General features: G+C 36.3%; 16 protein-coding genes and 1 pseudogene across 36 annotated transcripts; 9 read left to right on the forward strand and 8 right to left on the reverse strand.

The window, feature by feature from the left end:
• Positions 1–8392: 8392 nt before the first annotated feature.
• Positions 8393–10271, forward strand: LOC140964601 (uncharacterized). The gene is made up of 5 exons (XM_073424467.1): positions 8393–8556; positions 8866–8937; positions 9024–9190; positions 9397–9508; positions 9893–10271. Exons 1-5 carry the CDS (start codon positions 8518–8520, stop codon positions 10115–10117), a joined length of 615 nt encoding a protein of 204 aa, XP_073280568.1. The 5' UTR covers positions 8393–8517; the 3' UTR covers positions 10118–10271.
• Positions 10272–12223: 1952 nt separating this feature from the next.
• On the forward strand, positions 12224–13599 carry LOC140964556 (photosystem II CP43 reaction center protein-like; annotated as a pseudogene).
• Positions 13600–14497: 898 nt separating this feature from the next.
• Positions 14498–18397, forward strand: LOC140964729 (uncharacterized). Of its 2 annotated transcripts, none has more exons than XM_073424632.1 (13): positions 14498–14894; positions 15043–15118; positions 15900–16105; positions 16212–16298; positions 16406–16498; positions 16624–16778; positions 16922–17006; positions 17080–17166; positions 17236–17355; positions 17587–17688; positions 17769–17935; positions 18029–18104; positions 18228–18397. In XM_073424632.1, coding segments are annotated over exons 1-12 (1488 nt in total). In that variant the 5' UTR covers positions 14498–14585; the 3' UTR covers positions 18030–18104; positions 18228–18397. The 2 variants fall into 2 exon arrangements, with proteins under 2 accessions (XP_073280733.1, XP_073280732.1); XM_073424631.1 differs by having other exon boundaries at positions 14499–14894; positions 18029–18146.
• A 124-nt stretch (positions 18398–18521) lies between these two features.
• Positions 18522–19483, reverse strand: LOC140964557 (kelch repeat-containing protein At3g27220-like). The gene is made up of 3 exons (XM_073424421.1): positions 19252–19483; positions 19208–19221; positions 18522–19116 (listed from the first exon to the last, which is right to left on the reverse strand). The coding sequence occupies exons 1-3, from the start codon at positions 19406–19408 to the stop codon at positions 18832–18834; spliced, it is 456 nt and encodes a 151-aa protein (XP_073280522.1). The 5' UTR covers positions 19409–19483; the 3' UTR covers positions 18522–18831.
• A 2556-nt stretch (positions 19484–22039) lies between these two features.
• Positions 22040–23193, reverse strand: LOC140964646 (TLC domain-containing protein At5g14285). The gene has a single exon (XM_073424507.1). It carries the CDS (start codon positions 23014–23016, stop codon positions 22291–22293), a length of 726 nt encoding a protein of 241 aa, XP_073280608.1. The 5' UTR covers positions 23017–23193; the 3' UTR covers positions 22040–22290.
• A 177-nt stretch (positions 23194–23370) lies between these two features.
• LOC140964647 (uncharacterized) lies at positions 23371–35162 on the reverse strand. 5 transcript variants are annotated; one of them, XM_073424510.1, is made up of 7 exons: positions 34370–35162; positions 32969–33530; positions 32709–32824; positions 24831–24905; positions 24646–24710; positions 24397–24462; positions 23371–24291 (listed from the first exon to the last, which is right to left on the reverse strand). In XM_073424510.1, exons 2-7 carry the CDS (start codon positions 33040–33042, stop codon positions 24274–24276), a joined length of 414 nt encoding a protein of 137 aa, XP_073280611.1. In that variant the 5' UTR covers positions 33043–33530; positions 34370–35162; the 3' UTR covers positions 23371–24273. The 5 variants fall into 5 exon arrangements, with proteins under 5 accessions (XP_073280611.1, XP_073280609.1, XP_073280614.1 ...); XM_073424508.1 differs by having other exon boundaries at positions 24646–24905; XM_073424513.1 differs by lacking the exons at positions 32709–32824; positions 32969–33530; positions 34370–35162 and adding exons at positions 26055–26170; positions 26315–26722.
• Positions 35163–38289: 3127 nt separating this feature from the next.
• LOC140964472 (protein FAR1-RELATED SEQUENCE 5-like) lies at positions 38290–41610 on the reverse strand. Of its 4 annotated transcripts, none has more exons than XM_073424297.1 (2): positions 41480–41610; positions 38290–41084 (listed from the first exon to the last, which is right to left on the reverse strand). In XM_073424297.1, exon 2 carries the CDS (start codon positions 41036–41038, stop codon positions 38534–38536), a length of 2505 nt encoding a protein of 834 aa, XP_073280398.1. In that variant the 5' UTR covers positions 41039–41084; positions 41480–41610; the 3' UTR covers positions 38290–38533. The 4 variants fall into 4 exon arrangements, with proteins under 4 accessions (XP_073280398.1, XP_073280399.1, XP_073280401.1 ...); XM_073424298.1 differs by having other exon boundaries at positions 41186–41604; XM_073424300.1 differs by having other exon boundaries at positions 38290–40723; positions 40984–41604.
• A 1371-nt stretch (positions 41611–42981) lies between these two features.
• On the reverse strand, positions 42982–45456 carry LOC140964719 (cystinosin homolog). Of its 3 annotated transcripts, XM_073424615.1 has the most exons (9): positions 45191–45456; positions 44984–45116; positions 44810–44899; positions 44517–44641; positions 43946–43988; positions 43682–43799; positions 43532–43581; positions 43353–43406; positions 42982–43014 (listed from the first exon to the last, which is right to left on the reverse strand). In XM_073424615.1, exons 1-9 carry the CDS (start codon positions 45307–45309, stop codon positions 42997–42999), a joined length of 750 nt encoding a protein of 249 aa, XP_073280716.1. In that variant the 5' UTR covers positions 45310–45456; the 3' UTR covers positions 42982–42996. The 3 variants fall into 3 exon arrangements, with proteins under 3 accessions (XP_073280716.1, XP_073280715.1, XP_073280714.1); XM_073424614.1 differs by lacking the exon at positions 42982–43014 and having other exon boundaries at positions 43140–43406; XM_073424613.1 differs by lacking the exon at positions 42982–43014 and having other exon boundaries at positions 43140–43442.
• A 4481-nt stretch (positions 45457–49937) lies between these two features.
• LOC140964218 (uncharacterized) lies at positions 49938–52052 on the forward strand. 4 transcript variants are annotated; one of them, XM_073423797.1, is made up of 3 exons: positions 49938–50252; positions 50521–50567; positions 50754–52052. In XM_073423797.1, exon 3 carries the CDS (start codon positions 50778–50780, stop codon positions 51864–51866), a length of 1089 nt encoding a protein of 362 aa, XP_073279898.1. In that variant the 5' UTR covers positions 49938–50252; positions 50521–50567; positions 50754–50777; the 3' UTR covers positions 51867–52052. The 4 variants fall into 4 exon arrangements, with proteins under 4 accessions (XP_073279898.1, XP_073279897.1, XP_073279896.1 ...); XM_073423796.1 differs by having other exon boundaries at positions 50757–52052; XM_073423795.1 differs by having other exon boundaries at positions 50521–52052.
• Positions 52053–52588: 536 nt separating this feature from the next.
• LOC140964561 (polyribonucleotide nucleotidyltransferase 2, mitochondrial-like) lies at positions 52589–65143 on the forward strand. The gene is made up of 12 exons (XM_073424426.1): positions 52589–52949; positions 53562–53717; positions 53803–53973; positions 60476–60601; positions 60669–60830; positions 60926–61045; positions 61458–61595; positions 61727–61889; positions 62979–63104; positions 63320–63450; positions 64679–64898; positions 65046–65143. Exons 1-12 carry the CDS (start codon positions 52629–52631, stop codon positions 65141–65143), a joined length of 1932 nt encoding a protein of 643 aa, XP_073280527.1. The 5' UTR covers positions 52589–52628.
• Positions 65144–82282: 17139 nt separating this feature from the next.
• LOC140965091 (glycosyltransferase BC10-like) lies at positions 82283–85961 on the forward strand. Of its 7 annotated transcripts, none has more exons than XM_073425143.1 (12): positions 82283–82623; positions 83082–83198; positions 83372–83472; positions 83672–83743; positions 83972–84056; positions 84209–84289; positions 84745–84783; positions 84981–85046; positions 85167–85316; positions 85406–85527; positions 85635–85779; positions 85825–85961. In XM_073425143.1, the coding sequence occupies exons 1-11, from the start codon at positions 82399–82401 to the stop codon at positions 85768–85770; spliced, it is 1194 nt and encodes a 397-aa protein (XP_073281244.1). In that variant the 5' UTR covers positions 82283–82398; the 3' UTR covers positions 85771–85779; positions 85825–85961. The 7 variants fall into 7 exon arrangements, 6 of the variants coding, with proteins under 6 accessions (XP_073281244.1, XP_073281243.1, XP_073281245.1 ...); XR_012172961.1 differs by having other exon boundaries at positions 82284–82623; positions 85399–85527; XM_073425142.1 differs by having other exon boundaries at positions 85635–85961.
• Positions 85962–87453: 1492 nt separating this feature from the next.
• LOC140964322 (galactinol--sucrose galactosyltransferase-like) lies at positions 87454–90232 on the forward strand. Its single transcript, XM_073423991.1, has 4 exons — positions 87454–88747; positions 88827–89004; positions 89105–89472; positions 89569–90232. Exons 1-4 carry the CDS (start codon positions 87521–87523, stop codon positions 90130–90132), a joined length of 2337 nt encoding a protein of 778 aa, XP_073280092.1. The 5' UTR covers positions 87454–87520; the 3' UTR covers positions 90133–90232.
• A 5084-nt stretch (positions 90233–95316) lies between these two features.
• Positions 95317–96048, forward strand: LOC140964563 (uncharacterized). The gene has a single exon (XM_073424432.1). The coding sequence runs from the start codon at positions 95317–95319 to the stop codon at positions 96046–96048; it is 732 nt and encodes a 243-aa protein (XP_073280533.1).
• A 625-nt stretch (positions 96049–96673) lies between these two features.
• Positions 96674–99566, forward strand: LOC140965064 (universal stress protein A-like protein). The gene is made up of 4 exons (XM_073425110.1): positions 96674–96927; positions 98527–98648; positions 98925–99043; positions 99251–99566. The coding sequence occupies exons 1-4, from the start codon at positions 96735–96737 to the stop codon at positions 99357–99359; spliced, it is 543 nt and encodes a 180-aa protein (XP_073281211.1). The 5' UTR covers positions 96674–96734; the 3' UTR covers positions 99360–99566.
• Positions 99567–99921: 355 nt separating this feature from the next.
• Positions 99922–103061, reverse strand: LOC140964394 (uncharacterized). Its single transcript, XM_073424122.1, has 2 exons — positions 102890–103061; positions 99922–102663 (listed from the first exon to the last, which is right to left on the reverse strand). Exon 2 carries the CDS (start codon positions 102639–102641, stop codon positions 100077–100079), a length of 2565 nt encoding a protein of 854 aa, XP_073280223.1. The 5' UTR covers positions 102642–102663; positions 102890–103061; the 3' UTR covers positions 99922–100076.
• Positions 103062–103572: 511 nt separating this feature from the next.
• On the reverse strand, positions 103573–108637 carry LOC140964480 (monodehydroascorbate reductase 4, peroxisomal). Of its 2 annotated transcripts, XM_073424311.1 has the most exons (8): positions 108499–108637; positions 107642–107764; positions 106719–106770; positions 106180–106260; positions 105678–105796; positions 104877–105096; positions 104614–104732; positions 103573–104476 (listed from the first exon to the last, which is right to left on the reverse strand). In XM_073424311.1, exons 2-8 carry the CDS (start codon positions 107759–107761, stop codon positions 103733–103735), a joined length of 1455 nt encoding a protein of 484 aa, XP_073280412.1. In that variant the 5' UTR covers positions 107762–107764; positions 108499–108637; the 3' UTR covers positions 103573–103732. The 2 variants fall into 2 exon arrangements, with proteins under 2 accessions (XP_073280412.1, XP_073280413.1); XM_073424312.1 differs by lacking the exons at positions 107642–107764; positions 108499–108637 and adding an exon at positions 106423–106503 and having other exon boundaries at positions 106719–106756.
• A 297-nt stretch (positions 108638–108934) lies between these two features.
• LOC140965179 (polygalacturonase At1g48100-like) lies at positions 108935–114268 on the reverse strand. The gene is made up of 7 exons (XM_073425276.1): positions 114035–114268; positions 113824–113955; positions 113574–113753; positions 113480–113530; positions 109798–110005; positions 109431–109621; positions 108935–109354 (listed from the first exon to the last, which is right to left on the reverse strand). Exons 1-7 carry the CDS (start codon positions 114266–114268, stop codon positions 108956–108958), a joined length of 1395 nt encoding a protein of 464 aa, XP_073281377.1. The 3' UTR covers positions 108935–108955.
• Between the last annotated feature and the right edge of the window lie 463 nt (positions 114269–114731).

Consider the following 114731-nt stretch of genomic DNA (forward strand, 5'->3'; position numbering starts at 1 on the left):
AAAGGCACGTCATATATCTTTTTTTCTCATCATTCACGTCATTTTATATGCTGATTTATATGTATTTGCTTGAAAAATTATTTGTTCTAGCATGATGTTACGTTTTTGCAAAGATTTTGACATGAACATGCATATATCTTTTATGCAACTCATGTTCTTCGTGTTCTTGTGCAAGGGGCTGCCGAAATGGGATGTTAGGGGACTGCTTAGGACGATAGTGAAGGGGTCACTAAGCTGGAGTCGAGTCTTGGTTGGGCTGGATGAAGGCCGAGTGGTTTTGGTGAGGCGGCTAAGGCTTCCTCGACACGTCCGAGCCTTGTGCGTGCGTGGGGTGTCGGCGTGCTTAGGGTTAGTCCAATGGGGGTCCTAAGTGGTTGGTCATGGTCGTAGGGTAACTAGCTAGGGTCCGGTCTTGGTGGTTTGGGGCTTGGGCCGAGGGGTTAGCACTAATAGCCGAGCAGGGTGTGGAGTGGAGCACATGCAAAAATTCCAGCAAGTTGCAGCCGTGCTTAAGGAGAACTAAACGGCTAGAATTAGGCTAGTTAAGGGTTGGTAGGGTGTGTAGGTTTAGTGGTTTAAGTTTGGGAAAATTTGGTTGCGTTTCGGGTTGATTCGGGTTAAAACCGAGACCCCGATCCAAGTTTTAAAACGAATCGTATAAGTTACGAAACATGTTCGAGTTTACGTCTAAGAGTGGATTATAAATATGTTTTAAGGTGTTTGGCTGGCTTGGGTAAAAATTTTGAGTTCCAGGGGCAAAATGGTCAATTAGGGTTTCCAGGGGCAAAACGATCATTTTGTACCCAGGTCGAGTTAGCAGTCCTAGCAGCGTCCTAAGCACTATTTGACATGTTTTAAATGTTTATGTTATCAAGAACATGAATTTTTATGCTAATATGAAAAATATGTTGCATATTTGATTTTAAGAAAAATTTATGTATATGCATGATTTTTATAAGTGATGAATATGATGACATGTTTTGAAGGAAAGGAGTTGGTTGTGACTAATACGAATACGAATACGATGATATGTAAGGCCAAGGGTCAGTGGATGAGTAATACTGTCGTTGATGTCCCTGCCACCGGGTACCACAGTTATACGTAGATGGATCTATCGAATAAAGCTAATACGAAAGTCACAACTAATGAACGAAATTCAATTAAAGAAAATGGACACGTATATGATGATATGTTGAGACATGTTTTGACACGTTATGCTTTATTACGTTTATGTTTACGCTTTTAAGATCATGTATTTGTATTACGTTACTTTTCATTGTTGCGTATTATGTATATGTACTTGCTATAACGTTACAGGTGTGTTGACTCACTAGGTGTGAATGATGCAGGTGAGCATATTGATCTGGAGATTGGAGGTGCCGAAAACTGAGTAGGCGGAGTTGGACGTGCGCACGCGAACCCGAGTACCGTATTTTCCGCACATTACGTTTGAGTTAGAGTGGATGAATATTTTCATATTCATTCATTTTATTATGTTTATGGTTGTCAGGATTTTTACACGTTTCATATTCGCATTTTTTTAAAACGCAAGGCTAAGTTCGATGATTTGTTTTTTTTAAAACTGCAGTATTTTCATATGTCAGTTGATTGCTATTATTTTAAAATGTGTAATTTCTATTGGTATCGCAGGCATGCATAAGATGGTAATTTTCGAAAATGAAACGTGTAAAAATCCTGACATATGAAAATACTGCAGTTTTAAAAAAATGCCTTTGTGGATATAATAGAGATTGTTATTAAATCTGTGAATTTTACATAGGCCAGTGTGGTTTGGTCATTATTTTTTTTAAACGTTCGTGGATATAATAGAGATTGTTATTGTAGGATTCATTTGGCTTTCCACTTTAGTACGAGGAAACCAATAATATTTTTAAAATAGTTTTTTTTTAATAAAAAAAATTTCGGTAATACAAGGTGAAATATATCAATAAATAAAATGTGTTGTAGCTTCATTTTCACGGTTCTCTTTTGTCCTGGTTTTAAGAAAATAAAGTGTAAAAATCAGTAAATTCATAGTTCAACTAGGGGAAGCAATTGAATATTATATTTTCGATATAAATTTTTTTAATTACATTAAAATAAAATCAAAAGTTGTAAATGGTGGTAGACCGGTGGTGACGGCAGAGCGGTCCATATGATTGCTTACTGTCTTGGCTAGTCTTCAATTTATTTTCTATTTAATTATGTAATATAATTACAAATAATCATTTTTTTCATGTAATATATATAATCAAATGATTTTTGTGCATTGATAAGTTTCATTCAATATAATTTGTACATTGTGCAAGTATTAATGCAATTGACGAGATAGTAACTAATAAAGGTTCATGTCATATTGTATTAACAAATAGTCGGTTAGCTCCTTTTTTCGGTTGCTGTAGTTGGTAGTGGCGATAAACACTCCTATTATATGAAGACTTAATGAAGTGAGCTTGGTACCGCGGAAAGCCTGTTCAAGGGGGTGGAGGAGAGAAGGGACTCTCCCAATAATATCATTACTTTTATAAATAAATTAAAAAAAACCTATTTTAAAGTTCAATGTTTCGATGGCAGCGATGGGTGGTTCTCGAGGCAGAGGTTGTGAGTAACAAGGCTGGTGGAACTATTATGTATCGAGAAGGAATTTTTTTTTAAAGTTTTTTAAATATATTTGTTATATTTGATGATTTTATATTTTTATTAACGTTTTTATTTTTTGTAATTATAAATAAATAATTAATTTAATTTATTTGAAATTTATAAAATATTAATAATAAAAATTTTAGTACTTTGAATTAGGGGTGGGCGTCGGGTCGGGTTTCACGCGCTTGAAAAATTATTTGTTAAAGCATGATGTTACGTTTTTGCAAAGATTTTGACATGAACATGCATATATCTTTTATGCAACTCATGTTCTTCGTGTTCTTGTGCAAGGGGCTGCCGAAATGGGATGTTAGGGGACTGCTTAGGACGATAGTGAAGGGGTCACTAAGCTGGAGTCGAGTCTTGGTTGGGCTGGATGAAGGCCGAGTGGTTTTGGTGAGGCGGATGAAACTTCCTCGGCACGTCCGAGCCTTGTGCGTGCGTGGGGTGTCGGCGTGCTTAGGGTTAGTCCAATGGGGGTCCTAAGTGGTCGGTCATGGTCGTAGGGTAACTAGCTAGGGTCCGGTCTTGGTGGTTTGGGGCTTGGGCCGAGGGGTTAGCACTAATAGCCGAGTAAGGTGTGAAGTGGAGCACATGCAAAAATTCCAGCAAGTTGCAGCCGTGCTTAAGGAGAACTAAACGGCTAGAATTAGGCTAGTTAAGGGTTGGTAGGGTGTGTAGGTTTAGTGGTTTAAGTTTGGGAAAATTTGGTTGCGTTTCGGGTTTATTCGGGTTAAAACCGAGACTCCGATCCATGTTTTAAAACGAATCGTATAAGTTACGAAACATGTTCAAGTTTACGTCTAAGAGTGGATTATAAATATGTTTTAAGGTGTTTGGCTGGCTTCGGGTAAAAATTTTGAGTTCCAAGGGTAAAATGATCAATTAAGGTTTCCAGAGGCAAAATGTTCATTTGTTACCCAGGTCGAGTTAGCAGTCCTAGCAGCGCCCTAAGCACTATTTGACATGTTTTAAATGTTTATGTTATCAAGAACATGAATTTTTATGCTAATATGAAAAATATGTTGCATATTTGATTTTAAGAAAAATTTATTTATATGCATGATTTTTATTAGTGATGAATATGATGACATGTTTTGAAGGAAAAAAGTTGGTTGTGACTAATACGAATACGAATACGAATACGATGATATGTAAGGCCAAGGGTCAGTGGATGAGTAATACTGTCGCTGATGTCCCTGCCACCGGGTACCACAGTTATACGTAGATGGATCTATCGAATAAAGCTGATACGAAAGTCACAACAAATGAACGAAATTCAATTAAAGAAAATGGAAAAGTATATGATGATATGTTGAGACATGTTTTGACACGTTATGCTTTATTACGTTTACGTTTACGCTCTTAAGATCATGAAATGTATTTGTATTATGTTACTTTTCACTGTTGCCTGTTATGTATATGTACTTGCTATAACGTTACAGGTGTATTGAGTCTTTAGACTCACTAGGTTTGAATGATGCAGGTGAGCATATTGATCTGGAGATTGGAGGTGCCGAAAACTGAGTAGGCGGAGTTGGACGTGCGCACGCGAACCCGAGTACCGTATTTTCCGCACATTACGTTTGAGTTAGAGTGGATGAATATTTTCATATTCATTCATTTTATTATGTTTATGGTTGTCAGGATTTTTACACGTTTCATATTCGCATTTTTTTAAAACGCAAGGCTAAGTTCGATGATTTGTTTTTTTAAAAAATGCAGTATTTTCATCTGTCAGTTGACTGCTGTTATTTTAAAATGTGTAATTTCCAGTGGCAGGCATGCATAAGATGGTAATTTTCGAAAATGAGTTTATAAAAAAAATTCTAGTAGTATCTTAAGTAGTAGACATTACAGACATACACATGTCAATAATGTATCAGTTACACATCAGCGTCATATCGAAAAAATGACTAAAATTTCTAATACACACACATCATATTAGAGAGTGTTTAGCTAAACTTGTTTAAAATAGCTCATAAACACCTATGTTCTTTATATAAACAGTTTTATAAGTTATATTATCTTATTTTAAAAATAAATTGTTGATATGTTTGGATGAATTTATTTTAAATAAATTAAAGATGTTGATGTTATTTTAATATTAAAAAAAAAGTGTCCATGTTATATAAAAAAAAATTCTTGAAAATTGATTTATTTGGATGGGCCCCATTACCAATCTCACACCCAAAAAGAAATATCAAAGTGTCTGTTGTACCCACAAACTTTTTCTACTGTATTCTCATCCCCACTCCTTAGTTTGGTTTCGTATATACATAAACAAGTAATAACACCACTAAATAAATGACTTCCAGTACTACTGCTCTCGGTAGGACTGAATGCTTGCCGCTTTATCAAAAGCTATAGCTGGAGGTAATTGTGCAACTTAAATCTTTTAAACCGCACAGCAACTCAAGCACCACGGTTCGATCGCTCTATCAAGCAGGGACAATTATTGCACCCAACAATCTCCCTCCCAATAATTGCACTCATTGCAATCAACGAGAATCGAACCTGTGACCTTGGCTCTGATACCAATTGTAGGATCGAGCGTTTGCTGCTTTACCAAAAGCTATAGCTGGTTGTAACGGTATTACCGCAAATAAGACCAACAAGTGGTAGCAGAGCTTTGGTTTAAAATTTCTTAAAATTTTGAGTATGCTCTGTTGTTGCGGCCTACACTGATCTTCCACATCAGAAAAGAATTTTTTTTGAGATTTTTTATTTAAGACGAGATTATTTTGTCCAGTCTACTAATTTTTTGTAGACATAATGGCGAGCAGGTACGAGATAGCAAAGTTCAATTGAAGTAATTTTATGCTGTGGAAAATAAAGATACAGGCAGTTTTAAGAAAGGAGAATTTTTTGGTGGCTATTGGAGATAGACCGGTGGAAATTACGGATGATGGAAAGTGGAATGAGATGAATGATAATGATGTTGCCAATTTACACTTGGCTATAGCAGATGAAGTATTATCAAGTATCTCTTAGATAAAAACAGCAAAATTTATCTGGGATACTCTGACAAAGATGTACGAGGTCAAGTCGTTACACAACATGATTTTCCTAAAGAGAAGGCTTTATACTCTTTGGATGGCGGAATCCTCATCGATGACCGACCATATCAACACACTAAATATTCTATTTGTCCAACTCACTTCCATGGGGCATAAAATAGGGGAAAATGAACGTGCGATCGTGACTTGTGAGTAACTAGGCTGGTGGAACTATTATGTATAAGAAGGAAATTTTTTTTAAAGTTTTTAAAATAATTTTGTTATATTTTATGATTTTATATTTTTATTAACGTTTTTTATTTTTTATAATTATAAATAAATAATTACATTATTTTATTTGAAATTTATAAAATATTAATTATAAAAATTTTAGTACTTTGAATTGAAATTAATTAAGTATAAAAAATATAAATTTAACAAACAACTAAATTAAATTATTAGTGCGTTAAAAAATTACAAAAGACAAACAAAAAATATTATAAAACAATAACTAACAACGACAACACCTAAGAAATAACAAAAATACAAATCATAAAAATAAAAATATGAAAAAATAGATTTTTATTAAAAAGGTAAATCGAACTTCGATTCTCCAATATCTCTAAAATGTGAGTTCTAGCGTACTCAAACAGATTTTGATCGGTAATTTTTCTCACTATGAACTATGAAATGCATTAATTGAGCATTTGTGGAAAAATATTGTAATTCGAAAATTTAATATTGTTTTTGTGTTGTATTATTTATTTAATATCAAATGCTCGTGTTTTCTACTTCCAATGATTTATTTATTTTATTAAAAGAATATTTTTATTAAAAATTTGTCAATAGAACAAATAATAATTAATTAAAATTTTTATATTTAAATTATAAGATTTAATCATTATTGTATCATCAAACTATAAATTGTTATTAGGAAATAGAAATATTAATGTTGAAATAAAAGAGAATGTTCTATTTAGGGGGACTACATTTTATTTTATTTTTTCATAATAAAGGATATACAGCCTTCTAAGGCAAGCTGCTATTTTACTTTCTGGGTCTTAAGCTTGGCATCACATTGGCTAACACAAGTTACAAAATGAATTATCTGTTTTTTTTTTTCCCGTTCCTTCCTTTTATTTGAATTGATTTCACTTTTGTTTGTATTCCCTTTTGCAGCCTCTCGGTATTTTACGTCGTTCCTTAGATACATATACCACAGGATTTCCTCAGGGCAATGGTCAGGGTCTTACAAACATTTTCCGAGCATTTAAACATTGTCTTCCGGGCCCAGTAAGTGCAACTAGCTATTATATAGTTTCCTCTGTATGTCTATATCTGAGCATGATCATTTGCATTATTTTGAGAGCTTGGATCTTCATCCAGTTTAAAGAAACTTTTATTTCTTATTAGTTTGATTTATCCAGGAAAAAAAATTAAATATATATATGTCTTTGTGGTTTTCTTGTTGGTGGTTCATTCATGGCTCTTACATAAGCAGTATTTACTTTTTCAATGGTCCATATTGTTCATTCAATGTAACTGCAACTAATGATCTCTCTCTTTCTTACATCAAATCTATAACAACCACCAAGTTTTCTTTGTGGCACAGTATACTTTCATTTTCACTGGAAGCAAAAAATTGCTTCCACGCTTCGTAAGCACGGACGCTGGTCCACGTAAGCGACGGAATATTTTAGCGACGAAATATATATAAAAATCGTCGCTACTTAGCGACGGTGTAATAAACCGTCGCTAAAATTGAATTAACCGTCGCTAAGTACCGTCGCTCAAATTGAATCAGCCGTTGCTAAAATTGAATCAGCGACGGTTTATAAACCGTCGCTAATTGCCGAAATACCTACAATCCATAATTGTATCTACAGCGTGCACATGTACGGCGCTGATAATCTTGAACTTTCAACGGCTTGCAACTTTGCAGCGTGCAATATACGCTGCGGAAAGAGAATTTGCGCGCTGCGAAAAGCCATTTTTGTTGTAGTGAAGATAGAGGAAATAAACAGACAATAAGTTCATCAAAAAATAAGTTTTTTCAGGAACCTCTACTATTCAACCTAGTTTTTTCAGTAATTCAGGGATGACTGACTTTGGTTTGTTTGGTCAGCAGGATTTTAAGACTCTGTCTTGGTCGAACATACACAGATTTACAAATTTGCTTAATGTTGGTCCGCAACATCTTGTACATGACATTCGACCACAGAATGATGTTGAGGAAAATGAACAACATTCAATTGAGATATCCCAGCTTGATGAATTTCTTTTTTGTTTTTTTCTCTGTCTTCACTACAACAAAAATGGCTTTTCACAGCGTATATTGCACGCTGCAAAGTTGCAAGCCGTCGAAAGTTCAAGATTATCCGCGGCGTACATGTGCACGCTGTTGATACAATTATGCGTAGCGTGTGAAGAGCTAGGTATTTCGAATTAGCGACGATTTATTCAATATAGCGACGGTTTATAAAACTGTCACTCATTAGCGACGGTGTTTATATATATTCCGTCGCTAAAATGTTCTGTCGCTTACGTGGACCAGCGTCCGTGCTTACAAAGCGCGGACGATGCTTCGCGGATTGCAGTAGTTTTGAAAATGTTTCTTTTTTTTACATTATTTTTGAAAATTTTTTTAAAATTAAATTATTTTTTAAAAAAAAAACCCACCGATACAGACTTGTTACAGCTTTAATTACAAAGAGTTATTAACCAGTCTCCCAATTGGGCTGGACGAGAAACGACCTTCTGGCCCATATAATCAAGAAAGTCTGGAGGCCCAAACGTCCGGAACCTCCCCCTTTGTTTGCCTTACTTCTTACTTTGAATTATCGGCGAAAGAAAATACTACGGATCCAGAAACGCCATGTCGACTGCATCTCAAGCTTTCAGTGGAAATCTTAAGGCACGCGTCTTTTGCTTCTTATGTTTTGTTTGTTATCTGTAACTTCCTCAGGTTTTTTTTTACTTATTCCTAACATAGCTGTCAATCTTCGAGTGGCTTGTGAGTACGTGCCAGGTGTTTGTGAAAATGTGCACGCGGATAAATTTTAATTTCTGTCTTTTTTCCCTCTCATGTGATACATACGCAGTATTTGTTTGTTGTTTGTCAATGTTAAGGGCAATGTCCCTGTTATATATAATTTGATTGTAATGTGATATTAATCTATGAGCCGGAGGAGGGCTAACCAAAAACTCATCAATACTCTTGTAGAAAGCCCTTGCAGGGCTGAGACGTATTAATTTGGATGGTTTGAGATGGAGAATTTTTGATGCAAAAGGACAGGTAGAGTACACCTCCGTGAGACCTAGCTGATATACTTTCTACTATACATTTAGCAGTAGATTACAGTGTATCACCTTTTGATGTAGGTCCTTGGGAGGTTAGCTTCACACATATCAACTGTTGTTCAGGGCAAGGATAAGCCCACATATGTTCCCAATCGGGATGAGGGGGATATGTGCATTGTTATAAATGCAAAAGATGTATGCGTCACTGGAAGGAAAATGACTGATAAGTTGTATCAATGGCATACAGGGCAAGTACAAGATGTTAATTTGTATATTGTTGCTTTATGGTTAGTTGCATCATGGAACTGGTATTTTGATCATTCCTTTGCTACTCCTGGTTCTTTTTGAAATTGGAAATTTGAAAGAACATACCTCCTAACTTTTTGTGATAATATTGTATTTTAGGCATGCGATCATCCCATATGCTTACATTCGTGGCTTTTTGACGACATAGGTATATAGGCCACCTCAAAGAAAGGAGTTTGAAAGACCAGATGGCCAAGGATCCTACAGAAGTAATTCGTAAAGCCGTACTTCGCATGCTTCCTAGAAACAAACTACGTGATGTGAGTCAGTGTTATCTTATCAACTGCGTTACCTTAATCTGGTCTATATGGGTATCATCAGTCTATTATATTTTTAAATTGAGGGGCGCTAAAATTTCTGAAATACTAACTTTGTGAAACACTCACTTTGGAGATGGACCCTTTAATTGAGCTGTTACTTTTTTTTTTCCGACCTGTTAAAGAATACTCCTGATTCACAGGAGTGAAGTCTCTGCTATATGATTGATTGCTATCGTGAGATATTTATGCCTATCTTGTATGATCCCCATGTAAATGTGCTGCTTCTGGCAACATCATGTCAGTCACATAATTTGAGATTTGAGTTTCCAGCGCTAGGTTTATGATTGTTCGATTGACACTAAAATTGCCATTTTCATTGTGCAGGATAGAGACAGAAAATTAAGGATATTTGCTGGCAGTGAACACCCTTTTGGTGATAGGTCTCTCGAGCATTATGCAATGCCCCCAAGACAAGTGCGTGAAATGCGGCCCCGTGCCAGAAGAGCTATGATTCGAGCTCAAAAGAAAGCAGAGCAACAAGAACAGGACGAAACAAATACTAAAAAAGGCAAAAGGGGGAACAAGGTGGGATCAATTCTGGAGATCTGAGGTGGATCTTCCTTTAGTATCTGTTCAACACATTGATTATGGGCTCTGAGTTCGTACTTAGATTTGTTTGATAAAGAAAACTGCTAATGACACCGAAAATGTTTTGCCTGGTTTGTTCAATCCTCTGTTAAATTTTAGATTAAAAGTTGTGCAACTGGCGGGACTGGTAAGTTAAGAGTGCATGGACGTGGCATGAAAGAAGTTGGCTTTGGCTAACTTCATATCTGAGGTCATCGGTAGGGACCTTGGAAAGCTCAACTGCTATTAAATTGAGTTTTTTATGGTTATCCTTGGGTTTGGAAACCACTTTTCTGTATAAAAAAAAAAAAAAAAAAAAAAAAAAAAAAGGGGCAGTGGCAATACCCTTTCCATGTATGCGTTGGTGGATAACAAATAAATCAGTTAGAAAATTATGCCCGACTTATTCAAAATAATAATAATAATTATGCCCGACGTAAAGATTGTAGCTATTGCAAATACTTTAGAGGGTAAATTTTGGAGTTTTAAGATAATAACGGCCAAATTTTTTTTTTTTTTGTAATTTATTGTGCAGCATATAGCATATATTCTGAGATCATCGAATGCAGAGACTTCGTATGCGTTTGTTGTCGCATAAAACAAATGAATTTCCCCAATTCCTTTGATGACTTTGATATTTTGATAAAGATGCGAAGGATAATGTAGGTGATGGGGGTGGTTTGCTCTTCCCTCAACCGCTTCAATGCCCTCTCAAAGCCGAGATGAAATATTGGAATATTTTCTTGTATAATTCGAAGAAATTTACCACATATATTGATCGTAGAAAGTTAAAAAAAATTACGACTCATGAATTAGGGAAATTGCTGAAAATTTTTTTCTCACCAAAGCCATCGGCCCCTAGATTTTAGATTTGATGTGGTGAACCATATGATCTAATGACTCTAAAATGCACAACTTCATGACATGCATCGAGGAGGATCCTTGCTCCATGTCTCTCTCCCATAACCCAACTTTTTATTAATTTTTTTTTAAAATAAAATCATAAAGTGAGAGCCTCTAGTTTTTATTTTTCCAAAATGCTATTCTATCTTCAAATCTCTTATATTTTGATTTTTTTTCCAATATAGAACCCCATTTATGTTATATCCTTGCTATTTGATAATAACTAAACACCTTGAAAAAAAATTCATGGTCCATTTAATATTTGACGTCTCAAACATTGTCACGTACGTGATCTAATATGCATAAAAAAATTCGGGATCATAATAATATAATATACGACAAAATAATGCAATCAACATACTATTTACATTAGTGTGTCAGAGACATTAAAATCATTACACAATACATAACTTGAATACGACAATAAAATATGTTGTCTCTATCCAGCATCAACTACATGGCTTCTTTAATTAGACACACCTAATATTTCATCTCTATCAAGTCTCAGCACAAGTCCTGTAACTTGTCCAATGGAAACAATCCTTGAAGGATAAATATATACAACAAACATTATCATAATAAATAAAAGTTGTATTGACAACATAATATAACTGAAATCATAAGAGAAATACTCTATGACTCATTCGTACTATCTGAACATTCATTCGTTGTTTCTAGACAACGACTGATATCACAACCAAGAATATCATCAGACGTCGATCCATTACTATTACGACAAACAACATCAACATACATCGTTCTCCTATTATTGCGACAAACAAACATCGCTCCACTACTATTACGACAAACAACATCAACATACGTCGTTCTCCTATTATTGCGATAAACAATCTCAACAATACAAAACGATAGGTGGTCTCATACACAACATTACTACTGCCAGATTGGCTTTCTTTTGCTCTTTCCTTGTGCCTATTTCGCTTTAGGGGTTGGTTTACAGGTACAACCTTTGTAACTTAATTGTATACCCATGGATTGGCCAGCTCTTATTTGGAAGGCTATAATTTCTTAACGGACGCAGTTTTTATTCCTGCTAATAGTTTAGCGCACTCTTTATTATTACTATGGGGTCCTGAAGCACAAGGAGATTTTACTCGTTGGAGTCAACTAGGCGGTCTGTGGACTTTTGTTGCTCTGCATGGCGCTTTCGGACTAATAGGTTTCATGTTACGTCAATTCAAGCTTCCTCGATCTATTCAATTACGACCTTATAATGCAATCACATTCTCTGGTGCAATTGTTGTTTTTGTTTCTGTATTCCTGATTTATCTATTAGGGCAGTCTGGTTGGTTCTATGCACCTAGTTTTGGTGTAGCAGTTATATTTCGATTTATCTTATTTTTTCAAGGATTTCATGATTGGAAACTGAGCCCATTTCATATGATGGGAGTTGCCGGTGTATTGGGCACTGCTTTGTTATGCGCTATTCATGGTGCTACCGTAGAAAATACTTTATTTGAAGATGGTGATGGTACAAATACATTCCGTGCTTTTTACCCAACTCAAGCTGAAGAAACTTATTCCATGGTCACCGCTAACCGCTTTTGGTCCCAAATCTTTGGGGTTGCTTTTTCCAATAAACGTTGGTCACATTTCTTTATTTTATTTGTACCAGTAACCGGTTTATGGATGAGTGCTCTTGGAATAGTCGGTTTGGCTTTGAACCTACTGTGACTTCGTTTCTCAGGAAATTCGCGCAGCGGAAGATCCTGAATTTGAGACTTTCTACACCAAAAATATTCTATTAAACGAAGGTATTCGTGCTTGGATGGCAGCTCAAGATCAGCCTCATGAAAACCTTATATTCCCTGAGGAGGTTCAATCACGTGGAAACGCTCTTTAATATAACTTTAACTGTAGCTGGTCGTGACCAAGAAACCACCGGTTTTGCTTGGTGGGCTGGAAATGCCCTACTTATTAATTTATCCGGTAAACTACTAGGAGCTCATGTAGCCCATGCCGGATTAATCGTCCTTTGGGCCGGGGCAATGAACCTATTTGAAGTGGCTCATTTCGTACCAGAGAAGCCTATGTATGAACGAGGGTTAATTTTACTTCCCCATCTAGCTACCCTAGGTTGGGGGGTAGGTCCTGGGGTGGGGGGGAGGGAAATTATAGATACTTTTCCATACTTTGTATCTGGAGTACTTCATTTAATTTACTCTGCAGTATTGGGATTTGGTGGTGTTTATCATTCACTTTTAGGACACGAGACACTGGAAGAATCTTTTCCATTCTTCGGTTATGTATGGAAAGATAGAAATAAAATGACCGCAATTTTAAGTATTCACTTAATCTTGTTAGGTCTAGGTGCTTTTCTTCTAGTCTTCAAGGCTCTTTATTTTGGGGGCGTATATGATACTTGGGCTCCGGGAGGAGGAGATGTAAGAAAAATTACCAACTTGACCCTTAGCCCAAGTATCATATTTGGTTATTTACTAAAATCGCCTTTTGGAGGAGAAGGGTGGATTGTTAGTGTGGACGATTTAGAAGATATAATCGGAGGACATGTATGGCTAGGTTCCATTTGTATATCATAAATGATTACCAAAAGACAAAAATATACATACCTATAATAATTAACACATATTACACAAAGACAATTTAGTAAATAAACAATGAAAACTCACACTTTTATGATAATAATAGATAATAGATAATAGATACCTCATTAAAGTACATGTGTAAAATAGTGAGGTGAGAACAAGCTATCCATAAGCTGAAATTAAGAGAAAAAATGAAAATTATATTTCATTCAAATAACTTTCAAAGCTAATACTTGAGCAGACAATTTATTATTCTATTATATTCTTATTCGATGAACCTGAATTAAATATTGTTTGATCGACTATTGAGTATCGTGCACCTTACTAATCACTAATCATTTACTTCATTCTATATAGTACATATAATGATATACATATAAATAATAATGCAACAACATTCATGTAATTTATATTTATATAGATTTATATTTATAATTATATATTATTGAATTAATAATTAAAATTCATTAATTAATGAAGAATAATTAAAATCCATTAATAAATTAATAAAAAAAATACAAACTAAATTAAACAAAGGATATTATTTAATTTAATGAGAAGAGTGACATGAATTTATATTTGTATGTATAATTATATAGATTTATATTTTTATTAATATTTATATTTATACATATATATTTTTAAATTAATTGAAGTCCATTAATTAATGAAAAGAAGATAAATTAAAAATATATTAAAGGATAATGATACATAAATACATATTAGATTTATTATATAAATTAATTAAAGTTCATTAATATATAAGTAATAAAAATAAATAGATTATATATTATGAAATTAATATTTTTACATGATTCTAGTACTTACGTTATTCCTTCCAAACAACATTATTTATGAAAAATGAAATTTTTATAAAAGGGTTTCCGCAAGTCACAATCCAAACGATAATTCATTATCTGCGAAAGGCTTCCAATATCCAATTCTCCGTTTAAAATTTTTGATCCACATCGCATTCGACAATGGACTGTCTGCGCAACACGCACTACATTTCATCTCCATTCCGACCTCCGCTTCTCCCACTCGTTCACCATTCTGGAATTTCGCTGAACGCACGCCGAAATTGCAGAAACATGTGCGCGGCTTCCAATTCGGAGACAATGGTAAAATCGAGCGAAATTACAAGCAAAAAAGAGGAAGAATACGCGGATTTAAAGTCTTGGATGCATATGAACGGACTTCCTCCTTGCAAAGTTGTTCTTAAAGATAGACCTTCTCATGATTCGATTCATGCGCCAATTCACTTCGTAGCTGCCAGTGAAGATCTCCAGGTTTACTTTTGGCGTTGCCTCTTTATGTTTCGCTAAAAAAAACGTGTTTTTTCCCTATTGTTTACTTCATTTATATAAGCAGATATATTTGCAACATAATGCCACAGGCAATATAATAGCTCGCTAATTTCCTTTGTTACTGTTATAGGAAGGTGATGTCGCATTTTCTGTACCTAATTCATTGGTAGTAACACTTGAGAGGGTTTTGGGGAATGAGACTATTGGTAAGTCGTTATTTCCGATTCTATTTCTTTCCCTTGATTTGTGCTACGTGAAGTGAGTTTTCTATTTTATTGCCAAACTTGAGATTCAAATTTGTTTCTGTCATTGAACCTGAACTTAGTTTCAAATTTTATCCCAAAGTTATGCATTCGGTGGTGGCTTTGGCAACTCAGAAATTTGTGGTTCCTCCTGCAGTTTAGTAAGAAAACGTTTGCTTGTCTTCAACAAATGAATTGACACTCGTTGTTTTACTTTTGTACTGGAAAGAATGTATATAACTTCTTGTGACACAAAATATACTTTTGAATATTTTTGCCTATTTTCTGATGCTGGGAAGAATATAATTTGATCTGGATCTCAGGAAGAGGAAATGGATCTTTTTATGGGGAATATTGTTTTGAAGTATGGTTTGCAGCTATATGCTGATGTTAGGTTTCCTTTATAATACCCGACATCCATAAACACATACTACATGTGAATTTCATTGTATTTTGTAATAGCTTTGGTAAGAATGAAACCTTTTATTGAAATCATGCATTAGGTTCTTGTCCCTTGTGAGTTGCGGCTTACTCATATTTTAGATATCTTCCATGTTCTTGCCGTTCCTGACCCTAGGCGTCGACATGCAGTTGGGACTTTGTTTTTTCATTGATTCTTCAGTTTTGTTTTCTTTCTTTTTTTGTGATGATAAAGTGCTGGATTTGGTTTGTTCCTAATCTCGTTTACTACATAAAATATCACATTTTCCCAAATTATAGAAATAAGACTGTTGCATTTATGCAGCCGAGCTTTTAACCACAAACAAGTTATCAGAACTAGCATGCTTGGCGCTTTATCTTATGTATGAGAAGAAGCAAGGAAAAAAGTCTTTCTGGTATCCATATATTAGAGAACTCGATCGTCAGAGAGGCAGGGGGCAGTTGTCAGTGGAATCCCCACTTTTATGGTCAGAGACTGAATTAGATTACTTAACAGGAAGCCCTACGAAGGTATTTAGTCTAAGTTGAATGAAATGCGACAATGTTCAACTTTTGTGTGGCGATCATAAGTTTTCTGGGCCGCAGACTTCTTATTTATCATGTTGGTGATGGTCAGGCTGAAGTCCTGGAGAGGGCTAAAGGAATCAAGAGAGAATACAATGAGCTCGACACCGTCTGGTTCATGGCTGGATCATTATTTCAGGTAAGTTGTTTTGTATTCTCTATAATTATTCTATGGGTTCTACCAGCTGTTTTCTTCAATTTACTTGGTATCCTCTTCAATCTTGAAAATTTGTTTACATTTGGCAGCAATATCCTTATGATATTCCCACAGAGGCTTTCACTTTTGAGATATTCAAACAAGCCTTTGTTGCAGTTCAATCATGTGTAGTGCATTTGCAGGTTAGCTTTGGACAGAAAATAATTGTATTTGCATAAAATCTGTGTGAACTGTAACACTGAGGCGCCATTGAGATAGTTCTGCTATGGAAGGTAAGCAGCTAATTTTAAACTCCCTTTCAATGCAGAAAGTCAGTTTGGCCAGGAGATTTGCGTTGGTTCCCCTTGGACCACCATTATTATCATATAGAAGCAACTGCAAGGCAATGTTAACTGCTGTTGATGGGGCTGTGCAACTTGTAGTTGATCGTTCCTATAAATCCGGGGAACCTATTGTTGTCTGGTTATAAATCTTTTTCGCTTTCTCCCCCTGTCCAGCAAAAAAAGCATGGTTGTGGGTGGAGGGTTGGGAAATTTGTTTTAAGTCTATTTTCGGCTTGTTCGTATGTCCGAGGATCCTCATTTTGGAGTTTCTTTTGTTTCTAGGTGTGGACCACAGCCTAATTCGAAATTACTCATAAACTATGGTTTTGTGGATGAAGATAATTCTTTTGACCGTATGGTGATTGAGGTGATTTTTTTGCACTCATCTTCGCTATATTGAATGTTTCTGTCTTGATAATCACCTTTTTTCTGTCATTCAGGCGTCTTTAAATACTGAGGATCCTCAATATCAGGACAAAAGATTGGCTGCTCAAAGAAATGGAAAGCTATCAGTACAAAATTTTCAGGTATGAAGTTAATTTGATTGTACTCAATTCCTTGAGGATTTCTTGAGCCAAATAGTACCCTCGGTACAGGTATCCGTAGGAAAGGAAAGAGAGGCTGTCATGGACATGCTTCCTTATTTGCGACTGGGATATGTTTCTGATCCTTCGGATATGCAATCTGTTCTGTCTTCTCGAGGGCCAATATGTTCAGTAAGTTCATTTTTGATTTTTATCTGTTTGTAGATTGTTTGGATTTAATTCAGAGTCAATTATTCGAGTTGTGGGGATTACCTGCAATCATGGTGGTAGTGGTACCATTATATGAAATGATACATGTTGCTATGTGCTTAAGCATTTTACCCTCCTTTGAATTTTTGAATTATGTGGCACATGCTGTACCCCAAATTATATTAATAAAAGAACTTATTCTGATAAACACAGGTGAGTCCCTGTATGGAATGTGCAGTTTTGGACCAACTAGCTGAGTATTTTATAAAAAGGCTTGCTGGTTATCCTACTACACTTGAGGAAGACGAGATAATGGTAACTTTGAATGAGATTTTAGATTATTCTAACTTTGCATTTCACTTTTATGCTCCAATTACGCCTTTTACTTACTGTAGCTTACAGATAGCAATTTAAATTCAAAACGACGAGTAGCAACACAACTTGTCAGGTTGGAGAAGAAAATATTAAAGGCATGCTTGCAGGCAACAGTAGACCTAATAAACCTGCTACCTAATCACTCTGTATCCCCATGCCCCGCTCCTTACGCCCCGAATCTGAAATGGTATTTTCTCCGTCTCTTTTTATGATTAAGCAATGTTTTATCTTTCTAAGCATTTATTTCATTATCAATGTTAATTAGTGATAATTCCGACAGATTCTTTAATGTGTCCATTGTGTACCTTCTACTGCTGGAGTCTGGAAGTGCTTCAGATGGGATGTGGCTGAACGAGGTTCATGACGTAACAATAGTTTGCGTTTTCCTTGTGGCTTTTGTAAGAATACATCTCATTCTTCGTTTCACACTAGATATGCTCTGGTACTGACCTTCGTTCAATTCATAATCCTTTTTTCAGGTCGATCTAATGGCTATAATGATCTCTCCAAGTAACTTCATTTTTTTTTCTGGAATACTTAGCTGTTGCATTCCATTTTCATGCATAACATCCCTCCTTCACTTTGTACAGTTGCTCATTAATTGTACAAATTGTGCTAGTAAGAAAAGTATCCACGGAGCATTGAAATACACGTACGAAGATATAGAAGCACACGAATCTCTGAACTTAGGTAGTTAGGTCTGGTCTGGGTAGTGTAGTTACATTCAAAACAGCAATAATTATCTACACAAATGGTAAAGTATTTTAATTGGGAACTGGCAACCTTGCCCCCGAAATATATACGAATTTGAAGAGAGGCGAGGGCATTAGTAGAAATCACTACGTACAAACCGGGACAGAAATTATTAAACTTGATGAAAAGTAACGTATAAATTGTCCCAGAAATTAATAAAATCAATTAACAAGATTTACTTGTCCTGAAACAAAAGGCAGTATGAATAAATCAAGGAATTCATTCAAGAAAAATTAACCATCTCGGGGGGCAAACCCACTTCAATTGCGTAGGCGGGGGTTTTTCGATGCTACTACCCGGTAGACTCTATTATCAAGCATACCTCTCGCTCTAGCAATAATAGTAATGAGTGAATAAAACAACAATAGTTTGGCATATTTCATCCGACCGACCGACCGACCCAACATAAAATCCAACTGCCTGTGATATATTGGAATATTGAGGGGGGAACAAGAAAGAGCATATGACGACGCAATTTTGTTCTCCTACTTTTCTTGGTTGCGGGTTATCGGGTCCTCTGTCTCTCTGTCCAGATGTAAAATAGAGCCACCCATTCCAGAAGCCCGCCAGTGTAGTTTTTATGCGATATGGAAGCTTTCCAATAATAGACCATTGCTGTAAAATTAACAGGAGGTTGAATCCTTGCTCCAGCAAGATGAGTATGCTCAATATACCATCCAAATCTAGCAATAAATAAGAACGTTACCAGTGTATCCAAATGAAAAAAAAAAAAACTCCCCAACCAAGATCATTCCTTTTGCCATTGCTTCTCAACAGCTTTACCATTCTTAACCAAAAGACTCCAATGGTCTACTCCAGGTGTATAGTGATTTTCTTTGCTTCCACCGATCACATGGAGCCTTCCCCTCCAAATTTGAGTAGCCGGAGCATACCTGAAATCGTTCATTAGCTAGGCTCTAAGCCAGCCGAAAATTTGGTCATATAAGTCTCGTGATCCTTAAATTACAAGTTATATTTTGTGCTGAGGGTTCCGTATCCGGCAAACACACATAAAAGATTCTTAATCTGTGTCGCGAAACCATCCAAACGAGGCACAGGTGTTGTTGGCATTTGCTCCCATTCTAATGATGAAGCTGGCAAATCGGCAAATGTAGCTGATATCTTATCTCCGATCTGTAATAATCGAAACATACGTTTTAGAATAATCTACTTCCAATATTACCAATAAAAAAATCCGACCTTCTGGATTTAAACATCGTATGTGACGTTGGCGTCTCGGAAATATAATTATACTGGCGAGCCCCGCTGGTAGCAATTGTTAGATATGCGAAAGAAGAAAAAGATGAGGCCAGAGATAATCCACCACAAGCGCCACCCCAACAAGAAATACAAGCGTTAAAATGACGGCGGCTTTGTGTTGGCCGGCAGATCTCGACTTATCATGAAATGCCATCGTTCAACAAGAATGTTAAGAAAGAACAACAGTTTGTTCCATTTGGATTTATATAAATCCAGGCCCAATAACGCAAATGATCAAAAACTTAAAACAAGAGATGGATTTCCTGGTTGATTTTGTCACCATAGCCACCATTCAATTATCATTACACAAATCAAACTCATTTGCGTTTATTCTCTGCTTGACTCCAAAATTTGCTTTATTGATGATATCATTGATTTATGATAACAAGTTTGGTCACATAATTAAGAGCTTAGAGAACACTTTATTGATTGACCTTTTGTTTTTAATAATTATTAAATATAAATTTTAAACTGCTGGTATAATTTTCAACATAAAATTTTGAAATATAACTAAATAATAAACTTTTATAAAAAATATTAATTTTTGTATTTGTGAATTAGTTAGTTCGATTTTAAAATAATTAAATAAAGTTATTAAAATATCATATGTAAAATTTTTAATAATTTGACAAATGTTAATCAATGATCATTATAATTCATATTTATTATAAGGATTATGTCATTTTTTCAGTATAAAATATCTTTAATAATTTGACAAATGTTTTTTACAATCATGTAATTTTCATATACATTAGTTAATGAATAATTTTTCAAAAAGTATATAATTTATATTTTTCATCAAGCCTTCAAATACGAATCATTTGTATGTGCTTAGTGCTTATATATGTTTGTATATTGTATATTTCAAAATATTTGTTTTCTATTATCCGTTTTTAATACCAAATAGGTCGTAATATTGAACATTTGAAATCATTTGTTTTTTAAGTTTTAGAATTGTATCATATTCAAATTATATGCAATATTTCTATCACATACTTAATCGTGGATTTTTTGTTTACTTAAAATTTCATATATAATTAAAAAAGCATATATAGAAATTAAAAATTATAAATCAAAAGATCACATACTAACAAATTTTATATATTGAATTTATAAATTTGTTTGATATATAAATTTTTTTAAAATTGTTACTATGATCCATTTTTAAATATCAAATAAAATAGTGTTGGGTGCAATAATTATATCTGTTTGGTAGAGCGATCGAACCGTGGTGCTTGAGCTGCTGTGCGGTTTAAAATATTTGAGTTGCATCATTACCAGCAGCTATAGTTTTAGGTAAAGCGGCAACTGCTCGGTCCTACAATTGGTACCAGAGCCAAAGTCACGTGTTCGATTCCCATTGATTGCAAGGAGTGCAATTATTGGGAGGGAGATTGGTGGATGCAATAATTGTCCCTGCTTGGTAGAGCGATCGAACCGTGGTGCTTGAGCTGTTGTACGGTTTAAAAGATTTGAGTTGCACCATTACCACCAGCTATAGCTTTGGTAAAGCGGAAAGCGTTCGGTCCTACAAATAGTTATACAATATGTAAGACGATGAAACTAATTGTTTAACAATTATGCCTTAAATTTATGTCTTATATAAATGATTTTGGAATTGAAATCAAGAACATGTCTTAGTTCTGATTTGGTTTTATTGTTCTTGAAAACCATGTTCGAGTTTACTTTTACATCTTAATGTCTAAATCTAAAACATTCTTAATATTTCATACATGTTTTATAATATTAATAATTTTTGTTTATTGAATTTATAAGTTTATCTTATATATAATTTTTTTTAAAAGTGCTAATAAACTCTTTAAATTTCTTATTATAGCTAATCTCTCCGAATTATTCTAAAAAAAATCATATTTTATGATATTATTAATATATTAACATTCATAATTGTTTATATAAATTCTTCAAAATAATTTATTAAATTTTTTGCTTTCAATTTTTAATTAAAAAATCATAAAATATATTCATATTAAACTTCGTATTATTATATTATTATATATTTATCATGTTATTATATTATTGCATATATAATTTTTTTCATCTTCTTATGATACTATAATTTATTAATTAATTAAAAAATATACTAAAAATATAATTACAAAATCGTATTGACAAATCGAGCTTAAGCTTGACAATAAAAATTCAAATCGATCTCGAACCTCAAACAACCTTACACAAACCAACACCAATAACAAGTTAATGACGGGGAAGTTTTGGGTTGCATACCTCCTTCCCCAACACCAATAACAAGTCAAAGTAGTAATGAAGAATTTAGGAAGCAGAGACTCAGTTTCAGGTAATAACAGTGCTTATTATTAGTTTACAAAAAAGCGTTGTTCTAAATTTCCAACCAATTTTAGAAGAAAACATACAAACATGGGCAGTAAAGTCGTTCCACCGCATGGAGATAACAAAGTTAACACCAAAAACTTAATCTCAATCCACATTGCAAGAACATTGTTGTTGTATAAATATCACACACACAATTGAAGTAAAAGAATCCAAAAAATTCTACATCACTTTCTTCACCGATTCTTTCCTCCTTTCCCTATATAAACTGACCCAAAGATTCGAAATCCACAGTATACTAACTGAAATAGCCACGATCACAACAAAAATCCACGATATCCACACCCATTGGGGTATGGCACCGTCACCAGCCCCGCTAACAAGCATTTGATTCACAAAATAAGGCGCCAAAAAACCCCGGACGACAGTGTACAAAGCGTAAAAGGGAAGGGACAAGAAATCATAGAGTGTTGCAGCAAATTTGAGATCCGACCGTCGAGCACCTGCTAAAGTCCAGAGGTTCTGGCAGAAGCTGGTAACCTCGGCCAGAATGAGAAGCACGAGAATCGAAAAGGCCCCATGATAAGCAACGTAGCGACATGTCAAGAAGACGAAGAGAGTGCACAAATGGTGGCCGATGTAGAGAATGTCGGTGGGGGAAAAGAGGAACAGATGGAGGAGATCCATCAAGAAATAGGCAACACTGTATTCCAGAACCAGATTCTGTAGCGGCGTGTTTGGGGAGTGAAAGTGGATGGTGGGATCGGAGAGAATGGCGTAAGAGGCTAAGAACACGGCCGGGGTGCCGTGAGCTAGGGATATGGAGCAGCTGGAAGCTTCGGGCCTCAGGTCTGGTGGCCAAGCCCGGAAAAAGATAAAGAAAGCAGTGAGGTATACAATGAGATACATGATCAGAAACAAGGGAAGGGGATTATTTATATCCTCCATCAGCGTCTCAACAACAACACGAGAAGAGAAACAAATGATGGGATGGGATGGGATGGGACGTGCGGCGTTTTCTATGTAGAAATAAGTTGTTGAATTTTATCGATAAAAATAATACATCCTTGACTTTTTACTTCAGCCGTTGGATTGGATTTCCTTCATCTCACTAAAGGTTGTTTCAAACTCTTTTTTGACTTTTTACTTCAGCCGTTGGATTGGATTTCCTTCATCTCAACCAAAATCTTTTTTTTTTTATTTTTAATTTTTTATTTTTTATAATAGCAACAACAAATATCCAATCCAAAATATTAAACATACGCGTCATTTCGCCCTCTAAAAACCTTCTTTAAACACCATACCTTCCTTTCCCCAAACTGTTTCCTACGTTAACATGCACACGCGAATGACTTAAACCCCCCACCACCTCTCCTTGTTTCCGTGGATAATTCTTTTTTCCCAAAGACAACTTCATTTGCATGCACCGCTTCTTTTTCTTTTTTTTTTTTCCTTTTTCTTAGTTCGAGCATCAGGTTCTCCATATACTCTTACTTCTACCCCAGCAGGGCGGCAGAAGAAGATGGGGGAAGAGACTGATCAATTTCTCCTTCCTCTACATCTTCCATCACATTTGGAATACTAGTCGGTTCGCCATTTTCCTCCTCATCTTTCATGTACAATCCAAGTTGTTCCAAAGGATTTCAGTCTCCAAAATTGAAATCACCAAACCCATCATATATGGGTCTGATCTTCAACAAATTAAATTGTTTCAACCGTCTTCTCCATCTAGATCGGAAAATAAATCCCATTAAACCTGCAAATATAAAAATCTTTTAGATAGCAAAAACTCAGGGCTGACCCTTGAGTATTGCTTCTCGGGCTGGCTCTCTCTGCCTTTTCAATTCAGCTGCAGCTTCTGCTCGCCTTTGAGCATCTTCCGCAGCTCTGGCTTCTGCTTGCGGCCTAGCCTTCTCTGGTCATTTGATAGTAAATTTGTAAGTTCATTTTCTTCAGATTTCATCTACCAAAATAGTTATCAAGAAACATGTTAGAGTAACCTCTTTTTTTGTGCATCTCAAGCTCTTCTCTCTCCCGTCAAAGTTTCTCGGGACATCCTTATCATCCTGCCAGGAGCGGACTCAAAAATTGTGGATATGAAGTAACCCTAAGGATTCAAAGATTGTTAAACATCAAAGGCACTAGAAGAAATCCACTTGGAATCATTTCCATGCGGCTTTAGCAGAGAAGTTTGTTCTTGCTGGTTCAACTCACTGACAGATGCTGCAGAAAACCAATTGCACATATATTAATATCCATGAATGGCTCATGCCACAGAAAAAAAAAATCAACTTATAATAGTTCTGATCCGGAGCAAACATAACGTACAATGAGCTCTGTCCTAAAAAAATAGCAAATATCAAGACGGATCATCCCAAAATCCCGAAGATGGTGCTGCACAAAAAATAAACTGATACCCCTAAACAAATTCAGAGCATTATTTGTTAGAAATAATTGTAGTTCTAGTAATTTACAGCTTCAAAATCTCCGGCATGAGTGTTAAGGCATGGAAATGGAAGATAAAAGATAAGACCTAACAAAGACATTAGACATAACTGTAACATAAGGACCACTTACAAAGTTCATCAACTGGCCTGTCAACACCAGACTTTTTTTCGACTCTACTGTCACAGCGACATCATCATGAAACGTATAAAGGTAAAAAAATTCCAATGCAAATTTGCAATATAGATAAAATTTTGATATTAGATGAAAACAAGAATCGACATACAAAAAGAACAATAGGATATCGCCAGCAAATACCTGTGTTTGTTTTAGACCGGAAGAATCTTTGGAGAATTCATATCCCTTACCAGATGTTGTCCTAGATTCAGGTCCTGCTCAATCGAGAAATCTCAGAAGCCTGGAAAAGATAAACTAACAAGTACAGAATAATAAAGAAACAGATAAATTCAAATAAATCCCAGAAATATGGGCATTTACGTATTGTAAGGAAAGAAAGTTTGATCACTTCAAACTTCTGATAATGATGGAATGGGCTAAATTTATTTTGGCCCAAGGAATGTGAGTAAATTGACAGTTAGAGAAAATGGAAGGCACATCTTGTACACAATTAGAGGATAGTGGGAAGTAAGGAGAGTAACCCCAAAGAATTCAGACAGAACAAAAGTAAGGGATAGATATGAAGAAAAATAGAGGTGGGAAAAAATATCGAAATTTCGGTATATCGAGATTATCGTAACGAAAAAATTCCGAATTTTCGGTATATCAAAGATTTCGGTACGGTACGGTAACAATACCGAATTTTTCGGTATGGTAACGATATTCAATTTGAAAATTCGGTATATACCAAAATACCGAAAAAATATACAAAAATTTTAAAATATATAATATTTAAAAAAAATAAATTTATAAAAATTATAAAATATAAGGTTTTTTCGGTATAAAACGTTATATATTGATATCGTACAATTTCGGTATAATCGGTATGCTAGTTATATGTACTGAAATTTTCGATACGGTATAAGATTTTCGATATGGTACGATACGATACGGTATATCACCCCTAAAGAAAACAACACTCAACACAAATCTGCAAAAACTCTCTACAAATTTCAATATTCATATTTATGTTTTTCTTAGACTTCCATTAAGATTTCCAGTTTTTCAGCATCTTCATTCTAGTTTCCTTCATCAACTTTATTGTTATTTATGGTAGTTTGTGTATTCTTACTCGTGAATACAAGATTATGTTGGGGATTTATTTAATCAATTTCCAGTTTAGTTTCTTTGTTTTTAATGCATATTAGTTTAGGAGATCATAACAAACAGTTAAATCTAGTATTTGTTTCGTCTGAATTCATAGAAGTTAGATTTTTATCATTTTCACAAAAAACGGTGTTTGTAGCATCTGACATGCCCGCAATATCAAAATTTGTGCAAACAAAAATTGATATGTCCGATGAGACAGGAAAATGTGCCGTAAAAAAGAATGGATCAATCATGGGAGTAGAAATTCCACCAACCTTTGAAGAGGAGTTGAATGAAGAAATGATTGCCAAAGAAGTTTATGTCCATGATATGATTGAACAATTTAAAGACTAACCACATGGCCATGTTCCATTCAAGGAAGCTCATGAACCTCAAAAAAATGCAGGAAAAAATAATGCAAGAAAAATTGAAGAAGCGTTAAAGCTTATGATTGATGGTATCTTAGCCTACGTGCAAGTAGTGGTAAAGCAGACGATAAACAGATCTATAAGTACAAGTCAGGGGAGTAATCAACCTAAGGGTCAAGACCAAAAGTTTGGGAGCAAGGCAGGTGATCTTCGCTGCCAAGAGACAATGCTCCCTAACCATGAAAAAACGTTGCCAGATAGGAGGGATGAAATTGTTGGTCAAAAGAATCAGTTAAATGCTCAAAGGAAAGACACTGAAAATGCCAAACAACCAGTGAATTATGAGCATATGGTGACTAATCCTCCCCAGCAGCCTGGAGAGTTTAAACATGGAGCCACACATATAAGTATAATACATTTAACCATAATACTAAAACTTGTTGGTCATTCCAAAATGTTTTGCAGGGAAAAAAATAAAAAAATATTGGATTCCTTGAGAGTGGCGTGTAAGGCTATATTTTTATTGTCAAATCGTCTTATAAAAACAAAGAGAGTCAACATTCTTCCAAGTGAGTGTCATACATACCAGATGTTGTCCTAATTTCATGTCCTACACAATCGACAAATCTCAGAAGCCTGGAAAAGATAAAATTGTTAAGTAATCAAGCCAATATTGAATTCAAAGCAAGCCATATTTGAATTCAAAACACACCATTTTGGAATTCAACAACACAATTAACACATGGTTTGAGATTAGTCAAAAATGGTTGGTTTGATTATGTAAGCAATGATGTTTTAATTTTTATTTTCTTTCGTAAACTTTATCTATAAATACCCATTCATTCTTCATTCCAAAATCACACCAAAAACACAAAATCCTCTCATCTACAATCATAAGTGTAGAAGTGAGACAAATGATTTAGTGTGAGATTTCTTAAGGAGTGTTTATCCTTGGAAGGAATAGGTTTAGTGGAGAGAAAGTAAGTGTTAAAATCAGAGTGTTCTGAGTGAAATAATTTGTATTCTCAATTCTCTTGTCTTCTTTGTTATTAATGAAGAAATGATCTCCTTGAGATGTTTAGAGTGGACGTAGCGTAATTTGGGGTGAACCACTATAAATATCGGTGTTCATCTTATTCATTGTTGTTATTACTTGTGATATTCCGCTGCGATGTTACCTCGTTTATTTCCCTAATATCCCAACAACTAGTATCAGAGCGAAGTTCTCAAATATTATAGGAAGTTCTCGTATGCTCTGTGATTGCAGCTTAGTCTGAACTTCCACATCAGAAAAAGCTTTCTAGACTGTATTAGAGAAGTGGGTTTTTTGTGTTCGGGCTTTGACGATTAATTCGTTGGTAGCAGTCACAAAAGATAGAAGTATGCACAAGCAAGATGATTAGCCTTAATGGCTCTAATTATCAATTTTGGAAAAGTAAGATGAAAGATCTTCTATTCGTTACCAAGATGCACCTACCAGTGTTCAGCGAGTCTAAACCAGATGATAAATCAGATGCTGAATGGAACTTCGAGCACGAGCAAGTCTGCGGGTACATCCGATAATTTGTCGATGACAACGTCTATAATCACATCTCTAACGAGACACATGCTCATACGCTTTTGACAAAGTTGGAGACACTGTATGCCTCCAAAAGTGGCAACAACAAATTGTTCTATTTGAGCAAGCTTGTCAATGTTCGATACAAAGAAAGAACTCTGGTCGCAGATCATCTGAACAAGATTCAAGGATTCGTGGAGCAGTTATCAAGTATGAGCATAAAACTTGATGACGAAGTGATAGCTCTGATTGTGCTAGCTTCATTGCCAGAGTCTTGAGAGACTCCGAAGGTATCACTCACAAACACAACACCAGGAGGAGTCGTGAGTATGGACTTCATCAAGGATGGCATCTTGAATGAAGAGATGAGGCGGAGATCTCAAGGATCCTCTACCTCACAGTCAGATGTTTCGACTGCTGAGTCAAGGGGGAGAAGCAAGATCAAGAAAAACACAAATCTGAAGCCAAGAAGAAGCAACTCCTCGGGGAAATATGCCAACATAAAGTGTTATCGCTGTGGAGAAAACGGACATATTAAAAAATACTGTCGAAAACCAAAAGACAAACATGAAATCGATGATGAGCAAACAAGCGCCATTGACGAATTCAATGATGTTCAAGAGCTAGAGCAGGAGTTCGTAAATTTGGCAACTCAAGTAACTAGTTGGGTGATCGATATTGGAGCAACAGTTCACGTTACATCTCGAAGAGAATGCTTTACATCCTACACACAAGGGGACTTTGGTGTGGTAAGGATGGGGAATAACGACTTATCCAGAGTAGTTGGAAAGGGAGATGTGAGCTTGACTACTGTGGATGGCTCTACACTGATCTTGAAAGACGTCAGGCATGTGCCAGATATACGCCTGAGTCTGATATCGGTCGAAAGATTCGATGAAGAAGGTTTCTGCACAACCTTCCGAAATGAGATATGTAAGATTTCAAAATGATCACTTGTGATGGCAAAAAGATTAAAGATGTCAAAGTTGTATGTAGTTCAGGAAAATCATTCTGAAGGTGTGAACTACGCAGGGGAAGAAAACTCAACAGAGTTGTGGCACCGACGTCTTGGTCACATAAGTGAAAATAATCTTACACGCCTTGTGAGCAAGCAAGTTCTACCCAGTATAAAGCTGGTTAATATTAAACAATGCACAAACTGCTTAGCCGAAAAACAAAACAGGATATCATTCAAAAGTTCACCTCCTAGCAGAGCCGATAAAATTCTAGATTTGGTGCACTCAGATCTATGTAGTCCAATGCCATTGTCGCTCAGAGGAGGGAGGTACTGGATAACTTTTATCGATGATCATTCTCGAAAAATTTGGGTGTGGACACTCAAAACCAAGGACCAAGTTGCGGAAACATTCAACAATTTTCTAAACTTAGTTGAACGACAAACATGCATTAAACTCAAATGTATTCGAACAGATAATGGAGGAGAATACATTGGAACCTTTGATGAGATATGCAAAAAAAACGGAATCAGACATCAAACAACACCACCAAAGACACAACAACTTAACGGATTAGCTGAGAGTATGAATATAACTTTGGCAGAAAGAGTTAGAAGCATGCTTTCACATGCAAAGCTGACTAAAGAATTTTGGGGTGAGGCCGTGGTTGCTGCTGCATATATATTGAATCGCTCCCCTTGTGTTCCTCTCAATTATGATGTCCCGGAGCAGGTGTGGCAAGGCAAAGAAGTTTTCTATAATCATTTTCGGGTATTTGGCTGTGTTGCTTATGTTCATATACCAAAGGATGAAAGACAGGAGTTGGATGCCAAAACAAGAAAGTGCATATTTATAGGCTATGGCGAGGATCAACTTGGTTAAAAGTTATACAATACAGATCTCAAAAAGCCTATAAGAAGTCGTGATGCCATATTTCAGGAGAATGAATTCTTAGAGACTGCGGAAAAGAAGAAGTCTGGATCTGAACAAGATCTACAATGGTGGCCTTCAACGGTAAATCCACAACTGGTTGAAGATGAAGAATTGCAGAACGATCATGAGGATGATGATGAGATTCGTGTTCACAGTAAACCACCAACAGAAAGTTCTCATGGTACAATAACCACACGTTCTGGAAGAGAAGTGCGACCCTCAACCAGATATTCCTCAAATGAATATATCATGCTAACTGACGAGGGAGAACCAGAGAGCTTCAAGGAAGCGATTACTAGTGAGCACAAGGACAAGTAGATGGAGGCTATGCAAGATGAAATGCAATCATTGCATGAGAATGAGACATTTGAGCTGCTGAAGTTGCCGAAAGGCAAGAAAGCTTTGAAGAATAAGTGGGTGTTCAGATTGAAGCACGAAGAACACAATAGTCAACCAAGATTCAAAGCTAGGATTATCGTCAAAGGTTTCGGACAGAAACATGGGGTCGACTTTGACGAAATATTTTCACCTGTGGTGAAGATGACATCCATCCGGATTGTGCTAGGGTTAGCAGTTGAGCTTGATCTGGAGGTGGAACAAATGGATGTCAAGACCGCATTCCTTCATGGGGATTTGGAGGAAGAAATCTACATGGAGCAACCAGAGGGGTTTGCAAAGAAGGGGAAAGAGGACCTCATGTGCAGATTAAAGAAGAGTTTGTACGGTCTCAAGCAAGCACCAAGACAATGGTACAAGAAGTTTGAATCGGTAATAACTCAACTAACCACTGCAGACCATTGTGTGTTTGTCAAAGATACCTCTGATGATGATTTGATGGTGCTTCTGCTTATGTAGATGACATGTTGATTGTTGGCAAAGATGCTTCTGAAATCCAAGGCCTAAAGAAGCAACTAAGCAAGATTTTTCTATGCAAGACTTGGGGCCAGCAAAAAGAATTATTGACATGGAAATCCATCGAGACAGGTATGCCAAGAAGACCTAGTTGTCGCAGGAGAAGTATATTGAGAAGGTACTTCAGAAGTTCAACATGGACCAGGCCAAAGCAGTTGGATGTCCTCTTGCCAACCACTTCAAGTTGAACTCAAAGCAGAGTCCTATTACAGAGGATGAGGAAGAAGAAATGAAAAGTGTTTCATATGCTTCAGCTGTTGGAAGTCTGATGTATGCCATGGTATGTACTCGACCGGATTTAGCTCATTCAGTAGGTGTAGTGTGTAGATTCTTTTCAAAACCGGGAAAAGAACATTGGGCTGCAGTAAAATAGATATTCAGATATCGACGGAGAACCTCTAAACATAGATTGAGTTTTGGAGGATCTAGACTTGAGCTTGTAGGCTACACAGATGCAGATATGACAGGAGATGTTGACTCCCGAAAATCTACATCAAGATACCTGATTACATTTGCAGGAGCTGTGTCATGGAAGTCAAAGTTACAAAAAAGTGTAGCATTGTCAACCACTGAAGCGGAGTTCATTGCAGTAACTGAGGCATGCAAGGAGCTGTTATGGATGAAATGGTTTTTGGAGGAATTAAGTTTTATTCAAGATCAATACAAGTTGTTCTGTGACAGTCAGAGTGCAATTCATCTTGAAAAGAATCCTTCAATGCATTCAAAATCAAAGCATATTGATGTTCGCTATCATTGGATACGGGATGTATTGGAGAAGAAATTGTTAAATCTTGAAAAGATTCACACAGATGAAAATGGATCTGATATGATGAACAAGACATTGCCGAAATGGAAGTTGGAATACTGTAGATCTGTTGCAGGTTTGATCGAATTCACAAAATGGGCTTGAGGGGGATAATTGTTAAGTAATCAAGCCAAGATTGAATTCAAAGCAAGCCATATTTGAATTCAAAATACATCATTTTGGAATTCAAAAACACAATTAACACATGGTTTGAGATAGTCAAAAATGGTTGGTTTGATTATGGAAGTAATGATGTTTTAATTTTTGTTTTCTTTCCTAAACTTCACCTATAATACCCATACATTCTTCATTCCGAATCACACCAAAAACACAAAATCCTCTCATCCACAATCATAAGTGTAGAAATGAGACAAATGATTTAGAGTGAGATTTCTTAAGGAGTGTTTATCTTTGGAAAGAATAGGATTAGTGGAGAGAAAGTGAGTGTTAAAATCAGAATGTTCTGAGTGAAATACTTTGTATTCTCAATTCTCTTGTCTTCTTTGTTATTAATAAAGAAGTGATCTCCTTGAGAGGTTTAGAGTGGACGTAGCCCAATCTTGGGATGAACCACTATAAATATTGATGTTCATCTTATTCATTGTTGATATTACTTGTGATGTTCCTCTGCGATGTTACCTCGTTTATTTCCCTGATATCCCAACAAAAATAACAAGTGCAGAATAATTGAGAAACAGATAAATTTAAATAAATCCCAGAAATATGGGCATTTACATATTGTAAAGAAAGAAAGTTTGATTACTTCAAACTTCTTATAATGATCGAATGGGCTAAATTTATTTTGGCCCAAGGAATGTGAGTAAATTGATAGTTGAGAGAAAATGGAAGGCACGTGTTGTGCACGATTATAGGATAGTGGTAAGTAAAGAGATTAACCTCAAAGAATTCAGACAGAACAAAAGAAAGGGATAGATATATGAAGAAAACAACACTCAACACAAATCTACAAAAACTATCTACAAATTTCAATCTTCATATTTATGTTTTTCTTATACTTTCATTAAAATTTCCAGTTTTTCAGTATCTTCATTCTAGTTTTCTTCATCAACTTTATTGTAATTTATGGTAGTTTGTGGATTCTTACTTGTGAATACAAGATTATGTTGGGGATTTATTTAATCAATTTCCAGTTTAGTTTCTTTGTTTTTAGTGCATATTAGTTTAAGAAATCATAACAAACAGTCAAATCTAGTATCTGTTTCGTCTGAATTCATAAAAGTTAGATTTTTACCATTTTCACAAAAAACGGTGTTTGTAGCATCTGACACGCCCACAGTTTCAAAATTTGTGCAAACAAAAATTGAAATGTCCGGAGAGACAGGAAAATGTGCTGTAAAAAAGAATGGATCAATCAGGGGAGCAGAAATTCCACCAACCTTTGAAGAGGAGTTGAATGAAGAAATGATTGCCGAAGAAGTTTATGTCCATGATATGATTGAACAATTTAAAGACCAACCACATGGCCATGTTCCAATCGAGGAAGCTCACGAACCTCAAAAAAATGCAGGAAAAAATAATGTAAGAGAAATAGAAGAAGCGTTAAATCTTATGATTGATGGTATCTTAGCCTACGTGCAAACAGTGGTGAGAGAGATGATGAGCAGATCTATAAGTGCAAGTCAGGGGAATAATCAACCTAAGGGTCAAGACCAAGGGTTTGGGAGTAAGGTAGGTGATCTTTGCTGCCAAGAGACAATGTTCCCTAACCATGAAGAAACGTAGCCAGATAGGAGGGATGAAATTGTTAGTCAAGAGAATCAGTTAAATGCTCAAAGGAAAGACACTGAAAATGCAAAACAACGAGTGAATTATGAGCATATGGTGACTAATCCTCCCCAGCGGCCTGGAGAGTTTAAACATGGAGCCATACATGTAAGTATAATGCATTTAACCATAATACTAAAACTTGTTGGTCTTTCCAAAATGTTTTGCGGGGGAAAAAAATATTGGATTCCTTGGGAGTTACGTAAAAGGCTAGATTTTTATTGTTAAATTGTCATATAAAAACAAATAAAATCAACATTCTTCCAAGTGAGTGACATATTTGGGCCAAGAAACTATGTTAGTGCTCATTCATGCAGAGCAAGGGGAGTCGGCTCTGCCCCGGGGAGTTAATTCACCAGAATCAGGAGAGTCATGTGCACATGGGGGAGTTATCTCGTTTTGGACCAAATTGTTTGGAATACTCGATAGTGCACCTAGAGAAAGTATGTCAAGGACCATGAGGAGTTGAATGAAGAAATGATTGCCGAAGAAGTTTATGTCCATTATATGATTGAACAATTTAAAGACCAACCACATGGCCATGTTCCATTCAGGAAGCTCACGAACCTCAAAAAAGTGCAGGAAAAAATAATGTAAGAGAAATAAAAGAAGCGTTAAAGCTTATGATTGATGGTATCTTAGCCTACGTGCAAACAGTGGTGAGGCAGATGATGAGCAGATCTATAAGTTCAAGTCAGGGGAGTAATCAACCTAAGGGTCAAGACCAAGGGTTTGGGAGTAAGGTAGGTGATCTTCGCTGCCAAGAGACAATGCTCCCTAACCATGAAGAAACGTCGTCAGATAGGAGGGATGAAATTGTTGGTCAAGAAAATCAGTTAAATGCTCAAAGGAAAGACACTGAAAATGCAAAACAACGAGTGAATTATGAGCATATGGTGACTAATCCTCCCCAGCGGCCTGGAGAGTTTAAACATGGAGCCATAAATGTAAGTATAATGCATTTACCAATAATACTAAAACTTGTTGGTCTTTCCAAAATGTTTTGCAGGGGAAAAAAATATTGGATTCCTTGGGAGTGGAGTGAAAGGCTAGATTTTTATTGTTAAATTGTCATATAAAAACAAAGAAAATCAACATTCTTCCAAGTGAGTGCCATATTTGGGCCAAGAAACTATGTTAGTGCTCATTCATGCAAAGCAAGGGGAGTCGGCACTGCCCCGAGGAGTTAATTCACCAGAATCAGGAGAATCATGTGCACATGGGGGAGTTATCTCGTTTTGGACCAAATTGTTTGGAATACTCGATAGCGCACCTAGAGAAAGTATGTCAAGGACACATGAGGCTTACAAAGCAAACTCACGAGGAACAAAGAGCGCTAAGAAAGACTAGAGTTGTTCTTCCCCGTAGAAGTTATTTGAGTAAACATTGACAAGTGGCTCAACATAAGAAATTTCTTAGGACACTTACCAAAACCCAAAAAAAATGATGTTGAGACAAAGAACAACAATGAGAAGACGAAGTTGGCGATAAAGAAAAAAATGAGACAAAGTTTGGAAGATTAACCAATGAGGATAAGGATATTGAAGAAAGTAATAATTTATTGGGTAATAAGAATAAATTTCATCTCGGGAAAATTTGTATTTCTGTGGATTATGCTACAGGTGAGTTGGTTTTTCCCAAAGAGTCCAAAATCATTCTACATGGATACCCAAGAACAAGCCAAGTTTTCGAAAAAAAAAACACTCAAGTCTACTATCATTGTGCCACAAAGACCGATGGTTCAACCCATCATTGAAGAAGTTGATGATTAACTTTGCACCAAGGGAGAAAGCCAGACAACAACAGCCACCGTGTGGAAGTTTATAGTTCAGAAAATTTTAGAAAAAGTAAAATATGGCAAGAAAGAAGTAAACATGGGGATCCAAGGAATTCAATTGTTAATAAAAGAGGTTAAAGGTACAATGGGGAGTTATCTCCCAAAGGATCAATGATTCATGTACAAGTAAAAAGATCAACGTTTTGGCATGCAAGACGTGAAGCCTATTGCAACTCCATTAGCAACTCATTTTAAACTCTCGAAAGCATCGTCATCCAACACCAAAGAAGAGGTGGAGCAATTGTCTCGTGTCCCTTATGCAAATGCAGTTGGGATCCTCATATATGTCATGGTATGTACTAGACCAGATATTTCTCAAATTGTCAATGTTTTCAGACATGATGGATAAAATATCTACAACAGATAATCCAGCAGAAATGATGACTAAACTACTTTCAGCCACCAAGTTCAAGTTAGTTTGGACTTGATTGAAGTAAGCATAAGATGAGAAACATGAATGAGAGCAGCAGATCAAACACTATGGATCTATGCCAAAGTAAAGATTTGTTGATTAGTTGGCATAATTAATAATGATGTTTGTTAGTTGACTTAATAATTGTGGTTGATTGTTGACTAATGTGATGCATGAGATTTTTGCGTGCTCAAAGTGTAACATATCTAGCCATGAATATATTAAGACAACTTGTTGACATTTCTCGCTGCAGTTGAATTTGCGGCATGTTATAAGCAATGAGATTTTGGTATATCTCGGATATGTCCCTGCACCTGGTGTCCAATATAGAGTTCTTCGTTATTTCTTGGATCTTAAGGTTGGTAATTGGAGGGTTGATAAAGCAAATTGGAGACATGCAGATGTGGTTGACAAGTGTTGGATTTGTCAACTCTTGATCGATCGGATGAAAAATTTGTTCCAACGTGACTTGCTAAGCATTGAGTGTGTAAAAACTTTGAATGATGCTCTAAAACATCACCATGAGAGAAGGAGATGCCCTGATTTAGACATGTCAAAACGGGCTGGCGGGGCGGGCCAGCCCGCCACCCGCCGCAACTCACCATTAGGCGGGGCGGGGCGGGCCCGGCCGCTATTTTCGCGGGCCTCTAAATGGCCAACCCAGCCCAACCCACCTTGGGCCGCGGGCTAGGCGGGCCGACCCGCTTATTTTTAACACGTTTATTTTTTTAAGAAAAAAATACTAAACAATATCGCAGTAAACATAGAAGAAAAATATATTTTAGTCAAATAGTTTCATAATCCATAAAAAGTAAAGTGCTTAAACCAAACATCAAGATTGAGACATGGAAGAGAACAGAAAGTCGAGGAAAGAGAAGGTTGTAAATTTTAGAAAATATTATGTGTTCAACAATACACATAATTATCAAACCTCCGCTGGATCCACAAAATTTCACTACAACTCGTCGGACTTCAAACAAAACCGCTCTTGGGTTCACAAACAACTGTTATGATTAAAAATTATTTTAAGATTCATGAATAAAACTTACAGAAATTTCTTCCCTTTAAGATTCATGAATAAAATTTACAGAAATTTCTTCCCTTTAAGATTCATGAATAAAATTTACAGAGATTCATATTTTACCAGAGTGAGTGATGGAGGCGAGGCCAAGGAGAAAAATAAAATAAGAGAGTGATGGAGGCGCATGAGACTTATTCCAATTTTTATATAAAACTTAAAACTTAAAAATATATTAAAAAAAATAAAATTATACCCTAATTTGGCGGGTCAACCCGCCACGTTTGGGCCTGACCCAACTGGGCCCGCAACCCAAACGGGCTCAGCCCATTTGGCCCGCCTCCAAACGGGCTGCTATTTTATCAACCCAACCCGCTCAATTTTTATAACGGGACGGGCCGACGCGACGGGTTTGACCCAATTTGACAAGTCTACCCTGATTCCATTTCCTTGTCCAACACCCATTCATAAGATTCCTCAAACACACTGACTCGTAAGATCCCCAGTTCTGATTCCGCCGACACGTGAGACCCCTGATTTCGATTTCTCAACCAACCTCTCGTCAAACCACTGATCCTGATTCGTCAACCGCAGAAACTCGGGACTCCTTTCATTGCCCTTCACAAGTCAGAAATCCACCGGTGAAATTACAGCTTCGAGGAAATTTAGGAAAATTGATGGAATGGATTCCCTTGGACATACTTCCGAGCTGAAAAATGAATCTCAGAGAGTATCACCACCAGCAAAGACCAGCCAAGCATTCACTTCCTTGAGATTTTGGATATTTGGTTTGTTGGCATCACTCAATCTTCGGTTGTCAATGGTGATTTTCGGTCACAGGGGGCATAAAAAAAAGAGGTAAAAATTTGAAGTCCGAGAGCAGAACCTCTCTTGCTCAAGATCATGGTATATGAATGAACATTATAAGTATCTCCGAGTTTCTTTTAAGTAAAAACCATAAAAGTTCCTACATTTGGAGCCTTACATATCCATTAATCCGTACTGAATATTTGAGATGGGGCCTGTCAAGATTCAAGCACGACTCTTTTTACGGCAATTTGAACTGTTTCTGATCATCTTCTCCTCCATTGCTTGACAGAATCTCACAGGTCTATACATTATATTCGCGGATTTCCAGTTGTAATGTATGAGTTTAGATCAAGTTTTCCTGTTTTGAGATGACTTGATAGTGAACGATAAAAATGTCAAAATTTTCTTCGTTATTTACTTGTATGAACTACCAATTCAAGCATGTGTGGTCAACTTGTTGGATTGGTAACTCAGAAATGAGAAATTAAAACCGCTACATTGTCATTTCAAGATCATCAATGTCAACTTAATTTGGTTTGTATATTTTGCTTTGTTTAAGTCGACTTAAGTAATAATTACTCTCTGTGATTAAAGAGGGACGGACTGGCTAGTCAAGAATTCCTATTGAGTTAAAAAGTCATCCGTCAACTTCAGCTTACACTCATCTTAAGTTCAAAAATAGCACTTAGGTAGTGTTTCATATGTTTAAAACAAATTTGCATAGCCCGTGTCATAATATAAACAAACAAGTCTTCTTGCCTTTTGTTTTAACTAATTTTTATCGAGAATAAAAATGTTGATGTTTGGATAAAGTTTTTCATTGTGAATTTTCCTTTAGTTGTGCTGTATTGAATATTTTATATGAGCATATCATGCTGATTTAAACTAGAGAATATTTTATTTTTAACATAAATGTTGGTCAAACATATTAATGTACCATTGTGTTTCAAAATATTCAATATGAATATCAAGCTTAAGGTAGATATAGCGATTGATAATGATCATGATCTATAAAAATGGATTTTCGATCGATAAAGATTAAAGATGGAATAAATCAGTTGATGTGGAAAACAGCAAGAGAAAGAAACATCACAAAACAAAATATAAATCATTATTTTTTAAGACATCTAAATGGCGATTCTCAAATTTACTGCAATATATATTCAAACGGAACACCATTTAAGACCAAATGAAAAAAAAAAGTTTAAATTTATATATTTCTTCCTAAATATCCAAATTTCGGGGCGTCCAAAAATCCTGGATCCATCCTTGACTAGTTAATACAAACACAATCAAGTACTTCGCCATTGAACAGCCAAATTGAGTAATCATGCTAAACTACAACAGCAAAGAGACTCGTTTAAGCCCTCGCATCTCTAGTCCATCGCTTCAAAACATATTGACTTGGAACTATCTTCACATTCCTGCAATCAAGAACTTTCAATGCATGGCTACACAAAATCCCGACAGACTGAAACTTCATGCAACTGCAGACAACTGAATCATATTCCGCGGTGTATAAAACCTCATATCCTCGAACATGACCATATGAACAGACTCTATACTCCACCGAGGACACAGAGTCAACACATTGGTTAATCACAAGATTAAGAAAATTCTCGTATTCTCGATGAAATATTTCAAAAATCATCGGTGTGTATAGGTCCCTCGCCTGCGTCAGCATTATGATGTCGCCCATCAGTTTAGGCAACTGCTGACCCATATCATAATTAGCTTCCAATTCTTTGTAACGCCAGTCATTCACCACTTTACCAAAATGCTTGACATATTGGAGAATATGTGATTCGGGTTTAAGGTATTTTCTGAAGCTGGTAATGGAATCCTCTGATAGTAATACAGTTTCTATGTCAGCTGAAAAGACATGCTTACCATAGGATAAAGCCCACTTCTCACGTAACTCGAATTTTCTGTGCAACCATTCGTTTTCCCAGAGGCCGTAGGTATCCAGTAAACCTTTCCAAGAACTAATAAAATCTTCTTTGTCAGGATTAAAGAAGCAGCCACACAAATCGCTTGCAAAAGAATCTGAGTTAGCTACTACTTCACTAAGTTGTTTGAGTGCGTTCTGGTATACTTGCCATGTGCACAAGCGGTGATGCGAATCAGGAAGCTCGGAGACTACTGCCTCAGAAATGACAGAACCTTGGTCAGTGAGTATGGTTTTAGGTTTTCTTCCAGACATTGATTTAATGAAAGTTCGGAATAGCCACTTAAAAGACTGCACTGTATCATCGTATAGAAATCCAGCACCAAAAACCAGCACCTGCCTGTTATTATTTGTTCCTAAAAACAGTACTAAAGGCCGCTGATCTCGGTTCAAACAGTAGGTTGTATCAAAGCAAACAACGTCGCCAAAATCACCGTAGTCCACCATCATTTTCTCATCAGCCCAAAAGAAATTAATCATTTGCTCTTCTACATCAAGCTGCATACTGAAAGAAAACGAAGGCTCTTTCAATTTCTTGGTCTGAAAGTACCGCTGAATACTTTCTGCTTCTTCTTGCTTTACATACCTTGCATGTTTTGATGTAAGAATCATCTCATGATCCAAGGGATCACAACTAGAAATGTCTGGAGGCCCTACTCCAGTTACTAACAATTCAGTAAGTGATTTTGGTTGCATGCCAGAACATTCAGATGCACTGTGTTCTAATGTTTGTGACGCCCTCTTCTGTGATCTTAGCATACGTACTTTACATGCAGACACAAGTTCGTGATTATGGTGTTCTTCAAAGTGGGTGGCACGGTACCTTCCGTCAGCTTGACGTGAAATGACTAATTGCGCCATGCACCCAACTCTGGTTTCCTTTCGAGGTCTCTTCACTTTGAAACCTCTCTTGTCTTTCTGTCGATAGCCTTCTCGGAAACATGTATATCTTCTAGATGCCACGGTACCGTCAATTTTACTCCTGTTAACATAATCCTTACGAACACTGAAACCCATTCGTCCAGCATATGAATTATAGAACTCATAAGCATGATCTTCTGAGTCGAAACCCATACCTAGTTTCGGAACCCCGTATGGCACTGGATTACCAGCTGATTCTGCCTCAACAGCTTCAACAAATGATATTCTTTTCTGTGAGGGTAATAAATGAGCTGTGAGTGGAGTCACAAATATATGATTGTGACTTGTCTCAAAATGAATGACCCGATATTTTCCGTTCGGTTGACGTGTAATTGTCATATGTGCCAGACAACCGGTTCGAGTTTCTTTCCGGGGTTTATTCATGTTCAAATCATGCTTGGTAGAGCCATAGCCTTGCCTGTGGCAGGTATACCTCCTCGATACCACTAAACCTGTAACTTTACTCCTATTTATAAAATCTTTCCGTATGCTGAATCCTTCCATGAGAGCATATTTATTATAACACTTGTATGCATGGTCTTCAGAATGGAATTCCACACCAAGATTTGGCACTATATATACACCACCTTCATCATTTATCCCTTGAATTGATCCGGATGAAGCACTACAAGGAGCTTCAGGTGTTTCAGGCATGTGCTTATCCTCAGCATCCGTTTCCACCTGGTTATCATTGGACACACCAGGGCTATGATCATTCTTGTCAATAGTGCATGTTTTTGGGCTTCGACCTTCATGTTCAGTACATTTGTTGAACTCAATATGATCAATGGATGAATCATTATGGCAAGTGAACTCAGTTTCGCCTTCACTATCAACACTATTTATGTCAGATGAAGCATTCAGAAAGCTATATGTGCTCTCGCTATCTATGTCCATTCCATCTTTGTTAGAAGAGGAAACTTGTTGACTCGGGGACGTACCTTCAAGGTCAAGGGCTACCCCAGCATCATAGGAAAATTTTGGAACCTCGGTCATTTGTTTATGATCAGTATCACCTTGAAAGATCCCAAAAAGGAAACCTCTGGAGGATGAAAATTCATGTCATTGAATAGCGAATCAATGGTGCTATAGTAAGTCTATTGATTCAGCAGCAAGTACACTGACAATACGTCTATAAAATACCATATTTTCTGGCCGAAGATGGCAATTTTCAAGCAGTGCGAAAACTAACTGAAAAATCCACCAAGAGGAGATTGAAATTGGGGAACGAGTACCCACATACATGCATGAACATGACATAACTTATGAATGTTGAAAGCGCAACCCAACAAAGAAATCGATAGATTTTAGTTACAGGTTACACATCAGACCAAAGTTGAATTTTATATCTACGAATTTATACTGCGACATTTCAGCATGTATTTACAAGGAAAAAAGAAAACTGAGACACAGATCACAAGCAAAAGCGAAAATAACCAAATCGAATTCGCCGGATCTGCGTCCCCGACCAGAGCTGGAGGAGAGAAGAGGAGCGGCGCCTCTGCGGTAGCATTAAATCCAATCCTATCCAGTGCTGACCGAATGCAAGCGACACTAACCCCAAAAAACGCGATTTTAGTTTGGAATATAAAATTGACCGTGCCAAAAACATTAACTTGATTTTTCTATACAAAAAAATTTGAATTTAAAAAAAAAATAAAGTTATAATATGATTATGATTAGTGTCGTTAATTACGTTACTCTAATTTTTTTTTTGAAAAAGACACTTTTAACCCTGAATACTTTTTTTACTGAAAACAATTTCGGTCCCGAAACATGTCAACATTTTTAACCCTTAAAATTTAACAAGTAGTCCTCACGACTAATTTATTATATTTATTAAATTATAAGGACCAAAAATGGATATAAAATTTAATAACAAAAAATATTATAGAAAGATGAAGATGATAAATAATAATACAAGTATACTTATATTTTATAATTTTTTATAAATAAATAAAATTTATTATAGTTTTTTTTTATATATACACGAGAACTATCTCATTACAAATTCTAATGCTTTTTATCTAAATTTCCTTTGTTTTAGTCATTTATACAAAATAATATCATAGAATCTTGTTTGCATAATAATATATATTTATATCATATATTATTTATCATCTTCATCTTTACAATAAATAATATTATAATATATATATTTTTTCTCTTGGATCCCTAAAATATAATAAATATCATAATTTAGTATTTATCATTATATTTAGCAATAAACTTAATGATGAGGACTGATTTTGTTAGCACCATTAAAGTGTTAAAATTGAAAATGTTCAAGTGTCAAAAGTATTTTAATAAATAAGAAAATTTGAGAACTACGAATGTAATTTCTCTTTTTCTATATTTAAATGTAAGTTAATTTTATGACAAAAACTTGTGTGAGACGATCTCACGGGTCGTATTTGTGAGACGGATCTCTTATTTGGGTTATCCATGAAAAAGTATTACTTTTTATGCTAAGAGTATTATTTTTTATTGTGAATATGGGTAGGGTTGGCCCGTCTCACAGATTAAGATCCGTGAGACGGTCTCACATGAGACCTACTCTAATTTTATATTAAGATTGAAGGATAAAAACCGATTGATTATTCCTACCTAAACACACCAGTTACTGCATACAATACATTATAGTTTGATATTTAACTTTCCCCAATAGATGGTTCATTAATTTAATTGCAGGAAGGACGGAAATGTAGGTAGTCGTCCAAGTGGAACACATTTAAACAAACTAACGTCATTAATGATGTTAAATTGGATGCTTAATTATCTTATATATTTTATTTTAATTATTTCCATTGAGCTTGTAAAACATTAAATAAAAAATAAAAAATAAAAATGAATAAGGCTTGTAAAAGTTGAAGTAATCAAATTCATTAGTGTTGATGAGATCTACTTGGAAATCAATTGTTAGATGCCAAACAACTTTCCCCTGTATTTCTGCATTACTCCCGAGTTACTACCTACAAAAAAACACATACATTCCCAGTCAAAATTTCAATGGAGGATTGCGAAATCGTATGTTCTTTCCCACCAACACATACGCATCGTCCATCTCACACTACTCATGTGCATTCCAAACTAAAACTAAAACCAAGCAAATATTCTGCTTTAATAAAATCTATAATCAAACTGCAACATGTTCGAGAACAAGAAACAACGCCGATCTGTGTTCACTTGTTTTCTTTCAGAGAACACAACATACACACAAAATACACAGTTCTAGTAAATATGACAACTGTACTCTACAGCATCAGAATGCCAACCGCTCAGAGGGTTCAAGCAGCGGCTCCTTTCTTACCGCAGTAGGGTCCGCAGAAATATCTGACTTTTTGGACCGGTACAGCACAAAATGCTGAAACATGAAAAGAATGTCAAAGAAAACCGATACCTGTTAAAGGAAAATCAGTTAACCACCGTGGCACTTGGGTTTTTTCGTATAAAAAGGAATTTGGGTCTGAAGAGAGGATATATACATACCAAAGATATCATCGTCTTCCCTATGTTACCATAAAAGATGACCCAGGAATCTGTGAAACAACAAGAACCAAAGATAGCAGAATGAATCTTTAAGGGTCTTTTCTGTCAGGTGATAACTCATTAAAATCGGTATTTTTGTGATCAACTCACTTTGATCTATAGATTGCACAGCCATTTGACAATAGTTAGTTAATCCTCCGAAGAAATCAAGAAGAATGTTGCCTATGCTAAACCCAACAGTACTTTTTCGTTGGAAGTTTAAGAATGCCTGCGTTCAGCACCAAAACCTCATATCAGATAGATTTAGAAGGAATATTCGCAAATTTCCCTGAAGTAGGAGGTTCGTCGAGATGAAGCCTGAACAAATCTGGAGTAAACGAACCCATGATATGGAAGATATGATATCAGGCCTACCTGAGGAATGTATTTGATGATCGTCATAACAACCTGAATCATGCTGCAATTGAGGACAGACTGAATGAGTTAAAGAACTACACAAAGGAGGAAGCAGCCCTCATTATTTTGCCATTCTTGACGTTATTTGATTTTCATTATTCAGGATTTTCTTGTTTTAGGGAAAAAAACATGTAGTACTAAGCGTAGGGCAATGTTTAAGTCTGAGTAGGTCATATAGAAACATAGTTCTGAGCATAGAACAATGCTCAATAAATGATGAGGTTTTATTTTGAAATTAAAATTTGTGTAGTTTTGTATAAAAAACTTCCCCCAAAAGTGGCCGATGGAGAGAGCCTCAGTAAGTTTCTTCATCACTTGTATGAGTACTACACAAACGTATTTATCTTCCCCTTCAATGAAACTTTCTAGCTTCAGACCTATTGCTCCTAGAGCTAGGGATAAATCTAACGAAGATTGTTTCTATAAAAGCAAACCGCATTCCTCGGTTAACCGTGCTTAACAAACACCTCAACAAGGTATACAGACCAGATGTGGAGCAAAGATAACGGAAATGGAGAAACCATCTTACTTGAAGCAAGACACCAGCCAAAACCAGGAGTTTCTGGGTATGGCTAGAAAAATGCAAACAGCTGCAGAAAACCAGGCGACAGAAACAATTCCGACGGAGGTTTTTGAAACTTTCTGATTGCCACGCTGTCAAGAAATCAATATGTACATCATAGAATTCAAGCATTCCTTTTCAATAAACCGTTGACAATCTTAAATTGGAAAATTTATATTCTCTATTTGCGAACAACTACCATTCATTTCATGAATGTTCATGCTAACAGTATACATAGACAGTGAAATGGAGAAACTTACATCATAAATTGCAATCTGAAACAAGGTAAACGCAGTCAAGAGAACGGCATGCGCGGAGAAAGCAACATCATTGGCGGCAACAGGTATCATCTGCAACTAAAAAATCAGATACAAATCTAAAGCCATATAGTATCATATTCCTAGTGCAAATTAAAATTTTGGAGTAAAAAATACCTCATTGAAACCAAATTTCTCCCGGTATTGCCTCTGCACAGTAGAGCTAAAGAAGAGAGACGCGTTGTAGATGAGATACGACGAGTGCTTCGTCAAATTCAACAATACAAAATCGAAATTCAATCCTACCACGCTGCGAAAATAGTTATCCGATCAACACTAAAAAAAAGCCACAAAATAAATGGGGAAATTGAAGGTGAAGAAAACCTTTTCCTATGGAAATTTAAGAAAACTTGAGGATAGAAACTGATGGACCAAGAAAAGAACGCAACCCATCCCAGAACGTAGTACAACACTTCCAAGTGATCTGAATTCCAAGATGCCATGTTTTTTCTCGCAATCCAATTCTGCGATTTCGAGAAATAACGAATCCCAAATATCTAAGGTGGGTGGTATTGGTGAACGTGTGTACTTTGTCGTCCCGATTCATGCAGCTGAATCAAGTTGCTGATACTCCATCTCAGATTTAACCCCCCCCCCCCCCCCCACCCCACCCCCTCAGTATTTTGTTTGGTGTATCTTCTTAATGAAATAATACAAGGGCAACTTATTTAAAAATATCAACTTTCTTTTCAATTTTTTTTTACTACTCTTTCTTTCTGAACTTAGTTTTAACTACTCCAATTTTTTAAAATTCCAATAATACCCTTTTCTTTTAAATATGGTACGTGGCAATGTCATATCTATCAAGCATGTTTTTAAAGACATATAGCCACAAGACATACAGCTACACAAGGTTTCCAGCCTATATATCATTCTTAAATGATCGATTTTTTTTATTGGCCAATCATGCTTCCGTAAAATAAATTTAACAGTTTACCTTTATGATCAGAGTACCGTCGAGTTATATCCACGGGGTTTTACAGACTGTTTCTTACAGCCTAACCACACAGTCGCAACAGATGGTTCCTAATGCAGATTCCTTCAACAGCACTTAGCATAACCCTGTTTCGTTTCCTACTTCATGTGTATGATAAAGAAGTTCAATTTGAAACTAATACATGAGAGATGCAAAAACATTGGTTCTTTTATTCAAACATACAGAATATTATTACATAGTAACCTCCTGTAGATGAGTAGCCGAACTCAAAACATACATAAACTTGAAAGAAAACATTACAACTTGTTTGAAAGAAAATGAAGAGGTTGATCAATCTCTTCATCTTCCTTCTGTCTTCTTATTTATAGAAGCTCCTTCGGATTTGTTTTTCGGACTTCAAACTCTTACTATAATTTTTCTTTAATGCCTTCCAGCTGTGATTGGCACTATCTCCTGAGTGGGTTGAGTGGGTGGTTGAATGGTCCCCTCCACCTTTTCTTGATTTATCTCTTTTCTAGATTATTAATGTAGATATTGCTCGTTCTTCTGATCTTATCTCCTGACATATCCAGTAGATATGTGTTTGTATTATATCAGCCGAGATCTCGTTTCCTGCTTCTTTTAACCGTTCGTGGAAATCTTTAAAATTCTTCAGCTGCTTTCTTAATGCTTTAATCTGTCTTTTAGAAACCTTAAGATATGTAGCATATATTTTCTTTGGTTCTAAATTTCGGTTTAAACCTTGTGTGATTTTCTTGTTCCCATTTATCCTTTATTTATAGGTGTAATTGGGTTCAAGTTCTCTTGTTTATTTAGTGGGTTAGTCATATGCCCACTATCTTTTGTCGGGGAATCTTTAGCTTTTGTTATCCCCAAGGAAAAGTGATGGAAGTCACACGTCTTGTTATTTTTGTCGATGAATCTTATAATTTTGATGTCTCCGAGGAGAACGTGATTGTGGTCTTTCACCACTTGGTCCTCTGACTAGCCTTTATTTGAGTGAAATTTATTTTAAAATGACATTTTTTTTCTTGCAAATCCAGTAAGTTTTCTTTGATCTTGATTTTGACATGGACCGATTTCTGCATCTGGTTCTATATTCTCTTCTTTCAACATGCCTTCCTCTTACATTTAAGCCTTCACCAGCATATTTATATTGTTTACCTGCTACCCTCATATCCAATTCCCTTAAATAAGCAGACTCTATAACTTCTTCAAGTGTCAGAGTGTCTCTCCCATACTTAAGATTATCCTTCAGTTGATCATATGGATTTGGCAAAGAATTCAGTAGGAATATAGCCTCGTCTTCTTCATCAATAGACACCTCTATGTTCTCTAAATCAGAGAGTTACTCAGTGAATTCATCAATATTTTCATCTATGGTCTTGTTCCCATCCATCTTAAATCCATAGAATCGTTGTTTCAAATAAATTCTATTGAGAAGAGCCTTGGACATATAAAATTGTTATGACTTATTCCACATGTCACGAGTTGATTTCTCCTTCACAACATTCCTAAGGATTTGATCGCTTAAACTTAGAACAATTTTATTTCTTGATTTAATTATGATCTCTCCTTTGTTTATAATGGTGTCTGGCATTTTCGATTCATCCTTTAGAGCCTCATCCAGTCCTAGATTTCTCAGACGAGCAATCATTTTTTCTATTTATAGACTGAAATTGTTTCTACCATCAAACTTCTCCATCTCGAATCTTGATGTCGTCATGGTTTGAAGAATGTCCATTGCCAGTAGAGTTTCTTCAAAGAATCAAGAACGAGAGTTCTTTGGGGTGGAGGATCAAAAACCTTTCAGGCAAGCCACTAAGAATCTTGTATTTTGGAAAAACATGACTCTGATACGAGTTTGTGAGGAAAGACACCAAAAACACACGTAATAAAGTAAATAAAAAACCAAGACAAGACCACAAATTTACTTGGTTCAGATTGAGAACAATGCTACATTCAAGGTTATGTGACACCACAATTGAATCCATTGTAAGGACGATCTACACCAAGTTTCATAGATACAATACAAAATCCAAGTACAAAGCTATAAGAACGCTTTTGAATGAACTCTCCTCTTGTTCACGGATGCAGAAAGAGTCGAGCTCTTGTAACTGAAAGTAAAATTGGCTCTCTTCTCTGTTTCAAATTAAAAAACCATTTTTTCTTCAATGACAATCCATCCCTTTAAATGGTGTTCAAGTTTATGTTGATGGTGCATGACAACTATTGGATCGTTCATTTAATAGCTTAGTTTAATCTCAGCCGTCCTGATCAATGTGTACAGAGAGGCAAGCTAAATCTTCACATAATAGAATAGCATAATACTAACGATGATGATTTGGTGGATGTGTATGCATGTATATATATTTGGGTTTTTTTAAAAATAATTTAATTTTAAAATTTTTTTTAAAAATAATGTAAAAAAAAACATTTTCAAAACTACTGCAATCCGCGCTTACGGAGAGCGCGGACGCTGCTCTGTAAGCACGGACGCTGGTCCACGTAAGCGACATAACATTTTAGCGACGGAATATATATAAACACCAAACCGTCGCTAACATAAACCGTCGCGGATAATCTTGAACTTTCAACGGCTTGCAACTTTTTAGCGACGGAATATATATAAACACCAAACCGTCGCTAACATAAAGCGACAGAACATTTTAGCGACGGAATATATATAAACAACAAACACCAAACCGTCGCTAACATAAACCGTCGCTGTAATGGAATCAGCGAGGGTCAAAAACCGTCGTTAATTTCGAAATACCTTGATCTTCACACGCTACGCATAATTGTATCAACAGCGTGCACATGTACGTCGTTGATAATCTTGAACTTTCAACGGCTTGCAACTTTGCAGCGTGCAATATACGCTGCGAAAAGCCATTTTTGTTGTAGTGAAGGCAAAGAAAAAAACAAACAAGAAATTCATCAAGCTGGGATATCTCAATTGAATGTTGTTCATTTTTCTCAACATCATTCTGTGGTCGAATGTCATGTACAAGATGCTGCGGACCAACATTAAGCAAATTTGTAAAATTGTGTATGTTCGACCAAGACGGAGTCTTAAAATCCTGCTGGCCAAACAAATCAAAGTCAGTAATTCCTGAATTACTGAAAAAACTAGGTTGAATAGTAGAGGTTCCTGAAAAAACTTATTTTTTGATGAACTTATTGTCTGTTTTTTTCTCTATCTTCACTACAACAAAAATGGCTTTTCGCAGCGTGCAAATTCTCTTTCCGCTGCGTATATTGCACTCTGCAAAGTTGCAAGCCGTTGAAAGTTCAAGATTATCCGCGGCGTACATGTGCACGTTGTTGATACAATTATGGGTGGTAGGTATTTTGGCAATTAACCGTCGCTAAGTAGCGACGATTTATAAACCGTCGCTAATTCAATTTTAGCGACGGTTTATTACACCGTCGCTAAGTAGCGACGGTTTTTATATATATTCCGTCACTAAAATATTCCGTAAGCACGGACGCTGCTTAGCGACGGTTTTTATATATATTCCGTCGCTAAAATATTACGTCGCTTACGTGGACCAGCGTCCGTGCTTACGAAGCGCGGACGCTGCTCACGCACTCCGTAAGCGCGGATTGCAGTAGTTTTGAAAATGTTTTTTTTTTACATTATTGTTGAACTTTTTTTTTAAAATTAAATTATTTTTTTAAAAAAACCATATATATTTTGATTTGAGGAAAAGCTGTAGACTGGGAAAAGTAATTTTGTTGAGCAAACTACCATAATAATTTACAATCTATAATGAAGAATTTTGCACGAAAGCAATCATTTAGTTCTAACTAAATACGACAAAAAGTATATTATAATCTAAATATAAATAATTTATTTAGAATTTTCAGGATCGATTAATATTTTTATTTGGTTGTCAAATAAAGAAACGGAAAAGGAGAAAGAATTTGTTAGGTCGATGGAACAACCAAAGCTGGTGTGACACTAATTGCCAGTCTTATAACGTTTACTTCCAGGATCATTTGTATGTGTTTCGTTTGTCAAGTTCTATGAATTAAATTATATTTATTTATATTATATTATATTATATTATATTATATTATTGTTATAATTATAATAACTTCAACCTTTCATTCTTACTCACAAATACGCTTTTATGCAACTTGGAGGGAAAATAGTTCTGGAAATTTACCTATTTTTAGGCAACAACATACACAATTATCCAACCCCTGTTTTCTCTCCTCCTCCTTTTTTTTCCCGAATAAATATAAACATTGAGGTTTTCTGTTTGAAATTCCTTTTATTTCTTTCCCTCTGTTATCATATATTATTTAATGCGCATGTATGTAATCACGGAGGGGAAGAAGGATTTTTACTTCTGAATTGAAGGGCTGGAAATAACACCTGGCTATGTCCGATGATATTTCAAAACACAAGATACGACTTGTGAAGATGTTTGTGGTTGGGTATGATCCATGAATTTTGCTTCTCTGGTTCTGTGGCTTTTTTTTTTTTTTTTCTCACTTACAGTTTTCGATTTCTTGATTTTATGGAAAGATTGAAACTTTTGGTCCTTTCTGAGTTTTCGGTACAAGGATACTGCATGTTTCAAGGAACCATGGTTCGAAAAAATATTAGAAAATAAGAAATCTTGTTTCGTTTTAAATTTTACATGGAATTAATCCATAGTGGTGGCGAAATTCATGTGTTTTCTTTTATTCTCTGTGGTTGAAGTGCTTAACTCTTGGCGAGTTTACCTTTATTTCCTTCTGAATTTGGAGGTAAACTTGAATTATAAGTGGCTTTTGAATGTCTCTGATTATATTTGGTTCCCGTTTTGGACAATTCCTTATGTCCTTTTCGATATGAAATTGCGAGACTTGAAAATTGCACGAATCCTTTTTGTGTTGTTTGTTTTCTGATGTGTACGAGATGGTTTTGTTGGAATTACATGTTTTCATATGCAGCAGGCTTTCCAGTCATTTTTAGGTATGTCAAAGTCCCGATTTTCGCTCTGGGGGCTCGATGTCAAGATAGTTATCTTCTTGTTTCTCTTCATCTCGATAGGCACAATTGGCATATATGTCCATGGACAGAAGATTACCTATTTTCTACGTCCTCTATGGCAATCTCCCCCAAAACCTTTTATCCCAATAACCCACTATTATCATGAAAATGTCTCCATGGCGGCTCTCTGTAAGCTCCATGGTTGGGGGATTCGTGAATTCCCCAGGCGTGTGTATGATGCAGTCTTGTTCAGTAATGAATTAGACATGCTCACGATAAGATGGAAAGAGTTGTACCCTTACATAACACAGTTTGTACTTCTTGAATCCAACTCAACCTTCACGGGTATACCAAAACCTCTCAACTTTGCCATAAACCGGGACCGGTACAAATTTGCCGAGCCTCGTCTGACGTATGGTTACATCGGTGGGAGATTCAAGAAAGGCGAGAACCCTTTTGTTGAAGAGGCTTACCAGAGACTGGCACTCGACCAACTTCTAAAAATCGCAGGTATAGAGGACGATGACTTGCTGATAATGTCTGATGCTGATGAAATCCCAAGTCACCATACAATAAATCTTCTTAGATGGTGCAATGAAATTCCTCCAATTATGCATCTTCAGCTGAGGAATTACTTATACTCCTACGAATTTCAGTACGATTTTCAGAGCTGGAGAGCTTCGGTTCACAGGTACCAACGTGGAAGGACTAGATATGCGCATTACCGACAAACGGATTACCTTTTATCTGATTCAGGCTGGCATTGTAGCTTCTGTTTCCGTTATATTTGTGATTTTATCTTCAAGATGAAAGCTTATAGCCACAACGATCGCGTAAAATTCTCACATTTTCTAAGTCCTAAAAGAATTCAAGATCTTATATGCAAAGGGGCTAACTTGTTCGACATGCTTCCTGAGGAGTACACGTTTCGAGAAATCATTCGGAAAATGGGGCCAATCCCTCATTCCTTTTCAGCAGTTGATCTTCCATCATATTTGCTGGAAAACGCTGATGATTACAAGTATCTTCTACCTGGGAATTGTGTGAGAGAACATGACGTTGAAGCAAAATAGCCACATTTTGTGCACTTTTTTGGCCATGCATGAAAAATAGATATTGGCAGCTGGTATGGGACGTATACTAGGTATAGCTTTCTTTTTTTGGTGTGTTTTGTTGGGATGATGTTGGTTGTGCATGAATGGCCCTGGAATTGGTTTTTTCTCTCTCTCTCTCTCTCTTACACTTTTCGTCAGATAATACCAAGGCAATTATAATTTACTCGTGTCGACTAATTTTTTTTTACCAAGTATTTAGATGCATATATATATACTAAGAACAAACCTCAAATAATATGAATGAACACCACTAATTCGATTATTGTGATCATGAATGTCCATATTTATCTTTAACAACCATTCAATTTGATTACTCTAATTTTAATTGAACTAGCATCAGAACATGTTTAGAAATTCAATCGCATAATGATTAAAATATACGTCATAATAACAAAAATGTGAGTTTCTTGTACAATGTTAAAAAAAACATAAGTCCGATGTTCGCACATATTAATTTTTTGAGATTATTTTATTTGAACCAATCATAAAAACATTAATTTTTTTACTATTTGCAATCTATTATTTTAACTTCTTTGTGTTTTATTTTGACTTCTTTAAGTTTTATCATTTTCTTTTTGGAAAACTACAAATAAGTGCCTAAAGTTTTTATGATAACATTTTAAGGTAAAAAAAAAAAAACAATCTAATTTAAAATCAATTAGTATCACCAGACACCAAAAAACGCTACAGTGAAGCTCCTTAAACCCTAAACCCCCGCCAATGGCGAGTAAAGCCATTCCTCTACTCTCGACAAAACCATGGCGGCGAATCAAACTCCGAACAATCTGCGGCGGCCATAGTAGTGCCAACGCATCATCCTCGTCAGCCGTCGCCAATTCTGAAACTGCAGTAGCAGGGAACAAGATCCTTGAAACACACACCGAAGAGTTTGATGTTGGATCACGAAAAATTACGCTGGAAACAGGTAAGTTAGCTCGCTTTGCGAATGGCGCCGTTATCTTGGCTATGGAAGAGACGAAAGTGTTGTCCACAGTTTCCTCAGATATGTGTGATGGGACTCGCGATTTCCTACCTCTCACTGTATGGTTTATATGCTTTTATTTTAGTGCTATGTTAAGTTCTATCGTCGTTTTTTTCCTTCTTTTTTCAACTGGGATCTGTTCCTCTTCTTTCTTTAATCCATTGAGGCAACCGATATTTGTTTGGAACATGCTTTTTTGAAGTTCAGTATGCCAAATTTCAACGTTTGCCTCTTTGAGTAAATTTATGTAGGAAATGATTCTGAGTATCACTTTCTGTGGGTTTTGTCACGTTTTTAGTATCCTGTGTGTGTGTGTGTTTTGTTTTTAAAACTAGGAAATACATGGGGAATGCCTAGTTTCCAAAATAAAACACAAATCAGAGTTATAAATGCAACTGCCCAGTTTATATGCTGCTGGGAGCCAATCTTTACCATCCATACTGATATTATGGAACTGACCGTTTCTTTGTTAACATTGAAACACTACATTCTTAATTATGATGAATTAATGTATCATATACATCTTTGTTTGGGGTAGTTTTAAATTATGATTGCGAGGCAACTTAATGCTGCCTATAATTGCTGGTAGTGGCAAGTTGGTGCATCTGGTAGTGGCAAGTAGGTGCATCATTGATGCATGTTATGATGGAAGGGTTTTTTTTATTGGCTAGGTCGACTATCAGGAGAAACAATTTGCCCAGGGCTTGATTCCCAACACATTAATGCGGAGAGAGGGTGCTCCAAAAGAGCGAGAACTTTTATGTGGTCGAATCATAGATAGACCTATCAGACCGCTTTTTCCTGCTGGATTTTACCATGATGTTCAGGTACTATAATGCATTTAAACATTAAAAAATGGTTTCCTGTTAATTCTGCTCTTCCATGGATTTGGAAAATGGCCTTCTTTGCTAGGTCATGGCTAGTGTCCTTTCATCTGATGGGAGACAAGATCCAGATGTCATGGCAGCAAACGCAACTTATGCTGCACTTATGTTGTCAGATATTCAATGGGGTGGCCCCATCGGGGTCATCCGTATAGGGAGAATTGGTGGTCAATTCATTGATAATCCCAGCATGGATGAGGTATTTTAAATTCTTTTTGCATTGTCAGATGCATTTCTTTATGCTCTTAACTAATTATCAATTTGGTTAATCTTAAGATGTCTTTTTCAACTACTAATTGTAGACATCATTTAGTAAAATTTCAGGCGCTCCAGTGTTTTCTGTTTGCACTATTGCTTGAGAAACCTGTAAATAGTTGTAAGATTATTTTTTTAAAATTCGTGGTACTGTGACTTAATTCTATAAGTTGGTATTCCGATTAATCTGGATGTGATAGTTAATTTATTTACAATTACATTAGATTAAGTAATGTGATACTGTAAGAGGAGAGGACAAGTAGGGTAGAAGTTGTTTAATTGGTAGTGCACTAAGGTATGTGATTGCATTACAGCATAGATGATAGGTGTATTGGATATAGTTGTATGAAGAAAATTTCACATGGAGTATAAGAATTGGAGTGCATCGATTGAACCCTTCAGAACACCATTGCTCATGACTTGTGCCTTTTAATAACTAATATGGGTGAAGTTTTCTCTTTTTTTCGAGTCTGTCTTCTAGCACAGAATCGCGATGCAAGCCAGGGCCAGTGGGTTTCCGCCTTTTGCGTTTAAGCCTTTGTCTAGAGAGGAAGTGGTTAAGATTGAGTTCAAGTCGTTCTCGGTCAAGTTGGTAAACGGAGGCGGCACGTTTCGATGGACTGAAAGAACTAGGAATGCGACATACTTCCTGGACTTGGATCGAAGCGAGGCTCATTGGTTCAGCTTCAAAATCAGAAACTTCATTCTTAACCCCCATTCATGCTCGAACTTCTACCGATTCAGGGGCAATAATGCAACGATCGTAGCACAGAGAGTTGTCAACAGAAGAGGTCGGTTCTTAGAGGTCTCCAGATTTAGCGATAATGGGAAGAAACAGAATATAATCATACCTAGTGGGTTAAAGCAACAAGGATGGGTTAGGATTTCAGCTATTCTCACTAACCTACTGTCAGGGAGACCTTTGATGTCGGGTCACAGTCATGTTCAGCATGGTAATGAACCTATTTCACCTACTCGGAATCAGCAGTCAGCAAAGGTTGAAGAACGGGACTTTCATCAAGATCCGACAAGGGGTAAGGATGCCAGATGCTGTAAATCATCAGAGACGAATTGGAATGAAGCCATTATCATCATTAGAGGCAGGGTGAATGTGTCTTGGGACCAGGTTGCTAGGGTTATAGGAAAAGACGTTAAGAGGAGGATCGAAATACATCCTTTCCAAGCTAACAAAGCGGTTTGGTGGCCTGCGTCCCCGAATGAATGGGATTACTTTACTAAACTAAAAAGAGGTTTCTTCGACGGGGGTGTGGCATTAGACTTCGAGAAGTGGAGGCCAGATATTAATTCATCGGAATCGGTTCTCAGTTGCTGTAACAGCTGGATCAAGATTGTAGGGCTACCTTGGCATTTATGGACCATCGACAACTTCAAGGTAATCGGGGAACAGTGTGGGGGTTTAGTGGAGGTCAGTAACGACACAAGACTTCTTAGAGACCTAGGGGCTGCGAAGATTAAGGTCAAAGGAAAATCAGATGGTTTTATATCCAACAAAGTGATGTTGCCAATCAACGGGGTCATCACAGATCTTATTATCAGTGTTGACACTTTAGACATTAAGGCTTATGAGTTTTACGGAAAACAGACCTACGCTCAAGCATTGATCAATGGCAAGAGGATAATGGCCGGCTGGGGGAACAAAAATATTGGCAGGGACATGAAGGAAAAAGGTGAGCCAACACTCAGACACATGGAACGAATCGAAGATTTGCAGGGTTCAAGGAAAACAAGCAGAGCAGTGGAAGATGTCAAAGATAAAAAAGTGCCGACAGTCAATCAAGAGGAAAGAAAGGTAGATAAAATTTTGCGACAAATCTCACCAAAAAATATCGAGGAGTTTAGAAGATCTTCTATTCATTCTTTATCCAATGGAGACGGTGAGGATAAAGAACTTACAAAGACGGCCGAGGGATCGCACTCACTTCTGAATCCCAATGGACAGATGGTCAGCACATGTTTCAACCATTCCATTACAAAGATTTTGATTTCTAAGGAAGAGAGGATCGAAACGACAGATTATCATCGAGTAATGGAATATTTGAGCAAGACAGGAGATTGCGAGCATGATGACACATATGATATTGAGCTAGAACAACCTGAAGATGACCAATTGGAAGACGGTTTTGACTCCACTGAATCGGGCAGCCTCTTTTCTACTCAATCTGAGTCGCAGGCAAATAATGACGAAGTCGAAGTGGATATTCAGGGGTTGTTTACACAAAACAATGAAAAACAGCCTCTCAAACAACTTTCGATTCTCGGTAACACTAAACCTCTAGTGGGTAAGTCTAGTGGGTTTCTAGGAAGGGGTCAATCAATCGTCTCTGACAATCTGGGGTCCGAGAGAATAACTCATTCAGGATTTGAAAGGGAAGTAGATCTTCATGATCCAAGGAAGCCTCAGATAGATATCATTCATCCAGCAGCCGAAAAGGTCGTGATCAGATCATCGGGTAAGCTTAGCAGAGAGCTTGTTAGGTTGCAGTGCAGAGTCAACTATGACAAAGGCTCGACCTCGAAGGGTTCAACTCGATCGTTATGAAGATTTGTTCTTGGAATATTAGAGGGGGAGGGATAGCCAGAAAAAGAGAATTAATGCGTACGGTTATACGCAAGGAAAACCCGGATATCACCGTGTTTTTAGAAACCAAGAAAATTACAGTTGATCGGCGCTTTGTAGCAAGTCTGTGGAAGTCTAGATATGTCGATTGGGTGTGTTTACCAGCGGAAGGAAGATCAGGTGGCATTCTAATCTTGTGGGATCCTCGAGTGATTGCGGTGCGTGACAATCTGATTGGGAATTTCTCGGTTTCGATTCAAATCCAGAGCCAAGATGATATCACTTGGTGGTTCTCGGCAATTTATGGCCCATGTAATCCAAGGCAACGTGAGTTATTTTGGGAGGAATTAGCAGGGTTGCACACCATATGCGGGGACAAATGGTGTGTAGGAGGTGATTTTAACGTGGTTCGAAATTTGAATGAAAAGTTGAATATGAACTCCTTCACAACAAGTATGCAATGCTTTGATGTTCTTATTGAGGAATTGTGTCTTCACGATCCCCCTTTACTGAATGCAAAGTTTACCTTGTCCAATTTCAGAGAAAGCCCATTTGTTGCAGATTAGACATGTTCCTCTTTACCGTGGGGTGGAAAGCCATTTTCCCCACGTTTATACAGACAGTGCTTCCGAGAATAACGTGTGATCATCACCCAATCGTATTGGACACTACGAGGCTGAAATGGAGACCATCACCGTTCAGATTTGAGAATGTATGGCTTTCACACAACAAATTTAAAGAGTCCCTTGCAGTGTGGGGGAACAGTGGGAACACACAAGGTTGGGCAGGTTTTAAGTTTATGATGAAACTCAAAGAAACAAAAAAAAAGGTCTCCATCTGGAATAAAGAGGTCTTCGGTGATCTTAATCTCAAAATTAAAGAGCTGCGAAATAAGATCTCTCACTTAGACGCGACAGAGGCAGACGGATCTTGGTCAATCGAATTACAGGAGCAGCGTAGGGATGCAAGAAGCGAGTTGGAAACTTTTACTATCCGGAAACTGCAGATGGAAGGTCAAAAGGCAAAAGTTAAATGGCTGAAAGATGTGGATCAAAACTCTAAGTTCTTCCACTCATTGCTGAAAAACAGAAGAAACAAAGCTATGATTGATAAGATTGAGTTGGATGATGGGTCATTACTTTCAAAGGAATCAGAGATTGAGAAGGCAATCATCGATTATTACAAAATATTGTACAAAAAATCTGTAGGAGATGGATCAAGTTTAGAGGGCCTGTAGTGGATGCCGTTAGTTTCCACGGAGGCTGCAAAGCTGGAAGAGCTATTCTGCGAGGAGGAGATCAGTCGTGCAGTTCATCATTGTGATGGTAACAAGGCTCCGGGACCGGATGGGTTTACACTAGCTTTCTTTCAAAAAAGCTGGGCTACTATTAAAGATGATCTCTTGAAAGTCTTTGCTGAGTTTTTTGAAGATGACATCGTTAATGGAATTACCAATGAAACCTACATGTGTCTCATTCCAAAAAAGCAACAGGCCACAAAGATCAAAGACTTTAGACCAATCAGTCTAATCACCAGTTTGTACAAAATATTGGCTAAAATTTTAACCAACAGATTGAAAGAGGTGATGAGCAAAACAGTGGCGGAGAACCAATGTGCTTTCATTCATGGAAGACAGATCACAGATTGTTGCCTCATAGCCAACGAAGTCATCGAGGAGTATAGAAGGAAAAAAAAGAACGGATGGATTTTGAAAGTAGATTTTGAAAAAGCTTATGACAATGTGGATGGGAGATTTCTAGATTTCGTGCTTGATAAGAAGGGTTTCGGAGTTAAGTGGAGGAAATGGATCAAGGGTTGTGTCTCTAATGTGTCGTATTCAATTTTCATTAATGGGAGACCAAGGGGGAAGTTTAAAGGGGAAGGGGGTCTCAGACAAGGGGACCCTTTATCACCTTTTCTCTTTAATCTTGTGATTGATGGGCTAGGAAGAATGGTTGATCGGGCAAAGTCTACAAACACAGTCAGAGGACTCGAGGTTGGGAGAAACAAAGTAGAAGTTTCACACATTCAATTTGCGGATGACACTCTCTTTCTCTTTCAATCTGAGCAACATTTGAAGGCCGTCGTAGAACTCCTTAAAATGTTTTGTTCGAAATCAGGGTTGAAAATTAACTTCGAGAAAAGTTCTTTGCTTGGTTTTAACCATTTGGGTGTTGAAGTTGATGGTGTGGCAGCAGCGATTGGTTGTAAGAAAGAAGATTGGCCTATTAAGTACCTCGGAGCACCATTGGGAGGAAACCCATCGAAATTGGAAGGGGACCGGTAATTTCTAAGATGTCCAATAAGTTGGCTAGTTGGAAAAGGCATTCCTATCTAAAGGTGGTCGATTAACACTGATCCAGTCAGTGTTAAGTGCACTACCTACTTACTTTATGTCACTATTCATGGTCCCAAACAGAGTGGCAAAGCAAATGAAAACTTTGATGAGGAATTTTTTGTGGGACGGCCCTGATGGGGAGACGCACTGCCACGTTATTAACTGGACTCAGGTGTGCAAACCGAAAGACAAAGGAGGTTTGGGATTGGGTAACATCCGCACAAGGAATAGGGCTCTTCTCGGGAAATGGTGGTGGAGAAGCGCGGTCGAGAAATATCCTTTGTGGAAAAGAGTTGTGGGTAGCATTTCTGGGTTTCAAGATAACGGCTGGGATTTAAGAGTGGCAAGAAACTCAAATTTCAAAAGCCCATGGAAGTTTATCTCTCGGACCCATCCACTTTGTCAGCACTTGATTGGCTCGGTACTTAAGGGTGGGATTATTATTCGGTTCTGGGAGGATAGATGGGTGGGTTTGTGTCCTTTTAAAGAGTGTTTTCCTCGTCTTTTTCTTATCTCTGAGTCTACTAATAAACCAGTTAATCATTTCTTCTCAGTCTCTAATAGTCAAGGTCTTTCAGTCGTTCAGTGGGATGTGCGCTTCAGAAGAGGGTTCAGCGATACTGAGTTGGGAGAATTCACATGTCTAACTGGGGTTTTAGATTCAGTATCTTTGAGTGTGGGGGTAGGGGACGTCAGGGTTTGGTTAGGACTCTTCGGGTGTTTTCTCTGTCAACTCTTTCTACTCTTCTTTTTTTCACAATGTTTTTAATCCATCTTTCCCTTTCTCCTCTCAAATCTGGAAAGTACCGATCCCACAAAAGGTGAAAGTGTTCTCTTGGATTGTTGCGTTGGGAAAATTGCAGACGAGTGACAAAGTGCAGAAAAAAAACCCGAATTATGCCTTATGCCCTCAGTGGTGCGTTTTGTGTAAGAACAATGCGGAAAACCAAGATCACCTCTTGATTCACTGCTCTTTTACAAGACGTTTATGGGTTAAGGTTATGCAACACTTGGGATTTGAATGGACCTTTCCTCTGAATTCACGAGACATGTTCGTTATGGAGCACAGTTACCTCAAGGGAAAGGGCCTCAGAAACTTTTGGTGCATTATTATTCACTGCTTATTTTGGTCGATATGGCTTGAGCGCAATAACAGAGTTTTCAACGACATAGAAGAGTATTCAGAGAATGTGTGGGAGATAATTAAAATCAGAGTGGCGAGATGGACACTAACAATACCCTCGTTCCAGCACTTATTGTTATCAGATCTTGCTAGGGATTGCTGTTTTATTTGTTCTTGACTTGATCCTAGATTTAATTCTAGTCGTGGATCGTGGATCACTCATCCACTTCGCATTGTAACCTTTCATATTTATTATTAATATATTAGTTTCTTATCAAAAAAAAATATGGGTGAAATTGTCCCATTTATGTTAACCTCAATGGATTCCAGTGCTAGTTTGAAGGTTTGTCTAAGCTGTATTAGATATTGTATCATCTGATGCACCATATCTCATGGATATTTTGCAGCTTAGTTTGTGTGATCTTAACTTGGTGTATGCATGCACAAAAGACAAGACTTTGATGATTGATGTGCAAGCACGCGAGATATCAGAAAAAGACTTAAAAGCAGCTCTAAGGTTGGCGCATCCTGAAGTGAGTGGTTGCACTTGTCATGTTTTAACACTTTGATATTTTATGGTGCTTATCTTTTATTTTTCAGGCAGGTAAATATCTCGACCCTCAAATACGGCTGGCAGCCAAAGCTGGCAAACAGAAAAGAGAATATAAGTTGTCTTTGGTGTCCAAGGAAACCTATGAGAAAATTAGGAGTTTGGCTAAAGCTCCCATTGAAACTGTGTTTACAGACCCTACATATGGCAAGGTGTTTCCTTTTGTAATCTTGTCGCTATTTACTCATTTTGCCATCTTATTCTTATCAGCCTCACTATCCTAATTTGTTGTGTGTCTCGTGTGTAGTTTGAACGTGGAGAAGCCTTGGATAATATTATGCAGGATGTGAAAAAAGCACTCGAGGAAGAATGCGACGAAGAAGGTCTAAATTTTTTATCAAAAACTATAGATACTGTACGGAAACAGGTATTTTCATCATGATCTTGGCTAATGATATAATATATATCTTCATAAATCACCGTTATTTTTTTATCCAATAGTCACCCCCTCTTTATGTGAGGATGGGATGGAGGAATAGTGAGAATACCCTTCAATATGTGTGTTTAACTTTTACGTATTAAGTCACTTCGAAATAAATATTTATATATTGATGCTCAATAGCATAATGCGAATTCTCATTGAATTCAGAAACAATTTCTGTTGAGCATGTTGAAAAACAGCTCCAGGTGAAGTTACACGAGGACAAATATTAAATACTTTGTTTTTTGGTTAGGGTTTCAAGTTTCAACTGTGCCTTTTCCTTTCCACTAGATTCACTCTTTGTATGGGTTTGACATCTTATTCAGGTATAGGCATCTTAAACTTCTGATCATGTCAGGTTGTTCGCAAAAGGATAATTGGTGAAGGTCTGAGAGTTGATGGAAGACGCCTCGATGAAGTCAGGCCTCTGTATTGCGAAGTTGGTAACTTAACTGTATTACACGGCTCAGCAATTTTTTCTCGTGGAGATACTCAGGTTAGTAACTTCATTGTTCTTGGTGTTCCCCAAAGAGTTTGCTCATGATAGAGGGGCATGACATCTTATGTATGGACACTTTTCTTCTGGGAGGCGTATGGTTGTCGGGGCATCTAATATGCTGGATACAGGTACTTTGTACTGTAACCCTTGGAGCACCTGGAGAAGCCCAACGTCTAGAATCTTTAGTTGGTCCTCCATCCAAGCGATTCATGCTTCATTATAGTTTCCCACCATTTTGCATTAATGAGGTGGGTAAACGGGTTGGCCTGAACAGACGAGAAGTTGGGCATGGTAAGCTACCTGAATACTATGAGAGGAATGGGCACACATCATGTTTGCAATTCAATATAGCTTAGTTGGCATGAAGTGATTTCTTTGATCTTGGTCAACCGCTGATTCCAATTTTCTTTTTTGTTATTCTCTTGTAACTTATGGTGGAAAACAAGAATGCAACTTGTTTAATGATATATCCTCTATTCATATAGGTTCCTTTATTTGGCACTGTTATAATGGAAGAATGTGGTCTGCGTGGTCTTCTAGTAGCTGAGTAATAATTGCCCACAATTTTAGTCCACACTTGGCCTAGTTTTGGATGAGTTTGACTTTGAAGCAGCATTTGGTGATATTGTCCCTGAATAGTGAAAGTGTGAAACTGAATTTTCGATGGGATGATCCCAATTCTCCATTTTCACTTGAAGTTGAATATGCTGCAGAATTGCATGTGAAACATGTTTGTTTTAAGCTACTTGCTTTCTGATATCGAAATATCTTGGCATTTACAGTTGCAAATTGAAGGAGGTGAATTTAAATCTTTAGGTTTCGACAATTTTTTTTACTATCTTGGCGAGTGGTTGGATCTTCTCTGTAATCCTTGTTTTGATTATCTGACGTTTGCAATCTAGAATTTTATCGTTTATTCTGTTCTTGTAACGGAGAATACTTTTGGAAACAAGGTTTCTAGTTCCACGAGGAATATATCCATAATTGTCCTAATTCATGGTTTATGGGCATCTACATGCTCATGTTTCTTTATGAAAACTATTTTAACCAGTCTGATTGCCTGAAGATCTGTAGGAATCAACAGAAAAAGCAATCCCTTATGATACACAGGATCTGGCACCCCCATTGTCTCTGCAAGTGATGAGAAAAGTGGCATCTCTCATGTGCAAATTGTTGGTGTTTCATTGGCTACATGATTTTGCCCATGCACTCCTCATTCTTCATTCTGTTTGACAGTGACAGTTCTCTCTAAATTAGTGTTAAAATGATATCAGTGTGCCATCTAGCTTTCTTATGTTCCTTAAAGCTAGTCTTCAACAATGTTAACCTACTGTTCAGGACACCATTTACAATTATTTATGCTGAATCTTCATTGTGCAGGTACTCTTGCTGAAAAAGCCCTACTTGCTGTATTACCTCCTGAAGATAATTGTCCATACACAGTTCGCATTAATGCTGAAGTTATGGCATCTGATGGATCGACATCAATGGCTTCTGTTTGTGCAGGTGGTCATCTCACAGCCGGGCTGTTACTGTAGGAGCTCCTCTATTTATGCATTTTACTGATCAGGAACTTTAGCTCCATAATGATCAATTTTCTCTCTATTTGTGTGGCGATATACTTCACCTACTGCATCCAGAACTCTATATCTAAATCTAGTGTGTGTTTACTTTCTTTGAAGATTTATTTTTCAGGATATTACGTGCATCTATCATTCTAGGCAGCATGGCTTTGATGGATGCTGGCATTCCGTTGAAAGAACATGTAGCTGGTTTGTCTATGGGCCTCATCAGTGACATTGATCCCTCAACTGGTGCAATCACTGATTACAGAATTTTAACCGATATCCTGGTAAGGAACACAGTTGTTCCGTATCAGCATATCTTCTTCTATAAAACCATAGAATATCGCCTTTGTTGTTTCTGCTTTTGATTGTAAAAACTTTTGAAATTTGGAATGGTTGATAGTGTGAAAATATATGCCATACAGCAGTTATGCTCTAGAATAGTTAGTGTGGAAGAAGTTGGTTTGAGTTTTTTTTGCCAATAAATTTTGGCATAACCAAAATAAGATTTGATAGTGTTTCATCTCTCCCTTGGCTTTAAAACATATTTTATTTCCAACCAATTGATAAGGTGATCAATGGAATGTGTTCTTGGTTGTGACTTGTGAGTTTCTTTTCGTTATTTACCATTCATTTAATTTTATTGCTTTTGGGGGTGAATTGCCATACTTTCCATTTATCTATGCATATTTGGGGTCTGTAATATGAAAAAGAATTATGGAGTGCGTGGATGGCATCTCACATCATAGTTGTTAAACGCAAACGCCTCTCGCCTACCACGCGATCCATATACCCAGGCTTTGAAGCCCACTTAGGCGCTTAAGTGTGCCTGAGTGGGCTTTTCTTTTTTTGTTTATATTCTCTTAAATTTTTTAAGAAAAAAAAAATAGAAAAGAAAAGCCTACCAAACCCTAGAAGAAAATAAGCATACCAAGAAAAGTCATATATTTTTCCTTTTCTAAAAAAAAATAATTAAGGCTTTATTTCCTAAAATATTCGAAAATTACATGTATAGATAGAGCTATATAAACTACGCTAGAATCTAATTTTTTGTCCTGGACAGACTAGTGGAGAAAATCCCTACATTTACTATGGTAATAAGGATATTAAAGCGAGGAAAAAAATCAGATTACTTAGCAACACAATATACTAAAGATAAAATATCAATAATCTAGATGAGAAAAATAAAAGACAGATTTATATTTTTTGCTTAGTTTAATTATTGCAATAATATTGTTTTGTAATAAAATAGTAGTAAATAAATGTATTATTTTAAAAAATTAATAGTGCGACTTGCTTCGATAAGGCGCACGCCTCGTCTTGCGTCTCAGGCTCCAGTACTCCTTTGCGCCTTTAACAACTATGTCTCACATATGTCATCCTTTAGCCGTTGGCCAGTCAACATGATTCTTTATGATTCTCTACAAGGTTCAAAGTAATGTTTTACATTCCTCTCAGTTTTTTTATTTATTTGATCATTCATGTGTTCACTTGTTTGTCACATACTATTTCCAGGGTTTGGAAGATCATCTTGAGGACATGGACTTCAAAATTGCTGGAACCCGAAATGGAATTACAGCGATTCAGTTGGATATCAAGCCTGCTGGAATCCCTTTAGACATAATATGTCAGTGTTTAGAGCCTGCATATAAGGGGCGGCTTCAAATCCTTAACCACATGGATGGAGAGATAAATGTACCACGTACTCAGGAGTGCAGATCCTCTCCACAGATATGTAAGATGTCCAATTGGAGCTTAAGCTTCCTCGGTTTCATCCTGATTTTTTGACACAGACCGTGTGCTCTCTTATGATATGGTGTCAAATTTTTTATGTACTTTGTGTTAGTAATTTACGTGTCTTTTTTGTTTTACATTGATGCAGTGACATTGGAGTATAGCAACGATGTGATTCGCCGCCTAATTGGTCCTCTTGGCACGTTGAAGAGAAAAATTGAAGAAGAAACAGGTGTGATTAAGTGATGTAGCTATATAGTACAAGATTTAGGCTATGTAGCACGTATACTCCAATTTTTTTCTGAAGTATCGGACATGGATACGACACGGATACCGATATGACACGCCGATACGCATGTCGGATGTGGCAAAATCCATGTCGTCGATTTTTTGTAAGTCTGACCAGTCGGATACGTCTTGGACATGGCTAGGATGCGCCATGGACACAGAGTGGATACGTTTTCTGGATACGTTTTGACGAAATTGCAAATAGTTAAAATTTTTAGAGGTTAAATTGCAAAAATAGAAATGAACTTGCCTGCTCTGACCTAGCCAGCCTCGCGACCCTAGTCTTGCAATGAAACCTAGCCATGCGACACTAGCCAGCCACGAACACTTGCAGCACGCACGACTCCACCAATGAGCCCTAGCATCGCGTGCAACTCTAACGACTAACCCTAGCCAGCGCGCGTGACCCTAGCCAGTCACGAACCCTAGCCAGCGAACCTAGACCTAGCCTCGCGACCTTAGCTAGCCATGAACCCGAGCCGTGTTCCCTAGCTGCGTCGAATCCTAGGCCTGCCTCTCAACCTCAAAGCTCCGTAACATTCTCTATAATTTTTTATTTTAATACTAAATTTATATAAATATATATATGATATTTACATATATTTTATTAATTATCGTATCTCATCCATATCGTGTCGGATATTTTCAAAATTTATCGTATCCTCGTATTAGTATCGTATTCTATACAAAACCCGTATCCATACAACATAGGATTTAGTAGTGCTGAAGTCTGCTTTAAATCTTCTTAATTTTGATTATCTTCTCAATATGCTTTGGCGATGTGTTATTTTTCTTTTTTCTTTTGGGGGTCAAAAAGCTTGCTTTGTTTTGGTATTGATACTGAACTGGAATTTCAATGATTTAGTTCAATAATAGCATCTGAATATGTTAATGCCAATTCTATTGTGTGCAAATATCTCTTGCTACATGGAACAAGTATATCGGATCACATGGCCCGAGTGGTTTTGTTTTATTTTATTTTTGGTTCTCATTGCAACAGTCTTAGCTTGACTATGTAGGCATGTGACTTAACGTTATGCAGTAGAGAATCTTTCAGTTTGTTACCAAATTCTTGAATTTACATGGACACTGTTCTTTAATATGGTTTGGCAAGTATGTGCCATGTACCGTAGAGTGAAATTACTATATTCCACAAAGTTTTTAGATCTTCAATTTATTTACCACATTTTATTACTTTTCCATGGTTATTATTATTATCTTTTCATTTTTTTATAAGAAACAATATTGTATTTGGATTATAAAAGCTAATAGTTACAAGGGGTAGACAAGATATCCGCATGTACGTAAAAGATAATTGAAACTCTGATTACATCAACAACATATAAAGCTCTAATCCCTAGCTAACTGATATGGAGAAATTGTTAAATTCTTAATGCTTAGTAATCCAAATTGAAGCCCTGAATCTGATATTTTCCCGACATTCTTCAGCTGACTCTGCTATATCGTCAAAGATCCTCGCTCCAGTCAGATTGACCAAAATATACAATGGACTGCCACACTCCAAAAGATATTGTCTTTCTTGTCAATATCACGACCAATATCTAAAACGAACAACTCATGCGCTGATCTAGGAGCAACTCACACCAAACCCAACTCCTCCAGAGCTTTCGACCAAATACAAGTCGTGAATGGACAATGCATAAGCATATGTTCTTGAGTCTCCTTTTCTTTGCTGCAGAATACACTCCAATTCTGACAGAGTAAACAAGTGGACCATCTTTTTTGCTACATGTCACAAGTTGGCAATTTATCCAAAGCCACAGTCCACGAGAATACTTGAACTATACGTGGGATTGGTACTTTCCAAATAGATTGAAAAGAAGGAAATACCAGAAAGGCACTTATCACAAAGAAAGACTCAAATAAAGATTTAACAGAAAAAGACCCTCAAGAATCCCTTTCCCAAACACTGATATATACACTGTCCACATCCAACCTAACATTATCTAAAGACTCTAACAAAGAACTCAACTCATTCACTTCCTCATCACTCAAATCCCTGCGGAAGTTCAAGACCCAGTATAAAGAAGAACGAGCTCACTCTTCTTGAATGAACTGGATAATAGGCTTGTTATGAAGCGAAGAAATCTGAAATAAAGATGGGTGAAGGTCTTTGAAAGATGAATCTCCCCACCACTTATCCTCCCCAAATATAATGATATTCCCCCTTTTTAGCCTCTGGCCCACTGCCCTCACTAATTGATGAAAAATGGGATAAATTCTAGAAATAAATTTCCATGGACTTCTGAATGTAACATTCCTTGCTAAACCCGCTTCCCATCCATTTTCTTGCATCCCATATTTGCTGACAATAACCTTCTTCCATAACGGCCCCCCTCGACAGAGCATCTCCACCACCATTTCCCCAAAAGTTTCTTATTCCTCAAAACATATGTTCCCAATACCCGAGCCCCCTCTATCTCTGTTTCGGATATGCACCTCAGTTAATAAACTGATCCGTAACTTTTTCGATGTTTTCGTTAGTGGATTCAATTATATCTTTCAATGGGACGTGCGTTTTAGAAGAGATTTAAATGAGGTCGAATTAGGTGAGTTCGCCGATCTTTTAGGGGTCTTAGACTTAGTTAGGTTAGAGTTGGGCACTAGGGATTTTTGAGTTTGGTTGGGAAACTCTTCAGGTCTGTTTTCTGTTCGATCTTTCTACGATCTTTTCTTTTCAATTCTTAACTTCCCATCATTCCCCTATTATGATAATATCTGGAAAGTACCTATCCCGCGCACCATTGTCAGACGCAAGAAGAGAATCAGGACCATATATTGGTGCATTGCTCTTTTTCGAGAGGTATTTGGACAAAAGTGTTGCAAGAGTTGGGATTTGAATAGACGTTTCCAAGAAGGGCACAAGACATGTTCATTATGGAGCCGGGCCGTCCAACCCGGAGAAGATTTAATAGATTATGGTACTTGGTAATACACTGCACTTTTTGGTCAATCTGGCTGGAGAGAAATAACAGAATATTCGAAGACTTGTCGGAGACCGTGGATGACGTCTGGGAGAAGATCAAATTCAGAGTTGCGAATTGGACGACTAAGCTGACAGAGTTTAATCATTTATCTATTTCAGACTTAGTTAGGGATTGGAAATTTTTATGGTCATGACGATAGTGTGGTAGTGTTGTCTCGATTGTAACACCACTCGTTTTGCGAATTACTCATCCGCTACTATTGTAATATTTTAATTTTAATAATAAAGTTTAGTTTCCTATCAAAAAAAAAATAGGTCTTCTCTCTCCCACACCCAATCTCTCTAGCTAACCATTTATGTTCTGTACAATTGATTCCCAACAATGCGCTCTTTTCCAAATTGATCTTGAATCCCGACATTTGGCAGAATGAGTTCATAATCTCCATCAAAAAACACATATGACTCTCACTCTTATAGAAAACAACGTATCGTCCGCATATTGAAAATGTGATGCCTCAACCTTCTCTCTACCAACTTCCATTCCCCGGATCTGGTTCATTGCCTTAGCCTTATCCACCAATCTACCCAAAACGTCTATTATGAGATTAACATGAAAGGAGAAAATGAATACCTTTGCTTTAGACCTCTATCCCCTTTGAATGGCCCCTCGGTCTACCATTTATAAGGACTGAAAAAGAAACAGCCGAGATGCATCCCTTTATTCACTTTCTTCATTCCTCTCCAAACCCTTTCTTTTGTAAATCAAAAATCTTCAGTCCACGTGATCATAAGCTTTCTCCAAATCTACCTTAAACATCCATCATTTCTTCTTTTTGCATCTCATCTCCTCCACCACTTCATTGGCTATAAGACTTACAATTAAGAATATGTCTCCCTTCGATGAAAACACATTGATTATCTGTTATGGTGGTACTTAATTTTCTTCGACCTTGTCGATAAGACTTTAGAAATAATCTTATACAAACTAGTTATCAAACCGATAGACCTAAAATCTTTAACCTTAATCGTGTTTTGTTTCTTAGGGATTAGGCATATGTACGTCTCATTGGCAATGCAATTTACAAACACCCCTTTCAAAAAATTCGTTGAACACCTTCAACAATTCCCCTTTGACAGTATCCCAACATTCTTGATAAAATGCCATTGACAACCATCTGGACCCAGAGCCTTCGATCCATCACTCTCAAACTAAGCTTTTTTGATCTTTTCCTTTGAGAAAGTTCTATCCAGTGTTCTAAATGACAGTCGAGGTGGCCGCCTAGGCCCTCGACCGCCCCCGCCTACACATGAGGCGACTGTTTTAGGCGGTCCAAGCTATATGGCGGTGGGCAGGCGGTCGAGGTTAGTGGAGGTGGCGAGCAGGCGGTCCATGTGAGGCAATCAACATTTTTAAGTTGTAGTCAACAAAATTTAAAAACCTAGTCAAATTCAAGTAATTTTAAAACTCAAAATCCTAGTTATTTAAATCACCCCACTTTTTTTTTTACTTTTGGTTTTCATTCCTTCTCACTATCAACACCTAAGCCCACCACACAAACCGTAAACCGCCACCGCCGCCAGCAGCAAGAAGCTTTAGGTTAGGCATTGTATATTTATTATATAACATATTTTTTTAAATTTTTTATAATATTTCAGATTTTGTGATTTCAAAATCAAATTTGTTTTTTCCCAATTATTATTCATTTATTGTTGAAGATTAATGGCTGAAAAAGATAAACAACCGGAGTTGGAATTAAATCAAAAATCTTATGATATTGTTTGGGAATATTGTGTGTTGTATAATAAGAGAAAATTGATTGAATCACATGCAAGTTGTGTAAGAGGCATATTAAAGAAGGAGTTTATAGGATGAAACATCATATTGCGGGTATTGTAGAACAAGTTGAAGCATGTCCTAAAGCATCCGATGAGGAGTTTATATATTTATTTGCACATTATCTAGATGATATTATATTGTATGAAACTTTTTTGTGTTTAAACATTATTTAATTACATATCTTTCATAAAAAATGATGACTATTTATAATTATATTGTATGATTATCTATAAAAAAAATTACTTAAAAAATGGTGCCTAGGCGGTTGAGGCGGTAGGTGACCTGCCCAGGCGGTAGCCAGGTGACCTGCCCAGGCGGTAGCCCCGCCACTGCCTCCCGCCATTTACAACATTGGTTTTATCCAATTCACATCCTGTCTCACCATCAATAAGACTCAAATCCACTACTTCGATGCCCCATCCTCTACCATCAGATTTACTATATAAATTACTGGAAAATCTTTTTAATGAAGCTTCAATCTGCACATCATCTGAAACCATCGACCTATATTCCAATTCCAACTTATTTATAAAGGACTTGCTCCTACGTTGATTTAGTAATGAATGAAAAAATTTTGTGTTTTGGTCCCCCTCCCTCAAGTATCTCTCTTTTACTTTTTGACTATCAATTTGATTCCTTCGAAACAATAGCTCTTCCAATTCACACTTCGCTTTCTTTATTTCCTTTGTTCATTCATCTGTCCAATTACCCCCATCTCTCGGTCATCCAGCTATCTTATTTTATTTTCTAACTCCGCATGTCTCACATCTACATCTCCAAAAAGCTCTTTATTCCATTTTGTGATGTCATTTTTTATGCATTTAGTTTCCTCGTGAATTTGTACCCCTCCCACCCCTGAAAATCTATATTGCTCCACCAAGATGCTAATGATGATCTAAAACTTTCATGACTCAACCACGCATTCTCAAATCTAAAAGGAGAAGGTCGCCACTTTACCTTTGAAGTATCTAACATAAGTGGAAAGTGATCTAAGGTTATTCTCGGTAAAACCGTTTTTCTGTTGGAAGGAAAAATATCCGTCCAACCCCCTAAGAACAAATATATGTCTAACCTACAGTAAATAGGTGTATCCCTGAAGTTATACAAAGTATATGTAGCATTCAATAAAGGTGATCATGCAACTCCAATTCCTTAATCAAATTATCAAAACATGTCCTACCCGTGGTTGTGGATATCCTATTCATCTTTTCACTCAAAGATATTACAACATTAAAGTCCCCTCCCAAACACCACTTATCACCGCAAATTACTCTCAGCCCCGCCAATCATTCCAAATCTCTCAGCTTACATGGTCCGTAAATTGCTGAAAACCACCAACTGATATCACTATTCATTTCAATTTCTATTGAAACCGAAAACTCTCCAATCAAATTATCCTTGACCGAAACCACTCTCGGATCCAACATCACCAAGATTCCTCCCGACCTTCCAATAACCTGTAAAAAAACCCATTCAAGAAATCTCGTTTTCCACAAACTTGCAACAAATCTACTATCCACCAACTCTCCTTTGACTTCTAGTAACACTACAATGTCTGGTCTCTCCTTCCGCAAAACTGTATAAATTAATCCCTTTCCTCTGGTCGGCCTGCCTCCCCTGATGTTCCAAGAGCAAATCTTCATTTAATAACTACAGAGCCTCTACGAGACAACCATTTTTCATATTATATCCCGAAATTCAAAATTTTTAATTCTTTGTGTTTATTAATTCTTTAACCTCTTTATTCACTAGAGTCAATTCCTCAACCACAAACTTTGATAGGCAATCAACATTACCACCCACTTTTACTGAGCACACTCCCGACTCTTTTTTCTCAACTTGAGATATTCTCCCCAGCTCATCCCCTCTGAAATTATCTCCCTCCTGAGTCCTTTGGGAATGATCCTCTTATTTCCAACAAGCCACCACATTGGTCCCCGATACTCTTAAATGTATATGTCGACCACAAGTTCCAAAGTAGACCAAAAATTCTGAGTCAACTATTACAGCATTCATACACCAGCTCCTTCCTATTAATTTCGTGCTTCCATTTCTCAAAAGACAGAGTGACCCTCTTTTCAAGAAAACATCTCCTCAATTTCAAGTAGAAACTAGAATCTTCTACATTGTTTGCCACCACACTGCCTTGTTAGCTTGAAATGGAAAATTTTCAATCCTACTCTTGATTGCTTTACCAAGAAGAACCCGAACCAGCTCCCACGGAATGTTAACCTGCTCCTTGGTAATAATAAGTGCTTCATTATTTTTTCATTTTTATTTAACCATGCGAGGTGTTTCGCATTCTCTGGAGTCTGGAAACATATATTCAGGTTTTAGGATTTCTGATCTTGTTTGTATCCCGTTGAAAATTCTCATATTTTCTTAGTTTTTATCCTTGCACTTGTGAAAATTGTCACCCTCGCATAAAGAACTTGTTCTCTAGTGAAAGTTTATTATGAGTTTGTCTACATTCTGGTGGCTCATAATTACTTTCCATGCGACAAGTGGAAGGATTTCTGTGAGTGATGGTTTTCTTACAGTAGTTGCTAAAAATCAATCAGTATTGGATAAAATGATGGAAAAGGTAATATACATTCTTTGGATGTTTTTGGTTTGCATGTTGTGCTCTCTTTTGGCTGGTGTTATAATGTGACAATCTGTTCTTATTTTGCACGCTGGTTTCATCATGTCCTCTACTCAATTCTGGTTATATTTAAAATTCTGATTATATAATCAAAAAATTGGTAATATGAGGTTGCATGAACCAAACCGTCCAACTGTGCAGAATTTGTCTAAAGAATCCTCACCCTCTTTATGATAGGAAAATATCGCATCACAATCAATTTTAAGTTACGGTTGAGTTCCTTTGGAACCTCCGTGATTTTACCTGCATATTGGCAACAATGATTGGCATTTGACCATAATAGAGATGGAAACTGTCATTAAAACAAGTGAACCTTTTGCTTTATATTATATTTTAGAGAAAGAACAGATCATATCATATACATGGTCAAACTTTGATCTCTATCGCAGGCCATATCTTATGCATATTTGAGCTATCATTTTAGTAGTTGTGCTTCCTCAGGCTATTACCAGTAAGTGATCATTGCTTCGAATACCTCATGCAATAGTTTGCCTTTTATATTTTTGTTTTCAGATCCATTTTATAGTGGGATGTGAGATTGAAAAGGGGGGAGTGTATAAAGGTGTTGTAACGTCAATCAAAGAGTATGGCGCCTTTGTGGAGTTCAATGGTGGCCAACTAGGTCTTCTACACATTTCTGAGCTATCACATGAACCTGTTAGTTCTTTTGCTACATTCCTGAGCATGTTTACTACGTTAGGAGCTTTCTATTTGTAGACATTCTTTTGATAATCGCAAAATATGTTGATTTATTGTCAGGTATGCCAAATATCTGACACAGTGTCAGTCGGTCAAACTCTTAATTTGATGTGCATTGGTGTGGACGTACGTGGTAATGTCAAATTATCTCTCAAAGCCACTTTACCTGGACCAGGATAAAAAACAAATGATGCAGTCGGAGTATCTGTTGCGTCTGTGCAACAAACACCAACAGTCAGGGAGCCAGTTAGCAATGTGCACGAGCCAGCAAATCGAGATGATCAGCCTTTGGGAGAAGGGGATAGCTTATTGTCAATTGTGATTCGAAGTGTTGCTGATTGTGACCAGGAAAATTCTACTGCTCTCAAAGAGAATAGCAAAGGTAGTTGCTGGTTTCATGGTACCCTAAAAAATTTAGTCCGAAGTCTCAAATTTACATTTACTATTTCCTTATAATGGTTTTGCCCATCTGTTAAACATTATTGGGGCGTTCTGACCCAAATTGTAATCTACAGTTGAGGCTCCTATAAATGCGAAGAAACTGAAGCTTGGTATGGAAGTGACAGCCAAGGTTCATCAAATTCAAGCACGCGACCTAGTCCTTGACTTAGGTGGTGGTGTCCATGGCATGTATAGGTTTGAGGTAAACAAAAACCTCTCTTTGAACCTGATTGGTCCTTTTTTTAAGAGATTATTATAAATATGACTATAATTACGCCGCAGATGTCTGCGAACATGCAATGCTTTTATTTGTTTGTGGACTTTATCTACCTTGTTCTTTTCCTTCATTTTCCCAGTTTAATGCTATATCTTTACCAATCTGTGACTTACCCAAGCGGCAAAACAATCTTAATTCAAGTCCTTGTCAAATTATACCTGGCTAAATAAAGTCAGAAATCAAGATAAGCCGATCAACTTCTATGAAAATGCTCAACACTGTTTTGCTATTCATTTTTGTACTGCAAAGTGGTTTCAGGAAAGACTTTGAGGTTGGTGAAGAAATAAGAGTAAAGTGCTCTAGTTTCTCCAGCAAAGGAATCCCTGTAATGTCTTTGGTGCAAAAGGGTAGAACTTATAATTTTAACGTCTATTGAACACACAATATTTAGAAATCAATTCAAAAACCGATGCCACACAACCTTGGTGGGAGCATTTTGGTGCGAAGAACCTTTTTTCTCTGACAGAAAGATAGATCACAGCCAAAGAAAATTGTTGGAGATCAAAGCATGCTGAACTTTTCTGGTGACAAATGTTTGTATTACAGATTCACTGTGTGGGTTGAGATTATTTGACGCTAATGTAAATTAGGCAACTCACTTCTCCAAAAAATTTGGTTTCTTGTAGGATAAAGAGTTTTGTATGATAATTGCTTGTTTCTGAGATCCTTACAACTGCAATCTACCTATATCACGTTAAAAAAGAAAGAAGAAATTGCCACATAAAAAATCTATAAATGTGAAAGCAAATTGATATGCAATGGTAGAGAAACTGGATATAATGGAATCAGGAGAATTTTATAGGCAAATGCTAAATATCGTTCCTCACCGATGGGCCTCCATTAGGGATCCGAAATCGGGAGCTTTGAATAATGGCCCATTTATGCAATATTATGGGCTGATTTAAAACTCAAAATGTATTCACGAAAAAATTGGATTTTATTTTTATCATTTGATCAAGCCAGTGTTCTAAGAAATGCTTTTCTTGATATTCTTTAATATATTGGCTATACAAGGTAGAAATCAAAAAAAAAAAAAAGGAAATCTTACATGATCGTTCCAAAAGAACTCTGATAGATTATCAGAATTAACTTTGAGTTTGAATCTTATTAAGAGAATTACTATAGATCAAAAAATATTGAAGAAAGAATAAAGACATGATTGATATAAATGAATGGAATAAGATATGAAAGAAATTAATCTTAGAATGAAATAAAGATGAAATGATAGTTATATTACATTCTAATTATTAATACCGAAAAAAAATGAAAAGCAATGTAATAAAATTATTTTTAAGAATCAAATATTTTTAATTAAAAATTCAAAATAATAGGTTACTCAAAAAATATTATTATTATTATTGTTATTATTCAAATAATAACAATAATAATTATTGACGCTCTATTAATTATTTTAAAATTAATGGTATCACATAACTATGTTATTATTATTATTATTTTATTTGCGGAAATAATTATCATTCAATAAAATATTATAATAATTATTATTGAAAAAAAATTATTTTAAGTTTTTTTTTATTATATTTTTATATATTAATATTATTATTATGATTATTGACTTATTATTTTATTAATTTTAATTATTAATATTAGTATCATTATTAAATTATCATCATTTTATCTTTTATTATTAATATAAATATTATTTTATTTTTTATAAATTTATTATTTATTATTATATAATGTTTTATTTATTATTATAATTATTATAAACTAAATAAGATAATTTTTTTGTAAAATATATCAGAATTGAGTGTGAGAATGATAATTTCAATTCAAAATAGATGGAATGAATGAGCATTATCATTACAATGTCTTACCAAACATGATTCTCATCTCATTTCTTCCTACTAAACATGCTCTAAAATCCGGAAAACAAAAGTGCTTGAAACATTTTGTGTCAATTGAATGCCTTAAAAAATTCAAATGCTCTACCAATTATATAAGAAAACAGAACAATTAAGGCAAGCAAGGGCATAGAAAATCATACTTTGCTCGATTAAAATTTAGTTCAACTACTCTAAATCCGAAACTTCTCCCAACACTCCAAATGCAGATCGCTGCTATCGTCTCCCTCTTGGTCATAACTTATTAATTCTAAAATCCACAAAAGACCTTAAAGAATATTCTCTGTTGCCAAAATGTAAGACCTGGATTTCCTCACTCGAATTAATTGCCGAATCGTTAACAAAATTATAGCAAGTAAAACCATCTTATTTTTGTTAATTTTTGAATACAAACTTTGTTTAAAAAATTAAATATTCAATATCACTAATTCAACTAAACCAACCTCAATGGTAATTACAAAAGCTTTCATAACAATAAATAATAAATACGCATACAGATAGGATCCCTGAATTCAAGAATAACATAATTCAGATCAGAATTTATATCATGCAACACGGGAATCAATAAGTGTTTCACATGAAAAACAAAACAAGATCTACAACAAGAAACCATCATCCAACGCGTAGGCCATAGAGAAACAAGATGTGACTCACATCTATCCTCACATGCAACAATTTGACTTACATTAACCAAGAGGTGGCTCACATGATAGACAAAACAGAATAACATCCATAAAAGAATCACGTCAAGTAATGTGTTGACCATATAGAAACAAGAGTTGACTCATATGCATCCCCACATGCATCACTTTAACCTACATAAACCAAGAGGTGATTCACATGACACACATTTAAACCAAAACAACAAAAAACACAATGAAATACTGAATAACTAACAAATACTTAATAATATAAGTATCACACACACACATACATATATATTAAAGACGCACACACGATGCGTGTGTAAAATAATGGTTATCACGTATATGAATTATGAACATGATCATTAATAGATTTGGTTGATTCATAAAATTTTGTTATAGTTTTAAATTATTATCTGGATATCGATAGAAATTATATTAAATACGTAATTTGTAGAGATAATATTGAATTTATGAATTTTTAAAGTGTATTAGATATTGTTGTTGTGAGCAAATTGTTAGATTAAAAGATAACATTTTAGAGAGGATGAATGAACTGTTATAAAATTATGAAAAATAATGCGAAACTTAGGCTGTGTTAACAGCTCAAGTCAGTATTTCAATCAAACTGAGTAAACGCTAATAGCTTGATTCCACTCGAGCTGTTGTTAAATACTTAGCAGAACAGTTAAGTTGGACATCTTGATTTGTCTATAAAAGTTTTGTCCTATCTTCTTATGTAAGCGAAGTTAATCAGCACAAGTGATGTTCTTTCAACAATAGTATTGTCAATTTAGTTCATTTCTTCCCGTAATTTAGCTTGAGTCAATATCAATTTAGTTTGTGATCATCAAAACCTATATTTAAATTTTCATTTTAAATTTTTTTCTCTTTTTTTGTTAAGTCAAAACTAAGTTGTTGGCTTAATTAATAAATACTGAACAAAATCTAAATAAGCTAAATTGTTTATAATCTTAACTGAACAATTGAAATACTTAATGATAAGATACATAGATAACTAAAGAGAAATGAAAATGATGAATAAATAAAACTTTATCTCTTGTTTTTATTATTTTCTGAAATGTTGGTGTGAATAGTGGTTGGGTTAGTGTCTACCACTTGAGCTGTTACAATGACCACCACTACCGAAACTTCTACTAGGTGGTGGCTTCTTATGTTGATACGAGGAAGAAGAGAGCTTATACTATTTTTTGGGATTCTTTCCCCTTTTTGACATCACCCCTGTCTTGTTGGATAAATTCAACAACTTCATAGATCTGTTTGCCTAACATCTCAATATGATAGCATTAGATCTTCAAAAAGCATGTCTGAGCTCCAATAGATGAATTGATTGTATGTCCAGCACTCTGAGTACTTCAGAAATTTGAGTTGTCAAGCCAGCTTGAGTTCATGAGTTCAACTACCATCTTATCGGCTTAATCTGAAAACCCCCACTAAGAACATTCATTATTAATTTAAATCTACATGTCCTAAAATATTTCTAAAGTAATAAAACTTAGTCTCGGTAATAGTTTGGTGAAGATATCTGCCACTTACTGATATGTTGAGATATTTTCCAATCTGAAGTCTTTCTTTATGACATGATCTCTTATGAAATGATGTCTTATATCAATATGCTTGGTCCTTGAGTACAACTGTAAGGTCTAGGAAATTCGATCTACGTAACCCGACTACATGCAATCTAGAGTTTTATTTAAAATATGTGTTTAATGATTTTTATACATTTTGTTGCATGATTATGGCATGGATAGATGTTTATTACATGTTTATTTTAAAGTTTCATGGATTATGGTTTTAAGTTGCATTTCGCGTTCGAACGAGTGACGGAGACCGGTGATAATCAGGAAAAATATTTTTATTGAAAAATTATTTTTAATTATTTAATATGTGATGTAATTAAGTATTATTTTTGAAAATGGGCCTTGGTTGGGTATTTTTACTAGCCGGGTCATATTTTTAGCCGGTACGTAAATTTTATCGATTCAGATAAATTTTTGAGGATTCGGGCAATATTTTCAAAAACGTACCTCCATTTAATTTTTTGAGGGTTTGGGTATTTTTCGGGAGTGTTATTGGGTTTGATGAGTTTATTTTGGTGATTAGTAGGCCCAAAATCCTTTTAATCCATTTAATTTTTAATTAGGGCCCATTATTGCACAAATTTTCTACTTAAACATGACCTAATCAAACCCTAACCCTAAACCTATTCCTTGGCCGCCCCTCCCTCTCATTCAGCAGCCTCCACTCTCGAAAATTTCAGCAGCCATTTTGAGTTATTCAAGGATTTTCAAGAAAAATTCTTCCCCACTTCTCTGGTGTACGTTCTACGCAAGAACCTTCAAGTTTTCGATCACGTAAACGTTAAGGCACGCCATGTATATTCTTTTTCTCATCATTCATATTGTATATATGCTGATATGTGTGCCGTGTATGATTATTGCTCGGTTGCATGTTAAAACGCTTTTGACTTCGGTTTGTCATGAAATACGTATGTTTATGCATATACTCACGGTTTTTCCTTGTGTTTGTGTAAGGGGCTGTCGAATCATGACCCTAAGGGACTGTTCACGTCAAGGAGTAGGATGTCAAGGGGCTGAAGTCGGCTAGGGGTCGAGAGTTTACGTCTAAGAAATACTTATTAATATGTTTTGAGGTGTTTTAAGGAGTTTGATAGGCTTTGGGTCGAAATTTAGAGGTCCAGGGGTAAAATAGTCAATTAGGGTTTCCAAGAACAAAATGATCATTTTGCACCCGGATCGATTTTTTTAGGGCAGCGCCCTAAACATGTATGTAAATATGAAAAATACGATGCATGCTTGATTTTAAGAAAAATTTACGTATATGCATGGTTTTATTAAGTGATGAATATGATGACATATTTTGAAGGATGAGAGTTGGTTGTGACTAATACGATGACACGATGACATATAAGGTCGGGGCTCAGTGGACGGATAATGTTGTCGCTGATGCCCCCGTCGTCGGGTATCACGGTTACACGTAGATGGATCCATCAACTGACACGATGATACGAAATTCACAACTAATGAACGGAATTCAAATTAAGAAAAACGAACACGTATATGCTGATATGAGGTGACATGTTATGAAAATATTTACGCTTTGACAGGTTATGATTATGCATGCGAATTTTACGATCATGAAATATATTCATTACAGTACTTTTCACTGTTGCTTGTTATGTATATGTACTTGTTATAATGTTACAGGTGTGCTGAGTGTTTAAACTCACTAGGTGTGAATGATGCAGGTGAGCATATCGATGAGGAGACTGGAGGCGTCGAAGACTGAGTAGGCGGGGCTGGATGTGCGCTTGCTAACCCGAGGACCTTATTTCTTCTGCACATCATGTTTATGAGATAGGAATGATTTGGATATTTATTTTTATACGCTATCGTTTTTATATGTTGATGGTTGGCAGGAACTTTACACATATTTCATATTTGATTTATTTTTAAAACGTAAGTTTGGGGATGACGATTTGTTATAGATTTTTAACTGCAGTATTTTACTTGCTAGTTGATTACTGATATTTTAAAAATGTGAATTTTCAGCAGTATTGTATGCATGCATTTAAATATAAATTTCGAGTAGTAGCTTTAAAAAAAATCTAGTATTATTTTAAGCAGTAGACGTTTCAACAACACATGATTATATGTAATTTTTATAGGACTTGTGTTGCCACAGAAGATTGGGGACTCATCAACTTGAACACCATAATCTCCGAGCTATTGTTGGATCCACAACAGTTGAGCACGAAAACTCACAGTAGCTAGATATTCTACTTCATCTATTCAGGTAACAATTGAGGTTTGTTTTTTGCTAAATCACGAGATTGGTCTGTCACCTAAAAATTGAGAGATTTCACTTGTGATTTTCTTTTCTATTTTACAACCTGCATAATATGCATCAGAATATTCAATTAAATTGAAACGAGTATCTTTTAGATAGTAGAGTCCAACATTTTGAGTTCCCTTAAAATATTTCAATATACGTTTCACAACAATATAATGCGATTGTTTAGGATTTGGAACCTAGCATATATGCAAACAATAAGCATAACGTCTAGTATGCTAGCGATTAAGTACAACAGCGAACCAGTTAAACCTCTGAAAAGTGAGTAAGTCTCTTATGAGACGGTTTCACGAATCTTTATCTGTGAGACGGGTCAATTATACCGATATTCACAATAAAAAGTAATACTCTTAGCATAAAAAGTAATACTTTTTCATGGATGACCTAAATAAGAGATCCGTCTCACAAAATACGACCCGTGAGATCGTCTCACACAAGTTTTTGCCCTGAAAAGTGACACATCAATTGATGGTCCAATCTCATTATTGTCCAGTTTGATTGAGGAGCTCGTGGGTTTCGATGCCACTGAGAAATTATCCATTCCAAACTTCTTGAAAAGTTCTTTGGTATACTTAGTTTGATTTATGAAGATTCAATTATCAAGTTTTCTAACTTACAATCCGAGTAAGAATGTCAGCTCACCTATCATACTCATTTAAAATTTGTCACGCATCAGCTTAGAGAACTTTTCATAGAATTTGTTTGATTGACCCAAATATAATAGCATCCACGTATATTTGAACTAACAAAGTATGATATCCTTTATTGAATTTAAACAATGTTTTATCAACCGAGTCAATAGTAAAATCACGCTCAATTAAAAATTTGAAAAAATTGTCATACCAAGCTCTGAGAGCTAGTTGTAGACCGTATAATGTTTTATGTGATATAAAACATAATCAGATAGTACATACAAGATGTTCAACATATACATGAAAAGCAAAGCTACAATAATCTTCCTATTATCCTAAACGAACAAACAAGAAAAAGAAATTGCGAGAACATTTATGCGCAAATGCTAAATATTGTGTGGGTGGGAAAGGATGCTGACCGGAAAAATCCGAAATACTATGTTATGCCATGATTTGAATGAATATCTTTACCCAAATTATTCTAAAAGTATTAATATATTTATTTTTTTAAAAAAAATGTTGAATTCGATTTTTGTCATTTGGTTGAACTGGATATACCTCAATATCTCGGCTATCAATAGTAGAAATCAAAGAATATCTTGGAAAGAGTAGTCTCTTGTGAGACGGTCTCACGAATCTTTATGTGTGAGACGAGTCAATCCTACCGATATTCACAATAAAATGTAATACTCTTAGCATAAGAAGTAATACTTTTTCATAGATGACCAAAATAAGATATATGTCTCACAAAATACGATCCATAAGACCGTCTCACACAAGCTTTTGCCTCTTGGAAATTCTTTGAAAGCTGTTCATAGATGATCGAAATGAATTAGAATCTTTTAGTCATAAAACAAAAAAAGATTCAAGAATCTAGAAGATCTTTTATTTATTTATATTATATTTTCTTCTCCCTGATTGAAAATTTTTTTAAAAAAAAAGTTTAAAATACTTGTGTTTAATGGAAAGTTAAAGTTTTAGACTAGAACAATTTACTTTAAAAGTCAATTCATCTATACTATCTCACAAAAATACTCCTTTTATTCAATAAAAATGATTATAAAAACTTATTTTATTACATTGTAAAAAAAAATTTAATTATGTTAGAAATTCATGTCATAGAAACTTACTTTGTGTCTGATTATCCAACCAATTACTTTTATATTTTTTGTTTTGTCAATTTTTACTCCAAAATAAAAAATAGAAAAGAAGAAAGAGGAAGGCAAGGTAGTTCGAAGCACCGCAAAGGTTTGTTCTTCCTTCACTCTCTCTTTAAGCTCTTCAATTTTCTTTTCTTTGGATCTGATTGTTTTGTGCCCGTGTGTAGAAAAACATGAAACGGAGTTCAAATCCGCAGAAATTTCATCATAGATGGAAGAGGAAGCTTTTGTCTATGCTTTTGTGTTTTTCTTGTTTCGCCATTTTTCTGCTGATGGAATCGCTGTATAGCCCAATTCAAATGTTATCTCCGCCTACAATTGTCAAACCCAAAATCGCTTGCCTGTTTATAGCAAGGAATCGGATTCCACTTGACATGGTTTGGGATGCATTTTTTCGGGTAACTGCTCGGATTCTAGTTGCTAGTTAATTTTCCAAATTTGGAATTTGTGCGTAGATCCTGGCAACATGTGTTCGATTTTAGCAGCATGGCAGTTCATTGTTTGTTTTACTTCTTATGCGAATACTTTTTATGGAAAGTTGTTGTGTGAATTAATTGGTTCTCCATAGTTTTTATGGATCGAGGCTATAAGTTTTCTCTGTTTTCCAAGATCTGATCATGAGTTTGTAAGGCGACCACCAAAATTTTACCTGCTGTGTTTCATGATCTCATTAGCTTTAGCACATTAATCGCTCTTACTTTATCCACAGACATATTCAATGACACAGTCACATATCATATGAGTATGACTGATAACAGAGTTTTTTAGTAAGATTTTTCCTCTCTCAATTCATAATTTTTCAAACCACGGTCTTGTTTCCCATGGATAATCAACATGCTAAGAAGACTTTTTACAGGGAGATGGGGAGAACAGATTCTCTATCTATGTTCATTCACGTCCCGGGTTCTTGTTGAACAAGGCAACTACGAGGTCGCCATATTTCTTATATCGTCAAATAAATGATAGCATACAGGTCTATTTTTTTTTCATTATCCTAACCACGTCAATTGAAACATCTTTGGTTACATTGGGGTCTTATTTATCTCATTGTTTTTAGTTTAACATGTGTTTGTTATCTTTAAGTCAGAAATTTTGGTACCTCTTTTTCAAATTTATTTCAGATACCTAGGTTTTCTTTGTTTCCAGGTAGATTGGGGAGAAGCTAGTATGATCCAAGCAGAGCGTATTTTGCTCCAGAATGCACTGATGCATCCCTTAAATGAACGGTTCATTTTCCTCTCAGACAGGTAATGTATCTTGTAGTTTTTATTTGTTTGTTTGTTTTTTAAATAATCACTTTTGTAAATGTTCATGTTTCATATCTGGAATTTGAGAAACTTTTGCATCTTGTCATAAAAGTGCAGAAGATTCCATCTATTACGACTGTCTACAGTCTCTAATATCTGTTATGTTCTGTGTTAATATTTTTTTATTGTCTTGTCACAGCTGCATACCTTTATACAATTTCAGCTACGTATATGACTATATAATGTCGACCTCAACTAGCTTCGTGGACAGGTTAGTTGAGATGTGACTCATCATTCTCCCTTTTCAATCAAGTGTCAGTTCTGTGATGTCTGATCTCAGGGTGATCTGTTCACGCAAGAATAAATTTCACATCTTTCTGTCTCTCTTCCCAATTAGTTTTCTTTATATGCATTTCTTTTGAAACTGAACAACATCTGTAACATGAGTGTGTACTGCATTTAGTCAGTTATGAGCATTTCCTATTCATAATAATGTTAGCAGTTTTGCTGACACAAAAGAGGGCCGATACAATCCAAAAATGGATCCAGTGATTCCTGTTGATAACTGGAGGAAAGGATCTCAGGTCCGGCATTTTTCTGTTCTATTTCATGCTTTTCAAAGTTTTATATTTACTTTACAAGTAAGGCGTATTGAAAGGAAAATGGATCGGAGAAGTAAAAAACTGACGTCCTCATCAAGTTCTAAGCCTGTAAACCATGTCTTTCATTCCTGCAGTGGGTCATTCTCACCAGAAAGCATGCCGAGATTGTAGTTCAAGATGACTCTGTCTTCCCTATGTTTCAATGGCATTGCAAGGCAAGCTGTTTTATGATTCAGTTCTGCAGTTATGCTGTCACATAGATGACTTTTACTCTGCCATCACTGGTCCTAGCACCGCTAGCAAATATGTTTGAAGATTTCTTTTTTGCATAACATCTCTTTTCATCACATAAACGATGGTCTACAAGTTAATACTATTGTACTGCTGTGAGAGCTTTGTCTGATTGAAGAAGCATGATAATCAAGTGGAACTCCTCTTGTTTTACCTGCTGACAGCCCCACACTCTGTAATCAGCCAGCTTACAAATTTTAATTCGGCTGTTCAATCTAATGATGATCCAAATACAATGTAACACATGCCAAATGAACTGAGCCTCGCACGAGACAAAGTGACGCTGCATATGCATTTATTTGGACTACTACATCATACCATGTTTTGTGAAAGTTGATTGAATTTTTCAGCAACTTGTTTTTTTTCTCTCTGCAAGCAGAAGAGATCGCTACCAGAATTTTGGCGTGAGCTTTCACTTGTAAGTTTCTGTGCAGTTTCCTTCCTTTTCCTGTCTCTTCCACCCCCATGTAACATTGTTATCAGCAATAAATTTCTGGCTCAGATCACTACCGCTACCTTGTATAATCTTTCGCGCATATGCAAACTACTCGGTCGTGAAAAGTAAGTTCAAAATATGATGTTTTGCTCATTTTTGTTTAAATCACTCATCTGCAGCCAGCTGACGCATCAAAGGAACACAACTGCATACCAGATGAACATTACGTGCAAACGCTCCTTGCTGTAAGTTTACCTCTTCCTCCTGTACCAGAGTAACATTTATTCAGCAAAAATTTCAATTATAATATCATCCATGTCCGTCCACTTATTTCCCCCCGCCCATTCCCTTATTTAACTGATCAGCAAAAGGGCCTTGAAGGAGAAATAACAAGGAGATCACTGACTCACTCTTCATGGGATCTTTCATCTTCCAAAGACCCCGAAAGGCGAGGATGGCATCCCCTGACTTACAAGTTAGCTGATACCTCTCCCGTGCTCATCCAATCCATCAAGGTACATGGTGAAACTACATGGTAACAATTTTTGGCCTTTGCAGAGCTTAAGTAAGAACTTGCTAATTTATTCAATGCTCTAGGGTGTAGACAATATCTATTACGAAACTGAGTACAGAAGAGAATGGTGCACTAGCAAGGGAAAACCCTCTAAATGCTTTCTTTTTGCGAGGAAATTTACACGGCCTGCTGCTCTACGTCTACTTAACACGGTGAGTCAGTCAGTTATACGTTTAAATATGGTGCGGTTTTCAGTGTTGCTTGTTGGAGTGGGAGCTTAATTTCTTAAAATAAACATCACTTATGTCTGCTGCTGCAGTCTGTTCTGGGAATATCTGTTGAAGCAACAACTACACCCTGAAATAGTTTCATTGAGGATCACTAGCTGCGGAAATCATATTGTGAATAGAGGAGAAAAATGTACACAACAAAAGAGAAATTCAATGTATCATTAATTAAACTTTGTATGTATACAACAAAAGAGAAATTTAATGTATCATTAATTAAACTTTGTATGTATAAATAACTACTAGGTCCTATACATGTGGCGTGGCAGTAATTAATGTGGTGCAGTGTAGTACTTTTGTATGTGTCCCGAATATGTAATTTTTCAAGTGCAAATCAATTCCAACTCCGAATCCATTTCTCTGGAATATCGTTTGGCCCACATTTTTATTCTGCTCGCATTAATCCATGTACAAGTGTGCTATAATCCAACAGAAATAAGGTCCCCAACCCCCATACAGAACCAACCTTTCTCGATTACTGTTATTATTCTTTTTCCTAGTTTTGTTAATCAAAATTTTGCATAGATTTTTCTCTTCCAAAAAAAAAAAATGTGAGAGAATAAGTATTGGGTTTTTACAGGAAAAAATATATACGTCGGAGCATGACGCGTTTGAGATGTGGGTACATGAAGGAATATGACGAAGCGCGTTGCAATACAGTCTCAAGTATCAGTCACATGAAAGAAACGCATTTTGAAGAGAATGAAACAAATACAATATTTATTAAAGAAAAAGTAAATTCATATTTACACACAAGTATTATTATTATTATTATTATTATTATTATTATTATTATTATTATATCATATAGTATTCTTGGGCTCGATTTGGACATTAACGTAAATATATCAGATTCCTTTTGGCGTGGATGAGATTTATGATTGGGTAGGCTGATACCCTCTTGTCCACCACCGACTATGGAAGTAGTGTTCAAATTAATTATATTGTTTGAGCTGATCGATGGTATATATTCGTGCACCCGCCAAACAAAACTCTCCTTTAAAAAAAAGAAAAAGAAAAAGAAAAAGAAAAATGCTTTTAACAAGATCGCTGAAATTCATATATATTTGTGTCTGAGATTCAGAAAATTGTCATCCTTGGCTTTCGATAATTTAGTGGAAATTTTAGCTATTTAATAAACTTTTGTCTGTTGCTGAATGAATGATAAGAAAAGATTCTTGAATGGAAGAACAAAGAAGGGGCGGTTATAGGGATATAAACGGACCAAGAGCCTGCGAGCCTAGTTCGAAATCGTTCGTTAAACTTATCGAGTCGAGTTCGAGCAAGACAATTTTATCGAGTGGAGCTCGAGTTTAATGATATGATATTTTGCTCGTACGCTCGCCATCATTTAGCCCGCCGTGAATTTAAGAACATTTGTTGACCTACAATGAAGTTTTTGTTAAAGGAGATAACATGTGAATGCTATGAAATAAAAAACTCATCATTCAAATTTTCTTATATTATTTGGCATTTAGCCCAAGAATGCTCAAAGAGCTCGATAAGTCTATCCTCACAGTGTACATCCCTAGGTAGTCAGGAAGAATATAAGAGAGAAAAAGTTTTAACTTTCTGGAAAGAAACTTTGGGTAGAATGGAAGATCCTACAAAATTCTTTCATTTTTATTCACGCTACTACAGTGACATATGATTCCCACCACTAATTAGAAATTTGGTTTGGGCCGTATAAAAATTTCACCTTCTTTATTCTTCTTTTTTTTTTTTGTTTATTCTATCCCGCACAAACATGGCTGAGATTTCATGTATAATTCTTGATTTAGCTACAGGGATGGATTCGAGATTCCCACACTTTTATGGCTTTCTCATCTATATAAGCCTCCATTCCCTCAACTCCGTCATAGCTTCTGTGTAATATTTAGCTACACAAAAGCTACACAGAATTCAATCAGTAGTAACAATGGCTGCAACTTTGAGCAAAGGTGCTTCCAAACCCGCATTTCTTGTGGATGGATCCTTCACTCACTCATCAATAACGATAGATGAAAAATCGAATTTCACTGTCAATGATCATATCTTCCTTTCTCAGGTCCCACCCAATATCACCGTCACCCCCTCACCCTACACCGCCGGGGAGACCACCCCAGGATGCTTCGTGGGTTTCGACAGCAAAGAACCCCGTAGCCACCACGTGGTTTCCATCGGCAAGCTCAAAGGAATCAAATTCATGTCCATTTTCCGCTTCAAGGTCTGGTGGACCACTCACTGGACCGGCTCTAAAGGCTCCCATTTGGAGCACGAAACCCAGATTCTCATGCTTGACAGGTCACCGGACGGCGCAAGACCCTACGTCCTGTTTCTTCCACTCATCGAGACCCCTTTTCGGGCTTCTCTCCAGCCCGGACCCGAAGACTACGTGGACTTATGCGTGGAAACCGGGTCGACGAAAGTTGCTGGTTCCTCATTCCGGACCTCGCTCTACATGCACGCAGGAGACGATCCCTTTACCCTCGTCAAAGACGCCATCAAAGTGGCGCGTACGCGTTTGGGAACCTTCAAACTTCTAGAGGAGAAAACGCCACCAGGAATTGTGGACAAATTCGGGTGGTGCACGTGGGATGCCTTCTACTTAACCGTCCACCCTCAGGGTGTTTTGGAAGGTGTCAAGGGCTTAGTCGACGGCGGATGTCCGCCGGGTCTTGTGCTGATCGACGACGGCTGGCAGTCCATCTGCCACGACGAGGATCCGATCAGCTCCGAAGGAATGAATCGCACCTCCGCCGGCGAGCAAATGCCATGCAGACTCATCCAATACCCTGAAAACTACAAGTTCAGAGACTACAAGAGCCAAGATAAATCTGTGCAGGGACCGGATTCCGGCATGGGGGCCTTTATCAGGGACCTGAAGCACAAGTTCACGACCGTGGGTTATGTGTATGTTTGGCATGCCTTGTGCGGGTACTGGGGTGGGATCCGGCCAAATATTTCTGGCATGCCCGAGGCAAAGGTGATTACTCCGGTGCTGACACCGGGTCTGAAAATGACGATGGAAGATTTAGCAGTTGACAAGATCGTAAACAATGGAGTCGGGATGGTCGCACCGGAGATTGCTGATCAGATGTATGAAGGGTTACACTCGCATCTGGAGTCTGTTGGGATTGATGGAGTCAAAATCGATGTGATTCATGTACGTTTTACATGCATAGACATCTATGTTATATATAATTATGTATCAATATCGTTTATGCGTTCTTTCTTGTTTGTAGTTGCTGGAGATGTTATGCGAGGACTATGGTGGGAGAGTGGAGCTAGCTAAGGCGTATTATGGGGCTTTGTCCTCTTCCATAAGGAACCACTTTAAGGGGAATGGTGTAATTGCTAGCATGGAGCACTGCAATGACTTCATGTTTCTCGGCACGCAGGCCATATCCCTCGGCCGTGTCGGTATGTTACGTAATTGATGTAAACATTATGAAAAGTGAAATTAATTAGGATTGAAATTTAAGTTCTGCTCGCATGGTTCATTGGAATAATTAACCTGCAGGAGATGACTTTTGGTGCACGGATCCATCGGGCGATCCAAACGGCACCTTCTGGCTCCAGGGCTGCCACATGGTGCACTGTGCTTACAACAGCCTGTGGATGGGCAATTTCATCCACCCCGACTGGGACATGTTCCAGTCCACTCATCCATGCGCGGAGTTCCATGCCGCATCCCGTGCTATTTCCGGCGGACCTATCTATGTGAGCGATTCCGTTGGCAAGCACAATTTCGACCTGCTCAAGACCATGACCTTGCCCGATGGCACCATCCTGCGATGCGACTACTACGCACTCCCCACTCGTGATTGCCTGTTTGAAGATCCGCTTCATAACGGCAAGACCATGTTAAAAATTTGGAACCTAAACAAGGTACGTAATAATTGATATTTAGACCTATATATTATCAGCTACGTACATCATTACATCAAGTCGTAAATATATATATTCCTTGTTGATTTGCATCAGTTCACGGGAGTTGTGGGGCTGTTTAACTGCCAAGGCGGAGGTTGGTGCAGGGAAACGAGGCGAAACAAATGTGCCTCCGAATACTCCAAAGTCGTCTCCTCGGTCACAGGCCCAAGCGACATCGAATGGAAACAGGGCACGAATCCAATTCCTGTTGAAGGAGTCCAAACATTCGCCATGTACTTGTTCCGCGAGAAGAAGCTCGTCCTAGCCAAGCCATCCGACACCGTAGCCATATCGCTCGGACCTTTCAATTTCGAGCTCATCACAGTGTCTCCTGTCAAGTATTTGGCCAAGAATACTATCCAATTTGCTCCCATCGGGCTAATAAACATGCTGAACACGGGTGGCGCGGTCCAGTCATTGGTGTTGGACGAAAATGCGAAATATGTCAAAATCGGAGTGAAAGGGGCGGGAGAAATGAGGGTGTTCGCTTCGGAGAGGCCCGTGGCTTGCAAGCTTAACGGTGAGAATGCGGCGTTTGGGTACGAAGATAAGATTGTTATTGTTCAAGTCCCCTGGAATGCTCCTTCCGGGCTGTCTCTCATTGAATACCTCTTTTGAAGTTGAAACGAAACGAGGGGGTCTAAAATAATTTTTTCCCCATAATATAATATAATATAATATATGTATTTCCAATCATTTGAATTAATAATAAGTTTTATAAACTTTTTTTCCCTGGCGTGCTACATACTTCGACCATGTCACATTAAATCATGTTGAGCTTTTTTTTTCTTAACTGTTAAGTTATTTTTATCATATTTATATTTGAGGTTAATTAGATATAATATTTAAAAAAAAAATCCATATTGAATTCAAACATAAAAGTACTTTGGATGTGATTATAATCACGTTAGGTCTCTCGTGAAATACTTTTACGGATATTTTTTCCATGAGACATATCAATTAAAAACATAATTATCATGTCAAATCATTAAGAATTAAACTGAAAACAGATTGAGTATTGATCTTTCAAATTTACGCATTCTTCCTTGATAGAATCTTTTATTTTTCTATTCAAATCTAATTTATATAATAGGGTAGATAATAAGAAAATTGATAACCCGCGATCCGAGGATCATAACCAATATATAGAAAATTTCTACAATTATTTGTTGATATTTCTTCTTTTAGCTCATCATAAAAATAGAAATTATCTTTTTTTCTCTGCATATTGAAGGCCCACATATCAGATACATTAAAGTTCATTAACCAAAACCTTAACCGATCACTTTAAGTTCTAGACTCTACCTTACAGATACCTCACATCACATAATAATTCACACATAAGCTCATATGACTGAAATTGACCCAATAAGCTCACTTGGACAATATGTAACCTTATAATTATGTTTTGTGAAAATAAACTTATGATCTCAAAAATTGTTGTCATTACTGAAATGTATATTTAACCAATCTCGTCCATCAATCACATCAACATAGGATTAAAGCAGGCTTTGATATACGTAAGATAACTCGACCCATCAATACTCACATATGCCAACACAACTAAATGATATAAAGTATAAAGTTGATGTGTTGCATGGAAATTTCATGCATTGTGATCATAACATGCCTATATCCAATCGTTTAAACCTTATTAAGATCAAACTTTAACCACAATCAGAGTATGAATAAGCTGAAATTTTTTTCAGCAGAAAATAACTTTACATAATTGTAACTGAAAATGTTTACAACTGAAAAGTATTTAAAATAACAAACTCCCAATAAAACTCGATATCCTCAATTGACATAACACACATACGAGCAGTTTGCTCATAAAACTATTTGGGTGGTAGTCTTTTAAAAAGCGGATCTGCAACCATGAAGTTTGTATCGATATGGTCTCAAACAGACGCCGAGGTGTTGGTACAAGAGATTTGATTTATATATCATTAGTCTTGGATAAAACAGATTTATTGCATACCCTTGTACATGTTTCAAGAGTTCTTGTGATAATTATATTATTTTGCTGGTGTATGTGGACGACATGTTGGTAGCAAGCACCAATAAAGATCAAGTCCAAGAATTTAAGGCACAGTTGGCTAAAGAATTTGATATGAAGGACTTGAGACCAGCAAACAAGATTCTATGAATGAAAGTTCACTGAGACAGAAGTAGCAGAAAGATTGGGTTTCTCAGACCAATTATTTGAAGAAAGTCTTGCAACGATCAACATAGAAGATAGTAAAATAATCTCGACCCATCTTACTGTTAATTTCAAGTTATCATTCGATATATGTCCTAACATTGAAGCAGAGAGGATGGAGATATTTCAAGTATTATATGCATCAGCAGTGGGAAATTTGATGTTTATCATGAGCTGTACTAAATCGGACATTGTTCAAGCAGTGGGAGCAGTTGGTCGGTATATATCAAACGGCTAAGAGGATTCTTAAATACATTAAGAGTACCTCAAATACTACATTATGTTATAGAAGATTATATTTTACACTCAGGGGCTATATCGATTCAAATTATGCAGGTGATCTTGATAAGAGAAAATCTATTATGGTTATGTGTTTACACTTGTAGGGGAGCAGTAAACTGTATTTCAAAACTTCAAAAAATTGTGAAATTATCTACAACACATACAGAATATATGACAGCTACTCAAGTTTGCAAGGAGGCAATATGAATTAAAAGATTATTGGAGATCACACATAAACAAGATAATATTCTTTTGTTTTGTGACAGTCAGAGCGCCTTGCACATATGAAAGAATCCAGTCTTTCATTCCAAGACTAAATACATTAGAGTTCAATTTCACTTTGTTCGAGAAATAATAGAAGAAGGAGGTGTAGATATGCAGAAGATTTATGTAAAGGATAACATAGCTGATATTCTAACCAAACTAGTGAACACTGATAAGTTTGAGTGGTGTAGATACTCAAGTGACCTAGCAGAAACGTAAGCATAGAGAGAATGACAAGATTGAAAGAATGTGTGGAGATGTGTTTGATTTTCAATCAAATATCTAAGCGAGAGAAATGTCAGCAATTATTGTAGTTGTTGGGGGAAAGACAATTATTGCAGGGGTTGAGGGAAAAGCTGGAAACGCGTTTCAATTAATGTGAAATACGTCTCAGAGTAATGAAAGAACTCTATAAATGGAGCTCTCTCATCTCATTTTCAGTGTTTTTCTCTCATATCATAGCATTCGAGTACTTAGTTCTATAATATTTGTGAGATGTTTGTTCTTCTGTATTAAAAAAATGTGTGTTCTATTTGGAAATACATTGAGTGCTTGTACACCATAAAATATTATAGTGTAATTTTTTTCATTTTGTTCGTGATTTTTACCCTAATAATTTTTAGGAGTTTTCCACGTAATCTTGGTGTCCAGTTTTTTTTACTTTATTTTCATATTTATATCTCAAGATATCGTACCTGGGACAACAATATATACTCTTTAGATCGATTTTACAACATACCTGCTAGCTCTTAAGGACTTAATTTTATCATCAGATTTCAAAATCAAGACGATGTCTTTGTTTACTTGAATTATATCTACACACCTAAAAAATTTGGAAATTACAGATCCAAAGCCGCTTATGATGATTTAACATTTCTCATCTTCCAGAGACATATGGATCAAACAAAGCAACACACTATCGGTTCACGACAAATCATTTTATCCAATTTCTCCCCTAAACATCGGATGATGTAAGATTACAGGGTTCTCGCATACATGGTAGAATAAAAAACGATGAGGTGATGCAAAGGTTGAAACCAATTCTCATATAAGGGCATATTTTTGCCATGAAAAATATGGTGGTGGCAGAAAATAGAATGACATTCAAGACCACAAAGAACAAATACAAGATTATTTTTATTGCAAACACTACTGTCTGTGAAATTTTCGAAGATACATTTCCCAATTTGATGTATGAATTCAAGTATTTTCCTGCACTATCCACTGCATCAGATGTAGTGGATGACACAACCCTTTTTGGTATGAGAATTTATAGTTTCATTTTCTTCTTCATTTGAAATAAAATAATATTCTTACACATTGAATTTTTTTGGAAGATGTCATTGGACGATTGGTGGCAATAGATTCCTCACAAAACAAAGAAATCGAAGGACGTCCACGAAAGCTCATTGACATTTTTTAGAAAACACCGAGTAAATATTAATAAAATAATTTTCATATTTATACTTTTTTCACTAACGATCTCATATGTATGTCCATTTTATTCAGGAATAATAGGTTACCATGCACTTTATGGGGAGATTTTGTGGAAAAAATCACAGCCAATGTGGAAAATATTGGTAAGAAACCTGTTAATGTTATTGTTCAAATGTGTCGAGCAAAACGATTTCGGGGTGAAATACGAGTATCAAATGTATACCATATCACAAACTTGGTAGTCGATGGAGATTTGGGTGAGGTTACTGAATTTCAAAAAAGGTATTTCTTGATTTTTTTTATTTTGCTTCAAATCATCTTTTCATTATGTATTAAATAAAAATCAAGAATATAAGTCTTCATGGAAATTAACTATTTGGATATGTATTTAGGTTGGTCATGGAAATCAATACACCAAAAACAATCAGCAACATTTCATCGGCATCAACAAACACACTTTTAGAGGAGCTTTCAAGAAAAAATATTCGAACTATAGAACAAATTTCTGAAGATAATCACGTACGAAAATGGAATAATATACTCATTACAAAAAAAAATTTCTAATGACAAATTTTAAATTTATTATCATTTTCATGTTATTTTTTAGGTTGGAAGTTTTTGGGTTTTCGCAAAAATCGTAGGTGTTGAATCTTCTCGTGAATTGTCATATTTGTCATGTAAAAAATGTCTCGAGAAAGTGACTCCCGTGGGTGATAAATTTTATTGTGAAAGGTGTGATCGTTTCGATTTGACTAGAAATTTAAGGTTTGATTAATAATCTTCAATTAAATTATGTTTTTTTACATAATATATTCTTTAAAGATTATTATTCATTTTTAAAAATAACAGGTTTAAGATTCATGTTAGAGTTGTTGACAACACTGGAAACGTTGTTTTCTTACTTTGGGATCGAGAATGTGTGGGACTTATAGGGAAGATAGCACTGGATTTGAGGGTTGATGTCAAGGAAGAGGTTTTTGTATATATATATTTTTTACTTATGTTCTGATTTAACATAAGTTAGGCTAAATTTATTTTATATTTCAGTTATCAAATTCAGAAAAAAAATCCGTAAAGAAATTGAGGATTTAGTGGATCACAAAGTTCTGTTTAAAGTACAAGTACGACCCAATCAGATTCAGGGATTCCTTAGGACCTATATTGTCATGAAAGTCACAATAGACCCCAATGCCATTGAAAAATATTGTGGAGAAACTTTTGAGAGTCAGGTAAATTGATATTTCTTTAAACATGTAAGAATTTTTATTTTTCATGCAACTTTTAGATTCTCATACAGGCAACATTATATTTATTGTTCTATAGGAATCAGACGTTTTTCAAAATTAAAAAGTGCGGACATTGGAGATATAAAGGAGGTAAAAAATAAAATTTAAATCATTTCATAACATCAAATTCTGAATATTAATTTTTTAAAATTGTAGATTTGTTCATCTGAGTGGTATAGCATCTTTTCTGCTCCCTGGTGGAAGAACTTCTCATTCTCGCTTTTCAATTCCATTTAATCCTACTGAGGAATCACATGCAATATCAAGCAAGGAAGTCCTCTTGCAGAACTTATAGTAAAATCGAAACTTATCATTTGGGATGAGGCTCCAATGACACACAAGTTTTGTTTTGAAGCTCTGGATAAAAGTATGAAAGATATAATGAGATTCGTCAATCCTTCAAGTCTTTATATGTCTTTTGGAGGAAAAACAGTTGTTTTCGGCGGTGATTTTCGACAAATATTGCATGTTATTCCAAAAGGTAGTAGACATGATATTGTTCTTGCCACTATTAATTCATCATACCTTTGGAGACATTGCAAAGTTTTGAGATTGATGAAAAACATGAGACTGCGGAAATTGGGTTCTGATCAAGAATATACTGAAATGAAAAAATTTTCGGATTGGACTACTAATTTAGGGGATGGAAAAATTGGAGAAGAAAATGATGGTTATGCAACAATTGATATTCCTAACGAACTTTTGCTGAAAGATTACAATGATCCTATTGCAACAATTGTTGAGAGTACATATCTGTTGTTTGGAAATACTGTCAGTGATGCAACATATTTCCAGCAAAGAGCTATATTGGCCCCGACACTTGATGTCGTTCAATCAGTAAATGAATACATTATTTCTATGAACCATTCAGATGGAAAATTGTATCTAAGTTCTGATACAACGTGTCATTCAGATAAAAATATTGATTTATTAACTAATGTGTATACACCTGAGTTCTTAAACGCAATCAAGTGTTCTGGAGTACCAAATCACGAGTTAAACTTGAAGGGTGGAACTCCGGTTATGTTATTGCGGAACATAGATCATTCTCTTGGACTATGATATGGAACTATGTTGATTTTGAGAAGACTTGAAAATCATGTTTTGGATGGAAAGATTTTAACCGGAAATAATGCAGGTCATAAAGTTATTATTCCCATATTGTCATTGACTCCACTGATACAAGACTTCCTTTCAATTTCAACGAAGACAATTTCCTTTGATTGTTCATATACAATAACAATCAACAAAAGTCAGATGCAATCTTTATCTCATGTAGGACTTCTTTTGAAAAAACAAGTTTTTAGTCATGGTCAGTTGTATGTCACTGTTTCCAGAGTTACAAATCCTAAAGGTCTAAAACTTTTGATATGTGATAGTGATAGTAGCAAAAAAAATTCAACGATAAATGTTGTATTTACAAAAATTTTTCAGAATATGTGAGAAATATGTTTCTTAATTGTATGATTTAAAATCTTTTTTTTTGTATTTTAAAAATCTATATAATTTAGCATAGTAATTAATTTCATCACGTGCACCGCACGGGTTAGATACTAGATATCAATAAATCTGGAGTTTAAATTTTTTATAAAGTATAAAACTTTTTAAAATTAGCAATTCAAAAAATAATAATAAATAAAAGAAAAGGAATGTAAATTTTTTTTATTTAAATATATAAGAATTGCAAATAAACGCGTGCGACTCATCCAGAAGGTTGGTGAAAGGAGCAGCAGCAGAGCGGTCACCGGATGAATATGGCGTCGGAGAGCAGTGAGCCAACTCGGATATTGGTGGCGGTCAACCAGTCAACTCTCAAAGGTTACCCGCACGCATCCATCAGCTCCAAAGGAGCATTCGAATGGACTCTCCACAAAATCATTCGCTCCAATACTTGTGGTTTTAAACTCCTCATTCTTCATGTTCAAGTTCCTGACGAAGATGGTAATAAAAATCGCAAAATTTTTACTATCGATATTCATGTGTCTGATCCCCGTGTCTGTTTTACTGTTTTCTCTTTTTTATTTGGTTCGTGTTATGGGTTCTTTGATTGTTGTAGATTAAGAATGCGTTTAACGAGAATTTAGGAAATTGATCAGCAGCCCTATGTGAATCATTCCGACACTTGGGAGTGTCGGGAGTTCGATTGTTTTTTTGGGATTTCTTTTTTCTCTGTCGTGGCTCGTTTAGATAGTTCTTGACAAGTAAGTCATTGACCTGTTTTCTCTTATCATTCTTGTGATGAACCTGTTCTCTAACTCGGTTTTCAGTTTTAAATTCCCCAGAAGTTGTACTCCGATCGTGAATTACCAACGTGACTCGTGGCTAATGTTTCCAAAGAAAGATCAAGTGTTTTGGTGTAAATACCTCTACAGACTGTAGTGTTACTGTGATCGATTTAGATGGATAAAGTATGTTAACAGCAATTTTTTTTAGAGGATTTGACAACACTTTTTGTTGCCTTCATGTCGGATCCAGCTAGAGATGAATGGTTGGAAGAGTAAATGTTTACTATCCTTTTATCTGATATAATTTCCGTAGTATATTTGTGAGTTTTATAAAATATACTTCAATTGATGTAAGAGTATAGATATTTAAGGAATTAAAAAAGTTCCCGAGGATAATGCTCTTGGGAACTGTTTCGGTCATCTAATATTTGATTACTTGGTTGTGCATAAACAGGTAAATCATCCTTGATATACGTTTTGATTTCTTTGACATTAATCCCTTTAGAACACTCCGTGTCCATATATTAGATTCATCATCCATCTCTATCTCAATTTGTATATCAGAGTGAGTATTCAGAAGCCATTTTTCTGTTCCAGAAAATGGTAATTAAAAACATGCCACTCGAAGCTGATGTGGCTTGTAATATGCCAAAACAGCCGACAAACTTAAATATACGAATTATGGGATAAATTCTGGAAAAAGTTCTGCTTGCTTTGGAAGTTCATGATTATGTTTCTCTGTTGTATGTTCTATTGGATTCATTCACTGATACTCGAGATCATGAGAACCTCGTTATCTTTGTTCTAAACCTGTCAACAATGAATGTAAGAGATTCGGTCATGTCCTCTTTGTGAGCTTGCTATCCCACCACAAGTGAATGTGTTTTGGGGTTTCATGATGTGAAATTGAAACAATGTTACAGTGTATTGTTGCTGTAATATGCATCTCTCATGGGTCGGTCAACCTTGGAGTATTAATATGGTAGTGGATATTTAAAGCTTGAATAATGGTTAATTGCTCATGTTTATCATGGATAAACAGGTGCAGGATGTTGTTCTCTTCTGGTTGTTTCCTATCTCGTTTGTGAATGTGTAATGTGACACTCATTTACTTTTTTAATCGGGCCCAAGTACATGCTTAATGGAGCGCTTTCACTCACATCATTAAAGACCGAGGATTATTTAACCTTTTCTTCTATGCATCATCCAGTTTATATTCTTATCGTTTCTGCTATCATCGTCCAATTTTTCAATGCACAATACTATATCTCTATGTGGATAGTGCCAAAATGCTTAAAGTTCCCTTCATGGTCAGGTTTTGATGGTGTGGATAGTATATATGCCTCTCCTGAAGATTTCAAAAGTTTGAGGCAGAGGGACAAGAATAATGGACTTCAACTACTGCATTACTTTGTGAAACAATGCCATGAGATTGGGGTATATCGTCTTCGTCGTGGCTCTTTCAACTTTCCCCTTCCATCTTTATTTTCTTGCATATGTATGAATACTCATTCACACGCATGAAGGGCTATCTTTGCTCTTAGCAATTAATCTGGCTAGTCAATAGTAGAGACTTGCATTCATTTCTTTCCCCAACTTTGACTTATTTCACCGATTAGCTAGGTTCCACGTTTTGTCTTTGTATCTGATATAGAGAACCACCTCAAAGCTGTTTTTAAGTTACCTTCGACTGAGTTCAAATACATTTCATAGGTTGCCTGTGAAGCATGGATTAAGACAGGTGATGCTAAGGACGTCATCTGCCATGAGGTGAAACGTCTCCAGCCAGATTTGCTAGTGGTTGGAAACAGGGGTCTTGGTCCTTTTCAGAAGTATGTATATTTAACTCATTTATTTGCTGTATAGCAGCTTTCTTCTCTGGTTTAGAAGTCATTTCAGAAACATAATTTCCATAGGTCAGAACATCTGCGTTCATTATCATGACTTTGAAAGCACTTAAGCATTCATTTTCATTTCCAGCCTTGGCATCTATTGTAGTTTTGATATGTGTATGTTTTTTAATTTCACCAACTTCATAGGGTTTTTGTGGGAACTGTGAGCGGATTTGTCACAAAACATGCCGATTGCCCTGTCATTTCAATTAAGCGTAGTGCAGATCAGACTCCTCAAGATCCTGCTGAGGATTGATTCTACGACATTAATCTGTACTGAGTCATCTGTTGCAAGAGTTTGCTGTGAAGAGTTGTAGATAGCTTGTATTGAGTCCGAGTTGTGCTAAAGGACAGTTTTTTTTTTTACTTTTGTAAGTTTACGAATAAATATTCTTTGTTGGTTTTATGTTATTTGTAAAGATGATTCCGCGCTTTTTAGCATTTGAAATAAGTTGGCTGTTAATTTCGTATGGTCTAGGAGGTATAATCTTGATCAGTTTTTCGGTTTTCAAGAAAAAAAACCCAACCGAAAAACCTGACTTTGTAAATTCCTCGACCAAGCATGCCTAATGTTAAAAAAATATATCATAACATCAAAGTTAACATAAAAGCTTTTATGAGAAATTTTTTTTGACTTTGTGGAGCAATTCAAGAATTATTAGTATTGTGATTCAATTGACTCCCGATGCGTTTGGAGTTTGGACCCAATAAACCTTTAAAAAGGGAGCCTCGTTTACCGAGTCAAACCGAAATAAAAACCGTTCGAATACCGGATCAGTATTTGTAAAACCAAAAACCGAATATCCGAACACAATATAATAAAACCGAACCGTCCAATTAAACACCCCTAATTACTATTACACAGGACACCTAAACAAAAGAAAAGCATCGCGTTTCCTGCTCTACTCAATGTGTCTACATTAACAATCGAGAACACCTATGATCAACAACACGAAAATGAAACCCAAATTCTTCAACATTTGGTTCCCTCAGCCATGATTCTCACCTTCTCACTCGCTGTTTCAACCATCTCCATGAGGGGTTTCATCTCATCTTTCAAGCTAGACTTCTCCTCTGGCGAGAATTTGAGATGATAGTTTTCAAGAATTGCGGTCATTATCTCGAACTTTTGCTTCATGTGACCAACTTCTGCCATCAAGTCATCCGGTGGCTGAGAAGAGTCGAGCTCTTTGGAAATCTGTTCATGGGGAGATGAAACTCTTCCCTGAGATCCACGAGACTTTAGCCGAGTTGAAGAGCATTGCAGCCTGTAATTAACGTTTTTACCGAAGGGACTCTGGATTAAAGATGATTTGAAGGCTGCTTCTGCATCTGAATCTTTAGTGTAAACAATCTGAAATGAGCGAGTATCTGAGGATATGTTTGTTTCCTTTCTATTCAGGCTCCCATACTTGCTAAAAATCTTTAAAATGTCTTTCTTTGAAGGTAACCGATACTCGGGGCTGAATGTCAAAATAAGCCGTGTTGCATCAATTTCCTCTACGTTCACCGCACTGGTTTTTTCACCACAAGTCGCATTAGCTTTCTTGGACACGGACTTACCTGAAGTTCCTTCAGTCTTCAATGTCATGGCTTTGCAAGGTTTTGGGCCAGATGACTTGGCTTTTTTCTGGATGAGATCGCCTCCAAGATCTGTCAATTGGGCGGGCAGTGATTCTTTCCCTTTCCCTTCCCCTTTCTTGCAATTTCGATATATATTGTAGTTTGATCCTTCAATATAGGTTGAGCTTCTGAGTGCAGAAACAAAGCCCCGGATGATATCAAGGGAACCACCCTCACTAAATTGAAGAGGATAAAGAGCACTTGACCGAATCTCTGATAATATTACATCAATAGGGGATTTAACATCGGATATAGAACACATCAACTTATAGTTCTCAGTGCAGTGACTAGGGGAGTTGCCATCAGATATAGTACACGTCAACGTATCATTTTTGGTGCAGTGACTCGTGTTATCGAACGTGTCATGCCTTTCTGGATTTTCGTCAGGCAGTTCTTTCTCCGATGCCTCATCAACCATCTTGGCTAAAGGTGGAGATACCAAAAGGTTTTCTGCAGCTTTCTCCATACGCTCCCCCACCCGAGCTATCTTGGTAATTTTATAGGATTCAATTTCTGCCTCCCTTTTCAAGCTTGTATTACCAGCCCTCCGCCCCATATTCATATAAGGTGGAGATAAGTACCTACTCTTCTTTCTTTCCCTAGGTGTAGTAACCCCTTCTGATTCCTCTTTAGCTTCACCAGAAGTAACTTGTATTTTCTTTCGTTTCCTTGCTGCATTGACATCCTCTTCACTTGTCACTTGACTGGACACAGAAACTTGAACCTTTTTCCTCCCACTCGATTTCCCAATAGAAGATTTCATTTTGCCCACACCTTCTCCCACTCCATTAATGCCCCTTCTCCGCTTTTTGGAAGACCTGGATTTCACCAAATTGACTCCCTCTTGAACCGTAACAATTTCTCGAATTTTTGGATTCACATCTGTATCTTCTCCCAAAAGCGCAGCAACACTTTTCTGCTTCCTTCTACGATAAATTTCATCATCAGAATGAGGGCCCTTTACAGGGACTTCATTACGAACAGTAATATCATTCATAACCACAGCCACATTCTCACCCTCATCGTCCAGACCTTCAATACTAAAGGCCCCGTGATACTGAGACAATGGATAACCACAATTAAACCGAAAAAAGGCAGACATCCAGCTTGTCAAGACCGCAAGATCAATCGAACTAGTGAAAGAAATGTCCTCCGCAAAGTTCTTCAATTTCGCTAACAACTCAATGGGTTCATATTCGCCAAGAAAAAGAGGATGAAAATTAAACTCTGGCATAAGAACTCCAGTCTTCACACCAAAATTGGACACTACGGGCCTAGCAAGTCCAACATTTATCTCCTCCGATATACATTTACAACTCATCTCAGACTCCACAAGCCTACAAATCTCATCCAAGGCCATCTTTACAGCATTCAAAAAGCTCTTAGAAGTACTACTTTTTGACATCTCCTCAAAATTCTCCACAAAAGGTATCAACTGTGATGGTGCGCACCAAGAACAAGAACCGTCCCCAAAAAATGCCACCAAGAGACAACCCTCCTGGCTATGTTTCTCTGCAAATTCCGATGCATCTCTGGGATCATGAACCTGTCCTGGCCACCACGGATGACTCCTAATTTTGCCCCAAACAAAATCCCCGACTCGAAAATCATGGCCTGAATCCTCCAGCTTGTCATCAATCACATCTCCTATCGAATCCTTTTCCCCGCTTTCATTCAGCGGCTCACTATCAGTACTCTTTCCACCAAAAACACCATCAGAAGGACCATTAACGGAAACACTAGTAACACCATTAGATATACTGTTAAACTTCTTCACAGTAGCAGAAGCTGACCCATCAACTTTCTCTACATCAGAAACCCTAACCCGACTGTCAGGACCCGAGGCCGCCACTTGGGTTTCAGATTCCTTAGCAAGGAATTGTGTCGCTGCGACAACATCTTCCAGAGTTGCCATTTGCACAGGAAAAACAATCGACCTGAAAACATTTTGGTTACGAAATGAAACTGTTGACATCAAAAGCAAAATCAAGCAGTTTTTATCGCTACGAATTATTACAATTTTTTCCCTAAATACCCAAGAAAGGTAGCAACATACATGAAGCGGTGAATAGTTGCAAATAAGGAAATTTAAATTTAAAAAAATCGAAAATCATCAAGAATCAGCATGAACGAAATACAGAGAGAGGGTAAACGACGAATTACCGAGATAATATGAAAAAAATTATTCCATTTCTTGAAGAAGCATCTTCTTTAGGGTTTAAAGTGAGACTCAAAGGGAGGGACGAGAACAATCCGACAGCTCAATGGGTACATGGATATCTTTCGGGCCGGTAAGGATTTGTTTGGACGAATATTTCAGGATATGAAATCAAGCTTTTTTAATTTCCAATTTTTGGGTGTGTGTATATATATACACACATCACCACAGTAATGACTATTTGATGCAACCATAAAATCCATTGGATGCTAGTCGAGACTTGGGAGATAGCTCAGGTGATCTCTCTCCTCCCACTAAGTCGTAGGATCAAGTAAATAAATAAAAAAAAATCATGCTTGTTACATAGATTTTTATATTTCTCTTGCATTTGAATACAACAAAATTTTGTAGAAATTGAGAGAATGAATAATAATGTATCAAACAAATGTTTATTTAATACTCCGTTCATTCTTTCCAAATGAATTTCTATTTCATGTTCCCCCAAGCTATTCGTACAAGAAATTTGAGGGAAATAAATGCTAAATATTCAAGTGCGTTTTCAGGCGCGCAAGTACCTTCTTTCAAGTTCTTCTCTCTCGTGTATGAAAGTGGACTGCTAAGGATATAGCGCACGCAATGCAAAACAAACGTATTTCATTTCACTTGGTAATAAAGCTCAACACACTAATTATAAGTTATTGAGATTATTATACTAATTCATTTGTCATTCATGCACATATAACAACGGGACCTCATTATTAATATTATTTCTTTGTAAATNACCCTAAAAATGCTACAACATTGTGGCATGTTATCATACAATCTTGCATTTGGACCAAAGAAACATCTCACCACCTTCTGCGCTTTCTACCATACCAATATGCAAACACTGCTATTGATGCTGCCACAATAACTCCAGCAGTTGCATGCCAAGTGAATAACGGTTTCTCCATCATCACATCACATACTCCATCGCCACTCCTGCTGCCATCACCATTCGGCAAAGAAGGTGGAATATTTTGTCCGACGGCCATAGCAAATCCCAAACCCTGTTTCTCAAGCTCCCCCAAGTCTTCCACCATCGGTTTTAGCTTAGTGGCTTCAGCTATTGCCTCGTACTGTTCTTTAGTTCCACCCTCGAGAAATGACCCAACAAGAAGCCCTTTGTTTATCCAGTACGCCCCAAAAGCATTTCCTGAAAAATCGCCAAAATACACGGCTTCCCCTGCATTGTCTCCATAAAACTGCCAAGACAATGTGAAGACTCGGGAATAAAAGAATGGTAGGTAGTCGAATTCTCCAGTCTTTTCAGGTTCCATGATTGCAGCAACTGCATGCTTGGCAGCCTTTCTTGCAGAATCTACGTGTTCGAGTCTGCGTGTTTCTCCAAAAATTTTGACTGGAAAAGACGCAACGTCTCCCATAGCATAGACAGAGCTATTGCTTGATTGCATTTTCCCATTCACTTTGATTCCACCCTTGTCCATTGTTAGCTGACCCTCGAAAAGACTTGTGTTTGGACGAATTCCAATACCGATCACAACAATTTCTGCTGGAAGTTTGCTCCCATCTTTAAGATTAACAGCAGTGACCTTAAAAAAGATTTGGTGATTTTAAATATTGAATACGTGAGAATTATACGTATCAGTTTGCATGTTACAAAATTGAATACATGAGAAATTACACAGGTATCAAGTTTCTAAAGCAGGAAAGGTATTTAAACTTTTACCTTCCCACTGATGTCAAAATCAAATGATGTCAGCACATTTCCTTTCACAAATTTCACTCCTTTTGACTGGTAGAAGTCTTCATAGTAACTTGCGATTTTTGGGGTAAACAAACGTGCCACTGCAGAAATCAAGTGGTCTAAAAAGATTAGCACAGGAAGACTTAACTTGGATCACAATCCTTGCTGTACAGAAACGTGCACCATTGTTCCAAGAATTTACCACAGACATAAATTATAAAAAACTATATCATGAAATTACTTACTACAATGTGCTTCAGGGAAAACCATAGTCACTTTAAAATTGTTTATCACGAGAGATGCAGCGCATTCCATTCCTATGTAGCCGCCGCCAATAACAACAGCATTTCCACTACCACGAGATTGCATCACATCAACGAGTCTATCAGCATCGGCCAAATCTCGTAAATAACACACATTAGCGGCATCGGATCCATTAACACCAAACTCTTCGATCTTCAAAGCCTAAAAAAATATGCCATAAAATCAGTCATACACTGAATTATTTACCTCTCTTGATTTCATGTACTTTTACAAATTATATCCCCTAAGTACTGGTCTTTAAGAAGTCAAAACCGTTTCATGATAAATTGTGCCAATTTTACCTCATCCATTCCTCCTATTTAAATGTGCCAATTAGAAGGGGCTCAACTTTTTAGATGGTAATTAAAATTTGAAAAGGAATTTGTTTTATATAGTGGACACTATTGGGGAAAAAGTCGTGCCATGTTTTGAAATGGAACATTTTTTGGCATATTGAAAGAGAAAATGGGAAGAGAAAATTCAGACATAGAGAGTACATTCTATTAGTCACGAGTATTGAACCATCTTACGGGCGACTTAATTTAGTGAAGTGTTTTTTACACTGCCCCCCAAACTCTGAAAAGCACGAAAACTGAATTCTGCCATAAAACCATGATATTCGAATGCCAAATACAAGAAACGCCTTTTAGTTTCCTTTTGATTTGAAGCAAAAAATCAACCCACATAAGATGTTATAAAGCACAATATATTACATAAGATGGACAAAAGATCATTTTCAATACCCGAGCACCTGTTGCAACAATTAGATATTTGTAACTTATGGTTTCTCCTGTTGCAATTAGCAATGTCTTACGCCTCACATCAGCAGACTTAACTCGAGTTCCAAGAATCAATTCAATACCTGTTTACACAAATTGAGAAGTAAATAACACTGAATTATGATATAACTCGGAAAGCTAACATGACCACTTAAGACAAAACAACAATTGAGTATAGTAGCTTTGATTGTTTAAGTTAATCTCCACAACTCGAGAAATTTCAAAAGCCTTTGAAGTACCACAAACTTAAAATCCTGTCTATAGAAATCAATTACTAGATTTGATAAAGCCAAAATTAAGTTTTGGATGACTACCTAGCATATTTTGCACAATAACTTTGTGAGCATTCTTCAATCACCAGTTATTATACCCAAGCACCCAACCTAATCGGGTGCTCTACAAATGACTGCTCATACAACCAAATAAAAAGTCTGCGACTAATTACACAAAGTTGTGGGAAAATTACCGTGTTCCTTGTACCATTTCGGAACCAATTTTTCATCATTGGTACCCACACAACAGTGAAATGAAGGGAGACGTGCAGGAGCTGCATGTGATAAAAATTATAAAAAGTTAAATTACACAGAACATTAATTCCACATTCTCACACTGGCTGATGTTATTCATGAAAGATAATCATAACTTCGATTTACATTTCAACACCTAAAATCATATTCTTGATACCATTCCCAATCCTTTTTCTGTCTACCTTTCATTTCTTGCATTGATATGATTTTTATCATTTTTGAACGGCATTGCTATGATTTCTGATATGCATGTTTGCATTTTTCTGTGGAACGAAGAAGAGACAGGTAAATATCATGCATCTAAGGAGCTCAATTTAACATATTCCAACTGATGGGTTTCAAAATTATGGGCGTGAATCATAGATTGATCATTGAGTTGCAAAATCATTATAGGAAAGATATCATTTAGATGAGGAACAAGTATATCCTCAAGTAATCTCAGATATTACTGATTCACAGATCACAAGGGAATGAATACCTTCTGGAAGTAAATATCCTTTGCTCAATGCAGGCCTTTCATACGGAGCAACCTGCAAAAGGTGTACCAGAATAAACACACCATGCAAGTTGAGAAAGCAACAAATCAAACATTAAAATAACATAAAACTAACTTAATGTCATAGCAAATATCCGATCACTAGGCAAACCTCAAGCTGACTCATATGAAAGCACAACTCAGTCTCCAACTAAGTGGAAGTTTCAATACATATGAGTACTCCACAGGACCAAGAAACCATAACAACGATTGTTTAATACCAACACATGGTATCCGAAAAACTAAAATAGCGAAAGGAAACATGAAGAATAAACACCTCAAAGTACTATATTAAATTACTCCAATTCTCTGCTTACTAAGCGGATTTGCACTCCATAATTTTTGTGGAATTCAAATTTTGAGAAACCAAAATCAATCTATTAAATTAAATCTCCACCACACAATTTATTTGCGCTCAATTAAGTAGCTAAACTAGAATAAATCTCCACTATTTTTATTTATTCACTCTTGATCCAGTCATTAAGCTGTAAGTATATGAAACTTGACTCAAATTTAAATCAAAATTGCCCAAATTCCAATAGCAAGTTTTGAACTCCATACAAATAAACATTACGAAAAGAATCATGTTCAATTTGCCAAACCAATCTACACCTCAACCACAAAATGCAGCCAGGGAACAATAAAACACAAAAAANTCCATCAATTTGTGATATAAATTTAGTTCACAAAAAAAAAAAATTTGAAGCATTTTAATCACAAATAATTTTCCAAAAACACTGTAAATAATTTTCACAAAGAAAAAAAGAACACAACAACTTAGTTAAAGAGATTGCAACAAAAACACACACGCTCAACTTCAGAAAGAAATACATATACGAGTAAAAATTATGAGATACTAGAGTTACCGGCTCTTCAGAGATGATGCAGAGTTCACCATGAGAGATCCCTCTCTTGACAAATTCATTTGCGGCGTAACCAGCTGATACCCCCCCTCCCACGATCACGTACACATACGCTCTCCCCATTTGCTGTTGCAGCCCAACATAAGCACAAACAAGTAGGTGTGTATGTGATTATTTATTTTTTTTGTATGCACAGACGAGTATATATATCGAGGGATAAGGAATAATTAAACTAATCAATCTGATGAACTAAATTGCAATTTGCAACTGAGATAACTTTTTTTTTTTAATTTTGAGAGGATAACATTTTAATTAAACATACAAATAATGCTAAATGAAACTAAGGATTAATCAAGTCTACTGAGTTTCTACTTCAATTTCATATTTTCCGCTCGTGAAAGGTTCACATTTCAAGATTTTATAATTTTTAGGTATTGGATTGGAGTGTGTTAAAACTGGCGTGCAGCATACGATCAAAATAGAAGTATGAATAGGTGTGATGAATCTAGTGACGAGTTCATCCCATAAAAAAAAACATATATATATATATATATATATAGATTGATTCTATCATTTCCCCAAGTTTCAGCAATAGTATTTAAGATTAATTAAATTCAGTCACTCCATTGTCACAGAATGAAAAAGCACGAAGCCTCCAATATAGCAAATAATAAGACTTAAAAAATGAACAGACTCTTTTTGAAATATTTAGTTTATTTATTCGTACTTGACATCGTTTGAATCCGAGGGTAAATAATAGATGATCTTCAATTTTATGCATACGGCGTAAAAAAATCAGAAGAAATAAAAGTTGAAGCAAAAATTGATATGAAATATGTGGAGAAAAGAGGAGAAGTTACCTCAAATTGCTAGAGGAAGCGACTAAATCAGCAGAGGATGAGGTTTTCTTGTCGATGTCTGGGTTTGAGGGAGATGGACGGACTTTAATCACGATAATTCCTTATCATCACTTCTTCTTCTTCAAGTTATCCATCTACCTATCCAGCTATATTATATTATTATTATTATTATTATTATTATTATTATTATTATTATTACATATATAATATCACAGACTCGCTGAATATTAATTATTATTATTTGTCACAAAACAAATTTATTTTTATAAATTCTTGAAATCAAACAAAATATTACATGACTGTGGATACATATCCATCTTTTCATGGGGCCAGTGATGGGCTACCACGCGCGTCTCAAGAAGGCGGATGAGGTTCTCGATCAGTCTCTACCATTCATTTCCTTGAGTTTCTACTTGGCAATGTTACTGTACGTTTAGATCATGAAATCTTATATAATTCAACACGAGGCACTAGTATTATTAGCAACTTTAACAACACTACCACTACTACTACTACTACTACTTCTCAAGCAATTTATGGGAGGAATGGTGGCCGTTTGCAGGTTCCCGTATGCCTCCCAACAGAAAGGATCGGTGCTCCTCGAAAAAGGTGTCAACTCAACATTTGCTAGCTTGACGCCCACACACGGCCTCGAGTCACTGCATGCGAAATACACCGGTCTCACCGTGTAAGTCCCCTTGATGGACTGATATGATATGTCCGATATGCCTACGGCTGACGTCTTGTTGGCGCATTTGTTGCTGTTGCAGTAGAACTGGTTGATCATCAAAGGAGTTCCCACTCCAGATACTTGAACGTTGGTGAACGTCACTCCTTTCACTAACCCTGACCCACCCTACACAAACAACAAATTTAAATATTTTATCACATTGCTCCAACTTAAATTGATAATATATATATATTGTAATTACCTGCCAAGTTTTAATTCTCAAACCATTAGAAGCATTCCGTATGGTGGAGTCGCGAACATTAATATTAGAAACACAGGCTTTAGTACCATCAGGTCCCAATGCCCCGATGCTTATACCATGGCCAGGTCCACAATTAATATCGTACATATTCACATTGGAACATCCTGTTTGTATAGAAATACAATCATCTCCTACATGAAAAAAGATCAAATTAAGTAATTATTATGACTGACTTAACAATGGCTTTGAATGAGTTCATTCGATGGAACTTTTACAAATATATATTCAATGTTAATCGGTTAAATGCCCAAGAAACGAATCAAATAAGGATCGAACAATCAATGAATAGTTTGGCATGTGTTCCTACCGCAAGCAACAGAGGCGGTGTGAATGACGACATTTTGGGAGTTTTGGAGGTGAATCCCATCTGTGTTTGGGCTGTCACCAGGGGAAGAAATGCTGATCCCAAATACTTGAACTCCAATGCAACTATCAAATTTGAGGTGTGTTTGCTGGCTGTTTTGAATTGTTATGCCTGTAACTGTCACATCCCTACTTCCGTAAAACCGCAGAGCCTGAAAATCCATTGAATTAGCATTGAAGCTGGTGTGTCATATACCCAGCTTTGATGTACTTGTTAAAATAAATTTATATTTTCAAGTTAATCTAAGAGTCATGATATTCAATATATATACATGTTCTAGATAGTCAAGTAATATTTATTAAAATATTGTATTCTGTCCTTAGAATTAAATTAAGTAGTCTACAAGTTATTAACTATGTATAAATATGACTACCTTGTAGTCATCTTAAAAATAATTAGAAAAAAACTTTTACAAAAAATATTAGAGCTGCAGCTCTCTGTTTTCTTCCGCTGTGCATACCAACAAATTTGGTATCAGAGCTATCAAAATTGACAAAAGGAAAGCATAATTCATTTTTTTTTACTCCATTATTTGCTTCTTAGTTCACCCACCTCCAACAGTAACCTTTTCAATCATATATGGTGTTGGTCCCACTTTGAATTATTGGTCAACATCTAAAGCCTTTTCTATCTCTTGATATATTTGCTCGTACTGAACTCTTTTGGGTTCATTAATCTTCGTGTTATGTGATTCGGAGCATAAAAATGGCTGGAAATTCAAGCCTTACCATGTTCAAATATTCTGCCAGTGAAGTTCCAATTTTTGAAGGAGAACGCTATGATTATTGGAGTAGTGAAATGAGAGATTTCTTCATATCTTTTGATATTTGGGAAATCATCGAGAATACTTATGACGAGCCTCCCGAAGATGAAAGTTCTACTGACTGGAACGAAACCAAGCAGAAAGAGTACAAGAAAAATCAAAAGAAAGATTGTACTGCTCTTCACTACATCAAACAAGGGGTTAATAAATCGATTTATCCCCACATTTTCAATAAGAAGAAGGCAAGGGATGCTTGGGATGTTCTGTAGGAAGAATTTCAATGAAATGACAAAGTAGTTTCCATAAAGTTACAAGCATTGTGGTGAGATTTTGACACTTTGTTGATGAAAGAAAGCGAGAAGGTGACAGAACTTTTCACAAGAGTCACTCAAACTGTCAATCATATTGAAAGTCTTGGTGATGACAATTCCAGAAAAGAAGGTGGTTGAAAAATTCTCAGAAGTTTACCACCTAAATTTGATCATTGTGTTGCGGCCATAGAAGAAGCAAAAGATCTTTCAAAATTATCGATGCATGAGTTGATGAGTTATCTGGCAATGCATGAACAGAGAATCAATAGATCCTCAAACAAAAGCAGTTCGAAATCAGACACTGTTTGAGACATGGAGTAAGGCAAGCCTATAATTGATCACTTGAAGATTTTTGGCTGCATAGCTTATGCTCATATCCCTGCAGTAAGTCTAGAATAGTTTGACAAAAAAGGTGAAAAAATTGTTTTTATCAGGTACAGTGATGAATCAAAGTGCTATAGGCTAATCAATCCAAATACTCGACGATTAATGATCTCAAGGGATGTTATTTTTGACGAAAACGCAGCATGGGAGTGGAGTAAGCAAGCTGAAGTGCCAAATTTGAATGCTGAATATTCTGAGCCTTTGTCAACTCAAGATATATTTCGCAAAGAAAATCTGATTCAGAATCACCATCAATCTCTCAAAATTCAGTAGGCTATAATCCATCAAGTGAGGAGGATTCATATGATTCCGAAAGGCCTGCGACAAAGGTAAATCGTTGACTGATGTTTATGAGTCTTGTGAATTCGCATTTTTCTGTTGTGAGCCACAGAACTTCCAAAAAGCTGCAAAGGAGCAGTTTTGGATCAATGCCATGAAAGAAGAAATTAATGTCATTGAAAAGAACAAGAATTGGGAGCTTGTGGATTTATCAAACAAGAAGGATGTCATTGGTTTGAAGTGGATTTATAAAACCAAATATAATGAAGATGGTTTAGTAAAGAAATATAAAGCACGTTTGGTTACAAAAAGATATTCCCAGCAACCCATTATTGATTTTAATGAAAATTTTTTCTTCGGTGACGAGAATTGAAATAATTAGGACAACACTTGCTATTGCAGCACATTATGAGTTGAAAATCTTTCAATTAGATGTGAAGTCAGCCTTTTTGAATGGAGAACTCGATGAAGAAATTTACGTTGAGCAACCTCAAGGTTTTGAAGTGAAAGGAAAGGAAGATAAAGTGTATAAACTTCGAAAAGCACTTTATGGCTTAAAGCAAGTTCATCGAGCGTGGAACAAGAAAATTGACCAACAATTTTGTCAAAATGGCTTTCAGAAAAGTTTTAACGAGCCCTCTCTTTACATCAAGAAAAATGAAGTTGATTTTCTTGTTGTTTGTTTATATGTTGATGACTTGATTTATTTTGGGACAAATGAGAAAGAGGTTGAAGGTTTTAAGAAGAAACTGATGAGCAACTTTGAGATGATAGACTTGGGGGCGATATTTCTTTGGAATTCAAGTCAAGCAAGTAAAGGAAAGATCTTTCTCTCACAAGAAAAATACATTGAGAACTTGCTTGAGAGGTTTCACATGGCAAAGTGTAAACCGGTTTCAACACCGATGATGTTCAATGTGAAATTGCAACAGAAAGATGGTTCCGCACAAGCAGATGCTTTAGTTTTTTAGGAGTCTGGTTGGGTCTCTCATATATGTTACTCACACTAGACTTGATATTGCTTTTTCAGTTAGTGTTGTATCCAGGTACATAAGCAATCCAAGCAAGATTCACTTCACAGCTGCAAAAAAGATACTTCGATATTTTCAAGGGACAAAGAAGCAAGGCATTTTGTATGAAGAAGAATATGAGTGCAACCTGATAGGTTATTCAGATAGTGATTGGACAGGATCTGTTTATGATCGAAAAAGCACATTGGGTTACATTTTTTGCATTGGTTCAAATGTGATCTCCTGGAGTTCAAGAAAGCAAAAGACAGTGGCATTATCATCATCTGAAGCTCAGAATATTCAGATGTTACTGAAGCTTCGTGTCAAGCAGTTTGGTTACGAAGATTGCTGGAGGATTTGCAGTTGAAGCAAACAAAAGCAACTACAATTTTTTGTGACAATAAATCTGTTATCTCGATAACAAAGAATATAGTGTTTCATGCTCGTTCAAAGCACATAGAGCTTCGTCATCACTTTGTAAGAGATTTAGTTGGAAAAGAAGAAATAAGCTTTGACTACATCAATACAAGTGAACAACTAGCAGATATTCTTACAAAGCCAGTCAGTCTTGAGAAATTTGAGAAGCATAAGAATAACTTGAAAATTATAAATTAAGCAAGGATGTTAAAATAAATTTATATTTTCAAGTTAATCTAAGAGTCATGATATTCAATAGACATGTTCTAGATATTCAAGTAATATTTATTAAGATCTTGTATTCGGCCCTCAGAATTAAATTAGATAGTCTACAAGTGGTGAACTATGTATAAATATGACTACCTTGTAGTCATCTTAAAAGTAATAAGAAAATTTTTTATATAAAATATTAGAGCTGCAGCTCTCTGTTTTATTCCGCTATGCATACCAACAGTACTTACCGTTGGTCTGGTGCTTGGCATTCGTCCCGTATTCTGCATTTTAAATTTTATGTTAAAACAAAAATTTTAGGAAAAAGGATCCTATCCAGCTTATTATATTTTTATTAATGACAACACTTACGGACTTCTTATTGTTCCACCAGGCAGAGCCCTGTCCGTCTATAATTCCATTACCTCTGATTGTTATTTTATTAAGCTTTGTGAATTGCATCCATTGCAGAAGCCCTGATCCCCAAGGTTCAGGGTCCGTGGGAGCAATTATTTTCCCATCCAACTGCAGCAATTAGGTAGGACCATTTAGTTGCAATTGTTAAAACCTGTGTGAAAGTTCTTTGAGACTTTACCTGGAAAACAATATTCGATTGGCAACTGGGTCCTGAAAATGAGATGGGTTTTACAAAAAACACGGAGCCTGAAGGAACTAGCATCACTGATCCTTGCACTTTGCAAGCATCAGTCCATGCTGCTGCAAATGCCTGTCGAGATCAAATCATGTCCTAAAAATATAAATTTACCCTTTTTTTTTTTTGGTTTGATATTGAAAGATGCACTTACATTTGTATCATCAGCAATTCCATTGCCTTTAGCGCCATAATTCAGTACACTGAAGGTGGTGGAGTTGCTGCTCCCGGAACCACCGTTGATATTCGGAGGGGGCGGGGTGTTCTTTGCTGACTTCTTCGATTTATGATTTCCGGCATTTGCACAGGACAAATTATCCCATTCCCACGAAAGACGCAGAAGAACTATAATCATATAAACTAGAAACCTGACATTCTTCAACCCCATTAAGNTATATTGGTACGAATGTGCTTGTTTGTTGGGGCTTTGATGAATTCCGAACGGTTAAATTATACTGTGTTGGCACTCAAAACTAATTAGTCGAGTATTTTTTATTCTGAACTAACGAATTGAGAAAAAGTGAAAAATTCAAGAATCGTAGGATAATAAAGACTCGGGTTCCATTATTGAGATAATATTTGATAACCTACTATAAATTGACAAAACAACATCGCAAGAGAATGAATACATGTTTATCTGAACTTAATAATAATTATTATTAATCAATTGGTTATAGCCCATGATGTTAATCATGCATGCATGTTATCAGCACTATCTTAATATGTATGAAATATTCCATACATACAAAAAGCTATATGAATTGATATGTTGTTAATTCATCGCGTCCACCTCCGAGCCTATCAATGTAGTGTCACTCATATGTTGGATATACAATTTGGTCATGCTTCGT

This window comes from Primulina huaijiensis, chromosome 18 (genome assembly GCF_012295235.1).
Source record: "Primulina huaijiensis isolate GDHJ02 chromosome 18, ASM1229523v2, whole genome shotgun sequence".
Taxonomy (NCBI): Eukaryota; Viridiplantae; Streptophyta; class Magnoliopsida; order Lamiales; family Gesneriaceae; genus Primulina; species Primulina huaijiensis.

Bases quoted from the DNA above. Each gene is read 5' to 3' on its own strand.
- LOC140964480 (XM_073424311.1), bottom strand. From the start codon at position 107,761: ATGGGGAGAGCGTATGTGTACGTGATCGTGGGAGGGGGGGTATCAGCT. The intron at 106,261-106,718 runs GTATTCATTCCC...TATCACATGCAG, and splicing joins AGGATATTTACTTCCAGAAG to CTCCTGCACGTCTCCCTTCA. The intron at 104,477-104,613 runs GTAAAAGTTTAA...ATCTTTTTTAAG, and splicing joins ATTTTGACATCAGTGGGAAG to GTCACTGCTGTTAATCTTAA.
- LOC140964394 (XM_073424122.1), bottom strand. From the start codon at position 102,641: ATGGCAACTCTGGAAGATGTTGTCGCAGCGACACAATTCCTTGCTAAG.
- LOC140964563 (XM_073424432.1), top strand. From the start codon at position 95,317: ATGACACACAAGTTTTGTTTTGAAGCTCTGGATAAAAGTATGAAAGAT.
- LOC140965064 (XM_073425110.1), top strand. From the start codon at position 96,735: ATGAATATGGCGTCGGAGAGCAGTGAGCCAACTCGGATATTGGTGGCG. The intron at 96,928-98,526 runs GTAATAAAAATC...CTTCATGGTCAG, and splicing joins TCAAGTTCCTGACGAAGATG to GTTTTGATGGTGTGGATAGT. The intron at 99,044-99,250 runs GTATGTATATTT...CCAACTTCATAG, and splicing joins GGTCTTGGTCCTTTTCAGAA to GGTTTTTGTGGGAACTGTGA.
- LOC140964218 (XM_073423795.1), top strand. From the start codon at position 50,748: ATGCAGCAGGCTTTCCAGTCATTTTTAGGTATGTCAAAGTCCCGATTT.
- LOC140965091 (XM_073425142.1), top strand. From the start codon at position 82,399: ATGAAACGGAGTTCAAATCCGCAGAAATTTCATCATAGATGGAAGAGG. The intron at 82,624-83,081 runs GTAACTGCTCGG...GACTTTTTACAG, and splicing joins TTTGGGATGCATTTTTTCGG to GGAGATGGGGAGAACAGATT. The intron at 84,290-84,744 runs GCAAGCTGTTTT...CTCTGCAAGCAG, and splicing joins TGTTTCAATGGCATTGCAAG to AAGAGATCGCTACCAGAATT.
- LOC140964601 (XM_073424467.1), top strand. From the start codon at position 8,518: ATGTCGACTGCATCTCAAGCTTTCAGTGGAAATCTTAAG. The intron at 8,938-9,023 runs GTAGAGTACACC...CTTTTGATGTAG, and splicing joins TTTTTGATGCAAAAGGACAG to GTCCTTGGGAGGTTAGCTTC. The intron at 9,191-9,396 runs GCAAGTACAAGA...TTGACGACATAG, and splicing joins TTGTATCAATGGCATACAGG to GTATATAGGCCACCTCAAAG.
- LOC140964647 (XM_073424508.1), bottom strand. From the start codon at position 33,042: ATGGTTAGGGAACATTGTCTCTTGGCAGCAAAGATCACCTACCTTACT. The intron at 32,825-32,968 runs GTTGATTATTCC...CATTTTTTTGAG, and splicing joins CCCTTGGTCTTGACCCTTAG to GTTCGTGAGCTTCCTCGATT. The intron at 24,463-24,645 runs GTAAGTGGTCCT...TTTTTTGTGCAG, and splicing joins CAGGCCAGTTGATGAACTTT to CACCATCTTCGGGATTTTGG.
- LOC140964646 (XM_073424507.1), bottom strand. From the start codon at position 23,016: ATGGAGGATATAAATAATCCCCTTCCCTTGTTTCTGATCATGTATCTC.
- LOC140964729 (XM_073424632.1), top strand. From the start codon at position 14,586: ATGGACTGTCTGCGCAACACGCACTACATTTCATCTCCATTCCGACCT. The intron at 15,119-15,899 runs GTAAGTCGTTAT...GCATTTATGCAG, and splicing joins TTTGGGGAATGAGACTATTG to CCGAGCTTTTAACCACAAAC. The intron at 16,499-16,623 runs GTTAGCTTTGGA...CTTTCAATGCAG, and splicing joins CATGTGTAGTGCATTTGCAG to AAAGTCAGTTTGGCCAGGAG.
- LOC140964557 (XM_073424421.1), bottom strand. From the start codon at position 19,408: ATGAACGATTTCAGGTATGCTCCGGCTACTCAAATTTGGAGGGGAAGG.
- LOC140964719 (XM_073424613.1), bottom strand. From the start codon at position 45,309: ATGGCATCTTGGAATTCAGATCACTTGGAAGTGTTGTACTACGTTCTG. The intron at 45,117-45,190 runs GTTTTCTTCACC...CTATTTTCGCAG, and splicing joins TTAAATTTCCATAGGAAAAG to CGTGGTAGGATTGAATTTCG. The intron at 44,642-44,809 runs GTAAGTTTCTCC...ATTTCTTGACAG, and splicing joins TTCAGATTGCAATTTATGAT to CGTGGCAATCAGAAAGTTTC.
- LOC140964322 (XM_073423991.1), top strand. From the start codon at position 87,521: ATGGCTGCAACTTTGAGCAAAGGTGCTTCCAAACCCGCATTTCTTGTG. The intron at 89,005-89,104 runs GTATGTTACGTA...ATTAACCTGCAG, and splicing joins CATATCCCTCGGCCGTGTCG to GAGATGACTTTTGGTGCACG. The intron at 89,473-89,568 runs GTACGTAATAAT...GATTTGCATCAG, and splicing joins AAATTTGGAACCTAAACAAG to TTCACGGGAGTTGTGGGGCT.
- LOC140964472 (XM_073424297.1), bottom strand. From the start codon at position 41,038: ATGACCGAGGTTCCAAAATTTTCCTATGATGCTGGGGTAGCCCTTGAC.
- LOC140964561 (XM_073424426.1), top strand. From the start codon at position 52,629: ATGGCGAGTAAAGCCATTCCTCTACTCTCGACAAAACCATGGCGGCGA. The intron at 52,950-53,561 runs GTATGGTTTATA...TTTATTGGCTAG, and splicing joins GCGATTTCCTACCTCTCACT to GTCGACTATCAGGAGAAACA. The intron at 53,974-60,475 runs GTATTTTAAATT...GATATTTTGCAG, and splicing joins ATAATCCCAGCATGGATGAG to CTTAGTTTGTGTGATCTTAA.
- LOC140965179 (XM_073425276.1), bottom strand. From the start codon at position 114,268: ATGGGGTTGAAGAATGTCAGGTTTCTAGTTTATATGATTATAGTTCTT. The intron at 110,006-113,479 runs GTAAGTACTGTT...ATGGATTTTCAG, and splicing joins TGCCAAGCACCAGACCAACG to GCTCTGCGGTTTTACGGAAG. The intron at 109,355-109,430 runs GTAATTACAATA...TTGTTTGTGTAG, and splicing joins TGAGAATTAAAACTTGGCAG to GGTGGGTCAGGGTTAGTGAA.